The following is a 113452-nucleotide window of genomic DNA, read 5'->3' as shown; positions in this document are numbered from 1 at the left end:
CTGCGCGAAAAGCCATTTGTGCGCACGGACACTAGTGTGAATGGAAACTTGCGAGAAAAAAGACAAGTGCGCAAACGATTTAAGGGATTACACGGGTTAAATGATTCTCATTACTTTTAACGGTTCATCGTCCATGTAATATGGAAATTATTAGAGGTACTACTACGTCGGCAACTAAGTTAAATGAATTCGGCTGAATTAAAAATTAAATTGAAGCTGATTCATGTAACAAGCTCAAGTGTTCTAATACGGCTACAGAAACAACACAGAAAAGTAAAAGTAGCCGTTATTGCTTGGGGATTATTCCCGTTGTCCCCACTAGTAAATACTAGACACTTCCACGATAGACTTAATTAATTTTTTTCTTCTCAATAGTGCTACTATGTTTATTCGGTGTAAGAGTATACTAGTGTCGAAGTGATTTAGACTTGACGTGTGAGGTATTAGTATTTTTTTTTTGCTTTGGCTGCTTCCTAAGCTTTATACTGCACTCCGTTATTGCTAACAAACATGAGCAAAAAATTATTTTCATACATTCACTTCAATAGGAGAAAGGGCTGAACCCACTTATTTAATAGACAACGGAGATGATCAATATTAGGAGAAAGGGCACAGGTGATGCAAGTTGGAAGCCGACAACAAACAGGCATATCGCGGCCGCAGCGACGCACCACACTGCCATGGGCGTCCATCTCACATCTTCATATTTTACCACAAAAACGTATATAAGCATCATCGAGATGTATATTAAAAATTTATTACTTACATACAAATAGTTTTTATCTTATGCTAAGCACTATTATAACAACTAAACTCGCTAAGTTACATTAGCTAACATAATATTTCACAAACTGCAAGTATACATTTATAAATTATCTTGTTTGGAGTTTAATCTGTATCTAATGATAGACAGTCAGCCTTAAAATGGGACAAGAATGCAAACATGTAATAAATACAATAAATACTTGACATGGTCCAAGGTCTGACATCTTGATAGATAGAAACTTAGTAATATTTTACATAAATTAAAATTCTTTGTAAATTTCATCACATCGTTTACAATTTACAGTTGTAACAGATCATTTAGAACAAAACCTCGGCTATTTCATTTCCTATCATCATTGTCCCGAAAACTTGATTCAATCACATAATTATTCTCACATAGACACTATACACTGGCACTTATCATTGAGTAGATTCGAATAATTTTTCACGAAAATATTTAATTTTTTGTGCAAAAAACGCTTCAAGACCGTCCGCACAACGATAGAATTCAGAGTCTTTAGGGTTAAAATATCGACAATTATCAAATATTTTAGTCATATCACCAATAAATTCACTTAACGTACTGTAAGTCTGTTCATTAACTTTTCTTTCCACTGTTTGTAAATCTGAAAAGAAAACAAATAAATGTACATGATTTTATTATGATAACTGGCATTAGTACTTAATATATCACCTTCCTGGCACAGGTATATTTTTACCTAAAAGGAAGTTTGGTCAATATTTTAATTATTGTAAACCTTTTTATATTATGAAACAAATTATTTATTATAATATATAAAAAAATCTTTAAATTTGTAATTATTTTGTACTTTAAATAACTACGAAGGTATAAAGAGCACACTCTATTTTGAATGCATTTATTATATTAGTGCATTTGATACAATTTCAGTAAAGAAAATAATAAACTTTAAATAATCTTATTTAAAAATTCTTACCCATAGGTTCCTTGATTACTTTATAATAAGTAGGCGCTTCTCTCGGGTCGACAGGCTCCATAAAAGGCCACGCATTTTTATGCAGCTGTATTTGTTTCACAAGCCTCTTTAGATTTTCAAAGTCTTTGGGTGTAAGTTCTTTCATATTTGCAAAATTAACTGAATTGTTTTTTTGACAATTAGGACAAATATATTCGTCAATATTGTCAGCCTCCGATTGTAAAATTCCAACGCATCGACCATGAAACCAGTCCTGACATCGGTCACAACAAATGTAAAACCTGAAATAAATAATGATGTGGTTGAAACAACTATAGATACTTTATCATCGCAATGTGAATCGAAGGTGCAGCTCATATTCCTAATATACTTACTGTGAATTATCGTACGGTTGCCGGCAGAGACAATACAATTCCTGTGTTTCTTCCGCTCTTCGGCAATCTGGACAAACGTATTCTTCCATAGTCTTACTCATTTCTTCTGTCACCCCGACACAATCACCATGGAACCAGTTGCTGCAATGCTCACAACCAACATAAAACCTAAAAGAAAAAGTACAATTATTTATAAGAGCATTGAAAGAGATAATCAGATTTCTCGCCAATATTAAAGTGAAAATCCTCTTTTCAAACCGCTAACTAATATCTACTTACTTGGTATTGTCATAAGGAGTACGGCAAATACAAAGTAGCTTCTCTTTCTTCAGAGACCGTTTGTTTGCTTTAGGAGTGGAGTCGCGTGCGCTACTGGACGCGGTGCGCCGCTTACCCGTGCGCACTTCTTCTTGTTTACTCCTCTCGGCTCGAGTTCGAAGAGCTAGTTCAGCCGATAACTCTTTCTGTAATAGAAGCAGACCAATATGTAATTGAAAAGCCTGCTAAGTATTAGTTAAAGTCGCGTGCAGAGTTCCCCATACACTTCTATATAATCTGATGTTTTACAAATGTAAATATCGTTTCAATTATAATTACATAGTATTAATATAAAAAATAATCTTGTAGATTTCAGCATTCCATTAATTGGTTTCAATGTGTCACATTTTCAGATATGAATGTGCTTTCATTTATTGTAATCGTCGTGGAAATATTGTGCTTGGTATTTTACTACTGTAAAAGTATTGAACTGTAGAAATCCAATAAATTGGCATGGCTGAAAATGGTTAGTTTACTAGTACATCTGTAACAAATTATAATACTACACTGGGATAAATTGCTTCTATCGCATTATACAAAATTTTTGTCATTCAGACTGTATATTACTATAGTTGAATCTCGATATTCAACAGATTACAACTGCAAAAATGTTGATTTCTGAAAACGTCTAATTGTATCTTCCACAAAAATTTTGCTGTAAACATTACAAAAATACATTGAGCTAAAAAATAAATTTATCTTATCGGTGTCATCGTTACAATTCAGTTACACTTCAGTCACTAGAACAATAATCAATCACACATAACAATATTGCGCAAAGCGAATACAACACTACCACTATACTAATAGGTGAAAATACTACCTGAATTTCAACACCAAGTTCTTTTTCGAGAAGTCCTCTTTTCTTAATGATATCTTTCTTGAGCATTTCTTTGTGTTTGAAGAGTAACATTTGTAATCTAGAGTGTGTGGAAACGGCACGACGGCGTTCCTCCTGCGCGGAGACGGGCGCGTGCGCGGGCGGCGGGCGCGGCGGCGGCGGCGGCGTGGGCGGGCGCGCGCGGCCTCGCTTGCGCGGGCTGCTGTCCACCCACTCGTCGTCGTCGTCGTTGCGGGAGGAGGTGGGGCGGCGGCGCGGCGGCGGCGACGGCGAGCGGGCCACGACGGCCACGGCCCGAGGCTCTCTCTCGACCTGTTCGGGTTTGTTGCGTTTCTCGTGGTATCGGAGCTGTTGCAGAAGCTTCTCTTCTATTTCAGGATTCAGATTGTCCTGTTTCAGTACGCTTTTGATGGCTGAAATTGAGAGAGATGAACGTGAACACGTGTATAAAAGTTAACGAATGAAAATAATTTGTTTTTTCATACGTACTTTGCTGTATGTAGTCAGGCGTGAGTACGAACTTGTTACTTTGAACTCCTTCCTGATTGGAATTCACGATATCGGTTTTGGTGTTATTTTCCTTAATATCTTCAGGTTTAGACGGGGTGGCCTCTTTATGACTAGCCGCTTCGGCGACATTTTCTTCACCGTTCAAAAGAGGCTGTCGTTTGCTTTGATCTTCATCACTAACGTCCTAAAATAGAAAAAGAGACACCCAATGTGTCAAAATAAATGTTCTGGATTATGTTCCGCATTTACTTACTATACCGATCCTTTATATGACGCTTATAATGTAATAATTAAATTCAATGAAAACTAAAAATAAGTCAAAATAAGAGTAAAAAAAAAACAAAAATGAAAATGAGAAGATAATCGTTTGTGGGAATATATCAGTATGTAGGTGGTGACATAACATATACGATATTCTTATGTACTGAATAATTATGTACGTAATTATTACATTATTTTGTCCTCATACTTATATTATTTAAGAGAAATAATTGCCCATACACCCCCACAAAACGTTTGTAAGAAAAATATGAAATGAAAATAAAATTACATAAATAAACAGGAATGGTGAAATAAAAGTCAATATTGATAATATTTTTTTATTCTAGTTTATATTGCACGATTCAATTATAAATTACGTGTTACGACGCTTTAGTTTGTTATAAACAGTTACACAGTTGTTAACAGGTGGTGTATGAGCAATTTATGTATCGGTAGTCAAAAAGTAAGTAAATTTGACCATTAAAACTATATTTTAAGCTAAATATCAAGTCTTTGTAAAAGCACCCATTTTACAAAATTGTACGAGTTTCTCGGTTCCTTCAAAAGTTCCTTAAAGAATACCTGAAATGAATAAGAGGTACCTTGTATTTTAAGTAAAAGTGTCAGCTATTATTTTTTCTTTAAATTTGCATTCGTTACATACCCTATGGCTAAATATTAAGTCAATATGTAAAATGGACGATTCTACAAATACCATAATGCTACACATAACATATTGAATTTAGTTACAGGCCAGTAAGGGTTAAATTCTAGTAACTTCCACGGCTTTGAATAAGGAAGACATATAGATTTTATTACTTGAATAGAAATAAATCATATAGATCACTTATTTACTCGAAACAGTGAAAGTTAAGTGACATCATTATTCAATTAGCTGAAAGTAATATACAAAATATATCACCATTTATAAGGAAAAAAACCACTTAAAGCATTAATTAAAAAATATTAGGAACTAAATAATTAACATATATTATGTCATATACAAAATGCGTGTATTATAGGCGCTATTTGATTGAAATGCTAATTATTTAAAACATTATAATGAATAAAATTATTTAAAGAAGCCTCTAGGTTTCACTTTAGAAAATAATCTTCCCAATATGTTATAGAAACATAGCCCGTGTGCCAATAGTTATGCTTATTTACTGTTACTTTTATTACTTACGTATTTAGTATAAATAAATAAACCAATATTGTAAGAAAGTCACATTAATACACACTATTATGTTCTAAATAATTTACACAAGTACTTAATCTTTGGTTTAATTTACATTATTTAAATATTTACCTAAATTAATTTTAATGACGTTATAGTTATTTTGCACTACAGGTGTATATTTGCAGTTTTGCGCAAATATTATTCTATTCCAATTTTTATAACTATCAGACCGAGTAATAATCCCTTTGTAAAGATAAATGAAAGGCTTTTTGTCTTTTTAAAATCTAATTTATGGATTTATTATCAAAGCTAGAATGGTAATGAATTTATTCACAAAATAATATTTTCACGAATTTAGGTTACCGTAAATAGTTTCATCTATGATAATAGAGTGATCTGTTTCGTAACTGAATTTCACCTATTTTGAAGTCAGTTAAAAACGGAGATATTATACAGCGTCGGTTTGACTAAAAGGAACGATCATGTAGAAGCGTATCATTTTACTTTAATCAAAAGGATTGAGAACAAACGATCATAAAATAAAGAGTACTTGCATACCTAGAAGGAATCTTGACATCTTTAAATTAGCTGGTAAATCATTGATTCTTACATAAAGTAATAACATAAATACTGCAGATTAGCCAGCTAATAGTTACTTTAGTTGTAAACACGATAGTGCGGGACCATAGGTCGAAAAAGCCCTTGGTTGGTTGTCACCCACCAGCGTTATGCTGAAATGGTGTTTATTACAGAAGCGTCTATAAGGCGCGGTTCGGTTCCCGGCACTATGGTGTGTAAAGTATTATGTACCTAATAGTTTGTAGAATATAGAGAATCCTTTATGGTCTCTATTCTACTAACGTGTACAATGAAGGGTACGTGACACCACTAGTCTTATTGACTATACTAGGAAAATATCTTTACTTTTATACTGAAATGATGAATAATCAATAATATTGGTAATATCACAATTTTGTGTTATAAAATAAAATACTATCGGTGTCTAGTACCCTCTAAATTCTACCTAGATATAAACTAACATTGCTATCTATGTGTAAATTCTTGTCCCTAAATATAAAGGAGAAATGACCTTTAATGTGCGTTTGTTGTGACGTAAAATCAAGTAACGTTCAACGCTCGCGCGCTAATTAGACGACTTAACACTGTAATATTATACTCGGAAATAAGTGTAAAAATATAGCAGTCTTTAATTCATTACATAAGTAATGTTTTTGTCGATCAGGCTTTTCAGTTTATTATTTACGGAAGGCACACTGATTTGTGTTCCACGTTATGCGTTATCGTAAATGAAATTCAACTGTATGGAGCAATTTCGCAAATAACATTTTTTTATTTTACAAAAATCATTTCCCCTTTCCGATCTATATATCGATAAAGTAAATAATAGGACATTAGGAAAGACATTTTACAATCTGAGATAATTATAATATTATATGGAAAGTGGGTCGGCAAGCTAGTAGTAATATATTACCTGCTGGGGCACCGGCATGGGCTGCAGCGGCTGCGGCGCGACGGGCGCGAGCAGCGGCGGCGCGGCGGGCGCGGGCTGGACCGCCAAATACATTTTCCTGGGGCCCAGCATTCCTTGCTTGCCGGTCGATTCTTGTGCTGCAAGACATCGTTATACGTCCATACATCTTTCGCTCCAAAATCAACAGTAAATGTAAGTTACACGTTGTTTACTGAAGATAGCTTTTGCCCGCGGCTTCACCCTCGTGAAATTTCGTTTGTCACAGATCGTCATAAATTATAGCCTATATGTTATTCTGGGTTATAAACAATAATACTGTGAAGTCTCATCAAAATCCGTTCAGTAGTTTTTGCGTGAAAGAGTAACAAACATCCAGACATCCACACAAACTTTCGCATTTATAATATTAGTAGGATGACATGGAAATCGTTTCCAATACAATAGGTAGCTGAAAGTTAGTCATATTGCAGCATGTGTGGTTAGAGCAACCTGTATTCAGGGTTCGAAAGGATAAAGATAATTATCGTGATAATAACAAGTGGATAATAATTATCGGTTGATAATAACAAAAAAATGCGCTCGTGAAAATGAACTGTATTCGAAGTTAATCAACATAGATAGTTATAAAACCTATCTATTTAGCTCCACAATGATCACTAGTTACCTAGCGTCAAAATATTTCGCTCACCTAGCAGTATAATGACACATCTACTTTTTTCTTGTTTTACAGAAATGAGGGTCAAAGATTTTACAAATGTTTGAAACGAAGTTATGAGTTCATTTTACATTTTATCATGGATTTTATGGTTTTAGCAACTAGTATAGACCTTAATAGATACTTAGGGATAAAAAAATCCACTTCAGGTTTCCAGGAGTTACTTCATAGCAGTCAAAGAAGAAGAAGAACCATGCAATTGTGCCGTTATACTTTTTGACAACTTCCAAAAATGTCATATATGCCCCAAAGCCATAATTAAACAGGATGTGAAAACTAGAAATAAAGACAGGTTGATAGAAAACAAAAGTTTTTATTTGAAATCAACATACAATAAAAAGTTTAACTAAAATATTATAATTATATAACCATCAGGAATGGCTCTTTCCATACCAGGTAACCGACCACGCTGGGAGAGAGGCACGTAAACTCGCTCTGACGCTGGATCTCTCCCAATTGATAGACTGTGCAACCAGGGTCCCGGACGTCGACACTCACACAGCCAACTGCCTTGACTTTCTGCTGACATCTGGTCCAGACAGATATTCCATCCTGGTTACTGCTCCTCTTGGAACTTCTGACCACTGCCTGGTGAAAACTGTATCGACATACTCCCCATCTGATCGTGGCCCTTGTCGAGTAAGACGAGTATGGCGATACAAGTCGGCAGATTGGGACGAGATGCGTCAGTTTTTCGCATCTTTCCCTTGGAGGCCGGCATGCTTTTCTTCTCGAGACCTAACGAGTTGGGCCGATGCCATAACAGAAGTTATACGCCTGGGTATGGAATTCTTCATTCCTTACTCAGACGTCGCCTCAGGTAGCAAAGCTCGCCCTTGGTTCGATGCTGATTGCCGTCATGCTGAAGCGTGTAAGCAGTCAGCGTTTCTGGCAAGGGCTGATGCTCGAACGCGCGACTCACCGGACACTCGCAATCTGAAGAAAGCCTAACGCTTAAATTTGGCCCTTCAGGATGTCTCTGATTGGGGCGATGCCAACCTGGTCCAATTTAACGCGTCAAAAACACAGGCGTGTCTGTTCTCCGCAAAACGAAGTCCATTTCTTATGGCTCCAACATTCCGAGGTGTGCCTGTCAAAATCACCGAGCGACTGCAACTCTTGGGTATTGAAATGTCCAGCAAGCTGAACTTTGGCGAGTACATCGAATCCATAGCGAAAACTGCTGCCAAAAAACTTGGTATCCTCTCGAGGGCAAGGCAGTACTTCTCCAAGAAGCAAAGGCTGCAGCTTTATAAAGCACAGATCCGACCTTGCATGGAATACTGCTGCCACCTCTGGGACGGCTCTGCCAAGAAACATTTGGCTGCTTTGGATTCGGTGGAAAGGCGTGCCAGAAGACTTATCGACAGCCTTGTTGAAGCGGCGCTCCAGGAACTTGACCATCGCCGTAAGGAAGCATCCCTATCGGTTTTCTACAGGCTACACTTCGGAGAATGTGCGAAAGAATTACACGAATTAATTCCACCAGCCTTCTTCTAGGGAACCAGACGCAGGTGTACCATCCCTATATTGTTGACATTCCACCAGCGCGCACTAAGCGTTTCGATGACTCTTTTATAATGCGAACAGCTAGGGACTGGAATTCGTTGCCTGCTGCTGTCTTTCCCGAAAACTATAATCCGGGCCTCTTCAAGGCGAGAGTGAATAAGCACTTACAGGGCAGATATGTACCATCCTAGACTGCATCCCACTTAACATCAGGTGCGATTGTGGTCAAATATAACAATCAAACTATAGCAAATAAAATAAAGTTTAATCATGACGTATCTTCTCTTGTCAAATGTACCGTTTTTCTACTAACTTACTAAGTTAATAAAATGTCACATTTGCCACTTATGCCAACACAGATTTAGAAGCGATTGCACCTCGCGGAGCGCCCCGCACAACTGAAAAATAAGCCGTTGTTATGCGCGGAAGCGGGGGGAACGTAGCAAGTGGTACAATGACACTAAACACCCTCTCTCGACAAATAGTAAAACTAACACCGTGCCGTTTTACCACTTTATAAATTATACACTCTTAAACACTTAGGCCGTAAAAACTCAATTTCCCTTTTTTTGTAAATGTGCCATTATACTGCTAGGTGAGCGATTTATCTATTTTCCAACCTTTATGCGACTAGCGATGGATAACTTGACAACGATCTGCAGCTAAAAACATAAAGTAACATTTCTTATTTAAAACAATATGACAAATGTGTCTTATAATGTTGATAATTATCTGATTATTATCATGAAGCGTCTGATCTTGATAATTTCGAACCCTGCCTGTATTAGATTTGATATTTTTGCAAGCAGTTATTGGCGGCGACTGTTTATGTGTAGCCTCAGCGCGTGCAATATCTGCTTTTTATCAACAAAGAGCAAAAATAACATTTTTTACCAACCTTTAAGAAGCTGTTGCTTTACTTGGTGTTGTACAAGTGCCAACTGTTGAGGCGTTAGAGAATACCCGTGCAGTCCTTGAAGGACGATACTGGGCCCGCTGCTGGTTTGCATTACCTGTTGAAAGTTTATCATCTTAACACTGATAAAAGTACACAAGCCTAACGTTATAATAAACAAAGATAATTAAGTTTTCCAATTACCTGAGCTGTGACAGTTTTAATGACAGTGCCAGGGGGTTGACCGACCAGAAGGCGTTTTTCAACGATTTCATCTTCGGTCAACTGCTGCTCCTGCTGCGGTTGAGGCTGTGGAGGCTGCGGAGGGGCGGGCGGCTCCGGCCTCGGCATCGCCACGGCGGGAGCGGCCGCGGCGGGCGCGCTCTGGCCGATGTGCGCGACGATCTGCGCCTGATTGTTGCCGGTCGGCCGAATCAACACCTGCTGCCCGTTGACGGTCGCCAGCTGAATCTTCCCGGCGGCGATCTGCTGCACGAGCGCCGGGTTGTTGACGACGATCTGCTGCGTGGAGGCGGCGCGGGGGCGCGGCGGCGGGCGCGGGGCGGCGCGCGGCGCGGGCGCGGCCTGGCGCTGCAGGATCTGGCCCTGCACCAGCACCGTCTGCAGCGCCGGCATGCGCGGCTGCAGCGCCGGCCGCGAGCCCGCCTGCACCACCACCTGCTGCGGCGACTGCACGACCACCTGCTGCGGCTGCTGCATCACCACCTGCGACGACGGCTGCACGACGATCTGACGGTTGCCCTGGAGTACGATCTGTTGCGCGGGCGGGGCCGTCACCCGGGGCGAGGCCGGTTTGCCGTCGTCGTTCGCGGCCTTGTTTTGACCTCGGTCGTCTTTCTCGTTGACGGACTCTATCGTTTTCGCGGCGGGCGACGCCGCCACCAGTTGACCGGTGATGCCCTGCTGACCGGCCATGACGACGTGCAGCCTCCCGTCGGCCATTTGAATGAGCTGCTGCCCCGCTAACAGGCCCCGGACGGTGATTTTTCCGTCGGGAGCCCGAATTATTTGAACTTTCTGCGGGCCGTCCTTCTGCGGAGCTCCGGGAGTTTTAGCCGCCGCGTTGTCAGCGCTGGACTTGTTGACCATCGGTTGCGTTATGACTCTCGTTGAACCGTCGGCCCCTTTGGTCATAATAATTCTTCGAGTTCCGATGACCGTTTTTTGGCCCGTGGGTGTGTTAGAATTGGTGGTCAACAGGGAGGTCAGCGTGCTCTTGCCTGAATTTTGATTAGGTGTGGCCGGTTTAGATTTATCTGTTGAAATAAAAAAGTAGATATTAAAATTCACGTCATCAAAGGAGTTCACAATTCATACGTCTTCTTTCCTTCGAAAGTTTCTAGTGGACGTGGTCAATTAAACGACCCCAAAATATACAGAACTCAGAATATCGCAGTTCCGTTAAAATTGATTGTGAATGTAATTACAATAAAGCAATTTTAGAAGTAAAAAATAAATGTAATACATTATGCAACTTTAGAAGTAAAAACAATAATAATATCGAGTGCACATCGAACCTTGCGCCACCTCCTGCGCGCGCTTCTGCTGGTGCGCGGCGCGCTGCTCGCGCAGCTGCTGCTCCATCTTGTCCTTGAGGTCGGCGGCGGCGCGCGCCGGCAGCTTGCCGGTGGACGTGCGCGTGACGGGCGTGGCGCGCTCCGTGCGCTCGCCGTACTGCCGCACCTCCCACAGCTCCAGCTTGTCCTCGTCCACCCATTCCTCCGACACCTGCCGATGAAGCGTGTCAGTGGACTTTGCCTGCCTAGCTCGCACTTAGTGTCATCATCATTATCAACAGCCCTTTACAGTCCACTGCTGGACTATGGGCCTCCTCCACTATAGTGCCTGCCGACTTCTGCCTATCGACTGAATAATTTAGTTCAGTGTTTTGGGGTCGCGACCCGACCGAAGCCTCTATAGGGGGATCGCGAGAGGTCGTAAAAACTACCTCAGTAAAAAATCATTAGATAGAAAGACAGATTTATCCGAAATCTAATTATGCAAATGCATTAAAATGTTTTATGGATTGAAGTATTCGTACCAATATTTTTTCATACTAGGGGGGTCGTGTCATGAAAAAGGTTGAAAAACACTGATTTAGTTTATAATTAATGAACTATTTCACTAAATCTGAAAATAACGATAAATATGAGTTCAGCTCACCTGTGGTTCTGTATTTTGAGGAGATTCTGCTCGTTTCCGTTTCCTCAATCCGCTTCGAATTGACGTGACTTCGCGTACCGTCTTGGGCAATTCCAGAGGTATAACTACACGCCTTCGCAAATATTGCGTTCTCTCAGAAAACTGACCAATATGACGATGTTTCAGCAGCTCCAAAGACACTATTTCAGTATCTGTAGTCAATTGATGTTTTCCGTCAGCGGTGGTTGGTTTAGCAGCCATATCGTCCCACCGTAAACATGCAAACATTATACGCAGTTGTAATGCGGCACTCGCTAGCCACTGCAGGTTTACGGTGCGGTACAGCCAGCAAGTTTTAAACAGAGGTCGCGCACAAGGATATGGCCAAACTGCTTGGTTCGGCTTGGCGTTATGACTGAAACCAGTTACGGCATTGTGTCCTGCTTGCCTACAAAGACGTTTTAGCTCATGATGCGGTAAAACCATAATAGTTTTCGCCTTACTACGTGTATGGAATGTGGAACAAAGTGGATACTTTACGGGAGTTCTCTTCTTTTTCTTTTCTACAGCAGATGTTTGAACTCTTTTAAGATACACTTTACCGCAAGGACTTTCTGTTGAATAAATTCGTACCAAGCCACTTTCTGTTTTTTCTTCTTTTATAGACTTGTCATCCCTTTTTGGCCTTAGAAGCCCAAATCGTCTATTGACAGTGGCACGATATTTGGCTTTATTCTCATTTTTAGCTGACGTCAGTGAACATTTATATGATGGATCCTTGGTTTCTCCAGTATTTGTAACATTAGCTGCATTATTTGAAGATTTGGAAGATCTTCCTCTTGTGATTTTCAATTTTGGTATTGGAGGTCGAGTTTTCTCAGACTCAATGTCAACAAGGGTGTTGTCGGATTGTTGATCTCCATCAGTTAATTCCTTCAATGGACCTATTTCAACTTCATTGTCTTCATTGTTACTGGATGTAATGTCTATGTCCATTTCATTTCCTACAGCTGGAACTGCAGATTCTTCCAATGTACTTTCAGATTTTAAAATGCCTAAAGACTCGTCATCTTTCTCTGCCTTCACTGTCACATCACACTCTCCACTCAATTTTCTTTTGACGAAACAGTCTGTGTTTTTATTATCACATTCCTGTGCACATGCCACCGCTGATAATAAGTCGGACAATATATTTTCCTCTGAATTGGTCGCGGATGTAGCACTTTTTCCTAGCAGACATTGTTCCAGTATTGACATTTTATTGTTCTCTTTAGTATTGATCAGTCCAGTCGAATTGGTAGTACCACTTTTGATTATGATCAAAAGTTCACTTAAAAGTTTTGTCTTTTTTATACATAAAGGTGAGTAACAATTTACTTTTATACCCGAGCTTTGCAGCAAGGCTGATGGATCCACTTTATTACAACTGGAAGAATAGCACTTGTAATGTTTAGTCAACAGTGCCAATTTTTGATATTGCTCTCTGAGTGCATCTACGGTCTTGGATGTAGCATCGCTAGGAGGCTTTTTATCATTACTAATGTCGCAGACCGAAGACATATCCGCATCAGGCTCATCATTTTCGACATCAATATTTTTGTCTTCTTCATTTTTGATATCTGAATCTTCTTTTTTTACTTTGGTCAACAAGTTAGAAATTTTCTTTTCTTCCATAAATTTCAAATATGTCCGTCGTGTAAGAAAATCATCCAGCTTCGATTTCCTAGCTATTTTAGGATAATATCTTCTTATTGAGGAACTCAACGCCTTTTCAACATCTATTTCTTCAAAGTCATCATCTTCTTTTTCAATAATTAAATTGCGCATAGATGGAGGCACTAAAAAGAATAAATTAATAAGTGACTTAGATAACTTAAAACTGACTTTTATTGATTTTAAGTAAAAATATAGGTCTGGGTGCATAACTTAATAATATTTTATTGACTACTTACGTTTTTCTGATACATCTTTTTCAGAGCTTTTATTATCAGAAATTAAATATTCATATGTGTTGGGCTCAACAGCTAACACTTTTATCACATTTCCTTCTCGAACTCTAACTGCTATTTTGGCAGGACCACTCATAAGGCTTAGTTTCACATTGGTATTTTGTTTTTTAAACTTCCTTGTGGTAGAATTCCACAACCACCCCCATTGCCCATGGATTCTGTATTCTTCACCCTTTTGTTTCCATGCCTGAAATGTTATAATGAAAATAAACAACAAAAAAAAATATGATAATAGTCACGATCTAAACAAACAAGAGACAAAAAAGTTAAGATAACCTTGTTGATTTTGTTAATAATTTACCTGATGGCGAAGTCCTAAGGAATATTTCACGAAATTATAAGCCGTTCTATATCTCTCTTCTTCTTCATCTCTTTCCTTCTTTTCTCTTTTATCTAGCTTTTTGCGTTCCTCGCGATCTGCAGCGGTCGTTCGGATGAGTCTTACATGACCCAGTTGTTCATGCCAAGCTGGGACCCACACTACACTTTTAATACATGCCTGAAAATTACCAAAATATTTTAAAGTTAATGTATTGTAAACCTTGATACATTATAGTACGAGAGCCCACGACCAAAATTTTTGTCTCATAGCAATACGGCCAAAACCGCATCAAATCGATAGATACGATTATCCTGAACTCGAAAATACCAATATCAGACATTTTCCGCGTAGCGTTTGATCTGGCCGAATTTTCAAAATTGTCAAAGAATTTTACCGAACTGCATCATAGCAATATGTCTGATTTGCAGACTGTAGTTGAATGATAGTTCTGAGATACCGGAAACATTATTTTCAGACGTTAGTGGTGTAGCGCAAACCCGTAAAATCACTTAAAAAAATTAAAAATGAGACAAAAAAAAAATTCTCTTAGCAATACGTCTGAAAATCTTTTTTATTAGTAAATTTTGGTTATTTGATGCGAACAAAACAATTTTCAGACGAAAATGTGAACACATTAAATTTTGAGACCGTTTTGAAAATGTTAACAAATTTTACCGATCGGTATCATAGCAATATGTCTGAAAATTGTTGGACATAATAAAATAAGTTGTCCACATGTGCAAAAAATTTATATCAGACAAATTAAGTGTAGCACCTTCTCTATCATACAACTTTTTGATACACTTAAAGTGTCTGAAAACAGGTTTTTGGTAATCATGGCAGCAATACGAAAAGTTAAAAAAAATAATTATCCGTATTGCTATGATACAGGTCGGCTAAAATTGTTGACATTTTCAAAAATGCGCACAGGCTATATGCTACGCGCAAAATGTCTGAAAACAAACTTTTTCGTAATACAATTATAAAATCTATGTACATTTTCACTATCAGACGTATTGCTATAATACCGACTGTCTTTTTTTTTTGACACAGCAGAAATGGCCTCCCACTCAGTTGCTACACTTTCGACCGTTACTACACACCTAGTCGGGTTCAGAATCATACAATCTAACGATTTTATAGGGTTTTTGCCGTATTGCTATGACACATGGTTTTGGTCGTGGGCTCTCGTACTATTATGAATTATTGATATTATGAGGAATGAGAAATAATTAATTTCAAAAATACAACATTAAATAACAACATACCTGAAGTACACATAAAGCTCTTGAAAAATCTCGCGGAGCTTGACACAGTTGTACAGCTTGCACCCAGGGCTTCCGGAGCAAAGACCAATTTGGATGCATAAATTGCACCACTATATTTGACTCTAATTGTAATAATGTCTGCCTTAGAGTTGCTACCAATAATGGTTTTGTAGCTGAAATTAAGTTAAAAATTAATAATTCATCTAAAATTCTAAAAGAAATAACAAAAGAAAATAAAAAGAAGCATACCATTTAGTAAACCAATCCATTTGAATTCTTGTCCAGATGATAAAGAAAATTTATGGGACATATACCGTTTTTTATCCCTTTCTTCGTTTCTTTGAGGCTTATTCAATGCTAAAGGGTTGCTGCTGTACTGGTTTATATAATTTTTAAACGTATTTTCGTTACCCAATTTGAATAAGTAAGTTCCATTAGATATTTGATTTGATTTCAGACGTGTCACTCTTTCTGTTACTGAAAAATATATGAAATTAATTTAAAATTATTAATGACTGAATGAATAACGAATCATAGTTATTATAAGTTAATAAAAATAAATAAAATTATCCGAATAATTCACTTACCTTCATCATTCTTTTTATATGTCGCCGATTTATTTTTCCGTACTCTTTTAATGTTATCATCTTCATCATCTATTTCAGTGTCGTCATCATCTTGTGGGTCCTCAGTAGAAATGGTTACTTCATTCATTACATCTCCATCGGGCATAGGGGATGAATCATTATCAATTTTATCATCATCAATTTTTAAACCTATTGATGGATCATTTTGTTTTTCTCTTTCTCGAAGTCTTCTTTGTTTTAAGATATTATTATTTTCTACTTCTAAATAAGACTTACGGTTACCTTTCGATTGATTTGTCAGGCGTTCTGTTATATCCATCTGTCTTACTATTTCTTGTTTCATTTCTAATAGCTCTCTTACTAATGGAGTTTCCATTTCATCAGCATCTAAAATATTTAAAAGCTCCTCTAACTGCTGTGGCGTAGTGTAATACCAGACTTCGCCGTTTTCAGATTCCCTATAACAAGAGAAAGAAAATATTGGTATACAAAATATAATTACGTAATTACAAACGTACAGATACTACATCTACCGTGGTGTCACTGGTGGGAGAAACCAAAAAATATCAGCTTACAGTTAAAAACATTTTAAAATTATTATTACTTACACGAATATTCGACGCGCAATAAACCAGTACTTGCGCCCATGTCTATCGAAACCAAGATGCTCGTGTCGGCATAATAAACCTTGTTTCTCAGCATCAGGTAGACAGTCAGTGACGCCAACAGTTTTATGTTGTTTACAAAGCGCACACTGCCAATCTTCGGATGGGACGTTTACCAATGGTGGATCAACACACTCCAGGTGGTATACCGCAGGGCAAGTTTCACAACATAGTAAATCTCCAAGACGATGACATACCCGGCAGTGATCGTCATAATGAATAGGAACTGCAATATAATAATATGAAACAAAAATTAATAGGACATCACAAAGTAAATAAAAAATATGAATTACATGTAGCACAATTAAACGTGAAAAAGGGCACCTATGCACAATACCTACATTTATGTTACGTCTGACATTGATAAACATGTTAGCAAAAGAGTGAAACTAATCTGCTCACTGTCTGGTTTATATAAAAAGGAAAGGGTGGAATTTGATTGGCACTCATATCATTCCCCTCTGACACCTAGGGCCGGCGGCATACGTTTCATTATTATTGTACATTTAAATGTAAATAGTAAAAATAAACAGCTTAAATAGTCCAATTCTGTTTGCTAACTCTTATGTGAATACACAGATTTTAATTTATTTCAGAGATTGGCGTTTTTTTCGCCGCGTAGGTTCGTTTTTAACACGCTTTTTTTAAGGTTGTATACGCGTTATAGAATACAGCAAAACGAGTGCGCACCGCGAACATGCGATAGACTAATTGAAGTGCGAATTATAGAGCATAAATACATACATGTCTATGCAACTTTAATGGGATTAGTTTTAGAAAATAGACTTTCTGAATAAAATTACTAGATGATTACTGTCGGCAAAGGTCCTTCAGGATAACATTAGCAGGTGTATTTGTGTAATATTATTATAATAACATTGGCTCAGGAACAGTATTCAACTTGCTTAATTTATAAATAATCTAGGTAAATTGAAGTAAATTCACTATGGTGAGGAATATTTTGCTTGTGTAACTCATTTTGGGAACTAGGTACTTATGAGGGGAAAGTAGTAGTACTTTGGGAAGGACTTCATCTATCCCCTTATTAACAAAAGTTACACCCTAGTTGAACTCCGTTTAAATTGTCATTTAGTATGGAAATGTCATTTTAATCCAGTGTTCATCCCTAGTGTAACTTTTTATTAATAAGGGGGCTAAAATACTTTTTCCTAAACAAAAATAAATAAAATCTCAGTAAGCTGGTGTACTAACTTAGCAACACTTAAGCCGGGTTGACACGTTACGAGACAGCTCGGACCGAGTCACGTCCGAGTACACTCGTACGAGTCAGCGTCATACGAGTGTACTCCTATAGTGGTTTAACTTTACACGTTCATAGTGTACTCTTATCAAAGCTCATTCAATTTTGCACCAATTTTGTGTCAACTCTCGGAAAACACTGATCTGTTCAACATGGAACAGACTGATCTGCTGTTGCAAGGTATCACAGTTGTTGTTAATAAAAGAATTGAACAATATAATGCGCTCAATAGCGGCATTTCGGGCATCTTTGATTTTATACTCTTTAAGTCTCACGTTCCACAGCACTTCTTCTTCTTCATACAGTTCCACGAACCTGACAGTATCACGTTCCGACCACTTTTTCCTTGACGCCGCCATTATTTTTAATTAAAATTGTCTGAGCTCAGATCCGAGTGATAGAAAAAATAGAGCAGCGTCCTAGTCCACTCTGTCATAGTACATTCGTACGAGTGCGCTCGGATTACATGTTTACACGATACGAGTAGCGTCCGAGTAGTAATCTGAGACCACTCGGTCCGAACTGACTCTTATCGTGTCAACCCGGCTTTACCCTGGGTTGCACCATCTTACTTTAATTATAAAAAATGTCAAGTCAACAACAAAAACAACAGCAAAGTCTGTACATAAACACCAGCCCCCCTCAACAAGTTGCACAATGTGTCAGTTTTTAGGACAGTATCAACAGATTAGATTTTCGATTACATCAAAAAGTGCCACTAGTCTAGACCCACAGTTATAGTTAAGGTGATGCAACTCAGCATAAGATTTTTTATGTATGTGATAGTTAATGTAAAATGGAGCAACTCAGGGTTAGTAATATAATTCTATTATACTTTTTGTCAAATTAATCCTACAGTTTATGCGAGGCTTACAACCAACAATAAAGTGCTATAAATGGTCTGATAAGATTATACATATATTAAATAGTATTTAATAGTCGATATTGCATAAGTTTGATACTCCAGCTACCTACTAGACAAGTGTACAAAACATAGCTCTATAGCTCACATTATCACAAACAGTAATAAATAATATTGTATGTATCCGCTTACCTTCACTTAGAAGATCATCTCGAACTGGGTTGGTAATTAGAAATTGATTGCACAAGAATTGCAGCACCACCACTCTATCTTCTACAGATGTAAAAGGATATTCACAGGAATTTACAATTTTAACAACTTTCTGGTCAAATGACTTGTCACTTTCAACATAAATCCTAAGGACCTCAGGCCATGTCATAACATCCAATAAAAATAAAGTTATGTTAACACTATCTTTATGGTCCAAGGGACCGAAATGTGTCTGTTGGGCATCCTCTTCTCTCAATAAAGCTTTCAAGAGCATTATATGAACTTCAATTAGCAAATTGCTCTGATCTTCACAACTTATAGCTGCACATAGATCTTCAATCCGAAATGGAGACAATCTCACAAGATGTCTAAAGTGCCGAAGCACTTCATATATGCTAACTACTTGTAGCACTAAAGTTTGAGGGATGATCAAATCATCTGAGGAAGATGGAATTTCCAATCGGGGAATCTGTCGTTCTTCCTGAAGCCATAGTGGATCAGGACTAGGAGCACGTAAGGCATTAGAAACAACCTTTCTTGGAGTACCTCCAGACGTACTAAAACTGCTGACTGAAAAATCACTGTCACTGGCTGCACCATCTCCAGCACTTTCTTCAGAACTCTCACTTCCGCGATCTTCTTCGGGTTCTGACTTGTCGCTGTCATCTCCGAAGTCAGACCCATAATGGTATTCAGACTCGTGGTAATCTGCAGCTTGAGGATTATATCCTCGGCGCGAGTATGCACTAGACAAACCGCCTCGCTTACTTTTGTGAGTTTTCCCACCTCGTAGTTTTCTTGTACTTCGTTTGCTTATATCGCTTCCTTGCGGCGATGACGCTCTCGAAGCTGATGGTGTACTTACTACTGATGCAGATCCCACATTTTGATTTTGCAAATATTTCGGTTTTTTCAACAAATGATATTGAAATTTTCTATTCTTTTCAAAAGTTCCCGATTTCGGGGGCCTCCCGCGTTTCTTCGTCCCCCTACCCGACATCATCAAGAACAACTGTCAATTATATACCGATTCGCACGTGTACCACAAAAACATAGTCTTGTTTACAAAAACAAAACGATTGAATTGCATTTCAGTTCATCCTAAATCCAACGCAGTCATGTTCCCAGCGGTTATCGACGCTAGTTGAGACACTGAACGAAACACAACCATATATCGAAGGAGTCTGTACGTTTCACACGCTAATTATAACTAAACAAATCCAATCACTGATAAGAAATTAGGCACTGAATTTTATCAAAAGAAAGAAGGCACCAAAAATGAAATGACGCGAAATGTGAGTACATGCAATTCTAAAACGCTTAGATGCTGGCTTCTCATTGGTTGATTCAATCCGCCATGTTGTTTCATACCTTGTAATTATTGAATTTTTATACTATCAATCATAAAGGCTGAAACCGATAAGCCACTTGCAAGTGCAAATCAAAATAACATTATTTTACAGTAAGACAAAATCACAGCATACTTTATTCAAGAATATCTGAAGCTATCGCTGAAAGGTAAATTAATCACACTGAAAAGTCACTTGGTTCTACGGGGCGGCAGCCATTTTGTGTTGTAGTACCAATCAGTTGAACTTCCTATAATTTGTATTGTTATTTCTAAATAAAGTATAAGATTTTTTAAACTCAATATTCATTTCATAGAGATATAATTATCAAGGATTACATTATTTTTTTCTTTATAAAACAATGAAGTTTATATACTTCGAATAATATCGGATACGGATATGGTTCTTGATCTCACATCTTCATGTTGGCTACTCTGCAATGTAGTGATGTTCTGTCATAAAAGTGGTCTATGGGTCACGACAGTCACGATCCCGATTACTCAGCATCGAGGATTGATGTTGTTGGAGAAGATAGGCCCTTTTTAGTGTGCGTGCTCGCGCTTCTATTCGATAAATTTCTCGCATAGCGTTGATTTGCATTCCGAAATTGGTGTAATATTAGTGGATAACTGTTCCGTTATCGATAGCCAATGGGGCTTTTAACAAAAAAAAAAGTCAACAGTGCTGTTGTCACTACAGCCAGCACCACCTATCCATTCATTCATTTATTCAATGTCAAAAAAATCCATGAGTGCGGCACCTGCGGCTCTATAAAATAGGATTTTTCCGATTTGAGAAATAGTTTTCCTTCGAGGTAAGTGTTCGGATTTATCTATTTTTAGTTAATACTATTGCATAATATTTTGTTAAATTATTGCATGGTACCTTTTTTATTTCAATAGTGTGCATACTCATCAACACGTATTCACGATAATGATGTATCGTATGAAGAAAATAATTTCACACGATGAAGTAATAGAGTTACCGAAGTGTATGTACCATGTAAAAAATCCAAACGAAGCTTTGCGGACGAGCGAAATCGATATCAATATCAGTGACCAGGTTATCAAACTTCTTAAGGTTTATTTCACCTATATTTATAATTTTAAGTACTATATTTGTATTATTTTTATCCGTTGTCTAGTACCCATAGCACAAGCTTTGCTTAGTTTGGGGCTAGCGGCGCAGTGTAAAATGTCCAAGAATATTTATATTATTTTACATCCATGCAGTTTATTAAACAGCTTTCATATTTTATGCTACTTCATTTTCTTTTATCTCAGCGACATTACAAAATATAGGCTTAACCATGTGATTAATTTACAGGCACCTAATATAAAAATGACTGAGTTGGAACATCGACAAGATGTCCTTTTGAAGAAACTGGATGTCCTTTATGAAAGAATAAAGACCATTAGTTCAATATGCACATTCACAGATACACCATCTCATGCTAAAACTGGAGCTCAGGTTGTAAGTTATCTTAATAATTTTATTCCCTTGAAAGAGGCAGTATACAGGGTAGAATTTCGTTATGCCTCCTGCAGGGAACATACTATAAAAACTGTATAGAAAATTTTACTAAAAAGAATCATTACTTTATTTTTTAAAAGAACAGCAGTCAGCTATTTCCTGAAAAACTCAAGATTTCGTCCTTTTACCTTTCATTTAATTTATCAAGTTTGTTAGAGATTTGATCCTGTAATTTTTAACACATTGTAGTCGGTTCGATTCTCAGGTTGTGGCAAGGTTATTTTCGAAAATCCTTGAATGCAGTATTGAGTAAAATTTTCTATTTACAGTATTAAAAGAGTACTTTCCCTACAGGTTGCATTGCAAAATTTCAGCCTGTATATTGAACAATTTAATATAAAATTTAAGTTTCATACTTCCTTGCTTCTATTTCAGATTCCTATGCCAGAAGTGGTGTTGAATATCAACCCAGACAGTCTGCCATGGTATTTGAATGTTTTTCTAAAGGACTCTCCAACTGTTGCTAGTTTAAGTTGGCATATTCATTCTTCAGTACCTAATGAAAAAGTTGCAAAGATAAAGGCATTTGTGAAGAACTTAAAAAGTGCAACTGATTCTTCAAAAATTAACTTGAGGCTGATATTTAAGTCTGGTAAGATATAATCTTATATTCTTATCCATTCATTCTGCATGTTACTTGTAACTTAAGTGCAATGTGCATATTCATATTATTACTATAATATATTGATTCTAATAAAGATTTTTTTAGTTTCAGCTGATCCTGAATTGAAGTTATCTACACTTGCAGTCCCAATTATAGGCAATGTTAATATACTAAGGTACCTGTGTCTAGTGTATCCAACTGTTCTTCCTTATGACTATAAAGATTATAATATGGAGGGATTATTGGATCTCTGCCATTTGCTTGAGAAAACACCAGAGAAGAACAAAGAAGCTATTATACTAAAAATATTTGCTCAATCAAAGGGCTGGATTTGTAATGGACAACTTTCTATCGTTGATATAGCTGTCTATAATGTTATCAAGCAGTTACGAAGTCGGCCTAAATCTGTGCCAAAGGATTGGTTTGATAAGTGTGAAAAGCTATGTATGTAAGTCTGAAAATAAAGTTAAATAAACTATAATTTTGTATTTTTTAAGCCCTACACTTATATACTTTTAAATTTTATGTATTGCAGGGATACACTTATATCTATGCAATAAATTCAGTTTTCATGAATACAGAACTCAATATTAATAGGTTTTTAGGTTTAATAAAAGCAAATAAAAGTCTCATATACACAATATCTTCCATATATTGTCTACAGAGGTTCATTTTACATAGTATACCCATAAACTATAAGGTGCCAATATTATTATTTATGTAACAAATTAAAAAGTGTATGTACATAGTTTTCGTTAGACCTAATAGTATTTGGCTATTTTATTCTACAAAAATCCAAATAGTCTACAACAATGGCACCTGTAAAAAAACAGTTTTTCAGTTTTGTTTGGATTACACATTCAAATTGAGATAAACCTCTGAAGCCGTAACATTCAATTTGTTTGCATTGTTTTCGTAATTTTTAAAATAGTATGACCATGTGGCCTAAAGAAATTATAATATTGTTTCTATTAGGTAGTTTAAAAATGACTGGATTTCTCTGCCTGTTTTTATGACGCAAAGGTACTTCTAACCACATTATCACATAATATGATGTGGCGAGAATTAATTTATTCAATATCCAGCCGTGCCAAGGAAGTCTCTCTAGAAAATGGTATAAAATACAGTTGTGTTCTTAAACCTTGTCTATGACGCTTATTATACGAGTCTATTATTTCTATTCCTAATAACTTTCATAATGGAATTATTATTGAGGAATCTATGTTTACAATTAAAATTTGTAAAGTTTTTTTAAGTAAGTAGGTATATGAATAGTCCATTAATGATAGTTTTTCAGTGTAAGGATTGTATATTCGTATTTCGTATAACAATCATCTATCACTAGCATAAAATTCAGGATAATTTTTAATTATTTCATTCTATCTTTATCTTATAATAGCAGAAATACAGGTGGATTAGAAAATACATAAAAGTACATAATCAAAAATTCTGTATCCCAATCAATCTATTTTATGGGAAATTAACTGAGCTGTTTATAGAGTATTTTGTCTAAATGTTAAATATTCTAATAAGTGATTAGATGTAAAATTTTGGTGGAATATGTAGAAGATATTTCGAGTTCAGTTACAAGTTTTATAAAATAACATCATAGATCACAGATTTTTAAAGTTGTGCCAAATTCAATCTCGCTAGTAAATGCAGCTGCCTTATATATAAAAAGAATATTTACAATAACAAACATGATTAAAATCTAAAACTATCAGTCAATTGCATATTTTATAATAATACGTTATTTTATAAAATAATTAAAAAGCTGCGAAAGGTAGTCTTATAAATAAAACCTAAATTAAATAATTATCTATCTAAAATAAAACTACTTGATAGTCTTTATTAACGTTTCCTTATTCTTTTTTTATGAAAATGCTTACAACTGTGGAGATTTTTAAGCTATACCAATATTTAAGTTTTGTAATAGTTACAATTAAAAAAACACTTAATATTGGTCAGTGGCTTCAGCTGTGATATGGGTACATTACGTTCACCGAACACAATATACTATTTATTCATCAATCGATATGATAATAATAGTATCGTGTCTAACAATTACTATAATATATTGGTCATTATTTTTATTCTTGAGTAGTTTTTATTGTTTCGTCGTTCCTCAAAATAGGTCCCAAATTACATATAAAACAAATTACGTCATCATAAGTACTTTCACATTACATCCAACATTTATAAAATGGTGTTCTTTCAGCAATAATTAACTTTTTAAAAAAATAAAACCGACTTCAAATGCGTGAACACAAAAAAAATCTAAAAATTAAAAATATTGCGTATAAAAAAGTTTATCCCCAATTTTCCACCCTTGGGGGTGAAATATTTTCTTCAAATTCGCATGAAACCACCCTTTTGATAATACCTATTCAACAAAAAAATAATCGTTCAAATTGATTTATAATCGGCGGAGATATTGCGTATAAAAAAGTTCATCCCCAATTTTCCACCCTTGGGGGTTGTTTTTTCTATTATTAAATTTAAATGGGACCACCCTTGAGGTATTACCTATACGCCGAAAAAAGATTTGTTCAAATCGGTTCATAATTGGCGGAGTTATCGCGTAACAAACATAGAAAAAAAAAAAAAAGAAACATACGGGTCGAATTGAGAACCTCCTCCTTTTTTGAAGTCGGTTGAAAAGTAATAGATTAAACTCCCACAAATAAAAAAATCAGTTTAGCTTGACAACTTTGTATCGACAAGGACTTTCGTTTAGCTGTAAAGTGCGATCGCACAAATGATGAACGAACTGCAAAGAATGTTTTTAAATGTAATTTTTAAGTCTACGTGATTCTGCGGAAATGTTCACATTACATAGTAAAGGTTATTTGTCAGGACTACGGAACTCAAAAAAAATTTACGTTAAGCCGGACATGTTTGGCTTTTTACTATTTTACGGTCTTGTCCGGCCAAATATTGGATTGTCCGGCTTTTTTATTTGGCTGCCGTGCCAGGCGAAAGTCGAGCCACAGAATAATATGAAGCGCACGCATCATGATGTTGGGCAACCGATGATGATAGTACTCACACCAATTGTCCCCCCCGTCACATGTCCGGCTTTTAGGGTTAAATGTCCGGCCAAATGAAGCACAGAGTCCGGCTTTTGTGGTTTAGAGATCGCAAGTTTGTAAACGCTATCAGTTATAGAGTTCATTTCTACAATAACCAGCAGTTTTGATGCCTATGTACCATATGCCACCTATGTATGATCAAAATTATGCATATAGAAATTAAATCACGGATTTATTTGAACACTATCATCAGTAAAACTTTCAAGATGAATATAATAAATTACATAAAAGAGTTGCCGCAACTATTTTCAATGTTGTCGGCGATTATGATTGTAAGGCTTCAAAATTTGCTTTGTATATTATACAACTATAAAGCCGTGAACCATTTATATCACTATATTTTTGTATTTTACTGCAATAAACTTAACAGCATACATAATATAATATCATCACATTAATGCAGGTACATAAATCTATGATTTATGTAATCACTATCATTAAAACAATATTTTACCAAAATGGTTAATATGGCAGCACCAATGAAATGTATTTCTTACAACTTCCTATACATATCATAATAAAATTCAAGAAAATTTTAATTGTTTTCCCTGGTTTGTATAGTTGATGAATGATACATGAGGAAGTTTAAATTATTAGAGGCCTCATTAACTACAAATCAATACAATTAATTATGCTACAATTGCTTGCTTATCAAAAAGGGAATATTATTTTTGTATTTTTAAATATACTTTATTATTATTATGGCTCACCATATGCAATGACACTATCATTAATAATGTAACGAGATCTCGTATCATAGTAACATCATAATTACTTTAATTGGTCGTAGTACAACGAATAAAATGATCTTGTAGTTACATCCAACGATCTTCGTTTATAATGGCTACTAAGATTTTTACGCTAGCTGCCTTTCCTAAATTGCTAATCTACGCTAATATGTACAAAAATAGATAATGAATAAGATGGGCAGTGTTGGCGATTACTATGGAACCATTCACTAAACGAAACCAATGGCTATCCTTTTTCTTTAGATAAAATAGAAGAGGAAGAGATAAAATTTCATGCTCAATCTATTTAATGTTTACAAGATAATTGTATTTTTAGCTTCAGTCTCGTTTGTATCGACTAAAGCGAAAAAGAGACACTTTCGGTTTCGTTTGAGTCGTAGTTCAAACTCGAATCGCATCAAATAAGTCCTAGTATGTACAAAATATGTTAAGTCCGGTCGCCGAGCAGATAGAATTTTGTCGAATGTCATCCTTATCACTCGCACTTAATTATATTGCTGTCGCGACTGTGCGATGGGCGGCCGCAGTGAGTGTGCCAGAGCGACAGCAATATAATTACACGCGAGCGATGAGTGAAGTGGCAATGGGCAGGGCACATAGTACGCAGAACTGACGGCCGATGGGGCAGCAAGGTTCTGGAGTGGAGGCCGCGTACCGGCAAACGTGGGACGTCCCACCCACAAGGTGGACCGACGACATCATAAAGGTAGCAGGAAAGCGCTGGACGCAGGCCGCTACCAACCGGGTAACATGGAAAGCATTGGGGGAGGCCTATGTTCAGCAGTGGACGTCCTATGGCTGAGATGATGATGATAAGGATAGGTAGCTTGGGGTCATTGGACGAAATTCTATCTGCTCGGCGAGCGGACTTTAGACAGGGCAGTGTTTAAGCTACATGTGCACGGCTTGCAGCGGCGCCGCGACGGGCGCGGGCGGCTCGTGTCATACGAAGGAGGAGAAGCCGGGCAGCGGCGCGCGGGACCGCGCCATGTTGTTCATGACGATCTGGCCGCCGTTGAGGCTCATGACGGCGCTGCCCTCGGGCTCGCTGTCCGTGTAGCTGGAGTAGTTGCGCACGGGCCGCTGCCGCTTCCACGACTGGCGCAGCGTGTCGTTCACGTTCGCGTAGTGGTTCACGAACGAGTGCGGCTCCGATCTAACGCTCTCGTTCTCGCTCTCCGAATTCTATGAATGAAAATTTTACGCTCATTTCAGTTAATGCGCCTGTGGGCTTAGTGCGAGTTTACATCAAACGTCTTCACTATGAGGCGATGACGCGTATGACGGATTGTACAGCGACCCTAGCGGATACTTTCAAGAACTAAAATCTTCATAGATTTTTTAAACGCAATCACAGTGACGACGTTTGATGTAAACTCACACTAAGCCCTCTGATTTGTTTACCGTTTGGCTTGCGATGTTCTGGGCCAAACGGTTGTAATAAAGAATTATAATACAAAACGAAGAAAGTACGCTACAGTATGTATGTACACGATAAAATAAATTAAAAACATCTAAAGGTTTGGAAGATTGTACAAAAATACTATACAATAATTATTTATGTATGGATGATGAATGAGCTTTAGCTATGAAGTTGGATATATTTTATTTGAAGGATATATCTTACACCAGGATTATGTTTACTAAAGGTTATAGCTTACTGGCGGCAAATGTGTGAATCCGCCACTAATTAGCAACTAGAGGAACTAGCATAGCATTAGTTTTGATACTAACAAGACTTTTAAATGTTTAATCTTAGGTGTTTCTTATAGTTTGAACTTTAACATCCATATTCATTTGAAAAATTCATCTTATCCGCTGTAGATACATCCTTTTAAATCTTTAGTTTCATTTAGACATTCAAAATACAATTTTTATTTAGCTAAAATTTTATGGGTTTTAAAATATGAACTCTCAGGCTTGGCGTTTATGAGTTCGTTTCCTACCGTTATTGTTTTAAGTAATATGATGTAACGAATTAGAATACACATTACATTAATTTTACAGCTTTTCCTTAATATCAATCGCGGCAAGCCTCGCCTGGAAGTTCAAAACCAAAGTGCCTATTGAAAGAGGTGCTCATCTTTTGGAAGCGTGACCAAATGATAATTAGCGATAGCGGATATCTCATTGATATTTACCGTCACGAAATCCGATCGGTAGTGGTGAAGGGAAAAAATAAGTTCCGAATTTAGTGACACGGAGCACGTGGGCGATCGGGAGAGTTCAGACAACGCTGATTTTGATGGTGATTACCTGCGAGTCCGTGGAGCTCATTTCGGATGGTTTTTCTGTGACGGAGGAGTCGTCGGGGTTTTCGTCGTAGGCGCGGAGGCTTTCCTCGTCGCTGTGGTAGGCGACGTTGGCGGGGGAGGGGCGCGGAGGGGACTTGCCGAGCGCGCCGGCCTTGCGCCGCAGCGTGCCGCCGGCGCCGAGCGCGCCCACGCTCGCCACGGAGTTCTGGCGCGAGCGGTACAGCTCCATGGCCAGTGAACCGCGCTCGTCCGTCTCGCCTGCCAGTGACTCTTCTAACGTCTTTTGGGCTTCCTCTGCAATTTTATCGAAAGTGTGTCGTTATTGTTTCGATAAACAAAGCTTGTCTTATATCTGTCAGCGTGAAATTGTGAACTCTGTCAGTTTATAATATAACGCGTTAGATTGTAAATTAACAGTGGGTTAAGTTAGGTTAGATTGTAATTTAACTACGTCAGATTATAATCTGACGGAATTCACAATTTTACGGTGACATATCCACATTTATACACTAAACATTTTCACGTCAAATAATTTAAAATCATGATATTTAGAAAACTACATTGCGCATTATTGCACTTTTAAAATACATAGGTGTGATATAATATCTATGAAATTAGTAAGAGGCCCTGGATATGTAAAGGTCTGTGTTTTATACAGATGTTGAATACCACAAAGTGATTAACATTTATGTGATAAATTCTTTACACCAGTCATTAAAATTTTACTTTTTTTCGAAGATAATCTTAATTATAACTTACTTTTGTATTTATAACTTTTGCTCTTCACGCAAAGTATCGCGATGACCATTATGATGATGATGACAGACGCGGCCGCTAGCGCCACCATGAACCAAGTGCGACGATAGAACGGTCGGTGCTGCAGGTATCCATACTCGAGGTACAACTTGGAAGGCGTCACGATCACTTTGTCGCTGTACGTAGGGTTGCTTATCCCGTACTTGTTGTACGCTATCACACGGAACGAGTAAGCCGTTGACGGCAGCAAACTCTGGTATGATATCGTAAACTCAACTAACATTCCGTTGCTGGTGCGCGTTATAGTCTCCCATCTTGCATCATCTGAAATTACAGCATTGGTACAGTAAAGTGATTTTAACACAATGTAGAAGCATTTTAGAACATTCACGCAAATAAGAAATAAGTTAGAAACAGAAAAATGGTGCATTTCGGCAGTCAAAGTCGAGTTATAGGTAGGGAAACACGTGCTCAAGGTTATTTTATATACTATCCAACTTACAGACTTGCCACGATTCCTTGGCTGCATTGAAAATAAATCAATTTAATCATTAATATTGTGTAACAAAATATGATTGCATGGCAAATATTGCCAATTGGTCATTGAGATTGATAGGGATCATGTTCAACTGTCGATGTTTATAGGCTGAAAAATTATGAATGGCAATTGGTAAAGACTTGCTGATCTTGTTTAAAACTGAAGGTAGTTGTGTTGGGAATGTCTTGATTATTGTCGATAGAAGTATTGTAATCGGGCGACTTCGCGTGATGTAGCACGACACATCAACGATGAGTATCTATGAAAAGGTATCTCACAATATCTGACGACATCGCACAACATTGCCTGACATGTGTCATAGAAGTAATCTAGGTGCCACATGATTGCCCGAGGGAACACCAAACGAGGTTCTTGTATCGTCTATGGCAGTGTTTTTCAACCTGTGGGTCGCGATCCCCTGGGGGGTCGTGAAGCCTCTATAGGGGTAAAACTACCTCAGTAAAAAAAAACAGTAAAGTTTTAAAGCTAGATTTATCCGAAATCTAGTTATGCAAATGCATAAATGTTGTATAGATTGAAGAATTCGTTCTCTGCAACATCTTCGTAAAAGGCATGAAAAAAAGCGAAGGGTCGGGGGGTCGCAAAAATTTTTTTCATGCTAGCATGAAAGGGGTCGCGTAATGAAAAAGGTTGAAAAACACTGGTCTATGGCAACAAAAATATTTAATCTGTCAACACCGAAAAAAAAAATTGTTCATAGAGCGTACCTTTCTTTCTGGCCTCGATGTAATACCCCAGCAGTGGGCCGTTTCCGGACGGCGCATTCTCCCAGCTGAGGTGCAGCGCGGCGGGATCGGGCGCCAGGCGTAGTGAACGCGGCGGCGCGGGGGAGCCGGCCTATGGGGCAACGATGTAATGGTGAAGTGAACCGATGTCATCAATGATATCGTGACAAAATTTTACTATATTATCGATATCGTACCAACTATGCCCGAACAGAGTTATGACTCGTTTGCATAAAACATACAACTCTAAGTATAAACACATTGATTTCTTTAATGTGAGTAAGAGTACACTGAAGAAGGAAATGAGACATATTATTCTACAAGTTAATGCGCCGGGTTCCTAGAAAACCTAATATACCTATCTATGTGTTCTGACCACACGGTGCATCTTATACCTACCTAACTCAGTGATCACGTTATTGTGGGATATAAATATATATAAATAGGGACATTTAAGGTCTGCCTAATTAATGTTTAATTGTTTTGATGTCTTAAGGGTTGTAATAATTTACCCAAATTTACTTATATTTAAATTTAATTATACTAAGATTGTATAACCTGAGCGCTGCATGTTCAATCATGATTATTATTTTTAGGCATGGTTGAGGATGCAGCGCTTATTGGTACTCATTACCTGGTACTAATTACCTGATAAAATGTAATAATGTACGAACTTATTTAAGCAGCTAGAAAACTCTTTAATTGGCTTAGATTTAATGCTCACCAAACTAACATGAATATTGTAAAACAGCTGTTGAGTTTCTGAATAAATAAATAAATAAATAGATATGACCATCTAAAGACACACTGGTCGCGCCTCACGGACTCAGCGTCTCCCAGAATGGTGGGGGCACGAGTGGGGGCTACGATATAATATAAACGTTTGCGCGCCACGCGGGGTCCTTCTCTTTTGCTCCCGAATCCATACTGTCGCGGTTTCTACTTCCATTGCTCTGTATCTACTTAAATATTTAATAGTAAACCTGTTGTCTACCAGTCTACTTGAGTTGTTACTTATTCAAGAAACCTAGAAGTCTCTATACACATACACATTTGCTGAACTATTGAACACACACTAACACTGTGTGCGAGCGCGACAGCAATATAATTACGCGCGAGTGATAAGGATGGCTTGGGGTCATTGTACGAAATTCTATCCGCTCGGCGACCGAACTTTTTATGACCCAAAGGGGGCAAGTTAGAGAATGCATTAAATGCAGTTCGCATTAAGAATTTAAGATCATAATTATTTTGTGCATCAAAGTATGAAATAACTGACGAAGACGATTATCGCTCATCATGGGCTTTTCACAATTTTATTTACTAATAGGTTTTTTTACACTGGTTTTGTTGTTTTTACTATCGCATTGCCAACATTGAACAGTGGGATAAGTTATACATATGATGTTTTGTAAGTTCTGTGATAATAAGATAGGTTTTTTATGCTGAACAAAGCAGGTAAATTTTGACTGCAATCACACCGGATGTTAAGTGAAGTAGAATAGAGAGCTAGACTGCATCAGTACCTGCCCTGTAAGTGCCTATTCACTCTCGCCGTGAAAAGCCCGCATTATAGTTTCCATTGTTGTAAAAATGTTCTAACATTATCGATAAACATCGTCATTTTTATCGATAAACATCGTCATTTTTATCGATAAACATCGACATTTTTATCGATATCATAAAGACTACATCAGTACCTGGGGGCCAGTACGCACGCGCGCGGCAGCCGCTGCGCCCGCGCCGATGGTGACGCCGCGCACGGTGAAGGCGTACTCCACCTCTTCCTCTAACCCGCCCACGGCCAGGCGACGCTCCTCCACTTTCTGCTTCACTTGGCGGCTGAACCCTGAAAGAAAAACACCGAGTTCTTATGTTTTATCTTGACAGGCAACGAGTAACACCACCGTCTTTATCACTCATTGTGTCGGTTTAGTCGTTCATATTCAAAACCAGGACCAGTCGTGGAAATCCTTTTCCCGGTTCCTTGGAAGACGCTTTTGTCCGGCAGCGAACGGGATGAAAGGAACGAACGATATACAAAACACTAATCAAAAATTTGTGAACTGTAGTATTCAACCAAAAGTGTGAACGGTTGTTTGGTTAGTAGTGAGTAGTTTGGTTAATTAAAAGGGAGTTACTTGACTAAATTACTCGGCTAGTGCGAACAAGACTAGAGTCAGGCGACCAACAAAGCGTGTTCGTAACTTCGTAATCGTATATTCTCTTGCTGAAGTTGATGCTAGTATGATGACGGAGGGCATGTCATTGATGTCGGTAGGTGACTGATACTTTTCATTTCATACACATGTTACACACTCTACTATTACACATTCTACTATTTTATTGCATCATCTTCGTCCCAAGTCCCAACACTCAGTACGGACGCGTTACGTCTTATTTTCAATAAAAAACTCACGTTCATCCTGCTCCACCGTCTCGTACGTCACGAGGTAGGCCTGTATGAGCCCGTTGCGGCGGTAGGGCGCTTCCCAGGTCACGACCAGGCTGTTCATAGTGATGTCGCTGAAGGTAATATTGCGCGGCGCTGACGGTAGGCCTTGCTGTGTGCGCACCAGTATAGCGCTCGAGCGCGGCCCGTCGCCGGCTGGGTTGAACGCTAACACCTATAAATTGATAAGTGATATGAAATGAAATGTATAAGACATGTCAGATAAAAAACGAAAACGACGCCAAATTCAAGTTTTTCAAAATGTAAGTAAAGAAAAATATTTACCTGAATCTTATACTGAGTGAACTTGTCCAGAAACACTAAAGAATGAGATGTAGCGGTGGCGGGTACTACTTCAATTTCCTCTTCAGCCTTTCTGCCTAGCTCGGGCTCTTCTGGCGACTCCGTCATAAGGTAGAAAATCTGATAAAACAAACAGTTCTTTGTAATATAAAGATCCAAAAAGAATATTGTTAATTCTAAAAGTATTTTTTAAAGAAAACGAATCCCAATCAAATGTACTTTTATTCTACATCTCTACATCGAGGTGAGTCTATTACCTTATACCCCAGTAGGTCTCCATTCTGCTGCGCGAGTAGGGGCGGTTGCCACTTGAGCGAGACCTCAGTGGGGGACAGCGGTTCTGCGGCGACGTCTCTGGGCGGGGCGGTTGGGACCGCCTCCCCCACCCACACCACCGCGGGCGTGCCACTGGGCCCCGCCCCTTGCGAGTTTATGGCGCACACGCTGATCTCGTAGTTGCGATCCACTGATAAGTCGGTTAGAACCACCTCTTCGCTCTGAAAATTGATTTTTTTATGAGATGAGAATTGATCATAGAGAATAGTTTGAACTTTTTTTATCTTTGCTAACTTGAGCCCTACAGCGGTAGCGGCGTAAGGGGGGGGCGGTGGGGGCGGTCCGCCCCGGGTGCCAAGCATCAGGGGGTGACAAAGTCGCGCAGATTAGTACTCACNGCATCAGGGGGTGACAAAGTCGCGCAGATTAGTACTCACTGACGCATCTGCGTGGCAAGGACGGTCGTGATGTCATGACAGGGGGGGGGGTGCCATTCTGGGGTGCCTCAGGCTATAATTTATATTATGACGGGGGGGGGGAGGGGGGGTGCCGCCCCGGGTGCCAACATATGCTACGCCGCCACTGCCCTACAGGCACCGTGACTTCATGCAGGAAAGTCTACCCTCTAAGTGACGGTTTGAGGTCACCCTACCTAGTCAATATACAACTTTTTGTGAGGTATCAAGGCGAGACGTCGACGATTGTATATGATATGGTATTATGATGTCAGTTCGCGTGGTCCAGAGCCGCCCACTGCACGCGCACGCTGCTCGGCGTTATAGGAACTTGGAACCACGTGCAAGTTCTATGCTGATTTGCTGCTTAACCCTCCTATCATTCCTCACCTTAATCCCGGGCACCTCCTGTTTCATTGTCTGCTGCAAAGCAGTAGGGAAGTCCGTAAGTGGCTGGTAGAACACGCGGTAGCCGCCGGTGCGCGTGTCGCCGCTCCAGTGCGGCTCGCCTAGCGCCGACCATCGCACGCGCACGCTTCCCGGCATTATTACATTACGTGTAGGTTCTCCACGGATTTGCTTTAACCCTCCTATCATTTCTCACCTTGATTCCCGGCACCTCCTGCTTCATGGTCTGCTGCAAAGCAGTAGGGAAGTCCGTAAGTGGCTGGTAGAACACGCGGTAGCCGCCGGTGCGCGTGTCGCCGCTCCAGTGCGGCTCGCCTAGGGGCGACTATTGTTCGCGCACGCTACTTGAGGTTATCGCTTCACGTGTAGGTTCTCCACGGCTTTGCTTTAACCCTCCTATCATTCCTCACCTTGATCCCCGGCACCTCCTGCTTCATGGTCTGCTGCAAAGCAGTAGGGAAGTCTGTGAGCGGCTGGTAGAACACGCGGTAGCCGCCGGTGCGCGTGTCGCCGCTCCAGTGCGGCTCGCCTAGCGCCGACCATTGCACTCGTACGCTGCTCGGCGTTATCACATTACGTGTAGGTTCTCCACGGATTTGCTTCACCCCTCTATAATTCCTTACCTTGATTCCCGGCACCTCCTGCTTCATGGTCTGCTGCAGCGCGGTAGGGAAGTCTGTAAGTGGCTGGTAGAACACGCGGTAGCCGCCGGTGCGCGTGTCGCCGCTTCAGTGCGGCTCGCCTAGCGCCGACCATCGCACGCGCACGCTACCCGGCATTATCACATTACGTGTAGGTTCTCCACGGATTGGCTTCACCCATCTATAATTCCTTACCTTGATTCCCGGCACCTCCTGCTTCATGGTCTGCTGCAAAGCAGTAGGGAAGTCCGTAAGTGGCTGGTAGAACACGCGGTAGCCGCCGGTGCGTGTGTCGCCGCTCCAGTGCGGCTCGCCTAGGGGCGACTATTGTTCGCGCACGCTACTTGAGGTTATCGCTTCACGTGTAGGTTCTCCACGGCTTTGCTTTAACCCTCCTATCATTCCTCACCTTAATCCCCGGCACCTCCTGCTTCATGGTCTGCTGCAAAGCAGTAGGGAAGTCCGTAAGTGGCTGGTAGAACACGCGGTAGCCGCCGGTGCGTGTGTCGCCGCTCCAGTGCGGCTCGCCTAGGGCCGACCATTGCACTCGTACGCTGCTCGGCGTTATTGGCACCACGTGTAGGTTTTCTACTGCTTTGCTTGGCGCTGGAGACAAAAATATTGTAATGCATATGATATAGTTGAGAGATATGGTTATTATTGTGTAACCTGTGCAGTAATTGGATATTTAATATATATAAATCCTGCAATTAGCAAAGCTAATATGGAAAAAAAATCAAATAGAAAATCGGTAAAAAAAACTTTTACCTCAAGTATCCCATAAACAAGGTTCTTTACAGTATCCATAGTACAGTCGACAGCACATCAGTCATACATTTTCGTTGCAAAGTCGCCCCTATCGCAACTACTTAAAATACCACAGTGTTTACGTTGACGTGCTGTCGACTGTACATAACATAATATCTCCTAATTTACCTGCTGGCAATGTCCGTACAGTCTCAGTAGCGTTGCTGTAACGACTCGGGCCAATGTCGTTTGTGGCGCGAATTCGGAACTGGTAAGCGGTATACGGCTTCAGGCCTTCGGCGGTGTAAGACGTCGCGAACGGATCCACTCGCTCCGGTATTGTTTGCCAGGTACCACCATCCTCTTTTTGTTGAACTGTGTAATATCTGAAAGTAAAAAATAATGATGTCATCCAAGGAAATCTAATATTAAAGGAATCATTAATTACTTCCACTTCACCAGCGATCCTCGATCGATGGTATGTCACTTTTGCACAGGTCGTTACCTTTTTATAAATAGCCGAAAAGGATATAATTATGTCGATACAAAATACGACGAAATGAGTAGATTGGACAACTTTTTCCTGGAAATCATAAAAGATATTAATTAGGACGAAGTTTTTTTATATGTATAAAGGTTTCCGGTAACAGTTTTTTTTTGCTTAATTATCCGGTACAAATAACATGAAGGAAGACCGTTATCGTCGTGATATTTAAGAAACGTGTAGCAGGGGCATTAGATAATATTTTAGTATGGCTATAGCAGCGAGCTACATTGGCGGCCACGGATGTAGTCTGATTCACACCTAAGCGGCGCGTAGCCGTCGTCCCCAGGGGTCCAAGAGAAGGTGATATGGTGCGGCTGCAACAGTGAGCGGGCCACATTAGGCCGCGCGGGCGGCGCGGGCGCAGCTCTGTTGACGGTCGTCAGCACCAGGGCTCCCGCTGTTCCATCCCACTCTAGCTGTATCTGAGTCAACATACCTAAGCGGCGCGTAGCCGTCGTCCCCAGGGGTCCAAGAGAAGGTGATATGGTGCGGCTGCAACAGTGAGCGGGCCACATTAGGCCGCGCGGGCGGCGCGGGCGCAGCTTTGTTGACGGTCGTCAGCACCAGGGCTCCCGCTGTTCCATCCCACTCTAGCTGTATCTGAGTCAACATACCTAAGCGGCGCGTAGCCGTCGTCCCCAGGGGTCCAAGAGAAGGTGATATGGTGCGGCTGCAACAGTGAGCGGGCCACATTAGGCCGCGCGGGCGGCGCGGGCGCAGCTCTGTTGACGGTCGTGAGTACTAAGGCGCGCGCCGTGCCGCCCCACCCTAGCCTGGTCTGAGCCGTCACTGAAAACAGGTAATACCGCTCCGAAGCTAGCTCCGTTGCTCTGTAAAATAGGAGTACAATTCGTTGGTTATTAATTTATTTGTTATAAATATTTTTATTAATTCACTTTCTTTGCCTTATGTTACAGGGCCTTTCGGTCTTAGCTATTTAGAACTTAAGTCACATAATGCAGTTGAATTCAGTAGTATTTTACGTACCTAAATGTTCTATCAGATGGTAAGAACTCTCTCGAAAACATGTGCTGAGATGTGTTATTGAGGTGGTATGTAACTTTGTACGCTAATATTTCGCCATTTGGATCTTCTGGTACGTCCCATATGATCCGAGCGGTTGTAAACGTTACATCAGGAAAAGATACGTTGGATGGTGGACCAGGTGCTAAAAATAAAAAATCATAAATTATAAAATACAATATTAAGTAATTATATACTTATGTAAGGAGTTCCTACAAAATTTAAAAGCGGTATACGTACTGTCTTCGTAAGTCCTTACTGTAATAGGTGGGTCGCTAAGGGCGCCATCACCTAATCGCGTGTAACCCAATACTTGAATCTGATAGACAACATATTTGCGGAGTTCTGTAAGCGTTATCGTGTGTGTTTGGTTCGATGGTATCGCCTGGCATTCAATTTTTTTATGCTCCGGTCTTGGCGGGGGTACCACCGCGGCGTAGCACACTTTGTACCCTTCGATCAGACCGTTTTGGTCTTGTGCTGGGATGTCACCCCAAAGGACGACCACTGTCGTAGATGACGTGGCATTAGCTGACACGTCACTTGGACCTCGTGAAGGTACTGTAAATTAAAGTTAATACAATAAAATCAAGATTAAATCTAATTGTTTAAGATTTCTAACTAGTTTGGTGTGAAATAAACGTTTTTATGTTATAAAAAATCATAAAATTACCAGCTTCTCGAGTTCTTTCTGTGGCTGTTGGACTCTCTGCAGAAGTACCGACTTCGTTGATAGCAGTCATACGTATTTCATAAACAGACCACTCCTCTAAATTGAGTAGTATGTGTGAGTTTGCTGTGTGGTCATCAATCACGCTAAACAAGGTCTCGTTCGCCCCGCTCCGCTTGTACGTGATGTTATAGCCTTTGGGGTTGCCAAACCATTCGCTTTGTTGCAGGGGCTAAAAGTAAAGATTGTGGATTCAATCGGATCTAATCATTAATTTACTAAAACAGTAATTAAAATAAAAACGATAATTGTTTTTAATGGAAAGATTTTTAGCTTAATTACAAGTTATTTCCTTGTTAAATAATTACAAATTATTTTGTTATCATCCACCGATGTGAACCAATGTGTTTCAATTACAATTATTACTTACAATCCACCTAACACGCAAGTTGGTAGCGCTGACAGCTCGTACAGTGACGTTTCTCGGCGGGTGTTGCGGAGGCGCTTGAATAGTTTGAAACTCTTTGCACGGTTCAGAAGGTTGTGAAGAACCCACAACATTGGTCGCGATCAACCGCAGCCGGTAGGTTGTGAATGGGACAAGACCAGTCACTAGGATGGACTGGGCGTCTGGCGCATTCACTTCGTATATTGTCACCCATGATGAATTACGGGCGGTTTGGGCCTAAAAACGTAAATAATTATCAAATTACATTTCGCATTATCTGGTATAGGCAGAACGTAACGCAGAGTTTGGACACTAACCAGACAACAGACATTTGTTATTACATTTAAATACGTATTTTTGATAAAAATACCCAAATTGAACTAATAAATATAAACAGACATGTTCATGCACAGAAATGTTTGTTTTGTGCCGAGATCGCACCCGCTACTTCTGGCGTAGTAGTCGGGTGCGTCACATTTGAATTATTATTTTTGTACACACATGTAGAGCACATGTAACATAAACACATAACAAAAAAATTAAACTTAAAAACAAAATAATGGCCAACTAACTAAATGTTAATACTAACCTGGACTGTCCACAGTGAGATAGAAGAGTTGCCATCGAAGCCAGGCGTGAATTGGAGAAGTACGGAGAAGGCATCGATGTTGGAGAGGGCCAGGTTGCGAGGTGCGTCCGGCAGAACTGGCTCCACTCCCGACTGGATGGTGGCCGCGCGAGCGGGACCCTCGCCCACCGCGGTCATTGCGCACAGCCAGAATTTGTAGTGAGTACTTGCCTATAATACATTAGTACATTCAGAATATCGATATAGTAGATCGTTTTCATCCACGAAGACACGCCCAATTTTTGGTCGAAGGAAGCGCGGGGTGAGGGGAGTTTGATCCGAGCAATCCGAGCGTCATTATAGTAGTGTGCGGATAATTTAGCGTGTAACATTAGCGGGAGAATGGTGGGGCGCATCTTCGTGGATGACACGATCTATGTATATGTAGCTTAAATAAAGTCTTTGCGCGGCGGGTCACACTAACTACGAGTACTGAGCATGGCGCCTAGATAACGGAGGAAGACACGCAAAGGATTAATATTATTAACGTCCATTACTATGGCTACACATGCTCATACCCAATCTTCAACGGGATTACAACAGGAAATCACGAAAGGCGTTGTTCCACTAGGTCAGACGGTCGTTGCAGCGTAAAAAAACAAATTCAATTGAACGTGTGTTGTGAAGTGGGTTCCAATTAAATTGTTCATTAAAGTGTGTTGATCAATAAATATGAAAACTATTTGTTATTTGTAAAACAACCAGTTACAAGGATTATCTAGCTTGTCAACAATCCAATGTCACCGTCTCTAATTTTAATAATCTCACATGAAGCCGGTACCGTTAATGATTTGCCGTTTGAACAATGGACATTGTGAGCATGGGAATCAGGAAAGTATTGAGATAAACACGTAACAAAACGCTCATGATAAAAAGGGGGTTTGTGTTGTTGGCTTTCTAATAAATCTTTCATTTATGTAAGTACACAAGTATATTAAAACACGTGGTAAGAATCTTGTAACTGAACATACCTGCAAATGTTCGACCTTTATGCTCGTAATATTCGGGGGTAATAGTTCTTCTTTGACTGAATTCTCGTCGTCTTTGATGGCATAGCTAAGTTTATAGCCAATTAATATACCATTAGATTTTTTAGGCGGCGACCACGATACCCGTACAGCTCGGTCCGATATATCGTCAAATTGCAGGTTTACTATTTCGTCTGGCACTAAACACAGAAATGAAATTACACACACGGAAATGAAGAGCCAATATTATTTCATGCGGTAACAATAAGTAGTAAAACTTACGATCTTCTTTAGTCCTTATCAAAACGAAATCGCTTCGTGGGCCATCGCCTGGTTCAGTGAAACACAACACTGAAATGTTATAATCAGTGAATTTCTCTAGGCCGCTTATGATTGCTGACTGTTCAGTCAGAGGGTCAAGTAAGTTGGGCGGCACGCTGACTAGCTTTTGTTCCACGTTCGTGCCTTCGTTATCGTCCCATCTCCACGCTTGCATTTTGTAACCCTGTAATAAAGTATCAATATAGATTTGCTTCATTTGAATACAGGGTTGGCATTAACTTTGAATCTGTTTGTTACGAGGTTTCGTAGTGTTTCAGAGATTTCCGCTTTACATACCTGATTAATTCCATTTATTTTCTGAGGGTTTGGCGGAGTCCACCAAACTGTTAGCGCCGTGGAATTAAAAGGTTCACAACGAACATTATCTGGGGCAGCTTCGGGTACACCTTCTTTTGTTTTAATTGTGTAACTGTCCGAAAATACTCCCACACCTTTATCATTGTACGCGGCTATTTGTACATTATAATCCTTCCACGTGATTAGATCTTGAATAAGGTAATTTCTTTGAGCTTCGTTGGTAATATTTTGGTAAGTCCACGGACTGTTTTCGTAGCCACGCAATCTGTATCTGATGACAAAGCCTAGTATGTGACCATTTCTATGTTCTTCAAGCGGCGGTTGCCACTGTGTTATTATTTCAGATGACGAGCGGGCCGATCCCATGAACCCTACAGGTGGACCAGAGGGAGCTGAAATATGACATTAAAAATGTTCAAATCTGAAATCACTGATCAGAACATGCTTAGTTGAAAAAATTGCATAGCTCAAGCAAAATGTAATTCTTAAGATAAACAGATAGTAAATCAGTACACATGTTCATGCATAACAGTTCCACATGAAACAAATAATAAATATAAATGAAGAAACCAATCATAAGTACACATACACATGACCAAAAGAAAAAGATACGAAGATCCATCTACATTAGAGTGTTATCATACCTTGGCAGCATATTAGATCACTGGCTGCTTGATCACAAAGAGAACACATTTTATTGTAACATCAACTGTGATTGAAGTGACAAACCTTGCAGAGCCATTTTTTCAGTACACAACTTCAACTTTGTGAATAAGTAAACATGATTATGTGCAAATATGGTATAAAATGTGCACACAGGAGCAACAATAATAATGTTATAAGAATTAATTTTGCTTAATAAGTGTACACAATATTATGTAAATTAGAACCTTAGAACGTTGTAATAGTACAGTTTAGCATAAAATGTTAAGTGTTTTTGGTTGTGCTGACTGATGGCATAAAAGCATACAATTTGTTGCAAATACATTGTTTCCATATCGATTTTTACATAACGTTAGTACAATTTGTTTAAACGCTAGTTTACATACCTTCTTGCGGCAATGTAAGTACATCGGTAGGGTCGGACGCAGGCCCTTCCCCTACTGTGTTGACAGCTGACACGCGGAACTGATAAGAAGTGGCTGCTTTGAGGCTAGTTAGCAAGACCCAGCGCTGGTTCGCAGACACATTCATTGGTTCTGTTATCCAGTTCAGCAACGGGTCTGGAGTAGGACCTACAAGCAAACAAAAAACAATATACTAAAAAACATCTGTGTAATTAATTATACAATAGAAATAAATTGATATTAATATGGTGTTTGTTTATTATTAGATAAACTTCCAATATTTCCTTATCGATTGAGGTTAGATAAAATGATAAAAAATAAACTAACCGAATTCTGGTACAACACGTCTTTGTACGATATATTTTTGTATTGGCGAGTTCCCATCAAATCCCGTGGTCCATGATACATTGACGGCTCTCTGCGTTGCCCCGTCAAGCCTGACCGCACGGACATTGGTGGGGGCGAAGGGAAGTTCTATTACGGAGAGGGTGGCGTGCCGCGTGTGGTTGCCGCCCGGTGACGTCACGACGCAAGTGTACTCGCCCGCGTCACTCGCGCGCACGGCTTGCACCGTCAACGCGCCCTCCGCTGTCACCCACACTCGGGTACCAGCCGTCATAGGCCTAAAAGTTATTTTTACCATGAACGTCACTTCCGAAACTTAAAAATAGATCTCAAAACACTCACAAGTCTCTGTGGGAATAATCTCATTACAATACTCACTGTTTATTGTGGAACCAATCAATATTATACTTGACGTTCGGATCATTTGAAACCTTACACTGTAACGTTGCGGTATGGCCTAATAACACTCGCGTATCTACCGGTGGGGCTATTATTTGCGTTCTCACTGAAAGGGGAAACAAGTTAATATTGTCTTCGTACATTTTTTTTACAAACAAAATTCATGATTAGGGTAACTACATACCGAGAACAGTTAGAAAAGCCTCCCCTGAAACGTTCCCCGCATCATTTGCACGGACGCAGGTGTACTTCCCGGTGTCAGCTGTAGTCGTGCTTGTAATTAATAAATCTCCTTCATCCAAAGCTTGTAACCTCCCCGAAAGGTTGATGATTAGCGAATCTAAAACATTACAATTATTATTATAATAAAGTCCAGTCTAGATAAGTAGAGATAGTAAACAATGCAGTTTAATGATGAACTTTATATTAATAAGCGGATACAAACTGGCCTCATTAATAACCAATTAGTTTGAGCCGAGACTAAATTAACAACGTCAGTTGGTTTAAATTGTCATGGGAAACTGTCGATGCGATGATGCGTCTCTAAAAATAGTAACAAGTTATTTTTATAACAGTGATATTATTGCCCAAATTGCAGTTTCCGTACAAATAGTTTTATTTTTTGTGTACCAGTATCAGATTACACGATGTTGCAGTGCTGTGTATAGTTTCATAAATGTTGTAATTCACATCAATCAATACCAACTACTAATGTACTTAAATATGTAAAAGCCTCGTAATGAGGGCCAGTCACGCTCAAACTACTTTCATACCCATTTGGTCTCTATTGAAAACACTTCGTCTTATTACGTACTTAGTAACTATTTAGATCGCATGGGAGTATGTTAGACATTGTAGGCAGTAATAACGGTGAACATATTACGACAATTACTAACCATTGAAGTACCAGGTTACGTTGGGGGTGGGGGCTCCGATGGCGCGGCACGCGATGGAAGCGTCCTTCCCGTCCAGAACGGTCAGGTTGCTCGGCGCTGTCTGCATTACTGGCGGGGACGCTACAAGCCACACACGCTATAGTTAGTCATACTACGCTAGCCGCTACATTTCAATATTAGTATCACACGAAAATGACAAAAAGAAAACGGCGTATCAAATGTTACATTAAAAATAACATGCACATGTCTATTACTATTTTACAACAATAGTTAACTACGTAATAACAAATTGTACAATCATATTTTTGTAATGAAACTAAAAAAGTTACGTGAAATCTAGTTAATATTTACTAGGTGTCTTGCAGTTCGTAAATGAAAAATGTGAACACTTAGTGCGACCTCACATTCAGTGAGGAAATACAACGTTATGGCTATTAAGCTCTTAAGAGCAATTGACGTCGCTTAAACACTTAGTAAACTCCGCAGGTGTCTTATAAAGTCACTATAATTCGGCAGCGAACCAGTGAATTTTTCACGAGATGAGAGCGTGTTTTAAAGTGATGTAATTGACTTCACATTATTTTCTAACGTTTTTGACAGCTTTATTTATGTTTAACTAGCTGACCCGGCGAACTTTGTTCCGCCTTAATGGCAATAAATAAGCAGACTTTTTTTTTATTTCGAACGGGATAAAAAGTATCCTATGTCCTTCTCCTGGCTCTAAACTACCTCCCTGACAATTTTCAGCTAAATCGGTTCAGCCGTTCTTGAGTTATAAGCGAAGTAACTAACACGACTTTCTTTTATATATATAGATAAAATCAACACTACTGTTATGATTGATTGACATTTTTATAAAAGAAAGCGTACTTTATAATGAACAAGAAAAATACTATAACATTTTCATCATGCCTTTGCGTTACATCGCTAATGACTACATCAGACATAAAAAAGATGAAGACTAGTTATTAAGCTAGCCATTTAACAAAATACTTACTTCATAACTTAATTAATTCAAGTCATTTTATTTATTTTAGTGTTAGTATAGCCACAGAATAACAATAAGTATGATATAGCTAGCTAATAAATAATGCTTAACTAAAATTAACAAAATACATAGAATCTGAACAAGAATGTTTTTTTTTTTTATAAAAAGCACCTGAACCAAAACCTTAAAAGAATAAAAAAACAAAGCAAATCATTTTGCAATCACACAGTGCTGGAAAACAAAGTATTGTAATAATTGCTAATAACTGTGCAATATGACAATAACTTCCTTACTGCCGGTATCGAATTTGAACGTTTTAGCCTTTTTGTCTGTAGTCCTCATTCTAATCAACTTCATGTGACTGCGTGGTACACGAATTATGTCCTTTTCTGTATGATAGTAGCAATCGTTAACCAATATTTATAATGGTAGCTTTTGCACAGTAGCCAAAGAGAGAACGAATGAAAATACACGATACAATTTAATTATTTACTGCTCCCTCAAAATATTCAGTAGTAAAGAATAAAGTTCACTCTTCAGCTACTCTTTTCACAGTTGTATACAAGCGAAGCATGAATTAGAAAAGGACACTCACTTTTAATTTTTAACCAGGTGTAGATAGACGATTCCCCAGCTTCGTTGCTAGCTATGCATTGATATATGCCCATGTCCTCCATCCTTAGATTGCTGATAACAAGTGACCGATCTACTTCCACTCTATAACGACCTTCACCATCATAAACATCGGCATTGTCGTGATTAGCAGCTTCGGCTCCAACACTTGCTATTTTTCTTGCATCTTTATACCAAGTGATTCCTGGTAGAGGTATACCTTGAACGTTGCAGTCCAATACTATTGTGTTGCCGAATTCCCCAAAGGTTTCCGATTTTAAGTTAGATAAAAATACAGGTTTTTCATAAATTGTCACCATTGCAGACGCTGTGACTGTTGCGAAACCACCAGTACGCAATCGCGCTTGGCATGTATACTGTCCCGTGTGTGTCAAATTAGCAGATATCAGACTGAGTGTTCTATTCCATTGGTCGTTCAAATCAAATGTGATTCCCGCTAAATCTATCATGATTCCGTCTTTGAACCATAATGTCTCTAATTCATGAAGGGGTCGAGCGTTAGCTACACAATACAAATTTGTGTATTCTTGACCTTTGATGATTTTCTTGTCTTTGGGTTTAATTATAATTTCTGGTGGCACTTCTTTGTTGTCGTCCCCAAAGACATCCAAGTTAATATAAGGACTGTTTTCTTCTTTACCTAATTGAGTATTTATTGCTCTTACTCTGAAAAGAAAATAATATGTAATTAGTTAGGAAGTCAATAATCAAATCCAGTTACGCGCATTACACTAATAACTATAACGAAAAAAGAAACTTTCTGTATTTAAAAAAATACAAACCGATATGATTTCACATCATCATGCGAGGCTGACAGGATAACAAGTTGATGTTCATCAGTGACTGCATATTTTTGGTCATATCTCAAGGCGCCGTTTTCATCTTGCCAAATAACCGAGGGTGGTGGTTCTGATTCTATGTGTGGAAATTCCAGCACAGCAGCCCGTCCTGATTCTGCAGTGATAGTTTCTTCCGAGACTTTATCAAATGTCCCCATATCTATAAATGTAACAAACATTGAATCTCGAAGTTTTTACCATGCCGCGAAAATTATTTTGGTTAAGAATAGACGACAAAACGCTTTTGCAACATTTAGTATAATTAGTTTTTTTGGTCAAGGCCCATTTGAACAGTTTTTATAACAATAAAAAGTCTAAAAAGTAAAAAGTTTTTCCAAGGCACTTTATACCAAAACAAACCACCTTGGTGTATTGTGCCTAATGAAAGCAAGACGTTCAAAGGAGCACTTTACTTACAGGCGACGACAATGTTATTCTTTTCGCTGAAAATTGCCCCGACGTCATTTTTCGCGATACACTGGTAAGAACCGGCGTCTTGTTGCTGGGTATTGTGGATTTTATAAAATAGTTCTGAAGAATAATCCCCGAGCGGAACACTGTTCTTTAACCACCTATACATCGGTTGTGGAATGCCTGTGAAGGGAACACGACCCGTTATAATAAACAAGTTAACATCACAATTAGGTACTTACTTTATGGGTTTAATGCAAAGTTATTCTTACCTAACGCTGAACATTGCAAAATTTTTGTCGTGCCAACTCTTACTACGCTGTTTGAAGAAGATGGCTGCATACTAAAACGCGGCGGCTGCATTTGTCCTGTAAAGGAAAAATCCGATTTACGTCCATCCCGCAATGCCTTTGTTTCCACACAACAATGCACAGGCAAAGAGCTAGAAAGAACACCGTCTAACATTAGGTGTATGGGAAAAAGTTTGTCCGTCTTTTATATTTTAAATGGTGTATAAGCAAACATGTGAATGCATTTAAGTGTAGGGTCATTCCATCGTTTCGGGTGTTACGTTCGTACACACATATTCAACAATTTCATGTATTTTGAAATTGTATTTTAATAATGTTAGTGCCTCAATCTATCCGTTTTTAGTTGTTTTATTTAAATAATAAAGTTTGTACAGCTTAGAATGTAGGATAACGAAAACATGAGTCGAATAGTGTGCGTTTCGGGCGTTACGAGATTTTGCCTCTATGTTCTGCTGACTGTTGCTGCATTTACTCGAGATTTAGCGAATATTCTTAAGGAATCATACCTAAAACTTACAGGACTTCTAAAGTATGAAATTTACAAACCATGTAACATACAATCACTGTTAAATAAAACGTTTTACTATTTTTTTTATAAATTTTTTCTTTGTTTCGGGTGTTACAGTGGTTTTGTTTCGGGTGTTACGAGTACGAAAATTCAACGCGTTTTATCGATAAAATCGGTGTTTTATTAGTCTTTAGGTACTACAAAATAAAAAGTACAACAAATAAACACAATTAGAGCGAATTCTGGTTTGAAATTACGAAGCAGCTTTTTTTTTTTAATATACAAAGTTCAAGTTTAATTTTTCCTCAGAATATAGCTTTTTCTATTGTTTTTGGCTTGAAATAGCATTACTTTAATTTCTAATTACGATATTTATTGGAAATGTCAAACATCGACACTTTCTAGCAATACCTTAATTTTAGTGTTAAGTCGACATTTCAAAAAAGTCTTAAATTGAGAAATATGACTCCTTTTCCGATTCCAGCGCTTGTGGGAGGTCAAAGGACCCTCACAGTAATACTTTTTCACTTCTTCAAGCAATACACACAATATCGACACATAAATAAAAATTAGAGATGGGCCGACTAGTCGCCGACTAGTCGGGAAAGCCGACTATTCGGCATCTTTTGTAGTCGGCCGACTAGTGACGACTATTCGGCAAAATATGCCGATTATAATCGGCGCATTTCAAAATTAAATATGTACCTATGTGAATGAAATAAACTCATAATCACCAAGATTATTATGAGGTAGACCAAGGGCGTTTATCTAAACCAATTTTTACTGCAAAAAATCAGTAAAAAGTGATTTCACCTGGTTTAAAATTTTGGCAGTCTAAATTCATACAAAGTTAAGATTATTTAAAATTACCAGGAAATCATCAAAAATATGTAAAGTTTATGTCATTAAAATAAAATATATTATGTGGGGCTCCTCTCATTGGGAGAGATCGCCTTAGTGTGAAGAACTATGGGAATCCGGACAAAGCCATCAACTATCACAGTCCGTCCAGGCAATTGCCCACCTGTATGGCGGGCCCTGCCTATCCGACGGTGGTGGTAGTCCGTGCTATGCAGACGGGGGTACCCCCACGCCCCCAGCTCGCAGACCATCACCGTGGAGGGTGGAGAGGAATCAGTGGGCCTAGGATGCGTGCCGCGAAAAGCGTAATTTTGTCCATACATTTTGACGTTGATAAGTAAGAATAATATCACGGCACGCATCCTAGCCCAGCAGGAGGCGATCTATTGTCACCACCTCTGACCCCTCCGCCGTCGAAAATTATGACATTTACCTTAGGTACTGTTAGGTGATTGTAATGTTGCTTTTTATTTTTTCTCATATTAAAGTAATCTCATTTCTCAAGAAGTTATATTTATCTCTTTAGAAATCTAGATATTCATATTTATTTGAGAAAATCTAAATATTATTCTTCGGACAAGTAGGTATTAGAATGATCGGCATTGCCGATTAGTCGGCCGACTAATCGGCAATTTGAAAACCGATTAGTCGGCTAGTCGGTTAGTCGGCAAAGACCATAGTCGGCCCATCACTAATAAAAATGTAATACCCGAAACGTTTCGGGTGTTACAGTTTTTAATCATGAAAGAAACATACTAAATTAGTATCATGCTCAGATATTAGTTAGTATTTGAAATCATTACTACCATGACCTTACTTTTACCAAATATTGTTACCCTAATCCATGTGTAAGGTACAATAATAAAACTAATACCTGTTTTTCTGTTTCGGGTGTTACATCGCCGAAGTAAAAAGAAAACACACTTAAAACTTGATGATTATCAATTTTTTTGGGACTATGACGTTATCTACCAATACTATGATAAATACCCTCGAATCATATAGTGGCAAAACGTTTCACAGATTGATAGTTTTTTTTTAATCGTATTACTAATAATTAGAGAGAAAATGATCATCCAGACAGTTGACTTAAGTATAGATTTTGAAGACTAATAACTTAAAAATTACTTGTTTCTTTCAGATTTTTTTTGTTGCACATTATAATTTGGAATGTATACTTTCAAAATTCATCAGATTTAATGCGAAAATAACATATTTAGTTTTTCACCCTCGGTAACATTTGTCATGGAATGACCCTGTAGTTACATAGAGTACGAGTAATATCCTTATAATTAAGTTTACTTATTTTAAGACCTACAGACAAAAAAATATGCATAATTTGACTGTATATGTATATTATGACATTAATGTAGTTAGATAGGAGAAAGAAATAGCTCCCCACATTCCTGCATCAAACTTGCAACTCGAATTTATATGGCGTGTGAGTCACTATCAGGGAAGACATAAAAAACATAATCAATTAGGAGACACGTCATTCGCTTCGGACCACAGTCAGCAACATTAAGAAGGCGTGTGGCTCGTTGACCGAATTTATCTCCGTATCGGAATGGCGGTTGCGGTCGTTCGGAACTCGTTGCGATACAAATCATTAATCAGTTGCGCAAACGTTTTGTTAACATTTTACACGGCGAGATGGAGAGACTGAATAATTGCATTGTAACAGAAATGGGTGTGTTATCAAAGTTAACATTGACTGGTCGAATAAAGGACGTGCGAGAAGTTACAGAATATATTCCTACTGTAAACTACGGAAATTAAATACCTATGTAACTATAACAGCTACTAGCCATTTGCTAACTTTTTAAAGGTTGTGAACAAAGTTGTTATAGTTTAACTTTAACTAACATGTACACTAAACACTGAACATCCCTTGACGATCATTTGCTTTCAACGTAACGTCTGCCGAGTAGAGTCGTTACAGTTTATTTGCGTTGTTAAGGCGAGTACTGTAACAAAAGTGTCAAAGGCTTAATGTTGTTTGATAGATGTAACTAAGTTTAAAGCCTATTCGTGATTTTATTATAAAATAGGTAAAATTTATTCCGGAGTGATTCAGAACAGATTAAGAAACCCAAGTATGAAAGAGAAAATTGATTATTATTGCCAATTGATTGGGGTTTCATAAGGCTTCGGCGCTAAGGCTTCCCATACCTATTGCTTTAATTCATAAAGTGTACTAACTTATTTCTTTATTTACAATTTAGTCTTTTGAGACCTGACCTGAGTACCTCTTTGTAAGTTGATATAAAGAGTACCCTACTCCAGTGAATCTTCAAGTTACTAACTTCTGAAAATACAGGGTGTTAGGTAAATGGGTATATGAGCCGACACTAGCCCATGTTAACATGGGCATATAAATGGTATGGTGAAGTCAGAAATTTGATATCATCATTTTAATTTTTTAATTTTCATACAAAATAAATTTTATTAAATCCGATTTGTATGAAAAATAAAATAATTAAAATGAAGATATCAATTTTCTAACTTCACCATACCATTTATATGATCATGTTAACATGGGCTAGTGTCAGCTCATATACCCATTTACCTAACACCCTGTATAAAGCTTGTTTTGCCTTATTTCAGTCACGGAAAGATTTTTAAGAAGCTCTCAACTAATTGTGACGTATAGCGGCTCAGCAAAGAAGACTTAGCGGATTCAACCCTTTTTCTTGGACGAAGCCCGTTGGGACTATTAAGCTTTGGCAGTCATAAATCCAAAGAGAAGCTTCGGCATTACCAGTTATCCTTAGGATAAAAATGTTAAGAATATACAGTGACAATGGTCACAGTCATTGTCGCTATTTCCTTTGATATTAGACTATCTTTAAACATATTTTGTCTGTAATCGGCGAAAAATACCACCAAGCTCACTCGTTCGTAACACTAAAATGAAAATTCCATGTGTTTTCTGTACGGTGTATTAATTTTATGAAATCCTTACTATTGTAACATATTAGTAAGGGCATACCAATTAGTATTCCCAAATACATATTTGAAGAAATTGTAAGCCTAAGTCCTCTTTATTACAACGTTTTTATGATTATCAAGAAACACATAATTTTAAAGAAATGGAAGTCTTGGAATAGGTTGTTCTCATTTCCCATCCCATTAGCGCCGTGAATAGCCGACCTGTGAATGGGATGGGATGTCCCGTATTCAGAAGGACATCGGCAGCATCACAGCGTGCAATTACTCCCTCGTCCGCGGTAAACAGAACTTTGCAAACAATCTCCCTAATTTATGTTGATGTAGTTCATTTATAATGATTACTGCGATCGGTTATTTAATTAGTCATTCACAACTCAAGGTTGACAAAAAACATGGAACGTCCAACCAAATATATTTAAGGCTTAATAATTTATTAAATGCAGTGACCTATTCTGGGGAGTGAGTAAAAAGAACTTAATACAGGACTAACTAAAAAAAATACGCGATTTTTATGTTTAATTAATAGAGTGTGGTGGTACGAGCAAAAAATAAGTACATAATTTCAGTCACCCAATGAAGTTAATCGCTAGCCGAGCATGTTTCAAAGAGACGTATTTGTTTATTTTTCCACGTCTGCCTGACGCAACTGAAGTGAATCTGGGCCAGTCAGTCCGGTTACCGAGTGTAATGCACATCAGATTCATCAATCAGCACATGTGTTTACACTACAAGTTTCAGTTAAAAATATAGGAACAGATATAATTAAACGTGCTCTATTCGCAGTAAACCCAAAACAAAACGAATCGTTTTATGGACTTCCTTCGCTGCGAGTATTTTACCCTTCTTGGTGCAGTCAGGATACTTAACATCATAAGAATATCAGCATTATAAACATACCACTACTACTTTTAATAGTTCCTTTTAGAAGCACTTAGCTGGAATGGTTTTAGGACATTTATTTATGTCCTGTTCCTAGCATATTTCAGTAGGCAAAATGGACGCAACATAAAAGAGGGCACTTATTAACTTTGTAGATTTTCAGACAAACGAAAGATTTAACAATTTCGCGGTCAAGCAGGCCGTCATCATAATATAGGTCTTGCTCACGCTCATTATGACCAATAACTAACATGAATCATCGTGACCTACCTTAGCCTTTGAAAGAGATTGGAGAATGGAGACTGAAGGTGGTACGCAAACTTGTAGAGGCAGTTAACATGTTTTAACAGTACCACCTATAGTAATATTTGTGAATTTTCTAATCTAAAATCACAATAATTAGCCTGTTTCATTGTCAACTAGTTCAAGGTCTAATTATTAGCGTTCTATAGGTATGTTGATGAGTATTTCAATGATGTCAGTCATCATAGAATGAGCACATAGTTGACACCGCACCGCGACCGATGCACCTTGTAAAGCTGATAATGATTAACGATAAGATAAAATGATGTACATAGTTTGATATGTGGCTAGATTTGTACAACGACTTTAAACTGAATGAAATACGCAAACGTAACCTGAAAAAAAAAATGTGGCCAATATCGTGATTAACATAATTTAACTCCAGCAAGATAATTCGTCTGAAACAGATAAGTCGGATTATAGGATGAATATAAAATGAGGAAACCGTGCCAACACGGCAACGTGTATGATTTACGCGCCTAGTACCTGCACATGAATATCCGGTACTTAGTAAAATTAGCCCTTTGTATTTTTTATGTTTCAACCGTAATTGTGTTCATGCAGGGACAGAATAAAACATACCTGCGAGAACACACTCTACATGTTTTGTTACTTTATTAAAGAATGAAACTCTAAGCTAATGTGTAGCGACTTACAGCTCCAGTACTTTTCGTAAACAATCCAAGTTACATTAAATTGATATTAAACAAAAGTATTCTCATTCAATCGTGGAATAAGGCAGCATTGCTTAAGTTTTTGTAAAGAGAAAACAGTCGTTTAACCAAGTTTAATTTATACCCAGACTGGGGTGCGCAGATGTTTGCTGATAAACGGTTTAATTCATAAGGTTCATTTAATTTACGATACTGCGTAACACTCACATTTGATTGGGAGCATTAAATGAGTCCCATAAACTGGAATAGGCATTTCGAAGTAAACCCTGGGAATGCATCAAGCAGAGACATCAATATACGAGTAAGAAACGTTTCCGTTACGTGACTCACACCTATGGCACGTTCAGTCGATGCCGGCGACCACTAACATACTAATAGGTGAGGTTCACGGGGCCGTTTTATTTTCTGAGAAGCCTTCGAATGTAAGATTCTTCAATCGAGGCGGGTATTGGAGTAGTTTAGCTTGTGAAGTGTTTAAAAATTAAGTAGTTACCTACTTATTTGCTGATTACTCAGGATAGATTGTAACATGAATTTTATTATGCTAAAAGCCTTTCATATTCTTAGATTATTACTATCACATCTACTGTTGAACAGTTGGGTAGCCGGTATGTAACCCGATCCATCCGCTTGGTAGGGCCACTCGCTTCACGTACTGCACAGGGAAACCTTTCGTCTTTGCGTTCGTTTTTTAAGAAGCCTTTCAAGAGTAGTATTTCAATAACTTCAAAATCTAAATGAAAACCTGTTCATAAAATTATAACAATAAAAAATTGACCTACAAAAAATACCAACCAGTGAATGCTGACTGCTAGTTAATGAAAAACAAACTCCAGTAAGCAAAATACAGAACGGACTGCACAATTATTTGCATTAAATTAAAATGTTCTTGGGTACGACTGCGATTAACGAACGAATAGAAATGCAGAAGATAGCTCTATTATTTTCGTACTTTGTCGCATATTATTAAATTGAGGGCGGGATTATGGACAACATTCCATTACTGGAACCAGACAAAGGCAATGGCTTAAAATAACTAAATGATAGAGACTTTAGAACAAGATCGAATGAGCAATATGCCGTAATGTAGTTCCAATCGCAACGATTGGCGACTTAAGGCATGACCGCACACCACAACCGGTCTATACAAATGTACAACTTACAGTACAGCCAATGTAGGTACTGCAGCCGATGAATACCTTCGGCGGTGCACCGGCCACGGGCACGCTAAGGGAATACAATGGCCGGTAAACTGTTAATCGTGCATTTACATGTTAGCATACATTTTCATTAAACAACTTATTTTAATCATAGATGTAAATATTGATACCATTTTACTTGTTTTGTAAGGACTGTAACATTTAACTGTAAACAAACAATACCTTTGCAAGACGGCCCCCAGAACTCCTAAGAGAAGAAACATTAGTGATTAAACACCTCAGATCATAGAATAAACACGCTTGCCTATAAACACAATTTGTAGGGAGCACGTGGGAAATTTTGTGGCATATTCCTTGGAGCGTGACGTACACACTTACACAGCTCGATTTGTGCTTTTAAGTAGCGTGGTGAGCTCAAGCATGGATACGTATTTTCATGCCAGGGTTCAAATTCATAAATCAGAATTATAAAAAATCTAAAACTTTCTAATATTGTAAAGTTAATATTTTAAAAGTTACTATTTGCAAGCTTGTGATATATTTTTCAGTATTATAAACTTCTATTCTAGGAAGTAGTACATTATGGAAACAAAACATTATTTTTTATAGACGAGATTGGGAAAAGTTAACCACAGTAACCGAATAAAATGCGCTAGCTAGTTAATTAAAATTATGTAACAAAATATTTCAGGTATTTCTGTAAATACAAAAATACGAAATGAACAAAGCTCAAATGGTGTTATGTGTGAAATTTATTGCGGTGAAGGTATGCTGCCTTTATTAGGTTTATTTATTGTTCAAGCAACTCCCAGTAGAGAACCCACAAGATTCCAGGGCTTGTAGTTTGACTGTATAGAGAAGTATTTATTGTGGACCAGTAAGAAAATACGATATCTTGGTAAGTAATTCACGTTGGATTGAGCCCTTTCACGTTGTAAGAAGATAGGAGCCGTTTAGACGATAGAGACATGTTGGAATAAATATAAGTGAATATTTTAACACAAAACTAGAGTAGAAAAGAATATCATCAGTTGTAGAGTTTACTTTTAAAATTTATACTAGGGAAAGGACTGTTTGTTCGTTAGTTGCTAGCCAAAGCAGACACAAGCTCAGATTGTTTATTGTACTAAAATGCATCTGGGAATCATCGTGGTCAGTCGAACTCGATTCTACTCGTACCTACCTTTGATTTCCATTTGGGAATCCTATCCGTTAAAATTAGTTGATCACTAGCATTTCTAAATTCCTAATGCGCTGTTAAATATTATACAACCCGTATTTCATAATAGATTAGATTTTAATGACGAGATAATTTTGTGATAGTATAAAGTTGGAAGCAAACAGCATAAAAAGTTGTTTGTGAATGATTCTTTTCAGAATATGGGTCAGTAAAAGGTATCTTCAATCAATATTTAATTTTATATTCTGTACAAAGTGATAAGATAGATAAGCCACGCCACTCTTGTCGCGGCACACTTTTTAAAATAAACAAAATGTTTTGATGCTTCAGTTAGATACCTACTTATTTTACAAACGTATTTTAGGTTTAATATTTTTGCAAAGTAGGACCCGGGCCTGGAAGCAGAGTTGAATATTTCGTGCGCTTGAATGAGAACAAACAGACTTATTGGCAGGTCAGCACATACGGGCATCGGACGTCGACCGCTTGTTGAACTTTATGCACTGGGTTCGCTTTGCATCACGTAAGCCGATTGAGGTAAAACAAAGGGAATGGACAAAAATGTATGAGTGCCTACGATTATAAAGCATTAATTACTGCGGCGCTATACCCAAACAATCAATAGCCAGTTTCATTGATACGTAACACAACACAAAAAAGCTTTCAGGCTTTAATGTTTGCGATGTCCTTTGTGTATCCCAGTCATATTTCAGTCAACTGGCCGCAGGGCTCCACGACACGACCATGGGTAAAAATAGAAGTTAATCGATCCTTTTATTCGTGTCAGCTGTTCGCAACCTCATCAGGAGCGAGCCGCTCAACAGGAACTCCACTCGGAGCGATTCAATGCAAAAGTACAACATTGCTGTTGTATGCTGCATTGTTTTCTTCCTTTGTATAGTACCTATGTCATATGAATGCGTTGTACTTTTGTTCAAATGAAAGACCTACAGACCAGTCAATGTAATAAGTTGAATTATGGACATTATGATAGTTTGCCGGGCGACTGCTCTTCCAACTGAAACTATGTAAAAGAGCTGTTTCATTTTAACTGACAGTTAAATATTTGCAACAATATTTCTGTTAGATGTAGGGTAGGTATACTTAACATTGATGAAACAAACGCTGGCTGAAACAGCGTATTACACTTGAAAATTATGATAGTTTTCGAGTAATTAATTACTTTATAGTGATTGATGATTTGACCCGATTTCACAAAAGCCCAATTCCTAGTGAAACATGAATGTTTTTTTCAGCGCAAAAATATTTTTATGCATGTGCTTAGTAAATGCATTTGGAATAGTTAAATAGCAGTATGTAATATATTTAATGCAACAAAACTTGTCTTAAATCTATATTAAATAACACTTTACAAGTGCGTGCCGGACTGACGGAAGTTCGGAACACGCGCATTTGAAGGGTTCAGCTTTTATGTAAATTCGGCGTTTACTTTTCATAGCTAAGTACTATGAGACTGAGAAAAAGTATAGAAATGACAGTAACTTAAAAAATAAAAACAAATTGTGTTCCAAACATTAATTACTGTAACAAATCGACCATAACTAGTGACAGCCAGAATCAGTTGATTTTAATTAATTGTGCGAGTTTATCGAGAAAGCAAGCTGACTAATGTTGTTTCATACACGGGTGTTGAGTGTGTTCTTGACGCGTACAAAACAACAAGTGAGTTAGAGAAAATTTGAGGGAAACGCGAAATTTTAACGGAGTTAAACTTAAAACTGTTATTGAACCGTTTGTAATTTATAGTCGATTAAGCAGCACACGCCCGTGGCGTTCACCCGAAACGGCTGTCATAAAATCTTGAAACACTCCACACGCACGCTCAACCTTCCTCACTCCAAGGCACACGTAAATTACTTATAAGGGAAGTCAAATAACTCCAGAGTTCGCTAATAACCAAAATTAGATAGCACACTTTTTAGCGCTGTTCTATGTGGGTTACACACTGTTGAAAAGTGTGTTATAGAACATAATACACGTAATAACTCTCCTTCTGGCGCAGTCGGGTAAAAGCTATACCTATAATAGTGGTGTTCGAATATTATAATTTTCTATAACTGCCATAATAACTCACATCGGTGCTTTAATTATTGAACATTTATTTTTATTTAGACAATATTAATTTATTGATGCTTTCAATTTCGACAGCTTTAGGCAATGAAGGTAATGTACAAAACGCTTTAACATTTATGTAATCTTTTTTATTGCACTGAGTAACTTTACAGGATAATTTAGGACCTAATAAAAAATTACTTGCGGAATAGAGTTGCATACAATTTAAGCTATGTTTTGGACATAATGTATGTTTCACTGATGCTGTAGATTTATTTGTAACCACAGCACGTGCATTGAGGGCATCTACACAATCACGATCGGGTTGGGTCACTTGAATAATTAAGAAGGGTCGTGGGGTTAGTGTCACACCCCGGCATGTCATCTCGGTTTTGTAGACCTGACACTCCGACAATGTAACAACAACCATCGTAACATCGGATCCATCCTCAATTCGTAGCCCAAGTATCGTAAGTAAATAATAAATTCGTTCTTTTCCCATGTCAAATAGAAATAAGTTTAAATCGTGAATTCTCGTGAATGAAGTCTCTTGTATTTGATTAATTGGTAAAAATATTATCGGACATTTTTATGGTGCGACTAGCTATCCGCCCGCGGCTTCGCTTCGGCTGGAATTTTGTCTGTCACAGAAAAACTTTATCGCGCGCTTTCCTGTTTCAAAAACCGGGATAAAAACTATCCTATGTCCTTTCCCGGGACTCAATTTTTTTCTATATACCAAATTTGATCAAAATCGGTTCAGTGGTTTATGCGTGAAAGCGAGACAGACAGACAGTTACTTTCGCATTATTAAAATTCGTAAATGGAAAAAATATGCATTTTGGAACATAAATCCTTTAACCAAACTAATTTATTGGGTGTAAGGAGCCTATGGAATTAGAAAAAGAGTTAGTAACTCTCTTATGATTATTTTCAGGTCTTAGTTATCACTGTTTACTGTTTTTGTAATAATTAAATATACCAGGCAGCTTCTCGAAGAATAACTGTAGTAAGATTGTGAAACTTGTCCCTATTTGGAGGGCCGTGTAGAGCCAGCGCGGCTGTAATCATCATTATTATCAAACTTTTCTCCGGGTCAACTAATGACAAGGCGTAAATAGGTTACAGTGATTTAGAGAAGTTTAATAACTTTTTATGAATCAATTTAATTAAATGTTTTCAAATAACGCGAAGTTATTTATAATACGAAAAATAGCTTTCTTAGTAACTTATTATTTAGTTTATTTCAGGTTCATATGATACGAATTCTTTCGTTATACACATTATACGAGTCGTTACATGAGTTTTATTTCCAAGACAGGCAGCCTGGCTCTAAAGTCTGAGAATGTTTACCGCCGCGGAAGCCTCTAGTTGCTTGTTTTGCAGTGAAAAGTTTCCACCATCCTGAAAGAGGCATCTTTTTTAGATACCTGTGTGGTGTATGAATGTTTTAGGTAAATATCCCATGCTTCGTATCTTTTACAAGATGTGCCTTACGTGTGTGTTAAGCCACCACAATACATAAAGAATAAAGTGCCTATAGATTTTAAATGAAACTCAATGTTATTTTAGATCACCTCAAAAACCTAGGTTTTAAATAATATGTTTACAATTGATGTGGTCAAGTATTATTATCGATCTAATCTGTTTTTTTTAATAATCTAAATCATAAGTAAATAGGCGTCGAAAACCAGAGGTATTAATTAAATATCATTATAAGACATTTCGGCACCGATCTCATGAAGGTATTTTAAAGAGCACGATGACGACAAGTTGATAGAAATGCACAATATTGTAAAACAAAGGAGACAAGGTAAATGTACTAGTGAAGTCGCTGCACTTTTGCAGCGTGCGTGCTTCTGAATGCATTTCTGTTAAAACCGCTTGTCTCACGTGCTTACAGGCTGTGAAGAGTTGTTCACTCACAAAGTAGGCTCGGGGAGTATCGAGTCACCTTAAGTATGAAAATATTATGCCGTCGCTGTGCTCAGTGTTTTCTGCATAATTGACGAAAGTTGACTAGGTACCTGCCTTCGTATGCACAAGCAAATTACGAGTTCTGACGTTAATTCATCATTGAATATTTTAGTACCACTTTAAGTTAGCGAAGTTCGTTAAAGTCCTTGATTGAGTTGTTTTCCAGCCAAAAGTATCTTGCACTTTCAAAACCAGTCATTTTGAAGTAAGAAATTAATAATTATGAAAAATGAGTTAAAAGTACGTCAGATAAATCATACACATTCAGACACATTGATGTTAATACCTAAGGTAAACGGCTACTAGTTCGTGATAGTACGTAAGTTCGTAAGTTTTTTTTCTAGCTCAAATAATAAGCAAATGGAATATTATTTATAAAAATTCTTTATTACTACAAAAACTCTATTATTTAAGCTATCTAAAAAACCAAGTACCAACATTGTGGCGCCAAAAATGAGAGCAATACGAAGCTTCAAACTCTCAGAGAGCCAAAAACAGCCGTGCGGCGTGAAAATGTTGCTCTCACAGTAAGGTTAGTGCTCCAACTTCTTAAGCTTATAGCAAGGCGAAGAAAGGTCCATTTGCATAAAACTTGTAATAGTGGTTTCATGTGTTCCTTGACAATTGATTTGGCTTAGAAAAAAGTTATATGAAAACGTAGAATTCCTTTAAAATTGCGATTATTTGACTCACGAAATAGCGTACATATTATTTTTCGGGTGTCCCCTGTTTCGTGATACTACCGAATCAAGGATATTATGGATAATATTTTGATGCTTGGTTTTTAAATAATTATTTATGTTAATTGAAATATAAGTTATGAAACAAATAATACATTTATTTAAGTTTCTCATGATCTAAATTCGGTATATGTTTCGTTCACTAGAATTTATATGACACGAGTTTGAAGTTCACATAAATGACCAATTTTAAGATAAATTAGCATAATCGGCTCATATACCCATTTACCTAACACCCTGTATAAATATTTTCACGTATTATTAGAATAATAAATCAAAATTTTATACGAAGGTACGTACCTACCTAGCTAGACAGACTCACATAATTTCTTATGAATATTTCAGGTAGGTAAATAATATCGTCAATTTCACAGAATTCTTTTATTCTAAATTTATACTATCGTTTTAAATTTATTAAACCCTTAATCATTATTAAAATATCCTAACTCGATGCGTAAAACTTTATCCCGAAATAGGGGACATGAGTTCACGAACTTAGAAACAGAGCAAAATTTTATCACGAAACAGGATCCAAACAAGAGGTCCGCAGAACAATTAATATTAAAAAAAGTTCAAACAATATAACTATAATTTATGTATTAAGTTACTGTCAAAAGACCAAAGTTTAGCATACAAAAGCTTTCATACTGATATCATGCTTGGTTATTTTTAAATAAATTGTTAAAGTCGTAAGAGCCTTAATATACCGAAGTAGGGGGCACTTACCTTATTTGTCTTTCTGTTTTTTTTGCTAGTACAAAACTACAAAATTTCAGAAGCTGTCTAGGCATAAAATATGTATTATTTATGTAGGCGACTCTATCGAGATCAAACTTATAAATGGTGATTGGACTGTCCAGTTTATACGTATGACACTAGTTTTTGGCAGCGGCTTCGCCCATGTGAATTTCGTTCTGTCACAAAATATGATGTGTCTTTCTATTGGCAAAATAATTTTCCCGACACCCTCACAAACTCTACCTCTTTATAAAAGTTTCCTGCTGTCGACCTTTATGATGTCGTCGGTCCACCTTGTGGGTGGACATCCCACGCTGCGTTTCCCGGTACGCGGCCTCCACTCCAGAAGCTTGCTGCCCTATCGACCGTCAGTTCTGTTCTGCGTATTATATGCCCTGTCCATTGCCACTTCAGCTTGCTAATCCGTCGGGTTATGTCAGCGACTTCAGTTTAGATCTCCTCATTTCTGATTCGACCTCGTAAAGAAACACCGAGCATAGCCCTCTCCATATCACGCTGTGCAACTTTGAGCTTCTGTATAAGGCCTATAGTGAGAGGCCACGTTTTCGAACCGGTCATCACTGGTAACACACATTGGTTGCAGACTTTAGTCTTCAGGCACTGAGGTATTTTGGACGAAAAGATGTTGCGTAGTTTCCCGAACGCTGCCCAGCCGAGTTGGATTCGAGGATTGACCGCTTTCTCGAAATTGGACCTACCTAGCTGAATCGTTTGTCTGTCAACAATCTCGAGAATTGAGCTCCCAACCGAAACTTAACTTTATAAAATTAGTAGAGATTATCACGAGTAGGTATACCAGAGGCACTAGAGCATGTTCAACTACTTAAGTAATTTTCTCAACTTTTCGGGTACGAGAAAAATGATTTCGTGTCAGTCTAGGTTTTACGAACCTTCCGTGTGCAGAGTACCCACCCGTAACTCACAATTGAGTAGGCCGGGGGCTGTCGAGGCATTATCTCGGACCACGCTGAAGGGGACCTCTTGAAAAACGCTCACAAGTGGGGGCTGGCAGGGCGTTTGCCTGGGCCCATTCTTTGGAGAGCCGCTCCCGGTACTTTTCTGATCAGCAGAGCTGACTGAGTGGCGGCATAGAGCAGAACCAGCTACCAGCTAACCAGCGAGTCATAACCTGAGACGGAGCCGTGGACGAATGTCCAAGTTAGGACAGTAACTCGCGGTTCCGTTTCATTGGGCTCCGGTGGACACCCACCATCGAGTTTTAGGGGAGAGTCCCACATTAAACCCACTGATCGTCCCCTTCGGCCATGCGCGAAGAATTTCCTGACGAGACTATAGCTCTTGTCACGGCTCTTGTCTAGTACCTATCTACGAAGATGTAGGATATGGAAAAATGCAGTTTTTGTTGGTTGATGCTCAGGTATATTCAACAGTTTGTACTACTTTTACAGGCACATGTAAGACTTGCACAGATAAGAATAATGATAAAAGGGGTATTATCATCACTGTCTTTACACTTTCATCAAAAGTATTTCACAGATGTAGTTTCTAGCTAGATGATAAAAGAAGTATTTTGTTTAGGAAATTTAAGAATTATGAAACTCCTATGAATGAAACCTTTGTATCGATTTCTGTTAGAAATGAGGGTTGAAACTTGGTTGAAACAACCATCAATTTAACGAAATTTCTTTCCTGTGACATTGGTCTAGTCCCATTCGTTCGTTTCATCCAAATGACGTTCTGGACAAATCTCAAACTCATTTCAGATCATTTCAAATGGTGTTCAGGTTCTTTAGAGGCTGGTTAACAGAAGGACAAGCACTGATGCTCACAACTGCTGTAATAGGAATCTAAGAGCAACTCCAACCACATTCCTAAATAAGGGTAGATCAAATTATTGTATTAGAATCGCGACTTAACATTCGATTTTTAGCGCGGGCTCTAACTTGCTGACTGGATCGAAAGCGTTAGTATAGTAGACTACGCTAGGGCTGGCATAGGGCAATAGGCGTAGGCGTGGGGGCGCCCTCGCCTGCATTGCACAGGCCACCACCACCGTCGGACGTGAACAGCTGTGTGCTCCTAGCTGCTCCCGTCGCCCCCCGTCCTGGGGGGCCTGTAGGGCCTAGGGAGGCACTGTGGTAGTGAAGGCTTTGTCCGGAATCCCACAGTTCCTTCAATCTTAAGGCGAATGACGGAGCACCGGGGTCTTTTTAGTGGGTATGCCTTAGTCCTTCTGACTTGGTGAGGCCCACATAACCTACCCTGTCTCCGCAGGGTAGGTATGCAATTCAATGCATGTTTTCCCCGAAAAAAAAAGGCAATAGGCCCCCACCCTCTATACTTTTGATTGATGAATTTACTCTAGTCTTGGCCAGGCAAGCAAGACTGAATGGAGTTAAAAGGCAGTTTTTATGAAGTAGGCTCAGCTCTCAACTTTTCTGAAGTTTTAGTTTAAGAATAAGAATTTATTTATTATTTATAATATTTTAATTTATTTAATTTTCATACTAAACATCACTTTATAACAGTGTTCAACTAGGGTGTAACTTTTTATTAATAAGGGGGTCAATGTTTTAACATAAAATTTTAATTATATTACAAATCAAGAAAACCTGAAATAGTATGATAACTCAGTGATGATTTTGATATTTCATCAATGATGTGAAATGTAGTTGATGGCTGATGTTGAATTTTTCGAGCATATTCAGTGATGTGCCTTGAAGGAAGCCTTGACCAGATATGAATTGATGATGATGATGGTTGTTTATTTGTTTGTTATACATTCAAAGTAAATTAAAGGAAAACACTAAGGAGTTTTGATATTACCGACATTAAAATACTTAGCTGGTGGAACCCTATACGGGTTCGCATGAGACCATGGTAACAATTTATTTCTATTGTTTATTGATTAGCTGATACTCAAAGGGATAAATAATATGAACGAACAAGCACAAAATTATTAGGGCATACTTTTTCTAGCAGATAAACTAAATAAAATTGATGGAATACAAACAAAGATAATAAGAAATGAATGTTTTAAGACAAACTGAATAGATATCATAAAATTAAACTTTTTAGTTAGCTTACAAACTTAACTATTGTTACATTTTAGCTTTAAACATAACTTATAATAGAAAATAAGAACGCAACAGCTAGTAGACAGTGTTGTAGACAATCGAAGAAGGATTAAAGGGTTGTTACAGTATACCAATAGTAAGTTTTCTGACAGACTAATTTACTTTTTGCCTTATATGAAATGAAAGTTAGGCCTTTTCTATTAAAAATGCTTACATTTTATAGACTTACCTGTTGTATCTGCTGCATACGATGTAAACTGTAGGATGCATGTCGAAAACATCACAATATACGCCACACAAAGTTTATTTGTATTCATTTTGAACAATCGCTCCATTTCTTCCATGACACGATGGGAATCCACTGCCCAGTTTTAGTACACTTTGTTTTTTAGTTTTTCGTTAGTAAAATTCTGCAGTACCATTCCCAACTGGTTGCTAGGTTCCATGATTTCACAACAATCAGTTCAGTAGCACCTGTAGGAATACGCGACACACAACCAAGCAACTAAATTATGTGAAACGGACAAGGTACCATTTACTTACAAGTTCACTCAACTTTGTATGTATTTTATACAGTATTACAACGCTATAAATCACCGTGTAACTGTAATATACGCACTTTCAATTATATTTACGGTAAGTTAGGCAATATTATTTCAGTTAAAAGTTACATTGCTAAGTTTTTAGAAGCTTCGAAAGTTTGTGGAAACTTCACTCCACAAAACATTTACTTGAAGGACGCGACGAGCGTGCGTACAAGTCAAGCACAATGAAATATTATGTGCCGTTCATTCACTCACATGAACGAATGGAGTGGATTATTCTCCATTCATTCTTTCCGGCTAGTGATGTGATAAAACTCATTCAAATACCGGTTACCGGTTCATTGCGATAGCCACTAAAATTGGTGGACATAATTTTTTATTTTGCTCTACAGAATGAACAAAAACATTTTTTGTTGAATGTTGTCATGTTTTTGTTCATTGTTAAGGCAAAATACGCTCTGAAGATGCGGATTTAAATTACAAGCAGAATCCATACAATACAAAACTGATTTTTACGGTATTCAAATGAAATTATGGTGATCTTTTTACAAGTGATTAAATTTTTAAAGGACGTTTCATTTAGGTCCAATGTCAACATCGATAGTGACATTTAAAAAAAGTAAAAAGTTTTAAGGTTGGCAACATTACATAAATGTCTCTTTTCGACGATCTTGTCATTTTAGATTGTTGAGGCGGGTTTTAAATCCTAGGTAATCGTCGATATTTATATTGTTTTATAGTGAAATGAATTCATTCTGGTAAAGCAATATTGTGTTAATGCTACACTGCGTGTTATTTTAATCGGACTATACATAAATAGAGACTTGTGCCGTGATAACCTTACTATCAATGCAGTGTTTTGATGTTGGACCGTGGTATTAGTTTAGCGATTTAGTTCAAAGTTCTTTACTTTATTCTTTGTTATTTCAGCCATGGTGCGTATGAACGTATTGAGTGATGCGCTGAAGTCTATTCACAATGCTGAGAAGCGCGGCAAACGACAAGTCCTCATCAGGCCCTGCTCGAAAGTTATTGTTAAGTTCTTGACTGTGATGATGAAGCATGGCTACATTGGTGAATTCGAAATTGTTGACGACCACAGAGCCGGCAAGATTGTCGTTAACCTCACAGGAAGATTGAACAAGTGTGGGGTTATTTCACCTCGTTTTGATGTACCCATCAATGACATAGAAAGATGGACTAACCTCCTTCCATCTCGACAGTTCGGGTAAGTCATCATCATCATATTCTTGTTATAAAATTTCATCATAATATGAAGCTTATGTGAATAATCTTCCTCTACGAAGATACTTCAAATTGGCCCGTTTCTGCTGTAACTTATATGTTATCAGTGACAGGGAAGGCTTATGAAAAATGAGTTTCAATGTGTAGGGGTACAACCTTTTACTAGTATTGCAATAGATATGTAATACCACTGTTTGTCTCCACACTAGGGTAGTTTACCTTTGTTAATATTATTTTATGACCCAAATCAGATGTTTATGTTTCTACAAAAATGTGCATTGACTTGCATTAAAACACCATGTTTGATGCTAGCAAACATACTTAGGTACTTGATAGATGGATGGGCATTTAGTTAAATTTATTAAAAGTTTTGTGAAACAAGTTTTACTAATTCCTTCTACTACTTAGTTTATTAAGGTTTTTAACACATTGAATTTTGATTTGTGTTGAGTGATAAATACCATGCAGTTTCCATATTACATTAGAATTTTATTGGTTTTCTATGCACAGCCACCGCGGATCACCAATAGTTCTTGTTGGTTGTCATTTGAAGTGTTGTGCTAAAGAAATTTTAAAATTGCACTATTTGATGTCACTTTTATAGTGAACATTGTAAGTGCTTTTTTATACATTTTCTTTGTAATATACAAACATCCTGTATATTTAGGCAGTCTTTACAATTCACTGAAAATATTTATCTGGAAGTCTCAAGTTTTAAAGTTCCTCTTGCTTGTGAACATAATTTAAGATCTCCAAAAACTTCATAATTAAGCATTAATCTTTAAAAAAATATTTGTTTATAACTTGTTCTGATGCCATATATGTAATGTAACAAACTTCAATCCATGCTCATAGTTTATTTTATTTGGTTTCAGATATCTCGTGCTTACCACCAGTGGTGGTATCATGGACCATGAAGAAGCCAGAAGGAAACATCTTGGAGGAAAAATTCTAGGTTTCTTTTTCTAAGTTTATTCAATACATTTAAGAATGTATTCTGAAGTTTTATTTTACCTTATCAGCATTATATTAATTTAAATTAAGCAATTTGACACTGACACCTAATGGTGCAAATTTAGGCTGAGTTGCATCACCATTCACCTTAACTTTAACAATAACTTTATCTAACTAACCAGTGTTTTTGTATGGAATTTGACAGACTTGACTTTTGTTACTGTTAAAGTAAGATGGTGCAACCCAGGATTAATTATCAATTTACTTTAGTTTACTTAGTTATAAATTTTTATAAACTTTTCTTTAATATTTCTATACAAAAAGATTAAATTACATTTGTTTGGTGGCATGGATACAGAAAAAAAAAATGATTTTCATTAATATACTGCCAGGATGTTGGATCCAGGTGTAAAGGGAAATTGTGTATCTACACTGATCTACACTAATATTATAAAGAGGAAAACTGTTTGTTTGGTTGTAATGAATAGGCTCAAAAACTACTGGACTGTTTTTAAAAATTCTTTCACCATTCGAAAGCTACATTATCCACGAGTAACATAGGCTAAATTTTATTTTGGAAAAGAATAGGGTACCGTAAAATATGTAGATAATGTATTCCACGCGCGCGAAGCCGCGGGCGGAAAGCTAGTAGTTAAATAATTTATTATCTGGAATGCAATGCATCGTTAATATACTATTGATCCAAGCATTGGTCCTATTGATTGAATTGATTTTTGGATTGATTCAAATGAGAAGTAAAAGATAATTTAGACTTGCATTGATGTATATGTTTATTAAACAAAATAGAAAACAAGTATTTTCATTCACACAGTGCCAGCTAGCCCCAAAGTCAGTAACTTCATGCTTGAGTTATGGGTGCTAGCTTAACGGATATACCTCTTATATACTTTTTTAAAAATAAATACATATTAAACATAGTAACGCCCAGAGCCGTCACAGAAATTAAAATTCATCATTTCAATTTCTGCCCGGCCGGAACTCGATCCCGGGACCTCTCGGCGTAGTAGTATGTTTTGAACCACCACACCAAACGGCTAGCAGTTACGGCAAAAATGTGTCTCGTTCTCGTTATAAAGATAGAAATAAAAATATGTACTTCCATATGATACAGTCGACAGCACGTCAACGTAAACACTGTATCTTAGTTACGTAGTTGCGATTGGGGCGACTGCAACTAATATTTATAGTCTGATTTGCTGTCGACTGTACATACCTACTAAGATTTACATAGGTAATACTTAGCAAGCAGCTTGCAGAACTTTACACATTACTAGGTACTGAAAGTGCTAGACATGAACGCCTTACAAGAGAAAATAGCAATTGATTCGATCAGAGCATTTTGCATTCGCATACAAAGTGCAGTGGGTAGAGACACCTGCCGAACGTTCCACTATATGTACTCGTATGTGGCTTGTTATAATAAGTTGACAGACGAATGATTCAGAATTATGCCAAAAGCCACATTATTTCAGCTGTGTCATAGGTTAAAAGTTATGTGCGTTTATAGCCGAATTTGCACTGAACACAATTTTCAGCGCTGCTCTAAGTTAGGTAGAGATACCACCGTAAACTTAGGTATTGATTTGCTATAAAATATAGAAATAGAAACCTTCTTTTTCAGAAGCCTCAAGTTTATTTTGCATGATAGAATATTTATCTTTTTAAGTTTTTAATAAAGGTAAAGGAATCCTTTAGTGAGGTTGGTAAAGTAGACGTATTTCTGTGCAAGGGTTTCTTAATAATTATTCTGGATAATTTTATTTTGCTAACGTTAATTCGCGCTACGGCTGGCACAAGCACCAATTGATCTAGCTGGCCGCGAGCATAGTCGTAGCACGCGTGGTTGCCTCCGTCAGCGTTCTAGTTAGCTACGCCTCTGCTCAGCTTGTGTCGGCAGTTGCGCGCTGCCCGCTTCGAACTACGCTCGCCGCCACCGGACGAAAATGTGTCTCGCGCCCACTGTGTGCTGAAGTTTAGTGTCTGTGTTCGTGTTCTCATTTCGTACATACTAATAAAATTTACCAGTACCTGCCAGTACCTGAAATTTAGACAATGATGGCACCCGAAACAGTGGTAACCGTGGATCACAACAAGCCCAATGCGCCGCCGCAGCAGCAGCAACAGCAACAGGGAAATGCGCTTGAATGGCTCAAATTCAACATCGACTACTTCAAAACTCCTCCAGGCCTACTCAAAGTTGTCGAATTGGTAAGTAACCTACTTTAGACTCGTATATTTTGTGCGATAAGTTTATTAATGCATTAGCTTACAATTTTCCCTCAAATTTGCTTTAGTCGTCGGCAAGTCCTTGGTAAACCTGTTTTATAGTTTGTGTTGTCTACGTCTGTGACATTCTTACTTTTACGTTACGTTACTTTGAATTGGCCTCTCTAGCCACTAGTTTCAAATGAAGAGGTATCATCTACTAACTTTAAGTTCAATAGGTCATTATAAGACGGATTCAGAGAGCCTTTTAAAAAAAACATTACTTAAGTAGGTATTACCTACCTACGTAGTTGTTTGCCGACGTCTGGAATGCTGGTTGAGTTGTACAGTCTTGTGATATAATCAATAATCGTCGAATTAATTAAGTACAATTAGTATTCACGTATATGCTTGCATTTGCTTAATTGAGATGTCATAATAATTAATCGAGGTCATATCTATTAACAAACTATTACTTTAGCACCTAGCTAATTATTTTTTCCAGGTAAACATAATTTTATTTACTTAGCAGCCACCTACTTACTTGCTACGTCTTTACTGTGTTTGGATGAACCTTGAAAACAATTGACGTGAGTTACAGAAATTGGTAAAGTCACGTACGTACTACTTACGTTTCTACTTACTTTGGTTTCTTTAACCACACAGGAAAGCTTATCCATAGGCTTGTCAGGCCATAACTGGTGCACAATGAACCATTCATATCAATTAAGCGTATATCCTTAGTATAGGTACACAAAAGATTAACATTTTGTTACTTTATGCAACTAAAGGCGTATCTTCTACCTAGGTATATCTATAGGTAATAAAGCGCTACCTTCTATACTACGAGTACCTACTCCTTAAGACCTTAATTATCGTTGTGGATTTAAATAGCTAGCTAGCCTAGATCTGTTAATGTCCGATGTCTTAGTTAGTATTAGTAAATTAAATGAATGGGCAAAAATGACACAAATAGCGAGATCTCAGTTATAAATTATATTGGGACAGTCATAAGTTCAAATAAGGCGTGTTCTGATCGCCTACGTGTGCTGATATCATCCAGCGTTTACCTGGGACCGCAGGCCTTGTATAACGCTAAGATATTACAATTGGAAGTACACAGGTACCACCTAGGTACTATATACTTTAGTAGGTGGGAAATTAAACGCTATTTGCATATTCATTAGCCACCATTACCGCTTCAAACTGAGTGACGTCTTCATAGTCATCATAAGCGCAACCGCAGACAATTCAAAATCATTTGATTTGATTTTTAACTAAAATTAACTAAATAAACTGCATTGGTTTATTTGGATTAGGTATGCTTAATAAGCTTAAAAACTGATACTCCTTTTGCAGTTAATTACTTCCAAATTATTTGTGTTCGTTAAAATTTCCATTACCTTAATAATACTCCTTGTCACATACCTACATAATGGAAACAAAACGGTTTGGTAATCGAACTTACAATGCAAAAACCATTAGACTAAAATAGAGTAGTACACAATTGTACCAATACGTTCGTTACACAGTTGAACACGCATTTTAAATACTCGGTGAAGCGTTAGAGCAAGCCTTTGGTTAACTTGAATGCATTTTCAGTTATTTAAACAAATGAAGCATACAAACATGCCTGGTAACCATTGTATTTGCAAACCGATTATTTTATGTACCTAATCGTATTTCAAAATAAAGTAGGAAATTATAACCTCATGATGATTTTGTAAAGAACTTAGGTACAATAAAAGCATAGCTGGGCACCGTTAATCAAATAGTTAACTTCGTTAATCGTTAAACCGTTAATAAAAAAATTAACTTCGTTAAACGTTAAAACGTTACATTTTGCAAGATTTAACGCAAGTTAACGTTAATCGTTAATCCTTTAACACAAGATAATAAAACGAAAAAAATAATTGTATGCAAATTGCAAAGTTCAAATAATTTCGAAAGCTTGTATCGCGCATGGAATTTATTCCTCTTTTATGTTTGCGCTACAAGCTTTCGAAATTATTTGAACCTCGCATAAGTACAATTATTTTTTTCGTTTTAGTACAACTGCATTTCAGAATAAAAGCTTGTTTTAAAAAAGTTTTTTAATTATTATAATTTTATTTTAAACTTTTTAGTAGTATCTCAATCTCAGAGCCTTGGTTCAATTACAATACAATTTAGCACTAAAGTGCTCGAAAAGACAAATCCAGCAAACCCAAACTCGATAAGTTTCCACCGTTTCGTTTAGGAATTCCTATGGCCACCTCCTGACTCCATCATTAGGACCCTGGACATCATCTAGTACGAAAGTGCTCGAAAAGACAAATACAACGATCCCAAATTCGATGCGATGCCGCCGTTTCATTTAGGAGTTCCTATGGCCACCTCAAGACTCCATCATCAGACCAGTTCAATGGTACCATAACATTGCATTGTCATCGTACTTACATAAGTATACCAAATTTCAGCTCAATCGGTTGAAGAAAACTGGTCTTAAATTCAGTTGCAAGAGTTGTCACACACATACTAACAAGTGTCGTTATCGTTAGTGATCGGGTGGAAGCCCAAACGAACTTGTCAGAACGCGTTTTACTAGCGTTTTTCAGCGTGCCTGCTGTATCTTTTTGGTAAATAGTAGGTACTGGATTAACGATTAACGGACTTAGAATAATTTAACGGAAGTTAACGAGTCCGTTAACATTTTTTAAAGTTAACTTAAAAGTTAATCCGTTAAAAGAAATGTTAACTTCGTTAATTAACGATTAACGGATTAACGAGTTAATGCCCAGCTATGAATAAAAGTAACTTTATCGTATAATTAGACGTCGCTGTAAAGGTCAATAGCTGGTTTAGGTACAGTTAAATATTCGGTTAATTACAAAAAAAGCCATGGCGTGAGACTGAAAGCGTTGACCCATGAACTTTTAAGTCAATGACCAAGTTGCTACTATTATTCATCATTATTAACAGTGGTCCTGGAAATATTCTAATTATTTTTTATTTCTTTCATTGTTTTGACCACATAAACGCACGCTGGAATTTTCAATTCTTGCCAGGGAGAGTGAAAACTTTAAATGCGCCTTTCTTGACCTACGTAGAAGTAGATTATTATGAAGATATTGTTTATGTATGACTTGTGCATGACAAAAAGCTTAGTTAAATATGGAGCTCTTTTCAACGAGATTTTACAAGCTGTTAGCGGTAAAAGCTAGTAAACCTTTGCATTGCCTTGAAAAGGAAAATATGCTGCACAAATCACAGATAACCCGGGAAATCCAGGCCAATGACGATAACGATAAACTAATGCTTTTAAATGCTTTACATGCAGTTATTACCAACTATGGAGTATGGAGCATAATAATAATTAATAACCCTATTACAAACTCTGTCAGTTATGAAAAATAGAGAAAATTTTATCTAACTCTAGGAACATTCCAAAAAGAACGTAAGCTTGCTAGTTTGCAAGTTTACGTCGCCTCATTGCGGCGGTGTTTAGAGAGGTGAAGTAAAAACTTTCGAGGTTGCTTAACCATGTATGTACGGGGCAACGAACATGCGTCGGCAAAGTGCGACCATATTAACGAGCTATTAAAATTTTGCATTCGTAACTTTTATTTGAGAGCGACGCGGGTGAAAGCTGGCATCGAAATGAAAGTAGTTCTGTCTACATGTGGTTCTGCATCGCCGTAAGCCGTAAGTGGCCAGCGCCTGCGCCTGCCTATGGAGTCGGAGTGGTGTCGTCTACCTGTCTTAAGCCGGTACTTGTACCGGCTTAAGACAAGACCGGCTCAAGCTTGCTTGTAGTTTTCTTTTCATTTCACTCGCTCGATTCTTGGCAAACTTACGAGTATGAGAATAGAATACACAACTAAGTATGTATTACTTAACTTTCACTAATGTACGCGTAAGGCCTAAATTTGAGTAGACATTAATTTCAAATTTTTCGTGTGAAAAGCTAGTTCTCTAATGGTTTTCATTTGTAACAAAGCACCCAAATAAAAATATATCTATTCAATTAGCGAATCATCTTTATTTGCAACAGATTTTAGTTTATGTAGAGACATCTCAAACGCACACATTTTATTTCTAGCATTCAAATTCCAAAATACGAGTAAGCTAAAATTGTCATACTATTCTCTCCCACTAAGGAAGTTGTCGACTCTATCATGCTCAACATTTACCTATTTATTGGTGCTTATTACTTGTAAATTGGTTAATTAGCTATATCACGCGAGGTAGCAAAGTCATTTGTGAATTTAAAGAAGATTTCCGAGGGAATACATATGAGATGCCATATAAAATAGGTGGTTAGGTAGGTACTTGAAACTCGTTGCAAAACAGAGCGTATCTTGCGAGAACTCAATTTATTAGTCATTGTTTCTTACGTGTTTTCATTATGATGTCAGTACTGTCGTGAGATAAAAAATTTAAATACTGTAAGTATAGTACCTAGGTAGAGTATTTAATAAGTACTACTAAGCAGTAAGTATTTTTATTTGAGTAACGATTCATTGGCAAATATCGCCAGAACTCTCCTTTTTTACTGAAAACGTTTTTATGTATAGGTACATTGATCTAAAGAAAAAGAATAAGTAATTACTTAAATAGTCAATGGCGGCATGCGAGTACAATATAAGCTCAAGGACTGTCACAGTTGATTAGCATAAAACGTAAGTACGAGTATAAATAGTGATCTGTGTAGCTGCTGTTATACCTACCTATTGTGTTTGCTAATATCACGCAACTGGCCACGCCAGCTTGAGAAACTCAGTTTAATTTACTTAAACACATTTTTTTATAAGCTATGAAGTTTAAGATGTATGAAACGGGTTTAATCTTTCGTTATGTCACACTTTTAATCGCATTTACTACAGTTTATATTTATCTGACGCCACGGCGGCAGTCGCTATTTTCGGAAGATGCTCATCTCTTGTTCTCTTTATTTACCTAGTCGAACGTGGCTCGTGTATTGTGTGGGGTAAAAACAGCTACCTGGACATTCTATTCCGAACCTCCAAGGCAGCCCATTAGGGACGCCGTTAGTTTTTGTTTGGGTCAAAGCACCTACCTTGCATTCAATATCTTTCAAGACATTTTCAAGGTTATTAACTGACGTAATGTTTGTGAATTATCGTCTTTTTTTATCACAAGCCAGATTCGCTATTCGTAGTGCTCCACCCTGCTGAACGTGCGTCGCCGGTTAAATTTGAACTTAATGGGTAAGCTAATAAAGATTAAGAGAGGAATATTCCTCGAATTACAGTGGCAATTAAATTACAAGTGACGAATGCGATGATATTTAGGACATGGGTGTCGTGGTAACATGACCTTTGACTCTATGATTCATTTACTCTAGAAAATGTGGTCCATTCATTAGCTTCAATCACATGCTCTATTCTTGAATTGCCTAATGCCATATGAACAATTGCAGAGGTTTACTTTAGAGCCGACACACATCAAAGCGATGTGTCGCGTTGCGACATCACATCGGATCGTCGATTAAACAGTGCAGTCCATTAATGAGCTTCAATTCTCCGTAGTGACTTCAACAGCTTGATTGTCTACCTCTGCCAGAGTAATCTCTGTGGTCGACTTTAAGGCGATTAGAGTCCTCAATGACCTTGGGCGTTTGACCTTCACGCCGCGAGCAACACCCGCGTACCCCGCACCAAAAACTCCGATTTGACACCGATCAAAAATACACGGGCATAGGTAGATACAGAATAGAAGCTCTTTCTTCATACATTACTGCCTATTATTTTAAACTTAAATTGATGAACCTTGATGTCGGTGTCATTTAACTCAGGCGTAAAGGTATTTAATAAAAATAACAAAATCCATGAACATTTTGTACGGGATAAAATTTTATTTTATTTTTGGTTATCGCCAAAGCTACGGTCAAAGTTAGGTCACGTCAGGTGGTGCAACTTAGCCAAAGAAAAAATTCATTTTGATCGCTAATGTCAGTTTGTAGCGAGTGACACAACCTCCCCGTCTGAAGGCCAGCGGCCGACTGCCGCCCGCACCCCGCGAAGGCCCCCTCAACAGCAAAACGTTCGGAATTTATCAAAAGTAAAATTTATGAATGAAAGTAATGTTCGATTGAAAAACGCAACGTGTCATTTAAAGATTAAAGAATTCCCAATCTATTCGTGCAAAAATCTTTTAAATTAACATAGCCGTTTTGGAGGAGTAGGGAATTTAAGTAAAAAATCGATGTCCCGTATTTATTTTTTTAATCCAAAACAAAGAGACGTAGCGAAAATTCAAACGTCACAAATGTAGTCCTTGAACTGTTGTATAACATATATTTTTTTCAACTATTTCTGTCCAGCAGTAAAAGAGGAGTAGGCTTTACAAAATGCCCATTTAGCGCGGATTGAGGACACTAATCGCCTTAATAAGCCTTTATTTTGTGGTTTAAAAGAATGTATTATTTTATCAATGCTAGCTTAGAAGTCCCGTTATGTGCGTGTGCTCAGCGCATCTGACCGCAGTCGGTGCTCACTGCACCGTACGGTTTCTTGCGAACTGTGTTCATCATTGTTTTATTACGTGGCGTGTGTGTACACACCACTAATGACCTAAGTCATTTACTTAACATTGCCTTGCATGCTGTGTTTCACACAACTGCATTGAACTTTAGCTATGTATTACCTATTCCTAGGTAGGTACATAACATAGTCACGAACGATCAAGAAGTAGAGTCCAATTTAAAATTAGTTATTACTAGGATTTTCCTCTTATTTTATAGGTAAAAGGTTGATTTTTCATTATTTTCTCATTTATAAATTTTCACTTCAGTTCAGGATAAAGTCTTAAAACAGTAACATTTTGGAAAAAATCGGCGGTCTATCTCTCTAAATTAGTAGGTATGCCACGCACAAGCATGGCCTACCTCGTAGATACTCGTAAATGTTTTTGTAAATAAAGCTTTCTCTTCATTGAGATAATAATAAAAAGTGTAATGTCACGAAAAACTAGTTTGAAGTTGTTTGAAAAATTAATAGACTAGAGTAGAGATACTAGTGGATACATACTTGTTTAAAACGATTAGGTAGGTTACACACTGCTAGAGTGTTTGTGAGGAATGTCTTATTTTATATTAGGTCGATAAAAATCAAGAATCCAGAGAATCAAGCAGCAGCTTTTAAGCTTTACAAACTTAAATTCGTTATCAGAAGACTGTGATTCAAGATTGTTTATAAACATTGGTTGGTTTCGCTTTATCGAGCAAATTATTGAAGCGGGTATGGAGTAACCGCGTTACGGAAGTGAAAACGAGACTATTGAAATTGAAATACCTAACTTTCGATCAATTTTCATAACGCGTTATGTGTACAGCTCATGTGAGCAAGTCATTTGTATCAAGGTTAATAATAATTTGAAATCGATAGGAACTGTTGCGAAGATAAGGCGGGGTTGACGGCTGTGTTCACGGTAGAGTTAGCCAGTGACAATAAGTAAAGCCGATTTGCAACTCAAAGGGCACATATTGTGGCATCGATTAAATGGACAAATTATGTCAGAGGTGTTTACAACCCATGTAGTAGAGACCTGTAACATAGGAGGTACATTACTACTACTATTCTTGAAAATAACTATAAGTAGGTACAAAGTGGAATTTTGTAATGCCACCTGAAAGGAAAGTACCTACTCTTAATAGTGTAGATAGATTTTTTAATCAAAGAAAATATTTATTTAGTTTTGAATACAAAGAGAACTGCATCCAAAGATTGCAAGATGTGCGTGCTAAGAATTGTTATGCTGGGTTAACAGGAACGACTCGTAGACTAAACATCCAGGGGGCAAGCGAGCCCCTTCGAACTGAAAAATAAAGTTAGTCTTAAGCTGAATGTAGAGACGAATACGTCTTACACGAAATTAATTTTTAATTATTCAGGGCAGCAGGAGTCAGGACAGCTTCAGTATGGGAAATATGTAAAAATGTCAAGTTAATTCTTCAGTTAAAGAAAGTAAATAAAGTTCTTCAGTTGAAAAATTTGACATGTGGCCTTGATGTAGTCAGTAAGGTTACTCCTATGTAGAGACAGATACCTTGTATCGCACAACAGATAGGCAGCACATAAAAACGGATACCTACTTAATTACAAAAAATACAATCAATCGGATTGTTACAATTTAGGCGGTCTTATCGCTACAGATTCCTAAATTTGCGACAAACGACGCGGGCAGCAGCTAGTCAAGTATAAGTTATCTACCTGCAGCTACTAATAAAGTTAGACTACTTAATGTAGAGACTAGAATGGCGATGGCGTCATTCCGAGCGTGAACACGATCTTGATGAAAATTAACATTCCATTCTTAACTAGTTATTTTACTTTGAAGTCCTTTAAAAGTATTATATAAACGTCGTGAGTCGATTTGAATCATATTGATGATGACCTAAACCATGAAATATGTTATTTTTAAGAACGGCATATTTTGTGATGATAACATAATTTAGCTCTTAAAAGTAACATCGACGCCGTAGCGAAAAAGGTATATCCGTTTTAGGTTTTTCACAATACTTATTATCACTTGTTTTAATGAGTCACTTCGCTGATTACTTGACAAACGTGTTTCTGACACGTCGTACTTTGGATGATTATTGTAAAATATGTTTTTACGAATTTTAATTGTGCATGTAAACAACTATAAACCAGTGACCTCTCATTCTGTTACCGTTGACCTTTTCATTATTGTTGTATCTTAATAAAAGTATTATTAAACTTTGGGTTTCAAAGAATCAAACCCCATTTACAGTATACAGCGGGTACAATATATACAGTGTGAGTCACGTTAAAGTGTACATATGAAAATAAATGAAACTAGACCTATTTTTATCGACAAAAAAGAGGTCAAAAAATTTTTGTGATTTTTTTTTTAATTTTTTATATAATTTTTTTTCTTCCAATTACTCATTGGAAAAAAAACGTAATAACTTTTAAACTAAGCTGTATATCCTGATAAAATAAAAACAGTAATAATGCTAAATAACAGACGATACTGAAAAAATACATAAAATACCCAGAAAATGTCAACAAATAAAAAAAAATGATACTTTTTGAAAAAAATCTGCTTAAAAATTCGTATTTTTTTTGGTTATTTGATAAATTTCTCAAAAAAATGCCCCTCTAACAGGTGGTTTTTATTACTTTGTATTATTCTCTATCGTATTATCTTTGTAAAACCAAAAATCGCATGTTTCTATCCCTATCACAACATTTGCTATGATCGTTTGAACACAGGCCTACCACAACATTATTCTCCGCTACAGGTAGAGACAATTTTAATTGTAACTAAAATGCTTATTTTACTTCGAAATCTTTTGTTTTTATTTGAAATCTTACTTGTCTTTATCAAAATTACAAATCTAGGGCCATTTTCAGTTTCGTTGTTAACGAAGCGTTGAATGGCGCGCCCGGAGAGGCTTAGTTCAAACGATCATTGCAAACGTTGTGATAGGGATAGAGATATGCGATTTTTGGTTTTACAAAGGTAATACGATAGAAAATAATATAAAGTAATAAAAACCCCCGGTTATAGGGGCATTTTTTGGAGAAATTTATCAAATAACCAAAAAAACACGAATTTTTAAGCAGATTTTTTTCAAAGAGTATATTTTTTTATTATTTGTTGGCCTTTTTTTGTGTATTTAATGTATTTTTTAGGATTGCCTGTTATTTAGCATTATTACTGTTTTTATTTTATCAGGATATACCGCTTAGTTTAATAGTTATTACGTTTTCTTTACAATAAGTAATTGGAAGAAAAAAAATTCTATAAAAAATTAAAAAAAAATCTCTAAAATTTTTTTATCTCTTTTTTGTCGATAAAAATAGCTCTAGTTTAATCTATTTTCATACTAGCGGCCGCCCGCGACTTCGTACGCGTGGACCCCGTTTTACCCTTAGGGGTGAAGTTTCGAGTTTTTTAGGGTTTACCCGGAAATTATTCAAACTTTTCTCGCTGTAAAAACCATCCTTGGACTTCAACAAACATTTAAAAAAAAGAATTGGTAAAATTGGTCCAGGCGTTGTTGAGTTATGCGCTTACCAACACATTTTGCGATTCATTTTTATATTATAAGAAGATGTACACTTTAACGTGACTCACACTGTATATAGGGTTCTATAGTCACTGTCACTTTTTCAAAACTTGCTGGTGTAACATTATGAGATTATTGTTCTTTGCTTTTAAAATTAGCCTTCTTGGTAGAGTGTCGGTCGTCCAGCCATGCTAGAAAGCATGCCATGATAAAATCATAACGATGATTTTAAGAGTAGGCGCACACCGTGGATTTTTCGTCGGCCGATAGTTTAGTCGGGCAGTTGATCAGTATGGGCATGTATGGGAGTGCGCACACTACGCCGATTCGATTTGGCCGATTTTTCATACAATTTAAAATCGGGCACAACTATCGGCCAACTAAAAATCAACGGTGTGCGCGCCTACTAAATGTATTGGATTATCGTGCAAATCGACAAAATGGGTCGATAAAACTTTATCGTGGCTTGCATCTTAGGCCTAGGTGTCTATGTCTCCTTCTGTCGCAATACGTAACAATTTGGGCTTCCAAAGATTTCTGGGCTCGAGTAGGTCAGTATTTTATAGCGCTCCTTTACTTTCCATTATCCGGTTCGATGTCTTAAATAATATGCTGCATACTTTGGTCGTAGTACCCACGCTTACAAGGCTTGCAAACGACATAACTTGGTCACATTCGAATTGGTTGTGTGGGCTAAGCAGGTATGTAAGCACTATGATTATGTCGTCCTTGCCGTCTACCTACGAAATTGGTTACCCACGAATTAATTTTTTATCGCCTACAGTTCTGCATAGTTGTGTTAACTTATTATGCAAATGTTACTAGCATTTTCTATCAAGTACAAGTATTCACTTCTTCTCTAGACCACGTCCTCCTTAGGTTTTTATTGAATCAACTAATTTTAAATCTATTAGGCTGGGTTGCACCACCTAACTTTAACGGTAACTATAACGATAACCGGTGCTTTTTATAGGGAGTTTGACAGATTTTTGAGGTTTGTCAAAGTTAAAGTAAGATGATGCAACCCACCCTTAGTGTAGCAGTTAATTAGTTTCCTTATTGTCTGTGAACTTGGGAACATACCAGGCAGCTATGTTTTCTTAACTCGTAAGTCATGATGTTAGAGATAGTAAATTTAACCTCAATGATTTCAAATAGTCATGTATAGTCGTGATAGATAAGTTTTATTGTGACCGTAGCGGTAGAGCAAAGTGACAGGTGGTTTAATAATAAAGTGTGTCTATGTACAGTAATGTTAAGATCATAAAGTAGGCATTTTACCTAGAAACTAAATTCAACAAACCACTCTTAAGTATTTGCACTAAGCGCTAAGTTTGTGTGCTTACCTATTATAACAGTTGTCTTACCTACTACCTAATTCGATAGAGTTCGATGTCCTTGATGCCGTCACGGATGACATGTCTAACTCTAATGAAGTCTGCTTTAAAACATTGTCTTCAGTTTACTTCGTAACACCACTTGATTGATGACATCAGAGAGTTATACTGGCGCGTAAGGTCACGTTTTCATAGAGATGACGTGTTCGTAGCTGTTTAATATATTTGGATGACCAATATTATGCTCCTGGCAGTGTTCTTGAGACAACTTTGCATATATTTAAATGTGTTTGCATTGCCACCATAAACATGCAGCTATCGTAGTTATTTTATATGTGCGTCAAATCGGTCGACCGATTTTTCTTATCACGATGTAACTTCACATGGTGCTTATTGAATTGACAGAGTGTAAAGATATCTGGCTGTAAAAATATTAACTTTTTTATGTAAAATGTATATCTGTATAAGTCATAGTTACTTCCTGCAGTTGAATGATATCATAATGTTTAGTATTTCTGGAACAAAAATGAATTTTATTTAATTGAATAATATTTTTAAGTAATTGAATCGTCATATTTTATCTAGTCCTGTAGTACCTATATTGGTTAAGGATAGTTATTTGAACTGACATGATTAACAGCGTGACCAACTTGATTGATGTTTGTTCAAGAATCCGGACCTTACTGTACTTTACTGCAATTTCTTTCACTCAATTGCATTGGCCGAGATAGGTTAGTTACTTAGTTAAGTTCTTGATTCTCAGTAGGTAGATATATCAGTGCGGAGATGGGCTTTACGTATATTTTATACCTATTTTCGGTACAACCTTGATTTTTAATTTTAAATTTTAATGTAAGATATAATTGTATGTTATTATGTTAAAAAATAACATAATGAGTTGTTTCACTCATGCAATGCATGAAAACACTTCGCAGGCTAAGTTCTAAGTTCATTATTATTATTACATCTTATATCTTGTTTGCGAATGTGATAAGTCTCTACAAACTGGAATAACTAAAGTCGATGAAGACTAACTTAAGAAACAGAAATTTCTTTAACTGAAATGAATGTTTAATAAGCACCTAAAACTATAGAAAACTTTTACTGTTTGCCGATAAACATATAAATGACTGGTTTCTACAAAGAGAAAGTATTGATCGCTGTGTTGTGAATTAATTAACCTACAGAGTCGCCATTGCCACTTTACCTACAGACAGATTATACATTTGTTCTACTGGAACTTCATGAGTAGTAAAATTTGCATTTAAAGCAGTACGTGACATGAGACTAGACTTTTACTTTCAGTGCTTTCCGAACGTTTTCTTTCGTGCTGATTGAAATAAATTATTAAAAGGCATATACCTACCTAATTGATTTGCTGCCTATTTGCAACGTTTGTTTAATAAATAAAATTATACCTTAACAAAGATAATATTTAAGTAAGTAGGTAAATAGGTCTATTGATTATCTGACTGGACGCGTTAAATGATGAATGTAATAAATATGGCCATTGTAGAGTATCGTAAATTAGTTTCTTTCGTCATCGCATACATTTTCCGCAATCATTTTGTACACATACAAAGGAAGAATTCATATTTACGAAACCAGTTTAGGTGTGGTTATAAATACGCACCATTGTGATGACCACACGGCGCACACGCTTCGGCAGCGCTTAAAAATTGGTTTCTAATGATAGATGTAACATATTCTTTGTTGATCTGCAGCTTGGATTAAGGTTTTTTAGTTTAGTGATGTTTGTGCATGAACTTAGGCTGCGTTTCACGTTTACATGAACATACATGTTTTTGCATTAACCTACGCTGCGTTTCATGACAACATACGAGATGAAAAATCTGTTGTTTGAGGGTCATCGATGAAGAAGAGTCATAACGATGATGCCATTCTTATTGAAATGGAATAACAAAGCCCACGATATGCACCTTACATTTTAAAAAATCGAGGCTGACCCAAAGACCTCAGAAGAACATGCATAATTTTGATGCTATGACAGTACCCTTCCAAGCATCTGTGACAAGCTGCAATCGTCTGACCTTGTTTGACGTCGTAATTTATGAAGGGATGCCCACGACTCGACGGTGCCGTACCTTTATAGCGAGGACTATCGGATCGGAAATCCGGCCACGTTTAGTTATTTGGAGCGAGACTGCAACGTGTAAAAGCGTTGATGGTCTGTGAACCCATTGATGGTCGTACCGCGGCGCGGTGGCGACCCATACGACGGGTGGGCGACGCACTTTCTCCATATTGTGTGCAACGGCGCACGCGTCTCACGTGACACACATTTTTGACCCCGATCTACGTCACAAGATTGCACCGTGAGCAGATGGGAACGCTCAATGTACAACTTTGTTTTGCAACAAATATCATGAGTTCACAAATATTTTTCTGCTAACAACTCGCTATTTGTGTTTTCATAACATTGGAGACAATAAAAGGTATATTTAACATTTTTGTAATACCCTGTGAGAACCGTGGTTTAATTTACTCAATATACCTAAAGTAAAAATATTTGCTCTAATAACAGGGCATTTACGCCTGATATCCATAAATGGATTTCTTATCTTCTTTTTCACGTTATTAGTGGGACTTATGTCTAACAGCGCTATCTGTAGATTCGTCATTCATGTGACAGGTAAATTCTAGGGTATAATGACCCTTATGGTTTACACGAATGAAAACACATGACAGACACTCAAATCTAGACTTAGGCTGGGTTGCACCATCTTTTTACTTTGACAAACGTCAAAAATCTGTCAAACTCCATACAAAAAACACGGGTTGTCGTTAAAGTTACGGTCAAAATTAGGTGGTGAAACTCAGCCTTAGTTGATGATGACAGGTAAATGTTAAGAATAATTCATACATGAGAATTTAGTGATTTGATTACATAAAACTTAGTTAATTTGAGTTAACTAACTCTACAAATTACAAACACTCTTGATTCGAACCTCAAGGTTGTTGTAATGCACAGGACAATTTTCCTCCCATAGGGCAGAGGTCTATTCATTAAAATAATATTAGTAGGTATCTACTCAGGTAATTTAACTTGAGTACCTACCTACCTACCTAAACAGGCTTCCATTCAAACAAATGCGAAAACATTTTCAGCGAATGATATAAAAATTGTATTACATATTTTTAAAGGTTTTATTTATTTATTTATTTNATGTTTATTGAGATGTGTTTAGAAAAAAAAAATGTTAAGATTGTGTTTTGTGTATGCAAAACCTTACAGGCAATGTTATATGATTGAGAAATATTTATTATTGTTAAATATGGAAAGTAAATGGCAAAGTTATGAATATTTCAGTTTTAATTGTTTCGATACAATTTTGAAGTCATGGAACTGATGTAATAATAATTTTAACATTAATTTGTAGAATTGATAATTTGAGAATAATATTTTGAGATAGTTTAAGAGTAATGTTATATTAAGTTACCAATATTAGGATCCCACTACACAATTTTATTTGTTTAAAATAATACTATGAACATTACGAATACTTGATATCATGTTTACGATAGTTTAAATAAATAAAATGGTAAATGTGTCAGAAATTAAATATGAAATGCATGAAATTGTGTCTAATCTGTAAACTCTATCATTATTTTATCATGGTAAACAAGGTTATTGAAAATTTTACAAAACTGAAATGACATATTATTTTGTAGTATGTGTGTTTTATAAATTAAACAGTAAATAATTTTATTATCAATTATTAACATTATAATTAATTTGACCCAACTACTCAATTATATTATATAAAATTATAATATCATTGCAACTACTATAATATGTAATACTTTAAGTACTTATAATATTTTATATTTTGTAGATCGTAAGTAAGAAAACTTTGCGATGTGTAATTTTTGTGTTGATATTTGAAACAATTATTTTTAAAGAAAATTTGGAAAAAACTGTAAACTGTAAAACTATGTAAAGTAAAATTTGAATGAGGATTTAAAAAGTGATGTAAATTATTTTCACATACTTTGTGTATTTCTAACATTTACTTTAAATTTAAATATTGACTGTTTTGTTAATTAGGAAGTAATGAAATTTTTTACAACATCTAAATATTTAATTAATACTGTAACATCATTAAAAATCTGTTTTTCTGTTTATGTTTGATAGTCTAAAAATCATCCTATTCAAATATCAGTTTATGTGGAATTTTCTAAATTAGTTAACTCATTAATGTATTTCTTTTTCTCTAAAAATATCAATGTTTAAAAAAAAAATATTGTGGTCTGTAAACTTTTGGACTTTTTATGTTCAATTACTTTTTACAATTATGGTTTGTAATGAAAATTAAGATCATTTGAAATTAGATTTTTTTTTTGGATTTTAATGTATTTTGATATTTTGTTTTGAACTGTTGTAACTAAATTTAATATTTGAAAAAATATTGTAATCCAATTTTTTTCTTTTAAAAAGGGGGGAGGTGTAGTATGTGTACGCGCCACCCTCACACTAACATAAATTAAGGCTTTATATTTGGTGTTGCTGCGTAAACTGACACACAATATACTCGCATCGTACAGTATAAACTACTTTCATTGACAACTCCCGGTCCCCACATTACAATAATGACCCCCAGGTCGCGAATCGACTCCACTTCCTGCAAAATTTGCCCGTTGACACTGTATACCGGCGATGGACTTTCCCTACTTCTCGTGAAACGAATATATTTACATTTCTCCGTGTTTAGGTACAATTTATTTAAACTACACCACTGAGACAACCTATCAAGATCTTTTTGCAAAAGATGTGAGTCGCTAACATCTTTGATCTGCATGNAGTTTTTTTATTTTTAGAAATGGTTAATTCTATCCAAAGATCCTCGCATTGGCTTTCGAACCGATGCATCCGGCGGGAATGCAGACGCTTGGTCACAGCAATGAGTACCCCACCACCCGATTTGTGCCTATGAAAACCGCTAGTTTCGCGATCCCGCCTGTATACCACGAATCGATCGTCCAAAATTTCTGAGTCAAATATTGTGCCATTTAGCCAAGTCTCGCACATAACTAAGATATCATAGTCACAGCCAATTACACTTTTATATAACTCAGTTGTCTTCGTTCGAAGACCCCTAACATTTTGAAAATATATATTTAACTTATCGAATGTAACTATTAGAAATATTGTACTCCAGTTTTAAAGAAACTATATAATTATAATTAGTACCTAACTTAAGCTAAACTATCCAGCGTCGCCGCGCTACGAACCAGGACATATTCAGACGTATCTGTTTTACGCATATATATGCGTCCGCCTCGAACCCATACATGTTTGTATTGGAGTTCCTTCGCCCGGTTCCGAGCCATACCATGAAGAAACTTGTTGTCAGGTGACAGATTTTCCACTACGTATATTGGTGTTCTCTTGTCTGACTTAAGCCCCACATGTCCCGTGTTTAATCTATCCTGAGGATGACTTTTATTGTATTTCATCACGGCTGCCAACAGGGAGTCCCGGTTGCGAGGGCTGCTTAACTTAACCAGGATGGAACGGGGGCGAGGACTCTCGGGGTTTTTCTTTGCGGTACGCGAGCAATAATGGACATCTGACTCCGATATGGGACAAGACACGGCCTTGCCTAGTTGTGTCACGATTGTCAGCAAATTCTCAGACTTATGCTCCGGAACACATTGGATCTCCAAGTTCGAAGAACGAGATATTTGTTCAATCTGGTTGAGGCGGTTGGTGATAGAATTTAATTCACTCCGTATCATGTCCCTATCCTTCTCAATTGAGTTGATTTTAGTCATACAATGGCTCAAATCCGTTTTGAATGATTCAAACGAGTCATTCATGAATTGAATCGATTCCGTAAGTCCGGAGATCTCGCCTCTAATAGCCTTCAACTGTCTGTTCCAATCACTCTTTAGTTCGCATGTAAAATCTCTCATTACAGCACGCAGCTCCTCCTGAATTATAGTACGCAATTCCGAACGTGATACATTTGTGTCACCGGCCGGTTCAATGAGTGATTGAGGTTTCTTGCGGCGCACTGTAACATTTGCATCGGGATTCATATTGCTAGGTGTAGATGGACGAACCGGAGTGTTAGAGTTATCGCTGCGCGGCCTCCTAGTCCGGCACTCGGGACATAACCAGTCCCTCTTAGCCTTAGCCGATAAATTACCTAGGTCTTCAGCGGAAATAGCAACGCATAAGCTGTGATATGATGACGCACAGGCACCGCATTCCATGCGATCACTATCGGTCAATGTAGAACGACAAGCAGCGCACTGATTCATTGTAATTAAGTTCAAAATCGGAGCTTCTTACGCAAGTAAACAATCCAAACCCCAACGGACGGCGCAAGCGGCGCTTGAGCGGGACGGCAATTATGGCAGCTGTCTCTTATCGTAGCGGGGGAGAGGTAAGGCGCCCCGCAAGTCCGCAGCCGGTTGCCGCGCGTGAATGTTGCGAAATAGTATTTTTGATGGTTGCACTATTCACAGGATTATAGCACTTATCGCAATTAGAAACACGTTACGTAGACACCAAAATCACGCGCACTCACGCTGGAATCACACTCAGTAGCAGACAACACGTCCACTCTCGAGTGCAAGTTGGACGAAAGAGGTTGGTTTTGACTTACGTTATGTATTGTAGGTGTTTGAATTATGCCAAGCCAAGACTAGCTTGATGAAATGAGCTAAGTTCCTACAAAATTGGCCATTTATGTGGGGTAGGTGAACGGTACGAATTATTGGCAATGCTCATAGAGAAGTCCGGTTATTGGTTGAAATTTCTACAAATAACACCTGTTATGTTGCATTGCGACAGGCCAGCGGTTCCGGCAATGGGTCGCGTGGAACCGGTTGCGCGGGCGCAGCGCCCGCCATGCCTCACATTTACCTCGCACCGTTGCCCTAGTGGTACCGGGATGTTACCGCTATTTTTTACATTTTACTAGAATCAGATCATTTTTCGTCTCCAGACGCAGCTGAGATGATATTATTCTGCGAAGAAACTAAAGGTTTAATTCAATATTCCAAGTGAATTAGTTAATAAGAGCCATGAATGTAGAATGTAGCGAAATTATAAGATTAAATGTGATTCCAGATCAAGCAAAAAAGAAAAACATTTTCCTTATGAAGGAAATTAATCGTGTTATTTTCCTGTTGAATGACGTTAGGTACTTATCACCGATTTATTTGTTGTTGGTGGACGTTGCTCGTAGAAACATAATATGTACAACCATGTTTATATGAAAAGATTAATCATTTGACTTGATAGTATCTATAATATACGCCGAAAAAGTAAAGAAAAATGATGTAGAGAAAGGTAAAAGCGGTGTATATTTTTGGCAGAGGCGAGACATTGCATAACACTAACCATACAGACACTCGTAATTATTAAATAACGAGTGGTTATTTATCAAACTTTCGTCCTAACAAACTTAAGTTTATAAATGACAAATTATACTTACCTTTTATTTAATATGGTTCTACGAGGTTTCTGCCGTGTGGTTATGAGTTTACTACCAGCTTTACCATTTTCTTAGTGAAACTGTTGACTTCCACGTATTTCTTCATAAATGAGCTTTTATTAACAAAAGAATCTTTCAATTTTTCCAGATCTTAGGTATTCTGTGCATGGCGCTGGCGTCGCCGTGGTACTCGACGTGGTTCGTGTTCGTGGCAGTCACCTGCTTTATCACCACGCTGATGTGGAGTTTCGTGTACCTTCTGAGCATCAGGGAGGCCTTGAAGATACCTATCAACTGGGTTTTATCTGTGAGTATCTCTATGATTCACTCTTATAACAATGACAGACAAGATGTATCAGTATTTTTATCGCCAATGTTAAGTTTTAGAAAGAGATTTGCTCTTCATTCCATATTTTCATGATAAAATACATAATGTAGAGTTCTATAATCAATATGACTTAAGATTAGTATCTCTAACAACGGTGAATCATAATTTCTACTAAGAGATAGAAGTTTCCTGATGTTAATAACCTTCACTTACTTATCATAAATACTCTTTCTCGTTGCATTATTTTCCACTGAAAGCTTTCTTGTTTTATATTACAGGAGCTGATAGGCACGGCCATCCAAGCTGTTCTGTACCTGATAGCTTTCATAGTGCTGTTCGCTGCGACTGCTCATACTTACTCATCGTTTTACGGTGCTAATGTCGCTGCTGCTGTAAGTATTCCTTTATGTACTGTATTTACATGAAAATAGATGAAATTGCTTCTGAAAATAAATAAGAGATATGTAAAATCTATCCTACACAAACGTTAAATCTTTTTACAGAGAGTCTCACTAGTGTGTTTCTTATTAACATTTATTGTTTGTTGTCTTAATTTCTAGCAATAAATTATCATTAGAAGCACAATGCAACACATTAATCTTTTAAAATCGATATCACCAAACTAAACATTTTTATTGCAAAATAGCACCTATTTCTAACGCAAGAAATGTCACAGTGTTTAACTCGACGTGCTGTCGTCCGTACATCCTATGATCCTATCTCAGACAATGCAGCGTCAATCATTTCCCTTCAAAGTGTTATTGAGTACCAGTTAGCTAACTTAGTTTTCAAATGGTATTTCACAAGCTCGGCTCCGATTTCAGTTGCATAAATAATATTTGCTTGTTTGTGCAGGTGTTCGGTATCTTCAACACGGCCGCGTACGCAGCGAGCGCTTTCATATTGTTCAAAGAGCACAAAAGTACAGTGGGTGTGGCGGCGTGAGCAGCGTCTGCGCCGGGCGGCCAGTACACGTAACCTCAGTAAACCGATGGGACCCTAATTACATCAAGTGACCAGCACTATTGTTACTACTATACAATTATCAGATGATTATTGTTAATGAATTAGGATTTCTAAATGAAATAATTGAAAAATATTACGTTACACACACTGGTAAGATTTATTGTTGTTTTTCCTAATTTAATAATTTATTACACTTAATAAAAACTTGAATGGACACAAGTAGAGCATGACGTGTTGGGCACTTGTTAAATTGGGCGTTGCACGCACTTTATCATTTTACTGAATAAGTGTAATTTTTAATTGTGTACACAAATCTTGTAGTCATCATTTATAATGTATAAAACTACACAAAGGTTAAAGAAATAGATATCAGTATATTTTTGTAAAAAAATGTTTTACTAAGCTGATAAACTTTCGATATTTGTGTGCATGCAGCGTTGTAAAAAAATACCTATTTGAAATTTCGAAAGCACATTTTTTACAAAATACAGGTTTGAGCATGCAATTATTTAAATGTTAGTACCGATATATTGTTACTCCTATGGCCATAGACATAGAGTAGTTTACTTATAGTTAAATAGGTACCTACACAAAGCATGTTTACATTATTTAAGATTACAGTGTTTTACATAAATTATGTAAATAACACATTCACTTTAAGATACCTTTTTGAGTGCCTTACATAGAAATAGATTTAAAATTATGTGATACAGAATGATAATTCTGATATTAAATCAATAAGTCACATGACAACAATTTCCAAATAATTTAATTAATTTCAAACACTAAAGTAGGTACCAAATATTTTACTACCTACATTCTCACGATTTTCACGCATACACTTAATGTTACAAGTTTTCACATGCAATTATTATTATGTTTCTAAATCTAAATGATTACCTAATTATTTATAATTCTATCTTATCTTATTTTTAAGTTTAGACTAGTCTTACGAAATTATTTTGAACAAAACGAATTTTTAAATGTTTCATAGATTAAGCAACGACTCAGAAACATTGTGTAAGAACAAATCATTCACATTATATATGTATAGAAATCTCAAAAATGTACAATACTTACATTACATTTAGTTGTTAATATACGTTAAATAACCTACGTTCCGATAAACATTGCAGCTGCAGATAGGTAATATGTTATTTTTAATAAGGTGGCACACAATTAATCGGTCCACCGATTAATCAAATCAATCATTGACTTATTGCAAAAACTGTTATCTGTTACTTATATCAGTTATATTATTCGTACTATCTGTCTTCTCAATAAATAAAGTATCAAATTATTGAGATTTACAGAGCTCAAAAATACGGAGAAGAGATTTGAAAAAAGCTCCAAATAAGCCGCATTAAAATCAATTAAAATCGTGCGTTCCCGTTTTAGTTGACCTTCTTCTATTTAAAACATGTTATGTAACACTTATAAATGTCATTTATTTATTTTTAGAAACGCTCATATGTTATTGCAATTAAACAATTATGCATCTTCACGAAATGTTGATTACTAAATGTATTTTTGGTTGTGACAATGAAAATTCCATCTTTATTCGGTGAAGAATTTAGATAGCTTTTCCACTTTCAGGCATATCTCTGGGAATGGTGCATACCTGTTCTGTCTCTTTTTTGTCTGAAGACTAATTTAAGCTCTAACACTAATGAGTCCTGCCTCCATTTTTGTATGCCTATATGCATTTATTTGTCTTCAATATGATGTGCTTGATCATGGAATACGAGTAGATCTACCACTAGATATACCTTAACACCACAATATTATGACTGAGTAACTGCAATTGAAATTGAAAATTTGGATTGAGTCTATTCCTTAAAATGGAGGCAGGGCCCAGAACCGTATAATTTAAATAATGATTTTTGTTATGTACTGAAATATTTAAGTTGTGTTGACAGTTTTGCGATTCCGTTGTCGTACAAAAATATTAGGCTGTCTAGCACAGCAATTTGTTTCAGGTAATTTGCTTTGTATGACTACGGAATGATGAAGATTTATACTATAGTTAATGATCATTATTTAACTAATTTGTAAAAAGTTAATAAATATATTTTAACGTATTTTGTACATTTATTTATTTTTTACAAGGGACTAGACCCGGCTTCACTTCGGTGCAATGTATTTCCTCTTGAAACACTCATTCATTGATGAAAATCGTATTAATTAAAATCCGTAGTGTACCTTAAAACTATTTAATCGGACTGAAATAACGGACTGACTTTGTTTTAACTGTGTAATAAATATTATAACGGAAACCTCTTTTCTGTTTTAGTAGTGAACAGAGAGTTGTTTTATGATGTAAAATCAATGATATTCCTATTATAAACTAACATAGTGGAGTAATATTATTTTGAATTTTATATTTTGAAATGAATCACAGGATTGATTTTACGCGGACTTTTTCAAGCTCTACAGATAAAAGTTTCCCGGCAGGCGTGTTTTAAACATTTAATTTACCATTTCACGATAAAAGCGGGTATAATATAATTTTATTGAAAATTCTCATTCGATATCTTAGAATATTTTTCGAGATGAAAAATACATACATACCTACAGTTCAAAATTTTCAAGGCGCCATTATTACATATTAATAGTCGTCCAAACGAATTTTAAAAAATAAAACAAAACTGCTAACATGACACACTTCACATTCCCGCCAAGAAGCCCCTTCGTACATATAATAGAATCCTCTACCTACAGGCTGTAGACTACAGCTCTACATTAATATTATTAAGAGGAAATATTTGATTGTTTGTTTTGAATAGACTCAACTACTGAACCGATTTGAAAAAATATGTATTTTACCGTTAGAATCCTACATTATTTTTGATGAACATAGGTGGTACGAAGTTGGCTGGGTAAGCTAGTATAGTATATTAAGAACAAATGGACTCTAGATTGAATATCTTTCGTTAAAAACAGACTTCTACTTTAACGAAGAGAGAGCTTCTACTTTAATGAAGAGCTTACTTACACAAGACTCCGATTGATTTGATTTATTGCTGTATTGCATTGAGAATGTTTAAGGCGCGCAGCTAGGTTTATTTTTAGCTGTGATTAACGTGTGTATTAAACGTCGGTGAGTACAACCACAGTTTAATTTTCGTAGTAGTTAAGGAAGGTATAGCTATACCAGCGGCTGAGAGGACGCATGCGCCGCACTGGAGTGAGTCACCAGCTGATCGCGGTGTATGGCTTACACTCGTACAGTGCACCCACAGTTGACGACGTTTGAGCTCGCTCCGCGAAGCGCGGATTTTTGTGATTCAAAATTATAGTTTATTTTCTCAATTTGGACAACTTTTTATTATAGGTGAGTCACCAGTCTTATCAATTTACTAAAACCATTCATTGTAGTTAAACTGTTTGAGTGCTTAGATAAGTAAACGTTCACCAGTAGATAAATACACATTGAAGTTTGTGAGTAATAGTGTTGTTTGTTTGCGATCGGTTTTCTGCTTTTATTATAATCAGCTTTGAAGTTTCGTAGAAAAAATACCATAATTATCAAGGTAGGTTTATTTGGAATTTTAATATCAATATCGATACCAATTTGGTCTTACAATACTGTCGAATGAATCATTGAAAAGTCAAATCAATGAGCCATTAACATTTTAATCATATCAGTTGAGAGAGCATTATAAAATAGGTTACCAATACTAATACATAGAGTGCCAATAAATTAGTCGGTGTTCTTTACTCAAGAAAGAGATGTATGTGTCGTGCCTACCTGTGTCGAGTTTCTTTCGTTCCGTGTTAATTGGATGGTTGACATCACCAATCAACAAACTTACTTTTGATGAGCTGTCGAAATGCGTTTCCCACGATTGTACTTAAAGCAATATGAATCTGTGACGACAGTTATTTGCCAAATTTTACTAAACACGAGATAAAGAAAAATAGTGCTTTTAACTTACCTGTTTAATCAAATACGCACTGCACTGAAAAGGGAAAACTTTCTTTCCCTAAGTTATAAATCGGAGGGGTATATTGTCTAGACATGGTGTCGCGACGGAGGGGTTGATGCCCGATTGCTGATATTTGGTACAAAATATTTATCTATTAGGTACTATACTTTTCTTTTGATGGAAGGACTTAATAAACTAATGATTATATTGTTGGTTTGAGGCGCGTGAATTTCGGATTTTGAAGCGTCGTCTACGACGACTACGACAACGACTACGAACAAAAGACTACGAAACGAAAGAACAACTATTGTTTCCGGAGGGGCGCGTTTTCTTATGACACTTTTCCGGACGCGTAATTTTATTTACATTATGAATCAAGATGCTATACCTACTTATTATACTTATTTTACTTGGCTGTCGAGCCCGCATTGGAGCGCGAGGGCAGACGACCTCGGCCCACAAACTGCGCAGGCGTCATGCCTCGCCGACCAGTTGTCCTTATCCTACGCATCCTTTTTCGGAAATTGAGTTTTTTAAGCACCCATTTTTATAAAATTTCACGGTAACGCTAAATGACCATAATTTGAAATGCCAGATTTCCTTGCGTGCGTTGAATTCTTTATTCTTCCTAAAGGTTAAATTACGCTATTATTAAAATGTTAATCTGTCCCTGTGTCAGTTAGTAGGTAGTTAAATTCCCTCTCTTTCTTTTCCTGAAATTGGATTGACGTGAAAATATGGATATGACATAATATTATGTACCCTGATCGAATATGATGATAGAGGCGGAAGCCGATTAATAGTAATTGATCTCGTTCTCTTCATGAATAGAATTATAATAATAAGAGGTCTTTTCATTTGGAACAGCGAATCACAAGTTGTTTTTTCTTCTATTTGAAATAAATGACTATCACATCACGTCTGTCATTTATTTATTAAATTTCCACGAGTCGTGGTCACCTTCTTGCCTTGGATTCGCCGATGTGACCTCAGATGTGGACCTACAGATGGCGTCAATGTCAACGTCATTCAATAAGTATGCAAACAGCATTGTTGTTACCGTGTCGGTCATACATAAGTTGTTAAAAGCCTAGTGCTATTTTTCAAATTAGCATTAATTAGGTTTTGTTACATTGTTTATTAGAATTTGGTGTAAATTTTGCCGTTTTATTAATGGTAAAATCTTAGTGTTCGGGAAACTTGGACTCGGTGTTTGGGAAACATTAATATGTAGCACCAACTTCTGTTCCATAGTTTCGAAAATGGTTTCAAAAGTCAGTTCTTTCGTTGCACTGATCGTTTCATTTTTGGATTTTTACAAATCCTGTTTACATTTACCTTGACAATATAAGTAGGTAGGTATATTAGTGATGTTGCTTACCTGACTAATTAGGCAAACTTTATGTTCCAGCTAAGCCATGTCTCACACGGTGACGATTACGCGGACCACGGCTGTGTCGTCCGGCCACGCGGTTTATGTGAACAGCGGGTACCTCAGCTCGACTCCTGGCCTGCTGAAATTAGCACAATTAGTAAGTATCATTAATATGAACAGAGGTGGAAAAACATTAGAAAGAAATGAGAAAAACTTTATTAAGTTGTTTTCATTCATAAGGATCTCAGATCGAACGTTTACGATGAAATGTAGAGTCAAACTCAGTCAGATTTGAACTTATGTTATGAAATGGTGAAAGAAATTTTCATTTGATCATCCTGAAATAAATAAAGAACATCATTCTTTCTTGGTTTAAATCTATTATATTAAGTACATATTATTGTATTGGCTAAAATTGCAGATGTATTATAAATTATGTCGTCTTTCATGTTTACATGCCGTTGCTTTATGTTTACAACCTTGTCCAGAAAAGCGTAGCGTGTTCCTTGAATATTTTGGTTCAGGCGAGTGCGGAGTGACCTACTTTCGATTACGTCAACAGCGATGTTGGGCAATATACTGTGGCAATAAAACTCTTGTGGGAAGAAAGATTTTGATGAAAACTCCGATTGATCATTTTAACTCTTTGTTATGTAAATACATACATACAGCTTAATATTGACTATAAAAGTGGCATTTAAATGCTATAATTTACAGATACTTAAAGGAGAACTTTTCTTTCAAATTAAACGCTTTGTTCCAACTGTTAAATAAATAAATACCTAAAATGCAATGATTAAGTTACACTACACAGTGTTTTAATATAGTGTTCATTGTAATATTCATGAAAAGCGTTATCAGAAAGAGTAATATTAGCGTTTTCCTTGAGTCACCCGCGATGTGATGACATCACCTCGCGTCACTGCCATTGTAGAGTGTGAATATATTCAGCGGAAGGTGACCAAATCCTAAAACGTTGAATTTTTTATCAAATGTTATACATAATCGTGTTTTGGTATGCCATTTCCACAGGCCATTTGCGTTATTTACTTGTGTTGTTATTAATGGCAACAACAAATAATCTTTAATTCCTTATTCATCATTTGTTTTTAACAGAAACTGTAAGATCCTACAAGTTATAAAATGTTCGGCATTAAATTGAGAACAGAAAAATCTGATCTCTACCAGAAGATGAAATGAACTGCTTGGTGCACTCTTAGCGGAGCGTGCTTTATTTTGAGATTCTGAAACATTCTGACGTACTCGTTTATAAGTATAACACACGAAGTCAATGAGGAGAACTCATAAAACGACTCTTGTATAAGTGTAGGTAGTAGGTTATTTTGTCATTTGCTTCCACAAAATGACCTTGTGCTGAACTTCGCCCTTGTATGAATAATTCAGGACTGTTAAGTGTCTTGGCAAATGATTTCAATATCGCTTGATGTTCATACGATGGACATGTAAAGAGACATTAATATGGGATTCAGAAATGGACCAAAAATCATTAAATTTTGCCACCAGGTTAATAGCCCTTAAAATAAGTACAAATATTTAATAAACAAGGATAAAAATTCATTTAATGGCGATTATTTATATGAAAAAAGGAGCGATTAAATTCATAAATTGGCTTTTCTTTACAGTTGCTGGGTGCAGCATGCGTGGGTGTGATGGCATACTACATGGACCACGGGCCCTACTACCACGTGGCGCCCAAGGCTGAGCTGTTCTACTTGCTGGTGGCTGTGGCTTTCCTCATCGGCACGTTTTGCCTCGTCGTCTCGTGCCTCGCGTCCTTGTCGACGGCCTCCATTATTTCCAAGACTGTTTATGTAAGTATACAGGGTGGAAACGATAAGTGATCTCACTCGATTTTTTCTAAACTAAACATGATATCAAAAAACTAGTTACTGATCCTGAAAGTGCTTCATGAGCTCTATCAAATGGTATTAATAATAAGTTACAGAATAAACTGGATCTATCCGAAAATTCAATGTTTCCAGCTTCCATACATTTAGTAAAGTCACATTATTTTAAAAACTACACATGATATCGTAAAACTGATTACTGATTCTAAAAGTGCTTCACAAGCTCTATCCAATGGTATCAATATTAGGTTACAAAATAAACGGGATCTATCAAAAAATTCAATTTTTCCTTCTTCCATACATTTAGTACTACCACAGTCATGACACTTGACAATATTATAGCAAGTAAAGCCTAAAAACTAATGTTTTTTATGAATAGTTTTAAAGAAGAATACAATTTACGAGTTTATTTTAAGAGTTTATTATTCAATAAAAAAATACACTTCTAATATTGTGTGTCTGGCATACATTTAGTATGGAAGCTGGAAACATTGAATTTTCAGATAGATCCAGTTTATTCTGTAACCTATTATTGGTACCGTTTGAAAGAGCTCATGAACCACTTTCAGGATCAGTAACCAGTTTTTTAATATCTTGTATAGTTTAGAAATAATCGAGTGAGATCACTTAACGTTTCCACCCTGTATATTCTAACTACTTGCGACTTTTCAGGCAGAGTTGCCCGAAAACAAAATATCCTAATAACATATCGATGCTGCTGGTTTACCAGCCTTTAAATTAAAAATTGTTTTTTCTTCCTCAATCATTAAAGGGGACCATTTAGCGATACGTTTTCTTTAGATGTAGGTACATTAATAGTATTTTTAATCGACTTAAAAAAAAAGGAGGAGGTTCTCAATTCGAGTGTATTTTTTTATATTTTATTTTATGGATAATAATATGGATGAAATTTTACGACTTCAATTATTTTTTGCATTGCAGGAGGTTATATACCATGGGCTGGCCTGCCTCCTATATTTGGCAGCAGGACTTACGCTTATTATAGAAGTAAACCATTACAAGAACTCATATGGCAGAAACTACGAGCCCTATTTAGCTGCGTCGGTAAGTCATTAATATTTATGTAAGTAGTTTTGCTTAAAAATCTAGCTTTTGCTTGAATTGCAAAAGGCTTCGTTGAAAATGCAAGGAGATGTAGACTGTAGACAGCACAAAAATTTAATAAAATTCATTTATGTCCTTCCAAAAAAGTGGTATTAACCTACCCGTTCAGACAGAGACTTTACTTCCCTATAGATAGTGTAGAGTCATTGCTTAGATCACACAATAGGGGAGAGTTCGGTATATTGTACCGCCGGGTAAATTGTACCACCCTCATATTTCGTAAAGTATTTATTGAATGTCTGTAATTGCAACACTCAGCGATACACAACTAAAATAAATTAATATCGGCCATGTGGTTTTTGCCGTGACAACAAACACGTGTGTTTTATTTTGAAAAGTATTTTTTCATTGTTTTCAAGTAACTTTTGACAATACATGTTTAGTTTGTAATTTTGTTAAATTTAAACAAAGGATGTTTCTAATATATTATTTAGAAGCGTAAATTAGTGTGGATTACAATTATTTGAAACATTTTTCGGTATTTATAAGCTATATTTTTTGCCGATTTTTTAAAAGCACTATCACCTAGTCGGCTAAATTGTACCACATCAAGTTGTATGGAACTTTACCAAAGGATTTTGAAATTTTTTTTAGTAAATCATATTTTGAAGTTATAATAGCGTAGTTATGTTTGACTAACAATAAATGAAAGCAAAAGACTGGCAAAGTAGATTAGGTACAAGTGTGCGTTACGATAATTGGAATTACAAAACTTGTACTCAAAATCGTGATAACGTGTAAAACAATATCGATTGTCTATGTTATTAACTACTGTTCCTTTTCGTTTCCTAATTTGTTAAGAATGTATCGTATAATATTTTGCCATAGTTTTTTTATAGGCTAGAAATTTATTGAAATTCAATTTAGTAACCCTGTGGTACAAATTATCCAACCGGTTGGCTAAATTGGACCGAAGCTCGGAACTCGTACTTTGTTGATTTGTGCTAAATATACAACAATCATGTTAATTAATACTTATGAAATAGTAAGTTGAATAATGTATCTTTTAATATATACCATGGACATTAGCAAAAACAAAAGAAAACTATGTATAAAATGGGATTGAAAAAAACTGGTCCAAATTAGCGGACTCTCCCTTATATTAACTAGGTAGTTCTTAGGAACTATGGCCATAAAATGATTTCTAATCTATTCCTCAATTTTTCTCCTCTGATGAATTACATAGAATTAAAGAACTTTAGAGTTTAGAAGTTCTTTGACAAACCTGCTCTTCCACGTGATGTACTTACTTAAAGTTTATTGTTTCTTTTTCAGATTATGGGTCTCATCATGGCTGTACTGTACCTTTTCAGCACGTTCCTAGCCAATCGTTCCTACCGCGGCATTTAAGCATTCAGGAAGAAAGGGAAATACACTTAAGCTAAAGGATGGATTCGATCAAACTCATTAATTCGTTTAAGTTTATCTTTCGAATAATATTATTAATTACTCCAGAGATAAACCTTACAATATAAATAGATATATGTTACGTTATTGTCATTTTTCGGGATAACAGGACAGATCCTGGCTAAACAGGAGTTACAGAGGTGTTAAACGAGACGTGGGAATAGTCCCGTAATTGTATTTTTTTTACGGATATTTGTGGATTAGTCGTTAAACCTAGTCAGAGGCCTTAAGGCGGTTTAATGACATCAGTCAGTTTTCTACCACCTCCACCAATCCGCCCTAGATTCACGTGGTAGAGAATTTGGGGTGCGGACGTGGGGGCTACACAGGTAGGCTCATGTATTGTATTTGGTCAAATCCTGCCTAAATGTAGCCATTTACTTAGTGATAGAATATTTATTGATGTCTACCATTTATAACTTGTCTGCCATATAGTTTTAAGGAAATGAATTTATAGGTCAGGTGCAACGACCTCTTTTTCATAGACATGAAATAAACACATATTTTTATAAAAAAGAGAACATAATATGAAAGCTATTTCTACATTCTCATTTTGATATCTTTTTTTAGATTTTAGGACATATTAAACAATATGGATATTATTCTCAAGAAACATTATTTATTGGTCAAATGTGATACCTAATACTTTAGTACGTTGCCGTTTATCCAGCTTTTACCACTCTTTGTTAAATTAATTAGTAATTCTGTTAATCTAACATTGGTTTTGTTTGTCCTACTCTCGACAGTCAGTTAGTCATTATGTCAGTTAAAACTTATTTATTAATGCACTGTTATAAAATATTCAATCTTCCATATTGACATGGGTTGTGTTATATTTACTTATTGTTGGTTATTTGATACACAAATCTAAAGACTCTACCACACAGACGGCGACGACAGCGTAGTTACGACGGGCGTAGTGTAGTTAGTTTTCTAAACAATTTTAATCATTGCCTTAGGTACACTTATGCCGTTCTGTGTATTTATGCAAAGGAAGAATAATTTTAGTGTTTAGTTATTTTTTAGGTACTTACATACTCATTTAAGTCGCCATCTAGCGGCAAGGTAATACGATGCATTGTAGCGCCAACCACACTGTGGGTTTACTCCAACGAATTTCGAACCATTTGTATTGTAAGGAAAATATTATATCTGCGTACACGCAGTTTTTGATATTTTATATTTTGGCAATAGGTACATATTTCAGTTAGTGTCATGCGATATTTAACATTAACTAGTTTGTAAAATAAAACTACGAAAAAAAGTGTGATGTTATTGAAAATGGACACGGTCAAAAAAAACGTAAAGAATTTTGCAGACTGGAAAAAAATAATTTATTCTTCAAAATAACCTCTGTTGTGCATAATTTGTTATTTTAGCATTTTGTAACTGTTGTAAGTTTTCTAGTATTTATATAAACCTTTTTTAAAACGCTTTGAATGTATTTCAAATAAGTACATTTTACTTATATGTAAGTATATTTTTAATTTAATATAAAACGAGTACCTCGATGATATTGTTTTATTTTTAATTGAGCCCGTCTATTTAAACTAAAGTCAATAATGCGCCCAAACAGTATTCACTCTCCCATTTACAGTAATATTCCTAACCCCATTCATTCATTAAAAACAGAAGCCCAGAAATAGTATACAACCCTCCACGGCGCACGCGCCGCTCTATTTTTAAAAGCTGCGCACACGCATCCCGCCCGGCACGAGACAAATGTATTTACTCCTTCTTTGGTGTTTGAATGGGATACATTTATTAGGAGGTACCTACTTATACTTTCCAAATTTATTTGGGTGATCTGAATAAAAGGTGATAGGCGACCTACATCATCTCTCAAGTATTTGGGACAGGGCGAGTGCGCTGAACTTTTATTAGTGTGCTCGCAAAACGTCTAAAAATATTGTGTTGTGACTAACGCTAACCGTGTAAATTGTGAAGTGTTTAAACTCTCCTGAACTTCCTGTGGGATGGGATGTGGATGGGTACAGTGAAATCGTAGAAACGTTAGCAACGGGATAGACATCGTGAGGCTCTTGCTGTGTTTCTTTTAAATATCGAACGAAATTAAATTATTTCGGTGTTGTGTTTTGTTTTGTGAAAAATAAAATAATGACTCGAGGACCTACCATTGTACGAGTAGCCCCAAGCGGCGTCGGCGGCGCCAAAGGCATCAAATGTTGCTGTTGTCGGTGTTGTGAGTGCTTCAACCTCGGATATCTCACAACGCAGCATGGGCTCATCAAACTGGCAGAAGCTGTAAGTAACAATATTTTATTATACAAAAGTAAAGACTTTACATTGTGTGTCACTCACAACAAACATAAACAAAGTCGTTTCATAAGTTATAAGAAGACTAAAATTGCTTGGTTGTCTTCTTTTGTGTTGAAATGACATAGCTTCGGCACACATCAAGAAAATCAATGGTTATGATTGTTTAAATAAAGGAAGAAACAAAGACGTTTGCGCTAAAACTTTCCGTCAAAAGAACTGCTTTGTCAGTAGAAAGTAATTTTAATGACTTTAGAAAACCAATGTAACAATGTTCAAATCTTGCATAATTTAATGCAACAAAGCATTGGCAATAAGTTAGAAAATGCTATAAGCTAGAGAAAAACTACCGATACTTCTAAAGTAAGATAAATAATTCTTGAGTAGGTTTTTGTTGCAGGAATCTTGGGAAAATTACTTTCAGTACTTACATAAAAAAAGTATGTGCTAATGACTAATTTTCTACTTGTCCAGATGCTAGGTGGTCTATGCCAGAGTCTGTTAGTTAAATATGGAATGTCAGAGGCGGGTAGCATGGGTTCAGCATTCCATGGTTTCCTGACGACCGCATCCGCTTGCTTGCTCACCACCGCGTTGCTCATTGCGAGTTACGTCCTTTCATCAAACACACAGCAGCTCATACGGCAATCTATCTTCGTAAGTCCAACAATTTGTTAGTAAATTTATACAATCAGACTTTACAGCCTTTTTACATCTACATTTTACGTTTGTTATAGACCAAGTATTACTTTTTTCCAAAAAGATTACTGACATAAACGTATCAAAGTTTATATCGTTTAAATCATCGACACGTCACATATCGATTAATTGATCTTTAGTAAAATCGTGATCGATGTATATTTTTTCGATTGTATTTATTATCGATGCACTTATTCGGAATTAAACATATTTAGCAGATATCTATAATTATTAATAATGCATAGGTAATTATTCTTTGGACTGGCAAAGATTTTTGACATTCAAGAAACTTTGGACATGGTATTTTAATTTGAGTCTCTATACAAATCAATCCAAGGCATTCTTACATTCATGACTGCGTGATTGTTCGCAGTTATTGTTCTAGAAGTCTCACGTTTGATAATAACTTAATAGATTTAAGGACGTGCGACTGTCTAACTTATCACGAAAACTTCCCACATTAATTTTACGTGTAGGCACAATATTTTGTAGTCTTGTAAATAAAAAATAAAACAATTGAAGGTATGTATTATGTTTTTGTTTTCAGGAATGCCTGTTTAATGGGGTTGCGTGTTTCCTATATCTCTCCGCATCGTCGTATATGGGTGTTGCAGTGAATATTTATCTATACCCGAAGTATGCTTTGGTGAGCATGTACTCCGCATATCCTGCGATGACTGCTGTATACGTGAGTGTCAGAATTGAAACGTATTTTAAAACAGTAGCTAAATGATTTAGGCTTGATATAAGTCTCAAGAACTACCGTCTATAATTACGCAATAGATAAAGCGCAAAAAGCACTGAAATAACAACTGAAATCATTTTTTCTTTAAATGTTCTTTCGATATACGTAGCGATAGCAAAGTTCGTCATCAGACAAGAAACGCAATCTACTTCTTAGATCAAATAAAAATAATATCAAATAGGCCTAATCATAATATTTGATCTAACAGATTTCTTGTCATCTGATTATGGAATCAAGGCGATGTTAATCAGACTATTCAGGCATTGTTTTATAAAATTCTAGACTGTCGTTCACTACTTCTTCAGTCATAGGTAAAATCCTCAACTTAAAGAAACTAGTTAAGTCTGCAGAACGTCTGTTTAGACAAATTAATATCATAGCGATTAGCGAGGTGGACGAACAAATTAGTATAGCTCGTTGAGTTCTTAAGACCTTAAAGCTGTATTTCCCTAAACCCACCCAGAATTCACTACGAGTAAGTAATACCTAACTATTTTTTTTTTAATAATGTTAAAAATTCCTGATTGTACAGGATACGTAATACGCAGGAGGAGGTGGCAACTGTTTGCTTTTGTGAACATCATCATTACCGATTGTAAAAATGTTTTGTCATTCGAAGTTTAAATAATGATTTTGCTTCTTTGAACACTCTCTATTAGAAAATATCAATTGTACCTACCTAAAACTATTTTTCAATTTTGACTGTTGCCTTTTTTACAAATTTTATACTACATACTCGTATAATAAGATTTTTTTATGGCGTCTGGTTAATAATAAATTACAATGTACTATTTTCATATTTTATTGTTTTTATTTATACATTTCTTTACATTTTTTTTCAGTATATTGGAGTGGTGGTGGGAATACTTCATGGCGTCGACGCTTACATATCTTATAAGTATCACAAAGGCTACCGATGATGTAATACGAAATTATGTTTTTCATTCCATGTTTATAAATTAATGCCTTGCTATTTTGTATATAAATAAGCTTAAGTTTTAAAATACATACTAATATTCATTAATAAAATAACTAGTTCCTTATTTTTCTTGGCTATTGCTTGTAGAAACAGAGTAAATTATTAAGGTGGAAGTATTGTTAGGGTAAGTTTTAATAAATATGGAGTATAACATAATACAAAGCATAAAACGCCTTCGTCGAAACTGTCCTATAGCGTTGACGTTTTCATACCGGCGTTATGATAAACTAAATTACTTAACCTTTACATAAAAAAGTTCTCAGTAATAACTTAATCAAGGCTATTACTTTTTATTGTTATTGATTGTTTTATTTATTCACTGCAAATCGGCTTATGCCCCTATAATTTGTATTGGCGTAGATATTAAATTGCTACACAGTTATCATTGTTTATTAAGTATTCATTCATGTTAAACATCAAATAACATACTACATTGTTGTCAACAAAACCAATTCCGTTCTTATTAAGGATTTTAGTTTTGGGGAGGGTTTATTCCATTACTCTCTCTTACAAATAATTATGTTACCTACTCTATTCACTTCTCTTTATTTCTATCAAATGTTGGCTTAGCCTTGTTAAACAATGAGTGTTTGAAACGGTGTTATTTTAAAGTTGCAAAGGGTGACTTAAATATTTTGAAATTTAAGGAGCAGTTACTACACTGTAAGCGGAGGTAGAGACGTACTTTATACTTAAAAGTTGTACTTTATATGTTCTTTAATAAAGGATGTCTATTTATTTATATATAATTTCGTTTTATTTGGCAAATGCAATAACTGTTTAGAATATTTTGCTACTATTAATTTGAGCTGATATGTTTTTACTACAGGACCTTCACAAATCGGAGGAGGAAAAATTAACTCTTCTTGTTTATTGTTTTTGTAAGTCGCGTGAGCGGCTGCGGCGAATCGTGCCTGGTACGCGCTGCGCCGGCGCACCTAAACTCCGCCATTGTGATTTTGGTGAATCTGTTGGGTGCGACGGTTGATACGTAAAAGATAATCAGCTTCCATATTTTATAACCTTATTAAATAATCATGCTTACCGATACCATCAGGTGAGATACAGGCCAAGAGCTTCCATTACCCACTTACCACCATTTTACCCAACACCGGTAGAGCATTCTGCGCAGCAAAATTAGTTAACATTCAAAACTTGTTACAATCTCCACATTATATTTATACAATCGTTTGCCTCCTATCACATAAAAAAAAAAAAAAAAATTAGCAACGTGGTAGGAGAACCCAATGGGTGCCGGTAGGCATGACATGCAACTCTTTCATGAAAACGGTAATTTTCATTATACAGGGTGTTAGGTAAATGGGTATATGAGCTGACACTAGCCCATGTTAACATGGGCATATAAATGGTATGGTGAAGTCAGAAATTTTATATCATTATTTTATTTTTTTTAATTTTCATACAAAATAAATTTTATTTAATCAGATTTGTATGAAAAATAAAATAATTAAAATGAAGATATCAATTTTCTGACTTCACCATACCATTTTTATGACCATGTTAACATGGGCTAGTGTCGGCTCATATACCCATTTACCTAACACCTTGTAGAGTTTCATGTCATGTACTCATGTCATGGCGTTGGCATCAGAGGCATTATAAGTGCAAAAGACGTGTAGGGCGTACAATGCGTACATACACCCAATGAATAACTTTGCCTTTATTTCATTACACTGCTATGAAAAAAAAACATATAATATTTTTTAGGTTAAGTCGCTGTTAGCGAATTTTTTTAAATTTTCTGAATAAGGATAATGATTATGATTTGGAAAATTATTTTCTCCTCCTATGGTGGACCATAATTTGCCAGAAAAGTCGTTACAAATCACGGCGCAGAAGATGAAGAACGCTTAATTTTAATGTGTTTTCCTTTCGACATATTATTTTCTACGTTTGTTTGTAGTTTTTTAAATCATAGTCAATATAACTAATAATCTACTCAATAAAAATTGCAAAGTACAATAACATCGAAAAGTAGATTAACTGTCTTACGATTGGTAGTGGTCCATAGCAGTGCTCACCCTGCAGCTTTCAATACTACTTTCGCAGAAACGTTCGTTCAAAGCCTGTGAAAGTGGAGCGCCCAAGCAAACTGCCAACGGGCTAATGCTTGGCTGTGATCTACCTCAGAAGAAATGTAACACCATCTTTACCTTAAAAAAATATGGACGGAAAAAAACTAGCAGGCTAAAGGTTAATTTCAGACACCTGTTTAATCGTTCACCATCTCCCCATTTTAAACTTTAAATTTTTCTACAATTTTATCTACAAAATGGAATGCTAAATACATTACAAACAATTAATAATATTACAGTTACCTTATACTTAGTGTTTCACCTAGAGTCACGTAAATAATTGTTTGATCAACATATAATTAACAGATTAAAATATTGTTATCATCTTGTTTTTGCAGAGATAGGAGTTAGTATTAATTATTAACTAAATCAATATTATGTTTATTGCACTTACTCGTAGATACTTATAATATACTGTTAAAATGGCAGAGTATACATTATAGGGTTGGATGATGTCCGCTGTTATCGATATTCTTTAATATCAAAAAAGATATTCCATATTACTTACACCGATCAGTCGTCAGTTATTTACAAATGTTCCTACATTTTAATGCGAATTATGTATGTGTACATTGTACATATATCTTAGTTCCAACAAGATAAAGACTTCAGTCTACCTTATTCCTTAAGTTTTTTTTTGCTTGTAAGGCGATTTGACTATTGTATGACACATTTAAGAATATAATAATTTGGCAAGTAGGCTTTCGAAAAGCGCTTTTACATGTCCCAAAAATAGCTTGCCTTATCACCACTTCGGGACATCAAACTAATGTTTAGTAAAAACATTTGAATGAATTTCGTGAGTCAACAGTTGAAAACTCGATATATAACTAGCAAGAAACATTAAAGTTCAACTAAGTACTTCCTTAAAGACAGCACGATAGTGCAATAATGAGGTAAAACGCTATAGCAGCGTGGCCGGAAGTTCAATTCTTGGACTTGACGGAAAGAAATATGCACTTGGAAATTATTATTTTTTGTTTATTTTTCCTTACATCTTATGTAGAGCCGAGTAACTGTAAAACATCACTGATGTCGTCGTGGTGCACTTAATAAGCTTACTGCAAATCTTGTCTAAATAGAAACATCTTAGACCAATTTTGAAGATTAAGGATGAGTTGCACCACCTAACTTTGACCGTAACTTTAACGATAACCGGTGCATTTTTTTATGGAGTTTGACAGATTATTGACGTTTGTCAAAGTTAGAGTAAGATGATGCAACCCAGCCTAAGATTTTATTGTGTTATAAACCAAAACCAAATAATGTGTTTAAATAAACCAGCTATGCAGTACCTTCGTTACCCTTCACTTACCTCTTGTAAAGTCATTGTGTAGAAACGAAGGTGATTCGTTCGACTTTGGCGCATGAGATTGCTCAACACTTCGAAAGTGATAAGGCAGCCGGGTGACCTACTTTTTACCTCTGCATAGGTAATCCATCTTGCATTAAAATATTAAGTAGATGTGCCCAAGAATACGACCACACAGGCTGTCCCCAAGATATCATATTATGAAAACTTATTGTATAAGAAAAAGTTTTATCGCTGATAAAAATGCGAGAATTACGAGTACTTAACGGGTCATTTGCGAATTTGATACTCATGGTCATGATGGTCACTATTAGCTATTAGCTAACTAATGAAATTTTCAAAATATAATGATATTACCTATTGTACTAAGTAGGTAATTTCTTAACGGCTACGGAATATAATTATTTTGGGTACAAAAACTAACAATTGAATGGTTTCAATATCACATCTTACCTAGATCCAACGAAGCAGTTTGGTCACCATATTATTATGGCGATTAAATCGCATACCTACACATTGGTAAGTAATGTAAGTCGGCAATATTTAAAAACCCATATACAAAAGCTCTAGATTTTTCTATTTAGGGATCTGTTTGCAAATTATTAAAGTTTTAAGTGCCAATTTTTGATCGAGTAGGGCGTCCCCCCCCCTCTAAAAACTAAACAGTTGGCTTGAAAAATCTGGAAAAATTCGTATAATACTGATTTTCATGAACTTTCAAGGAAAACTATAACGGTTTTAAGATACATCAGTTACTTTTGTAATGTTTAAAGATACTGATGCTGATTTCATATTTTTTCATATTCATTTTCATTCATACTATCATGAAATTGTGAAAATGCAGTTTTTCCACATCGTACACTAATTTAGTCAATGAAAAGTTACCTAACCATTTCTACCGAAGGAAGAGTGTGATCGTTGGAACTATGAATTTTTTTATTCAGACTGCATAAGATTGGTAATTCATTTATGGGGAAATGTATTAAACTTTTCAAATAAATTACCACAAACTGTTGTAGAATTGCCCATTTATAAAGCACATATCAAAAGCACCTTAAAGTTGATGATTTGTATAAAAGATAAAAATGTTTGGAATGTTTAACTACCTAGCTCGCATCAATACTTATGACTATAATTTGTATATTTTAAAGACTGTAAACCCTTGAAAAGGAGGCTGACAATAGTGACTGAGTTTCTTGCGCTGCTTCTTCTCAGCACTGGCCCATTTATTGTCCCGAAGCAATGGTAGGGTTAATATTGGGACGTGTAAAAGTGCTTTATATAAGCCTACTTGCAAAAATAAATGAGTTTTATGAGTTTTTTTTAAAATATCCAAACCATTTAGGATTTGTTTCACTTAATTTTATTTAAATAACTCATAAAATTCAGAATATTTTTAATCTTAATCTAGGTACTTATTTTATTTGAATTGCAATTTAGAATTTTACAGACATATAATATATTTCTGAAAAATTATACAATAGAGATTCAATAAATGTTAGCCCTTAGATTAAAAAGTCCATTTGCTTGCTACAGTTGTCTTAATAGCTCACATTATAGCAGAAGTGCAGTCAACGCTCTTTGAGCAATAACAGTTGCGCAAACAACCTGCGCTGCGTCCGCGCCGTATCACGTGACGCGATAATGATAATGTATAACTACTCGACAGCACATCAGCTAGTCATTTTTGTTGCAAAATAGCACGTATTGCAACGACATAAGATCCTAGTGTTAGCTTGATGTGCCGATGCTCGTTGCTGTACGTTCTCCGGCCATTTCATTAGAATACAGAATGCCAGGTAACAAGTTGTTGTCATCTATTGTTTAATTGGACATGGCTTACGTCAACGAGTGTTTTGGCTAGCTAATATCAGAAGTTTAGAGAAAGGAATTAAATAACTGGATTACTGTGAAAGTGCTAGACTCACGTAGTACCAATTACGTATTGCATTTACCTGCCTACGTATATTCAAAAACGATATTACAGAAGAAAGCTAGCGAAAGTCAACATTTGCACTTGTTTTTATCATAGATAGTAATGACATAGATAGTCAAGCATGACATGGATTGATCTATAATAATCTACAAGTTAACATAGTTTAGTCAAGGAAATGCAGAAATCTCGAGAGTGTCTTATCATGTTTTACTGTATCTGTTATTGTAATGTACATAGGTAGGTACCTACCTAGTTAAGAACTGAAGATAACTTACTATCACTTAAGGTAAGTAGGTACCTGTCATGTGCTAGAAACTTTTCTTATTTATTTGTTTACGTTGTGGGCCCATTAATTAATTATTTAATGCATTATCTCCCCGTCACTCTGATGGCATTGTGTCTCAGATTGGTTCTATATTGGCTCACATAAAATTCTAAATCCTATTCTTTGTCTTACTACCGATTTGTGTTCATAATAATCTCTCTTCATAATTTTATTTTTCATACTATTTTTATTCTTACATTTTTTTTACTACCATCGGAGCTCATAACAGTTATTAATCATAATTTTTTTATCAATACTGTTACTACCAAGAACCATTTNAAATGTTCTGTTAACATGTCACACGAAACTTAGGTATACAACACCTATTTGGCCTCATATCTGGTTGTTTAGGCTTGGGCCAAATTCCGTGCCGCTGAGTGTAGTTAGCCTAACGAATTTATTATGTAGTGAAAAGAAAACTCCCGTTAGAATTTAACACAGGTACCTAGGTATATTCTCGGCTACACACAACATACAATCGCTATAACATCACAATACGAAGGTGCCGGCGGAGTAAGTATACGATGTTGAGATCGCGAAGTGACACACAAGAAAATCGGCAGCGCGAGCGGCGTGCGTCCGGCGCGGAGATGTTTGGTGGGCGTCTGTCGCGGCCAGTGTTGCCAACGAGCTCAAGCTCCCCACCAGAATTGACCTCTAAAATCACCAGAAATCCACTAATAAAAATCGTACCATCGTAAAAATCTCTAAATTTTCCACTATTTTTTTGTCTGGCAGATTTGTGGTCATTTTGAAAGAAATCAAATATTTTTAAGATATATTTATTAAGAAATAACATTAAAATTACACATTATGTAACAGAATACAAAATTATAGCAATTTTTTAAAAGATATCCTTGAAATTAAAGTATGAAGTCATCTTCAGATGATTCGTTTCCGGCCGCATCATCATCGTTAAGCTCCGATTGATACGACTCTTTGGTACCAATTAATTTTACCACACTGCGAGTCGCAGCGCTCTCGGGCTCCGCCCGAGCCATGGCGTCTGCGGCGCGAGGGGGAGTACGCGGCGCGGGCGCCAGGAAAGCAGGGCCGAACTGCAGCTGAGGTGCATAGTGGTAGACACCACACAGTTAATGCAAGACCGCCTCTTCGTATATTGTTTAATCTTGATTCATGCAATATACGATTATGTTGATCTTATTGAAACCAATCCAGTAATTCAGCAAGTGCTAATGGGAATGGTCCTAAAACATCAAAATTGTCTTAATTTGTTTAGAGTAATTAAATTAGTACTTGCAAATCGTCAAATGCTCTTAAGGAGCCTATACATGTCTCATTCTTTTTTTGCCCTACCAGTAGTATTTTTTTTACCCCTACGTCTAACATGTATCCATCGCAACAAACAATCATGAAAGGTTTCTATATTAATGGATGGAATACGTAGATTTTTGGAATAAATAGTTTGCACTTTTTTGTGTGTATATGAAATGTATGTGATAGATANTCAATAACTGTGTCCATAATTTTTACCACAGGATCAGCGTTCACAATCCTTTCAGTCAACTTTGACGAACCAAGAACCATAAGCTTAGACTTAGTCGGATTCAGTGACAGAGCGTTGTCATTTGACCAGATAGCAATAGCGTCCAAATCATCGTTCAGTGCGCGTGAGGCAGCATGTATCTCAGTTGGGTCACTGGCGATATAAAGTTGAACATCNAGTAGCCTGGTAGCGGAAACTGCCCGTGAAACCTACAGTTCTGTGCTTGTGCATCGCTAGGGGTACACGGGCAGATCTGGGCAGACCAGGCCCGTAACGCCTATGGAAATCAGAAAACCTCAGTTTAGCATGCAGGTACTCGGGACTTTCTAGCGAAACGAGATCGAACATAAGGGTGGCCATATGTAGCCTTCTGCGGGATTCCATATTCAGCATGGACGCACTATTTAGAAACGGTGATACATGTGTTCGTGGAGGTATATTAAAGCAAAAACGGGCACATGCGTTTTGCACACGTTGTATCATGCGTTTCGTTTTACTCAAGAGGCGTGGCCCGTACACGAGGTCACCATAATTAAGTCGTGACAATACCAGCGATTCGCAGAGTACGATACGCGACTTTTCGGACAAAAGATTACGGACCTTGTATAAAATCTTCAGTCGATAGAAACAGCTTCTGACGAGACCCAGCACATGGCTCTCGAAGCGCAAACCAGCGTCAAAAACGATGCCCAGATTTCTCGTTTCCTTAACCATCTCAATAACTGTGTCCATAATTTTTACCACAGGATCAGCGTTCACAATCCTTTCAGTCAACTTTGACGAACCAAGAACCATAAGCTTAGACTTAGTCGGATTCAGTGACAGAGCGTTGTCATTTGACCAGATAGCAATAGCGTCCAAATCATCGTTCAGTGCGCGTGAGGCAGCATGTATCTCAGTTGGGTCACTGGCGATATAAAGTTGAACATCGTCTGCATAACAATGGTATTTGCAGTGTTTGATTACATGTACCAAGTCTGCACTATATAAAATAAACAAGAGTGGACCCAATATAGAACCCTGAGGAACCCCACGATTGACCACACTGGGCTCCGAGATCGAGTATGAACCGTCTTCCTTTCGAAGTTTGACCGATTGATGCCGGCCACTCAGATAGCTCGCAAACCATGTAACTGTATGAGTGTCGAAACCATAGTAAGACATCTTGGCAAGAAGCAATGGGATGCTTATACTATCGAATGCACGTGAGAAATCCAGCAGTGCCATCAAAGTGCCCCGTCCATCATCCTGATCGGCAAGTATATTATCGGTCACATCGAGAAGTGCCGTGACAGTACCACGGCCTTTTCGGAAACCAGATTGATGGGACGGAAGGAGCCTATTGCCTTCTATGTATTTAACCAGTTGCGCATGTATTGCCTTTTCCAATATTTTTGATAGAAATGGCAGAATGCTTATCGGTCGAAGGTCCTTTAGTTCGGCGGGGTGATCGACTTTCGGCAATGGGGTTATCAGTGCACTTTTCCATTGATGAGGAAATACCCCTGTCGCTATTGAGCTATTGATAATACTGGTAATAACAGGTAACGATTGCTGTAGAGTAAGCACGATCATGTCCCTGCTGATGCCGTCACTACCAATTGCATTAGATTTAATGGCGCTAATATATTTTGCTACCTCAAACTCCCTAACAGGACACAGCGTGAATGGTGGCTTGGAATCGTCAAAGCGATGATGAACAAAATATGACAATTGAGAAATTGAAATGGTATTGGTCCCAGGTACATTTAAGAAATGAGAATTAATGNGATTCAGTGACAGAGCGTTGTCATTTGACCAGATAGCAATAGCGTCCAAATCATCGTTCAGTGCGCGTGAGGCAGCATGTATCTCAGTTGGGTCACTGGCGATATAAAGTTGAACATCATTGAGAGACATGCCATAGTCATATGTGCCATCACATATGACTATGGCATGTCTCTCTTCTACTACGTCTTCCCTAGAAATGTGCTGAACTCCTAGATGTCTAGGCACAAAGTTCATTAACAAATGTTCTCTGGCTATGTCCATTAACGTTTCCGGTGTTCTTCTGGGCACTTGGAACAAAGCTGATAACCTGTTTCCTGAGTCCCCAATTCTTAATATACAGAGTAATGCAGTTAATGCAAGACCGCCTCTTCGTATATTGTTTAATCTTGATTCATGCAATATACGATTATGTTGATCTTATTGAAACCAATCCAGTAATTCAGCAAGTGGTCTGGTATAGTATTTATGTCTTCAAAATCAAAGTGAAGTCTCAATCGTAATGGAATCGTTATTGAATATCAATAGCTTGTCATTTAATTAAAATTAGTAGACTTGAGGACCAGGTCTGTGAGGAGGTGCGCATAACGCTTCCTTTCGTTAAACTGAGTTTTAAGAAAGTCATACCTTTATCGGTCATTTTTTTGAAAGTCTTGCATGGGAAAAAAGTTCCTCTATCAGAAATTATTCGACGTGGTACCACAAAGGTGCTAGAGTCGCCCTTAAAACTTTTCTGATTGGTTTTACATAAATGTAAAAACACCGATTTTATAACTGCTACGTACAAAAGGGTAGGCCCTTTTTAAAGATTATCAAAAGTTATGCTTACTTTCTCCATCGGGTTTTTAACAACGGTTGTTTATCTCCAGTCGACTTGGCATATAAGCACATTCAAGGCAGGGCGAAACGCAGGGCGTTTGGGCGCAGAAATATTTTGTTTAAGTACTGCAAGAAAGGATTTTTACCTGGCGGCTTGGTGACCGGAGTTGAACCGCCACCGGTGCAGACGG

The 113452-nt window shown here is 36.9% G+C and overlaps 8 protein-coding genes across 17 annotated transcripts; 5 read left to right on the top strand and 3 right to left on the bottom strand.

The window, feature by feature from the left end:
• Positions 1–766: 766 nt before the first annotated feature.
• E(bx) (nucleosome-remodeling factor subunit NURF301 E(bx)) lies at positions 767–20804 on the bottom strand. The gene is made up of 18 exons (XM_028306185.1): positions 19146–20804; positions 16774–17056; positions 16166–16623; positions 15828–16055; positions 15579–15751; positions 14290–14487; positions 13932–14175; positions 12001–13817; positions 11355–11565; positions 10021–11093; positions 9820–9934; positions 6698–6834; positions 3744–3948; positions 3237–3667; positions 2375–2559; positions 2096–2263; positions 1722–2002; positions 767–1391 (listed from the first exon to the last, which is right to left on the bottom strand). Exons 1-18 carry the CDS (start codon positions 20164–20166, stop codon positions 1186–1188), a joined length of 7434 nt encoding a protein of 2477 aa, XP_028161986.1. The 5' UTR covers positions 20167–20804; the 3' UTR covers positions 767–1185.
• A 387-nt stretch (positions 20805–21191) lies between these two features.
• LOC114353981 (aminoacyl tRNA synthase complex-interacting multifunctional protein 2) lies at positions 21192–23130 on the top strand. 5 transcript variants are annotated; one of them, XM_028306187.1, is made up of 5 exons: positions 21195–21326; positions 21415–21592; positions 21839–21982; positions 22421–22637; positions 22755–23130. In XM_028306187.1, the coding sequence occupies exons 2-5, from the start codon at positions 21446–21448 to the stop codon at positions 23099–23101; spliced, it is 855 nt and encodes a 284-aa protein (XP_028161988.1). In that variant the 5' UTR covers positions 21195–21326; positions 21415–21445; the 3' UTR covers positions 23102–23130. The 5 variants fall into 5 exon arrangements, with proteins under 5 accessions (XP_028161991.1, XP_028161988.1, XP_028161990.1 ...); XM_028306189.1 differs by having other exon boundaries at positions 21196–21326; positions 21415–21574; XM_028306188.1 differs by having other exon boundaries at positions 21198–21326; positions 21415–21574; positions 21839–21985.
• A 4123-nt stretch (positions 23131–27253) lies between these two features.
• sdk (sidekick cell adhesion molecule) lies at positions 27254–64742 on the bottom strand. 5 transcript variants are annotated; one of them, XM_028306178.1, is made up of 31 exons: positions 64527–64742; positions 64213–64457; positions 46841–46936; positions 46575–46751; positions 46101–46317; positions 45281–45984; positions 44979–45074; positions 43698–43817; positions 42986–43141; positions 42781–42907; positions 42385–42680; positions 42040–42225; positions 40970–41382; positions 40634–40856; positions 40355–40551; positions 39345–39554; positions 38738–38992; positions 38311–38539; positions 37878–38198; positions 37602–37782; positions 37229–37444; positions 36257–36453; positions 35730–35926; positions 33798–34037; positions 33523–33660; positions 33205–33412; positions 32486–32634; positions 30768–30897; positions 29505–29825; positions 28747–29039; positions 27254–27675 (listed from the first exon to the last, which is right to left on the bottom strand). In XM_028306178.1, exons 2-31 carry the CDS (start codon positions 64325–64327, stop codon positions 27433–27435), a joined length of 6651 nt encoding a protein of 2216 aa, XP_028161979.1. In that variant the 5' UTR covers positions 64328–64457; positions 64527–64742; the 3' UTR covers positions 27254–27432. The 5 variants fall into 5 exon arrangements, with proteins under 5 accessions (XP_028161979.1, XP_028161980.1, XP_028161981.1 ...); XM_028306179.1 differs by having other exon boundaries at positions 64603–64742; XM_028306180.1 differs by having other exon boundaries at positions 64655–64726.
• A 386-nt stretch (positions 64743–65128) lies between these two features.
• Positions 65129–66768, top strand: RpS15A (ribosomal protein S15A). Of its 2 annotated transcripts, none has more exons than XM_028306198.1 (3): positions 65129–65238; positions 65459–65756; positions 66649–66768. In XM_028306198.1, the coding sequence occupies exons 2-3, from the start codon at positions 65461–65463 to the stop codon at positions 66740–66742; spliced, it is 390 nt and encodes a 129-aa protein (XP_028161999.1). In that variant the 5' UTR covers positions 65129–65238; positions 65459–65460; the 3' UTR covers positions 66743–66768. The 2 variants fall into 2 exon arrangements, with proteins under 2 accessions (XP_028161999.1, XP_028162000.1); XM_028306199.1 differs by lacking the exon at positions 65129–65238 and adding an exon at positions 65264–65286.
• Positions 66769–68611: 1843 nt separating this feature from the next.
• Positions 68612–91176, top strand: LOC114353972 (CKLF-like MARVEL transmembrane domain-containing protein 4). The gene is made up of 4 exons (XM_028306172.1): positions 68612–68956; positions 87950–88108; positions 88408–88521; positions 88985–91176. Exons 1-4 carry the CDS (start codon positions 68801–68803, stop codon positions 89072–89074), a joined length of 519 nt encoding a protein of 172 aa, XP_028161973.1. The 5' UTR covers positions 68612–68800; the 3' UTR covers positions 89075–91176.
• Positions 85162–86970, bottom strand: LOC114353971 (uncharacterized). Its single transcript, XM_028306171.1, has one exon. It carries the CDS (start codon positions 86618–86620, stop codon positions 85550–85552), a length of 1071 nt encoding a protein of 356 aa, XP_028161972.1. The 5' UTR covers positions 86621–86970; the 3' UTR covers positions 85162–85549.
• A 1044-nt stretch (positions 91177–92220) lies between the features above and the next one.
• On the top strand, positions 92221–100116 carry LOC114353987 (uncharacterized). The gene is made up of 5 exons (XM_028306197.1): positions 92221–92429; positions 94436–94556; positions 96043–96231; positions 97210–97332; positions 98668–100116. Exons 2-5 carry the CDS (start codon positions 94443–94445, stop codon positions 98740–98742), a joined length of 501 nt encoding a protein of 166 aa, XP_028161998.1. The 5' UTR covers positions 92221–92429; positions 94436–94442; the 3' UTR covers positions 98743–100116.
• A 283-nt stretch (positions 100117–100399) lies between these two features.
• On the top strand, positions 100400–104220 carry sing (MARVEL domain-containing protein sing). The gene is made up of 4 exons (XM_028306195.1): positions 100400–101064; positions 101551–101733; positions 102323–102463; positions 103363–104220. The coding sequence occupies exons 1-4, from the start codon at positions 100918–100920 to the stop codon at positions 103438–103440; spliced, it is 549 nt and encodes a 182-aa protein (XP_028161996.1). The 5' UTR covers positions 100400–100917; the 3' UTR covers positions 103441–104220.
• Positions 104221–113452: the final 9232 nt, after the last annotated feature.

This window comes from Ostrinia furnacalis, unplaced genomic scaffold (assembly GCF_004193835.3).
Source record: "Ostrinia furnacalis isolate ACB-3 unplaced genomic scaffold, ASM419383v2 OfSCF1896, whole genome shotgun sequence".
NCBI lineage: Eukaryota > Metazoa > Arthropoda > Insecta > Lepidoptera > Crambidae > Ostrinia > Ostrinia furnacalis.
This window is presented reverse-complemented; position numbering and strand designations above follow the sequence as displayed.

What these genes read in the sequence shown, in the direction of transcription:
- LOC114353981 (XM_028306186.1), top strand. Translation starts at nt 21,446, where the DNA reads ATGATGTATCGTATGAAGAAAATAATTTCACACGATGAAGTAATAGAG. An exon ending in AGGTTATCAAACTTCTTAAG is followed by an intron (nt 21,593 to 21,838) that starts GTTTATTTCACC and finishes ATTAATTTACAG; the next exon opens with GCACCTAATATAAAAATGAC. An exon ending in GAGGCTGATATTTAAGTCTG is followed by an intron (nt 22,638 to 22,754) that starts GTAAGATATAAT and finishes AGATTTTTTTAG; the next exon opens with TTTCAGCTGATCCTGAATTG.
- sdk (XM_028306177.1), bottom strand. Translation starts at nt 64,327, where the DNA reads ATGGAAGAAATGGAGCGATTGTTCAAAATGAATACAAATAAACTTTGT. An exon ending in TCTCACTGTGGACAGTCCAG is followed by an intron (nt 38,993 to 39,344) that starts GTTAGTATTAAC and finishes TTACGTTTTTAG; the next exon opens with GCCCAAACCGCCCGTAATTC. An exon ending in TGTACGGACATTGCCAGCAG is followed by an intron (nt 35,927 to 36,256) that starts GTAAATTAGGAG and finishes TTTTGTCTCCAG; the next exon opens with CGCCAAGCAAAGCAGTAGAA.
- RpS15A (XM_028306198.1), top strand. Translation starts at nt 65,461, where the DNA reads ATGGTGCGTATGAACGTATTGAGTGATGCGCTGAAGTCTATTCACAAT. An exon ending in CTTCCATCTCGACAGTTCGG is followed by an intron (nt 65,757 to 66,648) that starts GTAAGTCATCAT and finishes ATTTGGTTTCAG; the next exon opens with ATATCTCGTGCTTACCACCA.
- LOC114353972 (XM_028306172.1), top strand. Translation starts at nt 68,801, where the DNA reads ATGATGGCACCCGAAACAGTGGTAACCGTGGATCACAACAAGCCCAAT. An exon ending in CTATCAACTGGGTTTTATCT is followed by an intron (nt 88,109 to 88,407) that starts GTGAGTATCTCT and finishes TTTATATTACAG; the next exon opens with GAGCTGATAGGCACGGCCAT. An exon ending in GTGCTAATGTCGCTGCTGCT is followed by an intron (nt 88,522 to 88,984) that starts GTAAGTATTCCT and finishes TTGTTTGTGCAG; the next exon opens with GTGTTCGGTATCTTCAACAC.
- LOC114353971 (XM_028306171.1), bottom strand. Translation starts at nt 86,620, where the DNA reads ATGAATCAGTGCGCTGCTTGTCGTTCTACATTGACCGATAGTGATCGC.
- LOC114353987 (XM_028306197.1), top strand. Translation starts at nt 94,443, where the DNA reads ATGTCTCACACGGTGACGATTACGCGGACCACGGCTGTGTCGTCCGGC. An exon ending in TGCTGAAATTAGCACAATTA is followed by an intron (nt 94,557 to 96,042) that starts GTAAGTATCATT and finishes TTTTCTTTACAG; the next exon opens with TTGCTGGGTGCAGCATGCGT. An exon ending in AGCCCTATTTAGCTGCGTCG is followed by an intron (nt 97,333 to 98,667) that starts GTAAGTCATTAA and finishes TTTCTTTTTCAG; the next exon opens with ATTATGGGTCTCATCATGGC.
- sing (XM_028306195.1), top strand. Translation starts at nt 100,918, where the DNA reads ATGACTCGAGGACCTACCATTGTACGAGTAGCCCCAAGCGGCGTCGGC. An exon ending in TCATCAAACTGGCAGAAGCT is followed by an intron (nt 101,065 to 101,550) that starts GTAAGTAACAAT and finishes CTACTTGTCCAG; the next exon opens with ATGCTAGGTGGTCTATGCCA. An exon ending in CTGCGATGACTGCTGTATAC is followed by an intron (nt 102,464 to 103,362) that starts GTGAGTGTCAGA and finishes ATTTTTTTTCAG; the next exon opens with TATATTGGAGTGGTGGTGGG.